The sequence below is a fragment of the Phytophthora cinnamomi genome, assembly GCF_018691715.1.
Source record: "Phytophthora cinnamomi strain GKB4 chromosome Unknown Contig73, whole genome shotgun sequence".
NCBI classification, from domain to species: domain Eukaryota; phylum Oomycota; class Peronosporomycetes; order Peronosporales; family Peronosporaceae; genus Phytophthora; species Phytophthora cinnamomi.
This window is the reverse complement of record NW_027151006.1, coordinates 383713-517242: the sequence shown is the minus strand read 5'-3', so window position 1 is coordinate 517242 and position 133530 is coordinate 383713. Positions and strand designations below refer to the sequence as shown.

Sequence of the window (133530 nt, the reverse complement as noted above, 5' to 3'; positions counted from 1 at the left end):
CGATCACTACTTGCCGGGTGCAGATCAGTTCGATGTTCGCTAGATCTGGATCTACTCATATCAGATCCGGGCCGGCCCGATCTGGGATCACCCGATCCGAATCGGCCGGATCCGTGTTTACCAGATCCAAGTCCGTCGGACCTAGATCCACTTGATCTGGGAAATGCTGGGTCGTACTCTCCAGATCACCACTCATCCGGCATCGACCAACTCGAACTTCGTCAGATCCGGGCCGACCAGGCCGAACAGCTCCAGATCCAGATCCGCCCGATCCGGGCTTACCGACTTCGCTTCCGTCCAAGCCAGCTCCCGTTGATCTAGGCGGAAGACCACTTGACGTGTCCAGATCACCATGCTCCGGGGCAAAATCTGCTCGATCGTCGTCGGATCCGGATCCGCTTTTGTCAGATCGCGGGATCCGGGTGAACCCATATAGCGCATTATCGAGCATCCGCTGGTAGATCTGGGGGGCGTTCTTCAAGCCAAACGGCATACGATTCCACTCGAACAGACCGAACGGGGTGATGAAGGCAGAGATCGCACGAGCCCGATCTGTCATGGTCACCACCCAAAATCCGCTTGCCATATCAAGAGAACAGTACCAAAGTACCTTGTCCAGATCTTCGAGCAGGTCGTTGATCAGGGGCATTGGGTAGACCATCAGCCTAGTTAGACTGTTAACCAGCCGATAATCAATGCACAAACGTATATCTACGCCGTTTTTCTTGATGATCACCACAATTGGGGAAGCCCATGGCGAGATCGAGGCCTTGATGATCTGAGCTCCGAGCAACCCTTTGATCAGATCTGACAGCTTCTCGCGAAACTGAGGCGCAACCTTACGCACACGCTGGGCAATGGGCCTCGCGTCGCCCACATCGATATCACAAACTACGCCACGGGCGGCGGGGGGCAACGCAATGCCTTTGCCGATCAGCAGGTGTCGGCGCTTCCAGATCAACCTGCGTAGGCGCTCGATCTCCTCCGGTGAGTTGATCTCCGGATCGCCCACTTGTATGTCCTCGATCTTCACGTCTGCCGTCCCCACCGTGACTTCAGGCAGCACCGCCATCTCGGCTTCGACGTCTTCTGCATGCAAATCGCCACTCTCATGGATGCAGACTTGCTCGTCCTCGACCGGATTCGAGCCAGCCTGATCTGCATTAAGCGGGTTTGTAGCGGCCGTCGAGCCCGGTGCTTGGTTGGCCTCCTGTCTCATTCCGCCGTGTAGATCCTTGCCCTTTCCTGCTCGGTCATCACTTGATGCGTGTGTGCCAGCTGGATCTGCGTCCTGTCCCTTATCACCATATGTCAGATTTGCAGATCCGCCCCCTGTCTCTGGGTGATTACCACCCTGATTACTCTCCGATAGGACAACGGGTTGATCCGCCTGTCCTACGCCAGCTGGGTCTTCGGCACCTTGCGCGTACAGCGTCGGACCTTGATCGGTGGGCACCTCGCCTGGTCCCGTCGACGGATCTGGGGATGGCAGGTCCTCGGCGGCTTGCTGCGGGTCCTGATCTGGCCTGGGCATGTCCGCTAGCGCATGATCTTGGTCATCTGACGTCGTTGTCGCCTTCAGCGCCCAAATCCTGGGGGGTTCGCACACACTGTCTGGCACCACCTTCGGATCTGGCCGTCTTGTCGCCAGACCGCCCCGGCCACACCCACCACCGGGTGATTTGGCTTCAACTGGGGTGATCTGGGCTCGCGACGGCTCGGGGACCACCTCCCACTGCATGGCGAGCGTCGAGCACCCGGACGCCGCTGCGGTTGGGACTCCTTGTGTCTTGTCGCCCACGGCGAGGCCTGGATCACCCTGGCCTGATCCCGTCGCGTCCTCGGTGTCGAGATCCGCGCTCTTGCAGGTCTTGGGCAGCCTCGCCGACTGTGGATCTGAAGGTTCCACGGATTGTAAGGCTTGGAGGTACAGTGTCTCAGCAGTCACCTGGGGCACATCACCCCGGACCGCCTGCGCATGTGGATCTGGTTGTGGTTTGTTCCGACAGCTCTCCAGGTCCCGCGATCTAGTTTCAACGGGCTGCGCCCGTGGCAGATCCGGCCTCCGCAGTATCGCGCGCGGCACAGGGTACTTGGGACGCTCAACCATCGGCGGCGGCGGGGTCCGTGGGGATCTGCCTTCGCGGGCCCGGCTTCAGTGGTGGCCTGCAGGGCGAGGTTCTGCCACTCCAAGTAGCGGCGGGATCCGACGGTCACGAAGCCCTGCAGCCGCGGGATCCGGTCGCCCGCGAGCCACATGCCGATCCGCTCGTCGCGACACAGCACCAACTTCTTCTCACCGACGTTGGTGATCTGAAGGTACTGTGTCTTGCCTGGTCCTTTAGTCACGGTCGGCACCCACAGATCTCCGCGTGTAACCCACAGCTTGTCTTGATCCGATATCTGCAGGCGCAGCGGAAGCTCGACGGACTCTCCGGCACCCAGCTGCAGGTGCTGATCCAGCCTCACGAGCCTAGCCTTGTCATTGTAGAGCTGTCGCCTTCCACTGAGCTGGATCCGGACCTCGTCGGGCAGGCAGAGTGATCCATCGGCCAGATCCAGCCGGATCCCGGCCGGGACCATGAAGTCCATGCCCAGGATAGCTTCTTGGCCAGACAGATCACCTACCCAGATGTCGAAGAAATACACCAATGATCCTGCTAAGGTAATCTTGATCCGAGTTCTTCCTTCCGTTGTGTAGACATTGTCACCAATTCCAACGCATTCTTGACTCTGGCTCCTGTCGATGTAGCACCCAACCTTACGAGCAAAGGCGGTGTCCACGATGGACACCTCGGCACCTGTATCGAGGAGTAAGATCGCCTTCTCATTGTTGATCTTGCCGGTGATCTTGGCTTGTCGGAACCACTTACCCGGTGAATGTTGCTTCCAGTAGCCCCGAGACTCTCCTGGAAGGAGATCTGGCGACTCCGGATCACCGGATCGTCGATAAGCCTCGACGCGGCCGGATCTGGGCGTCTGGGATGTGGTATCTTCTCCATCCGCGGGCCGGAACCACAGATCTGGATCCTGTTGCTTCCAGTACCCCTGCGGCACCTCCGGATCCAGATCCACGGTCACCGTCGCGTCGGATCTGGCAAAGTCGTCGACTTGATAGAGACTTGAGATCACAGCAGTACGTTTCCCATGTAGATCACGTGTATTACCTTGTAGATCTGGTCGCTTGCTAACTTGATCTACCGATGTCTTGTTCACAAATGCATAGATGCAATACCTAGAACGCTCGGCTCGTACCGGATTCCAACCCGGCGAGCGTCCTAGTTTAACATCTTCTCGGCTTTCTCTGGTAGCATCCCCGCGTGCTTGGTCGGGTTGTACCACTGGCGGATCCAGTTGTAGAACTCCTCCATTGGGCACTTGCCCATGTCGTGGAGCTCCCCGCACCCGCGGCACACAAAGAGGCAGTGATCTGCCGGGTGGCCTCTCTTGCCGCACTTCTGGCAAGTCAAGCGCCTCCAGCATCCAAGCTCCGTGTGCTTCCGGGATCCGCAGTGCGAGCAGCGACTGCGATCGGATCCGTCGGCATGGACTCTGGATCTGTGGTCACGAGGCACTTGATCTGCTGAGCGGCGTTCCAGTTGGCCCCGATCTAGGGTATTCGACACTTGCTCGGCTTGTGGAGGTTGTTCACCGCCCCCAGCCATATAGATCCGGCGGTAATCGTCCCCGTCCGAGTCAGATCCGTCTGAACTTGAGTCGGATCCGGAGTCGGGGGCCTGGATCTGGACCGCTCGTACATGTTTCGCTGGGACTGCCGGTGCGGGCGTCGCTGAGGCCTTCTGCCGGTACTTGCTGGATCCAAATGCAGACTTCTTCATCCGGTTCTTTGCTCGATCCAGCGCGCGCAGGACTTCTTCGAGCTCATCCGCATCTGGAAGTCGCAGCAGCGTCAGCCGATCGGCCAGATCCTGATCTCCCAAGGTTTCAATGAAGTGATCCACATGTTCGCGCTTCTCTTTGGGTCCACCGTCCTTGATCTTGAGTCTTGCACGTAGTCCAGCGACATTCAGCCGATGCAGGTACTCCAGCGCAGACTCATCAGATCGCTTGCGAGCATGGTAATACTGGCGGGCTACCGAGATCCCGAACCCACAGTACTGGATCTGGAAGCTGCGGAGCAGCTCCGACCACTTGTTGCGTGTGGATCGGGGTAGTTGCCGGTACCAAGTCCTCGCTGATCCGGATAACAGATCCGCGAAGGTCAAGCACTTTTCTCCGTCGGATGCTTGATCGCGTAGGAACGCCGACTTCACCTTGCCGACCCAAGCTCTCGCGCGATCTTCGTCTTGATCTTTACCAGAGAACTCCTTGAGATCCGAGATTGCCGAGATCCGGACGCGTTGAATCATGGTGGATCCGGTGGATCCGGCTGTGGTTGTGGCGACAGCGGCGCGGCTCGGTGTCGGGAAGTCGAGTTCGTCGGGATCGTACTCCCAATGAGAGTGATCTGGATCCGGCGACTCGGTGGACTCCATGTCGACGTCCTGTGAGCCAGGGTTCTGGATCGCTTGGGGTACCGGCGTCTGTTGCTCCCTCAGGAAGCGGCTCATCGCGGCTTGGAAGTAGGACTCCAGCCTGCCAGTCGATTCGTCGGAGCCGGATCCGATCGCCATGGTGGCTTGATCTGCCTGCTTGGCCGCCTGCTTCCTGGATCCAGATCGAGGGTGATCTGGGCGCTGGGCCTTGGATCGAGCTTGGAGCATCGATGCGCCAGACGGTCCGAGCGACATACGTCGTGGTTCCGATGAAGTGTCGGATCCAGCTTCCGCGGCAGACACGAAGGGCGATGACGTCCGGCAGCTTGTCGAGTCGGCCTTGGTGGATGCTGATCCGGGATCTGGGACCATCGGCACCGATGTCGCCGGGATCTCACCCACCAAGACCCTCAGCTTGTCGAAGAGGCCGTGAGTCGAGGCTTGGATCTGGTCCAGATCCAGATCGAAGAGATCGTTTGGATCAAACTGTCCCGCCACAAGTCCGGTCTCCTTCAGCAGATGCATCAGGTTCTTCGCCGCGACCAGCTTGCTGTCAGCCGTCGCGGGAGCTGCGATGGGGCCTTGAAGGTGTCCGATCTGCTTCAGATCCAGGATCCGCATCACTGGATCTTGGACGATGAAGTCACGCAGCTCCGCACGGCGGAACGCGAACTCCAGAGCGGCTTCCGACCATCCGGATCCGGGATCCTTGGGGTCTTCTTCGTCCAGATCCGGGGCCTTCATCTTCCTCCGCGCCGCCGATGTCTTCGGCTGGTCGTGATCGAGCGGCTTGGGCAGTGGAGGGGTGTAGGGAAGTTGCTCACGTTTGAGCTTAACCGGTGAATCAGCAAATGTATACCGATTTGTGCCAGCCTTGGTTTGTTTTGTTGGTGGATCTAGACTCACGTCTAGATCCACCGTCCCCGAAGGGACCTGGGGAGGAGGTTGAGGTTTGTCTTCCAGATCCGGATCCGGATCTGCCTCTCTTCCGTCGACAGAGGTCCTCCCAGCACTCTGTCGATCCGTGGGTCTTGCTTCATTCAGCGGCGTCGTCGTCGATCCCAACTCCGATGACGCCTGGTCCCCTTGTTCCATCCTCACTTGAACTTCTTCTTGGGACTCACGGTGAAATCCCGAGTCACCAGAAGATCCGGGCACGCGCACCATCGTGGTGTAGCGGGATCAGCAAAATCTGCGAGATTGCTAGATCCAACTTCCCAACAGCGCCCGGACACCGACTAACGGAGGGGGTACTCCGATGATCCGTGATCAGTGCTGAACTCCTCACCTTGTGTACCCGTCGGTAGGGCTGGATCTTGCTCCTCTGGTAACTTCTGAAGAGTCCAAGTGTTGAAGTAGGAACGTCTTGGCGAGACGCGGGGATCCGGTGGAGCAGCGCGGAAATCTTCACTCTGCTCGCGGTTCTTGGTCCAGATCAAGTGATTCCCGACTTGGATCTGGCGGCCTGGATCTGGATCCGGCCGAGTGGTTGCCTTGTGGTGTGTTGTAGGCCCTTGTTGCGACTTGGTAGGTCGCCCTTTGTCGTACTTGCCGCTTCCTATAGCGGGATCAGGGTAGTTGAGAATCAAGGATCACCCGGCCAAGTAGTTAACTCCGGGTGATCTGGGATCTGCACTTGTAGGGAGTTCACTAGGAAGGTTGATCTGGCCAATATATTATCCAGATTATTCAACCAACACTAGATCTGCTACCCAGTACCTTGCTGCTTCTTGGTGGGCCAATGTCGATCCCGATTCCAGGCGAAGGCGAAGGTACTTGCGTTGTCCAAGGCAAATTAGACTCTTTGGGGGGTGAGGGCCGCTTGCTGGCGTTTGGTAGTCTTGGGGTGCGTGTGGAGCCAAATCCAATATCCACAGCGTACGTCGAGCGGGGCCAATATGCGTTTCCCCGCTGCGAGTAGACCACTTGAGCACTTCCAGGCAAATTCGACTCTGATTTATGGTTATGTCCAATCCTATCCCAAAATCCTATCACCCAATCCGAACTATCTTCCCATCTGTACCTGCCGGCTCTACGGACCACCTCTACCTTCACTGCATCGTCGCTCGTTCCCTCCGTTGAGTTGTAGCCGCCAGATCACCCACTGAGTCCTAGATCCGCCAGATCCCCAGATCACCAGATCACCAGATCCCCAGATCCAGATCCGCTGATCTCCGAAGTGCCTTGATCTGGGTCGGTCTGCGTTGATCTGGGGTCCCTGTGCTGTTGCGACCTCCTTTCCTCACTTTCCTCGTCTTAGCCGTCTACCAGAGGCTTGGATCCGCCCTGGCGTACGGGATCCGGATCCAGATCCACATGGGTACATGTGATCTGGATCCACCTCTCCCAAATCCGCTTGATCCACGCTGATCCTCGCTGATCTTGAGTCCTTGGGTCGTCGCAAACTCCTTTCTCCACTTCGCTTGCCATTGCCACCTCTCAGAGGCCCAGATCCGCATGGGTGCATGTGATCTGGATCTGGATCCACATGGGTACATGTGATCCGGATCCCACCGTCCCTGATCTGGGTTAACTTGTCTTGATCTGGGGTCCTTCGGCTGGCGTAAGCTCCATCCACCGCTTAGCGTATCCTAGTCATCCCTCAGAAGCTCAGATCCGCCTGGGTACAGGTGACCCGGGTCTGGATCCACATGGGTACATGTGATCTGGATCCGACTACTTCCGATAGTACGGATCTGGCCCTCTGCCGTATGTAGACGTCTTCTGTGTCATCTTGTAGTATTTCCAGTAGTCTCCCTTTGACGCCACACACATCTGACAGCCTCGATCCACCCACATCATCAGATCCCTTCGATCTGGCTTCTCGGGTGTCACTTCCGCGGTATAATGACTCCGTCAAGATCCATCTTTTTGCCGATTGCTCCCAATCACCCCTTTCCCGGAATTCGCTTCTCCACACAGACACTGGCGATTGTCCACCTGCCACGGTGCTCAGCACGGAACACCATATTGATACGGGTGACGCAGCGCCCGTTATGCTCAAGAGACGGCGTCAGGCGCAAGCGGAGGATTCGGTGATCGAGTCCAGTGTAAAAAAGATGTTAGCTGCTGGTGTAATTGAAGAAGGCGACGGAGTGTGGGGTTTTCCCGTCGTATTGGTTCGTAAGAAGGATGGCGAGGTACGGTTTTGTGTAGACTATCGTGCGCTCAACAAGATTACGAAGAAAGATGTGTATCCACTTCCGCGAATCGATGAGACTCTCGAGGCACTGGGTGGCGCCTTATTGTTCAGCACTTTGGACCTAAAAGCTGGATATTGGCAGATTCGAGTTGCTGAGAAAGACAAAGCGAAGACGGCCTTCACAACGAAGCAAGGGTTGTATCAGTTCGTGCGAATGCCATTTGGACTAACTAATGCACCGTCTACATTTCAGCGAATGATGAACAATGTACTACGAGGGCTGACATGGACTACGTGTTTAGTTTATCTGGACGATATCGTGGTTTATACACGTGGAGGAATTGAGAGACACATTTTGGAGTTGGCTTGCGTGTTTGAGAGACTTGCGGCGGCAGGACTTAAATTGAAGCTTAAAAGTGTGTGTTTGCGGCACGACGGATGGAATACCTTGGTCACGAACTGAGCGCAGATGGCGTACGACCCTTGGATAGGATCGTAAGTGCGGTGCGAGATTTCCCACAACCACGAGAAGTTGTTGAAGTGAAGCGCTTCGTGCACTTAGCGGGGTATTACCGCCGCTTCATTGAGGGGTTTGGCGGTATCATGGCGCCTATGACCAAACTGTTACGAAAGGGAGTGCAATGGGAATGGACAAGCGCACAACAGACGGCGTTCGAGCACGTGAAGTAGGTACTGACGACTCGGCCTCTTTTGATTTATCCCGATTTCTCTCTGCCCTTTCGACTAGTAACCGACGCAAGCAAGGTGGGGCTCGGTGCATGCCTCATGCAAGATCGCGGGGTTGGATGGCAACCAGTTGCGTACGCAAGTAAGGTGAATAGCGTGACAGAGGCGAATTATGGGATCACTGAGCTAGAATGTCTAGCAGTGGTCTGGTCTATGAAATTGTTCAGGCCATATTTGTACGGTCGACGATTTACTATCATCACGGACCATTCGGCGTTGAAATGGATCATGACGAGTCCAGACCTGACGGGAAAGCTACACCGGTGGTGTAACGGGGTTACACGTACAAGTGGCTGCAAGCCACTTGTGAATTTAACAGATAGGTTATCTGTTAAACGTTTTGGATACTTCCTCACATTGGTGTAAGACACACCGATGGATACATTGAAGTGGACCACCACAATGAGTGGTCCACACATACCCAAAGATCCTATTGGTAGAAAGCAGCATCTTTCTACCAATCAGAGACATGCATATTAGCGGGGCTCTGACAGCCAGCCGCTGCCAACCCTTTCATAGATGATAAACAGTTTTTAGCAGCTTTTAGAGGAAGATCAATTTACAAACAATACAGTTCTCATTTTACCTAATCTAAGTCACTTGGAATCCTTTTGTTACTTAACTTATATTTGTGTATTCAAATATAATTAACCTAAGTAATTACTAAGTACTTACGCTTCCTCATACACGTTGCGCAACGTGTAAGCTAAAGTAGTGAGTCAAGTTAGACCCACTACACCTGGTAGCACTTTGTAGTCCGTCCAACGACCGACTGCTTGACGTTCGTACGCGGTGTACGAACGCGGAGCCGAGAACCACATGAGCACGGAGGTGCCCATGGAGAGCTCCAACACGCCTGCAACGCATGTTGCACGCGCTGACTGCCCCACCTGTCTGACCCAGAGTGGGAGGCCCTCCAACGACTGTCAACAGTCATTGGAGAAGCGGCGATAGCTACAATGCTGCGTACGCTATCGCCGACGGAGCAACATGGTGTTGCTCTGGGGTTCATCATGAAGGAGCAGCGTGACGCTGCTTCCTCAGTGACGGCGTCGTCAGGGACGACACCGCGTGCTCAACCATTAAAGTTGAGCGTAAGCAATTACGTGGGAAGAGAGGGCGAGCCTCTCCTCCGATGGCTTGTCGAACTCGACACAGCCATAGCGGCTCGACGCATCGTCGACCCGCTGTCGAAGGTCGCGTTCGCCATGTCCTGCCTTGGCGGACGCGCAAGGAGTTGGGCGTATGGACGCCGACTCTCCGATCCTATGTGCTTCAGCACGTACGAAGTATTCAAGGAGGAGCTCAAACAAGCGTTTGAGCCCCCGCAAAACGAATTCCGGTCGAGGGCGGAGTTCCTCGACCTTCAGCAGGGTAAGCATGATGTCCATGCTTACGCGCAGCGCGCACGATATTTGGTATCAAATATCGTGACTAACCCGATTGACGAGGCGACCAAGGTCGTCACGTTCATGAAAGGACTTAGAGATGGGCCTGTGAAGACCTATCTCTTCCGATAGTACCCGAGTACTCTCGAAGCTGCGATCACTCTTGCCATGCAAGAAGAGTTTAGCCTGCGGCAGGCTAAACTGCATGTGAACGTGCCGAGGCCGCAACCGCGCCCGGTAGCGAGGACGGGAGGTCCGGAACCAATGGACCTCTCGAGCGCAACAACTGCTGGTTACCAGCAGCAGGGAGGTAACGTGCGATGCTTCCGTTGCGGAAGGATCGGTCACTTTGCACGGGAGTGCACAGCTCCCATGCCCCTGGAGGTGGCCGTCGTGGCGATGCTAGGCATCGCCGCGGACCAACAAAAAACGCGAACATCCAGTAGGCGCGGGGCGCCCTACTGGTAATGCAGTCGCGCGTGCCGACATCGGGCACGCGACACTGAGGACTGCAGCCCCCAGTGAGACCAGCTCTCACTGCAACAAACAAGATGACAGGCCGAACCTAGTCATCTTGAAGGTTTACTCGAAGAGAGCGAGTGACTCTCTTCGAGCTTTGGTAGATTCAGGCGCGTCGAACAACTTTGTTCGACTACGAAGCCTGTCGAGACTTGACTTCGAGGAGGTAGATACACCTCGAAGTCTTCTGGAGATACGACTGGCAACAGGTGCCATCGTGAAGACCGAGAAGCGCGTCGTGAACGTGCGCTTCTCGTACAAACAACGAGTGTTTGTCGAACACTTTATCGTCCTGGACCTGGACGATAAGTTCGACGTGGTAATGGGCATGCCGTGGCTTGCACGGCATGATCCGGTGATAGACTGGAAGAAGCGCACGCTCGTGCGCTTCGGACGCGATAGCGGAACAGAGAGCGATGGCCCTGTTACCGCAGCGCGCGCACCAGCAGGTGCGCGCGGCTCACTAGTCGAGACAGCGCTTCATGCTGTTGTCCCGGAGTGCCCAGGAAGTGCGCGAGGGCGCGCACAAGTGAGACCCACGTCGGCAATGCTGCCGACGTCGGAAGAAAAAGATGTGTTGGTTCCGGGAACCAACACCCACGTTCAAGCGTGTAAGGGACAGTCCCTGACCCGAAGCGGTCAGGTCGACAACGACGCGTCGGCACCGGGAGCCGACGCACCCTCGGTCATGAGGGGCTCCGCCAATGATTGGCGTCGAGGTGACGAAGGCGTGTCAACTCCGGGAGTTGACGCTGCAAACAGTGCGGGCGGTTGCAAACGTACCGCACTGACGCAATTTGCATGCTGTCGTGCAGCCGGGCTGCACGACGAAGCGCCATGCGATCAAGCCGGGCTTGATATCGCGCGCCCGCAGACAGGGTCCGCCGGCGAACGACTGTCCACGGCCGGGCCTGGACAAGAAGAACAACTGTGCGGAGCCGGGCTCCGCACAACAGGAAGACGGCGCAAGCGAAAAACGCTGCGCAAGTCTCGGTCCGGGACCGAGACGCAACAAGAGCAGTCTGCTGGGCAGACTGCGGCGGTGACGCCGAATGTCAAGACGCTAAGCGTCTTGACGCGCACCGATACTGGATTCCAGTATCGTGACATGGAACTCGCTAGTCCTCCGACGACGGCGTCGGAGTTGACTTCGCTTCCAGCCATGAGCTGGAAGCGCTTCACGCGCGACTTGCACGATGGACGCATCGAGCAAGTCTGCGTTCTTTCGGACAGCGAAAGAACGGCGAGCGAGAGCGAAGAGCTGAGGCAGCTCTTCATGGGAAGTACCACTGAGAGTGAAGACACTCTCAGTGCGAAGACGAAGCGAGAGCGCTTCGAGGAACAAGGTTGGGACTCGCTGAAGTCGAGTCCCTATTACGAATTGCTGAGGGAGTACAAAGACGTACTCCCGGAAGACATTCCTGCGGAGCTTCCGCAGGATAAGGGCATTCAGCACGAGATTGATCTCGTGCCGGGCACGAAGTACTGTGTCACGCGGCAGTGGCCACTGCCGCGAGAGCAAGTGAAAGCGATCGACGACTTCTTTGAAAGTCGTCGTAAAGCAGGACAAGTGCGGGAATCAAAGTCCCCGCACAGTGCTCCGACGTTCTGTGTCAAAAAGCCACAGGGCGGATGGCGCATCGTTCATGCCTACAACAAGCTGAACGATGCGACGGTACCGGCGCAGACGCCGATACCGCGAAAAGATGTTATCATCGATTCGATGGCTGGGAGCACCGTTCACAGTGCTCTCGACTTGCGAGACGGATTTTATCAAATCCTAATGCGTGAGAGCGATATCCCTCTCACGGCAGTGAGCACGCCAAGCGGCATGCTCTGGGAATGGCTAGTAATGCCACAGGGGCTTAAGAACGCCCCTGCGACTTTCAACAGGTGCGTGACGCACTTGTTGCGCTCGGTGCGCGACTTCGCACCGAGCTACTTCGATGATGTATTCATCCACAGCCGGGCTGTGGACGGGAAGACCGACGTAGAGATGCACAGGGTGCATCTCCGGCAGCTACTTGAGCTTATGCGAAAGCATAAGCTCTACGCGAACCTGAAGAAGTGTATCTTCGGGGCGAGCGAGATACCCGTCCTCGGGTGTCTCATAGGGAAGAATGGTGTCCGCCCTGACCCAGAAAAGGTCAGAGTGATTAACGAATGGCCAACGCCTTCAAGTGTCAAGGAACTGAGGCAGTTCCTTGGCCACGTACTTGTGCAAGTACGTGGAGGACTATGCGGGCAAGATCCGCCCGCTGTCACAGCTTCTTAAGAAAGAAGCTGTGTGGAATTGGACACCCGATTGCCAAAAGGCATTTGATGCAGTCAAGCGGGGCTTGACTGAGGCGCCGATCTTGGCAGTGGCTGACCAAGATCGCCCATTTCACGTAGTGTGTGACGCATCCGATTTCGCGATCGGATGCGCGTTAATGCAGCACGATCACGAGGGCCGTGATCGTGTCGTCTACTACCAATCGCGTCAGCTGAAGCCAGCTGAGCGCAACTATCCGGTGCATGACAAGGAACTCCTTGCCATGAAGTATGCACTCGCAAAGTTCCGAGTGTACTTGCTTGGGAGTAGACCATTTGTGGTCTACACCGACCATGCTTCACTGCGCACCGCAGTGAAGTCACCACACATTTCACAAAGAATGGCGAGATGGCTCTCATTCTTTGCGGAGTATAACTTCCGGGTCGAATACAAACCCGGAAGATTGAACGTGGTGGCCGACGCGTTATCACGTCGGCCGGACTATGCAGAAGCTGTTGACGTCAATGCCATTGACGCCATGCGATCGAGCAAACCCACATCATCTCTGTTGGATGATGTGAAGGCCGCGTACGCGCACGACGCGGACGCGAAGCTCTTGCTGGCCTATGGCACAGCGCCTTCTGACAAGGCTCGTCAGAAGTTGCCCAAACACCTTCGTGCGCGTGCACACCGATATCGGGTGCACGACGGACTACTGCTTTACAATGCAGTCGACGACAACGCGGATCGCGTTGTCGTACCAAATGACCATGACCTGCGACTCAGGATCATGTACGAATACCATGATGCCCCGACTGCGGGACATCTCGGACGTGAGAAGACATACGTCCTTCTCACGCGCGACTTCTACTGGCACCACCAGTATAATTGGGTGCGCAAGTACATCCGTGCTTGCGAGGTATGCCAACGCGTAAAACCTGCGCCATTCGCGCAGGCTCCGTTACAATCACTACCGACTCCGTTGGAGTGTTGGAAGTCCATGTCTTTGGACTTCATCTTTGGTCTTCCCCCGGACAGCGGAGAGAACACCGGTGTTGTGGTCTTTGTAGACCGTTTCAGCAAGATGGTACATCTTGCTGCGGTGCCAGCAGAGGTGACCGCGAAGCAGACGGCCCGTCTGCTCGTCGACATGGTGTTCAAACACCATGGCATGCCGTCCGACATCGTGTCGGACAGAGACCCGCGCTTCACAGCGCACCTGTGGCAAGAAGTGTTTACACTTCTTGGGAGCCAGCTTTCCATGTCGACTGCGGATCATCCGCAGACGGACGGTCAAACCGAGCGCGTGAATCGCGTGCTCGTCGATATGTTGAAGAGCTACGCTCACTCGTTCCAATACTGGAGCGAGTGCTTATCGATGGCAGAGTTTGCCATCAACAACTCAGTGCATGCCTCGACCGGGCATACACCGTTCTACGTGAATGCCATGCGGCATCCACGTCTACCGAGTTTACTCGGAGTGATAGCTCCCACTTTAAGTGGGGGAGGATCTACGACTGCAATACAGCGGCCGCAGAAAACCGCTGACACTTGCACAGTGTCAGCTGCAACAATGGACAAACCACATGAGTCTGCGCAGGGCGCAGACTCCCCCAACAACATGGCCAACGACCACGGGTCTGCGCAGGGCGCAGACACCGCAAAGAACCACGCAGAGGCCGGGCCTCTAGCGGAGAGCGAGCTGAATGACTTCAGCTCGGATGCAATCAGTTTCATCACCAAAAGACAAGCCGTGATTCGGTTTGTCCAAGACACAATAGCAGCTTCTGTTGATCAACAGAAGCTGAACGCAGACAATGCGGGCAGAGGCAACACAAATGAATTTAAAGTTGGTTCATTAGTTTTGTTAGCTACACAAAACCTGCCTAGACATGCAGTTTCGGATTTCGGAGCAAGCAAGCTTGCTCCGCGCTTCATCGGGCCGTTCACTGTGTTGGCACGGCACGGCAACGCATACACGCTAGACATACCGTCTAGCATGCGCCTCCATCCGACCTTTTACGTCGGACGGCTGAAGCCATACCGGCAGCACGAGCCATCTAGCTCGGCTGACCCGAAGCCTCGGCAGGAGCCGAGGCAGAAGCGGAGGACTTGGCCTCGGCGACGAGCAACCTCTCCTCCAGCGCGCGGACGCGCTGGAGCAACCCCTTCATCTGGGTCCCCAACTCGACCTGGATATTCGAGGCGGTCTGCGAGACCGCCGCGACTTGGGCCTTCTGGTTCGCCAGCTCCTGTTTTAGGGCGGCGAACTCAGCGCCCTGCAGACGCTCCACGACGGTCACCCGGTCGTGGAGAGGCGCATACTGATCAGCCCGGGGCTGATCATACCCGGGGCGTGTTCCCACCCCCGCCACCGCCGATCCGTGACGCCCGCGGCTCAACCCGCTGGATTGTTGAGCGGATTGTTGACCACAGTATCCCGAAAACGAACCCTCAAGGGGCTCGTTTTCGTATTCGTTGGAGAGGATTTCCTCCCCATCGAGATACATGGGAGCCGCGGAACGTCTTGCTGGAGGACGTTCCGGAAATGGTGAGGGCGTACGAAGAGCAGTACGCGCTGGCGCAGCGGAAGTAACACGAGCGCTGCGATCATCGCTAGCGCCCGAACCCTCACGTGCTAAGAACTTAGCACGGAGCTCTTTGAGACTCTCGGGCACACGGAACGACGTGTACCCGTTCAAGTCGCGGTCGCTCAAGCGGACCGTGCCTGGAAAGCACTTCGTGCACTGAAAGCCCTCGGGCACAGCGCACGGCACATTTGCCTCCTCAGCAGCAACATGAAGTTGCTCCAGCTTTCCACGCTTCGAGTACGTCTCGAAGCGATCACGCGCTTGCTTAATCCGATCACGGTAAGCACTCGGCCTCTTGTTGAAGTTCTCAACAAAGGCGTTCCAGCTTTGACAAAGTGCCTGCCACTCGGGCACTTTGCTGCGAGAAGAGGTCTTCTTGCTTTGAAACCATCGGAGCTCATGAAAGAGTCCGATGTAGTAATCGCGCCTTTGATGCGGAAACGCATCAAAGTGCAGCTCGGCAGCCACAGCGTCATCTTTGATGGCGCTGCATACGTACAGCGGCACCTCATTCGGAGGTACCGAGTTCCCAAACCGGTCCGCGATCTCGGACGCGGACGGCATCCATGGATCGCGCGCTGCAGGCGCAGCGCGCGGAGTACTGAGAGCCCCAGCGGAAGCGAGTGGGGTATCGCTCTCAGTACGCGAACGCTTCGAACTCGAAGCGTCCGATTCGTCCCCTTCACGCGGGCGAACGTTCTTGGCGTGAGGGTCGAGCGATTCGCTCGACACTGAGTCTTTACGCTTTGAGGGCGAGTCCTCCTCGCCCTCCATGTCTTCATCGTCGTCGTCGAAGTCGACGACGTCACCGCACTTCGCCTTCTGGCGTTCGAAGTAGTCGTCGATGGAGAGATGACTCCCCATCGACTTTGCGGACTTCTTCTGAGGCGCGCTCATCGTTGAATGAGCGCGGATTTCTTCTCCAAACGCGGAGAATTGACGAATGGTCAATTCCAAAGATTGACGTGCGGGGACCCCGCGCGTCTAACCTTAAGGGGGGGATGGTGTAACGGGGTTACACGTACAAGTGGCTGCAAGCCACTTGTGAATTTAACAGATAGGTTATCTGTTAAACGTTTTGGATACTTCCTCACATTGGTGTAAGACACACCGATGGATACATTGAAGTGGACCACCACAATGAGTGGTCCACACATACCCAAAGATCCTATTGGTAGAAAGCAGCATCTTTCTACCAATCAGAGACATGCATATTAGCGGGGCTCTGACAGCCAGCCGCTGCCAACCCTTTCATAGATGATAAACAGTTTTTAGCAGCTTTTAGAGGAAGATCAATTTACAAACAATACAGTTCTCATTTTACCTAATCTAAGTCACTTGGAATCCTTTTGTTACTTAACTTATATTTGTGTATTCAAATATAATTAACCTAAGTAATTACTAAGTACTTACGCTTCCTCATACACGTTGCGCAACGTGTAAGCTAAAGTAGTGAGTCAAGTTAGACCCACTACAGGTGGGCGTTGACTATGCAGGAGTTTGATTTCGATGTGCAATATCGGCCGGGAGCGACGAACGTGGTCGCTGATGCATTGTCGCGAGCACCGACAACTGCTACGGTGTTAGCAGCGATTGGAAGACGGCGAAAGGCCAAGCGGCGAGCGGCCGCAGCATCAGCAGGCACCGCGGACAAAATAGCGAAAAGCACGGATAAGGCGGTCGACTCTGCCCGGGACGAGCACCAGACTGAACAAGTAACGGCGGAGCCGCGAGACAGTGAGAAGACGGCGAGAATGAAGAACAGCCGCGGCGACCTGCTCGACGTGCACGACGGAGGTGCAGTGCGCGGGCGACCCCAGCCACGAGGGCTTGTATCTGAAGCAGGCGGCGGACAGCCACTTGAGGGCGGTGACGACGGCCAGCGCGAGGACGATGACCAGCGTGTCGACGAGGAGCACTGCGGAGACAGCGGCCAGCGCGGAGACGACGACCGACACGAAGCTGATGCAGTGGTGATCGTGTACGGCGGCGACTCCAAACTGCGCGACGCGGACGACGAGCGTGACCAGTTACCACGACGGAGGCGAGTGACGTGGGCTAGCAATGTGGTCGGTGGTAACGAGAGCGACGGGCAGCAGAACTATGATGCAGCAACACGGCGTGATGACAAAGGACGGCATACTGGTGGGGGTGACGCTGAGCAAGCCATCGCAGTGGCGACTGCAACACAACCATCATCCGGGACGACGAAACAGCGCAAGCACGGCTCCGTCGAGTCAAACGCGAAACGCGAGACGGTGGAGGCAGCAACGTTGACGACGGCGAGGACTCCGAGGACGCCCATGTCGAGACGAGAGGCACTGAAGAGAACGCCGGCGGAATCGCGGGAAGTGCAGTTCATGGTGGCCGACGAGAAGGCGGTCTTGAACGCGAACGCCGCGCCGAGCAGTGAGGCGACGAAGGGAGCACGCGGAATACCGCGGCGCGCAGAACGCAGCATAGACACGACCACGACTGGTGTTCGGCAGGACGTGGGGGGCACGGACAGCGATATCCGGGCACCACGAGCAGCGACGGATGCGACGAACGGCACGGAGGTGATGAGCGGCACGACGATGACGAGCGGCACAAGGCCGCACATGGCCAAGACGGACGACGGTGGTGCCGTACAACGAAGCGGACGACGGCAGCAAATGACGACGACGCCACGGAATATGACAGGAGATGAAGCACCACGAGTAGGACCCATACTTGGCGGTGACGGCGTTGCAACCAAGACATCGACGGCGATGCATGCCAACGAACGGCAGGTGACGTCAGTGAACGAGAACAACGAGCAGCGCGTGGGCGTGCAGACACTCCAGCTGACGGACGAGAACATCGTGACAGCACAGAAACGGAGTAGGCTAGTGCAGCGACTGGTGAGCGCGGGCGAGTACAAGAGCATGAAGATTGAGACACGGCACGGCTTGGTGCTGATCAACACCGCGAATGGACGACGTGTGGTGTTACCACCGGAGCTATGGGCGATTGTCTTTAAGGAGAGCCACGATTCCGTGTGGGCAGGGCACTTGAGAGCTCCCCTACCCACGCACGGATCGCCCAAGTATATTAGTGGCCAGGGCTACTCCAAGAGGTGAAACAATGGGTACGCGGCTGTCAGGAGTGCGGAAGCAGGAAAGCGAGGCCACGTGAGATAGTGCCTCCGCTCCGAAGTATCAGAGGCGGCGACGTAGGCGACCGGTGGGCGCTGGATGTTGCAGGGCCTTTGCCGATGAGTGATGGCGGTCAGCGCTACGTGATTGCGGCACTGGAGTACGTGACGCGCTACGCTGTGGCCGTGACGGTGAAGCAGCATACGGCCGAGAACGTGGCCGAGTTCCTGATGAAGCACGTGGTCCTCAAGTTCGGACCTTTTCGCGAGTTGTTGACAGATGGGACTCCAGAATTGACGGGCAAGGTGATCGAGGAGCTGGTTATCCTGCTCCAGGCGCAGCAGATCAACCCGGTGCCGTACAGGCCTCAGATGATCGGATTAGTTGAGCGGTTCCATAGGACATGGAAGGATTGCGTTGCGACATACATGAATGAGGACGCGCAGCGAGACTGGGATGTATGGGTGGACTTTGCGGTCTATGCGTATAATTCTGGACAGCATTCGACAGTCAGACTGTCACCGAACGAGCTCATGATGGGCAGAAGATTGAGAAGCCCTAACGAGTTAATGAGAAGTACGAGTGTTAGCGAGGCCGGTGAGGTGATGGCATACCACCGACAGTTGTTGGCGGCGATGGAAAGCGGCAGACGGTGTGCAGAGGTGGCTAGGACGCGCGAGCAAGAGCGACAAAGCCAAGTATTACAACAGGAAAGTGCGGAATAGACGGACGATCAGTTCCGGAGATCGTGTTTGGATGTTTAAGCCTCCACGTGGGCCTAAGGCGTCTAAATTCGTACATCAATGGTTAGGCCCGATGCGTGTGGTCGAGCCAGTGGGATACGACAACTACTTGGTTGAGCGCGAGGACGTGACGGGTGAGCCGGAGCGGCACATTGTGCACGTGTCGTTCCTGGTATCTTACCACTACCCGGTGGTATCATTACAGCGGACGGCGGCAGATATCGAGATACAGCTGAACTACGAGAATGCAGTCGGACGGCGGGCGGATGGTGCGACACCAGAGACAACTGCTCCAGCAGCGGCGGCTCCTGTCCAGACAGCGATTGCGGCAATCGGCAAGAAGCGACGTGAACGACCAATGGCGAGTCCGAAGGTGCGGTGGAGATCGCACGAGCTCTTGGTGGAACTTCGGAGACGACGACGCAGGAATCGAGCAGGCCAATATGTGCTCGAGTATGAGCTCAGGCCTGTGCGAACAACGGAGCAGCGACGACGAAACCCGCGTGCAAATGATCGAAGTCGATGGGTATCAGTCGAGGAGTACGACGCGTTGTTTCAAGCCGACAGAGTCGTGGAAGACTCTGGGGTGGATGAAGGCGTGTAACAGTGGAGGTCTACGGGTGGGCCTTCAGCAGGCACATGTACGAGATGGACGTCATGTGCGCGGTGAACGCGACGTGCTTGACGAACGCGACGTGCGCGAAGAGTGCAGCGAGCACGACGACCAGAGAGCGAGTTTGTTGGGGATGCGTTGCGGGAACGCTGAGGAGAATCAGACGTGCGAATGGCACGATCGGAGGACGCGCATTGGTGGAGAGCGCGGCCGCCGTGCAGCCGAGCGCGTTGAAGTACCTCCATGCGGTCGGTTGAGTAAACGTGCGGACGAGTGAGGGTGACGGCGTAGTGAGCGCCCCACTTGCGAATTGGACGGGCGACGGCGTAGTGAGCGCTCCACTTGCGAATTGGACGGGCGACGGCGTAGTGAGCGCTCCACTTGCGAATTGGACGGGCGAAGGCGTAGTGAGCGCTCCACTTACGAATTGGACGAGCGACGGCGAAGTGAGCGCCCTACTTACAAATCGGACGAGTCGAGGTGAAGGATCACTTCTGAATCGGACAAGGGAGGGCGACAGCGAAGTGAGCGCCCCTCTTACGGATTGGACGAGGTGGAGAGAGAGCTCCCCGAGTCGAGAGCAACTGAGAACGAGTGTGGTGGTGGAGACGCCACTGTGGGCTACGAGTGCGGCAGCAAGCAGTGCGACGAGTGGGTTCCAGGCGGGGTACGACGTGGGTAGAAGCAACGGCGGACACTGAGGTCCGGGGGTGTTTCAGAAGCGTCACGCGCGGGATCTGGGGACAGTCGGCGTGCTACTTGAACGCGTGCGAGTGGTTGTACGAGGACGAGAACGAGTATAGTGTTGGCATTTGCTAGCTCTATTGAGGTTATTGACGAATCTCTTAATAAAATTGGAACGAACGCACGAGGCGGGCGTTCCGGCAGGGGGAGATCAAGTGGATCTCTGACGGCCAGTACTGTGTTGAGACTACGAAGCTCACGAGCGACCTCGCAGCGTGAGTATACGACCTGCCCAGCGGTTCGGGCAAGATAAGAGGACCGGCACAACTTATTCCCGCAGTTAGGGATATTTCACCATCTACCGGGTATCCCGGTGGGTTTATACCCGGTCCCAGTAAAAGACCCAGTCTTTGACCAGAAAATGCCGAACATGGAAAGTGTTCTAGTATATTATTTAGTGTTATTACTGACTTTACTATATTTTGTGCCAAAATGCTTTCCCTTCACGATTAAGCGCACCGTCTAGCAATATCTGGACTCCGACTTCGCACCTTCGCCTGACCTCCCTGAAGATGGCATTTCCTCGGCCGATGAGCGCATTCCTAAGCGCCGCGAGACGTGTACCGTCGCCAACACAACGACATTAAAGAAGAGGAAGACATCTTCCGCGAAGGGCAAACTACCTGCGACTAGCCTCATTCCGACTATGCCCTCGTCACCTCCAGTATCTCCGGTGTCTGGTCTCGGTGTGCTCTTGTCGGTTCGGCATTCGCGGGAAGAAGGTACTATCGACGATGTGTGAGATCTCGTTCACACGTTGGATCAGCCCTGCGTAAAGGAAACCCCTTGGAAGCCCTCTGTATGACAATATCAAGCACTAGCTAGGCCGAGCAGCCCTGCGTAGTAGTGGAGTACTCGTAATAGTATTACAACTACTACCCCTTGTTACGGTAATACTATTGTGGTTTGCAGATATTTTTTCGCGGCTTAGATCGATCTCTGAGATAAAATAATTCGAAGACATAAAAATGCGAGACGGTAGTAAATCGACCTCCAGGCGTAGGTAAGTCGCACCACCTCTTCCTACTTAACATAACGGGCGCATCGTTGGTTCTTAGGACACCGAGGTAGCGTCGCCGGCTACTGCTGCTCCGGTACGGCTCTGTTGGACGTGTTTAACGGCTCGTTAGCTTCGTCTGTGAGTGCACTAGCGACTCCTGTATCGCTGGGCTTTCCGATTGTCTGTCGCGCGAGCAGCTCCCCGCCATGTAAGACCACATGTTGATACTACGCTACCATATTACTTTAGGAAAAGCGTTTCGTATGAACTGCTGTAGCTCCTCTAGATAAAATGTAGGGTGGACTTTCACGTACTTTCGAACACGGGTTACCACGTCGTTCGGCCAACGCGACGAGCGATTAGTTCGATCTCCTTCATCAACCACACCATCGGTCAAAAACAACTTGTACCAACGTTGCAGTGTTCGCACGTTAGGCCCAAATATATCGCTAACATACTGCATACATATTCCATACACATGCATAAGAAAAACGGCTCGCCAACGGTAGTCGAGAGAGTACATGCTGCACTTGTGCAAGGTGAAGGTTTTCGGAAACTGCGGTGCTTCGACAGATCAGCAGCGCGATCTGCCGACCACTCGTCAAGTGTCCAGATGTAAGTGTCCAGTTGCATATTTTATATATATAAAGCGCGGCATTATAATCCGTACACAGCTATCGCGATTTAAAATAAATCGGCCCGAATGGCGTTTTTGGATCGGCAATTCGACCACAGATAGCGTAAATCGAGATCGAGATCGAGGCTGGTGAAAATAACTTGGTCGAGTTAGTGGCCATCTGTTTTTATATCGGGCACCAGATATTATACTGGTAACTCGGGCAAATCACTAGGTGAAAACGACAAACGCATTGCAAAGCATAATACTTACTGCTACTACTAATCCCTGGTTGTCACCCAGGTGACAACCAGGGTATGTATAGAATTGGGGTCGATGCGGCCATCTCATAGAACCCAGGAGCCTCCCTAGAACAATGCAGGCGTTGGTTGGATCGGTGCGCTCGCGCCCGCGCCGTTGTGGAACGACAGTGATACTCGAGCGACCCACGCCTGCCACAGCGGCAACCGACGGTGACCTAGCGCGGCGTTGAAAACTGATCGCCCGCGAGGCTGGAGCTGTCTTTCCATTGTCCGTCCCCACTTCCTGGACGCCTCGGGCGAAGAAAGCGGAATTAGTTTTGCTGGGTGATCCTCGTCCTGATCGCCGCCGAAGACAAGCCCAAGTCAGCAGCACGGTGTCCCATACAGTACACTGTAGTACTGTACTGGGGCGCAGACGCTTCCCTCGTTGCAGGGCAACAGGCAAGTGTTCATAGCCGCAGTTACTCACGCGGCGATGCGTGTCATGGCCTTCGCGACGCGACGACGGTGTTGCTTGTCCGGCGCAATCGGCGATTGCCAATCGGACCCCGTGCTCCCTTTGGCCCTCCCTCGCGCGGCGCCCACAACAGATTTCTCCGCGAAGCTCGTCGATCCCTCCGCTGCCATGCGTGTCCTCAGCTGCGTCTTCCTCGCCGCCGCCTTCGCCGCGGCCGTCTCGGCCTCCGCCATCGACGACGAGATCTCCAAGCTCGAGGCGACGATCGCCGAGCTCAAGGTGATCAAGGCTGCCGAGGCCAACAACGACGAGGGGCTCAAGTTCGTGAAGGCGGTCGCCATGGCCTCGTCCTCGACCGGCTCGGGCAGCTCCAGCTCCACGGTCGCGGCGGGCGAAACGTCGGACAACAGCGAGTTCGACATCCAGCCGCAGCCGACGCGCGCCACCACGGAGGCCCCCAGCGCTTCATCGACCAGCTCGTCTAGCACCGCCACCACAAGCAGCGCCACGAGCAGCGGCTCTGTTGGGGCCGCCACCAGCGCGTCGGCCGATGCCAGTGCCAGTGCCAGCGCCAGCAGCAGCGCGTCCACTGTGGCGCCCACGGCCTTCGCGCTCTTGTCAGCCATCGTCTACGCCATGCTTTAAGCAGCGTCCAATCGTCAATCCCACCGTCCAGCCGGCCCCCGTTCCCGGCGCGTCGTCGTAGGCCGGCTACCGTGCCTCGGCGCTGCAGCACCGACGGAAGATTTCCTCCTGCTGCGACGTAGAGCATAACTTTTTATCCTGGAAGAATATATTTCGCTTGTCTGGCGCGTACCCGCTGTCGTTCGTCCTTTTGTTGTCCGTTTCTCGTAGTGCTGTAGGGTGTTCCTTCCCCCTCTCTGCATTCGGAGAGCTCGTCGTCGTAGCTGCTGCCGTTCAGTCACGGTGCCCGAAAGACCGAGTCCTGGTCCCCGTGCAGGAATTCACTCCACCAATGTCGACCCTCTCCTGCTGCATTCGCGAAGCACCACTCCAGGGCGGACGACAACCAACAGCAGCGCGATGTAGCATTATGTGCAGAACCCCTCCACGTCGGTGATGCCCCGACGGCTGCGGCGCGCTCTCGAGTTCCGCCTGTGGCGCTTGGCTCGTCGATCGGCGCTCACCCGAGAGAGCACTAAGGTCTGTCTGTTCCTTCATCCCCACGCCGAAAAGCTGTCAAAACCAACTTATCCGCCAGCGCAGTCATCGCTGACCCAAGATGTTACACCAGCCGTCGCCAGCAGCACCTCGACGATCCAAGGCATCAGGCCCAAGTTGAAGGCACCATTAGCGACAGCGCAGCTGGCCAAACAGCAGGGGTAAGTCACGCCGAGCTGCAAGTGCACGTTGAAGTAGTCGCGTCCGTCTCGCACTGGCACACTGTACCGTACCAAAAGCGCGGTACCGTTCGTGCGCTCCACAGCTCCACAGCATTTGCGCCACCAAGTAGAAGAAGATGCTGCGCTCTCGTCGTGCGCCGCCGCCTGCGTCCCGGCAGTCGCAGCGGCTGATCTGGAGCCGCGCGTCCGACTTCGTGTCCTGGCTGGGACTGGGCCCCCACGCCAGCAGCCCCGACAGCGCCGCGCAGCCCGCGCCTCCGCCTCCTCCTCCTCCCTCGCCCCAGCCCGAGCGCCATTCGCCTCGGCCGTCCAGCCGCCTGGCGGCCAAGCGCGTGCTGAGGCCGCAGCCGCCTGCCGACGCCGCGCTCCCCACGTTCCAGAGCGCGCTGGACGCGAGCAAGCGCAGAGCCGCCGGCAACGCGCTCGGCCGCTTCTCGCAGAAGGTCAAGAACGCGCCCACGGCCAAGCAGCTGCTGAACACCTGGCAGGTCGTCTCGCAGTGCCGGCCGTTCGTCCTGGACAGGGAAAAGGGGCAATTGCGCGTGCGCCTGGCGACCGCGAAGGACGCGGGCGACGACCGCCCCTGGTTCATGCAGATCGTGCCCGCCGACGTCTTCGCGCAGCTCTCGGCCGGCATCTCCACGCGCGCCATGTTCGTGGGCTCCACGGGGGCGGATGACGTGGTGGTCGCCAATGAGGCGCTCGTGGTGGGCAACCTCATCAAGGCCTTCTACAGTTTGAACGAGCACGAGATGGCGGTGGCGTTCTTCGAGGCGTACGACCGAGACAGGAGTGTGTGGCTGCAAGAGCACCAACTTCGTGAGGCTGCTAAAGTGCCGGGCAACGGATTCAGTGATCAAGGCGACGAGAGCGAAGGCAAGGCAGAGAGCAAGACGGCAGCGATTGATGCGGTTACGCAGCTGCCACGCGCCGTGTACTCGTGCTACCTTCGCTCACTGGCCGCTCTGAAGCAGTCGAAGAAAATCGTGCGGCTCTTCGAAGATGACGAGCGCCAACTAGAGAGGATCTGCAGTACTGTTCCCAACCTCCAATTGATTCTCCACGCTTGCTTCAGCGAGAAGAATGGCGAGTTGGCGCGGCGCGCGATTGACACGATCACCGAGCACTCCCCTGCCGCCGTGATCCCGTTGGGTTGCTATGAACTCGCGATTCGAGCGAATTTGCGCGATAAGAAACGAGATGAACGCGAGTTGCTGACTGCGATCCACCTCGTGCGATTACTGGAAGAGGATGGTGAATACATTTTGAAGCCTGACTTGTGGAGCGCACTGATTAAGGTGAGCTTGAATATGGACCGCCCGGACTGCGCGCTTCAAGTATTTAAAAGTTATCCGCGGCACCGCATACCTGAGTACCAAATGAGTTTCCGCCACGCGTTGCGTGCGGCCTGTCGGGGTACAGATTCGACTGCTCTAGACATGATGCGTTTCTGCTGGGCCAGTTACGACGACGAATACTCGAACGTCAAGGCGCTGTTGGATGAACGAAAGGAGTACGAGGCGACAATTTTCCTGAGCGACACAACCGCCGATGTGCGCCTAGCTGACGCGGTGCTGACATCTAACCTCCCCACGCTGCATAAGGATGCCGAGGCCGAGCTGCTGAACATGATGCTATGGGAGATGCTTAAGCATCGCCATTCAGCGCCATCTCTCACGCAGGTGCTAGACCTAATGGAAGCCACGCGCTCGAAGGGTGGTGCTGTGGCGTTGCGTCTTGCTGTGATAGCATTGCTTGAGTATGACATGAAGCAAAAAAAGCTACCCCCGCGCGTAGCTGTGGAAAACTCGCTGAAATTTTGGGCCGAGCGTTCATCAGTGTTGAGTGGCCAGGGTTTCCTGGTGCATTTGCTGCTTGAAGAGTGCGTCGAGCATCGGTGGGACGAGGAGTGCGAGCTCTTAGTGGATTACTTGCTCGACCTTGGGGTAGCTCGTGTGCCTATTAACTCCGTTGTGAAGATGATGGAGGCTAACGAAGTACGCGGGCTATTCGACGTGAACGCTCGCGTCGGTAAAAAGCTTCTTGACAAATTGCCGTCAAATACCCGCTGGAAGCTTCGGGAGGAGTTCTATGAGCGCTATCTGATGAGCTTCCTCCGCCTCGAGCAATTCGACCAGGTGCGTGAGCAGCACACTCGGCTCAATCTAGAAAAGCGCTACCCGCACAATGAGGTGATCCGAACGATCGTTCAAGATGCAGCTTTACAATAGAAAACAGCAGCTTGTGGAGTCCGGCAGAGATGAATCAAGAAAAGGTTTGGCGAATCATACGCTGTTGAGTTCTTGCTGGAGGTCGAGGTTTGATTGATAACTTAGGCTTTGTCGTCACTACGGATATTCAAGCAAAGTTAGGCGGCTCAGTGAGCAAAGCTAAATTGGATTCAAGATTGCTGCGTGCATACATGCTATCGCCGCTGTTCTTGTGGGGTTGTTCTCGATAAATAGTGTTTTCTTGCGTCTCGCTACAGAGATCCTGACTACGACGAACTGGGCGATGTGGCCGCCTTACCACTCTTCGCTGTGAGCCTGCTCGAGAGCGATGCAGATGAGCACCATCAGCGCCATGTCGACGCCGCCCATAATGGCGAGGAAGTATTCGTCGTCTGGCTGGCCACTTGACAAGAAGGAGCTGCGCGTGGTGCCAACGGAGCTTCGGCTGCTTGACGGACGGAAAACGCGGCCGATGGTCGTTCGCGAGCCCTTGCGGCCATGCTCCATCCAGATGGATGCCTGACGCTTGGCCCAGCTTCCGGTCAGCCCAATCCTGCATTTTTCGCCCGTGGTCGGACCCTGGAACTCCACATTGAGCTCTGGCAAAGCCTTGATGGAGAAGAGCTTGGCGGCCGACGCCTTGGCGTCGTATACGTTGTAGGTGGGCACGGGGGCCACGAGCTCGCGCTTAATGTGCACCAGCGGCTTGCGGCGAGGGTCGCGGAGAGTCTTCATGGCGGACGTCGTGGGTTGCATTCTGAAGACGTCCTGCCCCCACTCGGCGTCGCAGATGACAAAGTCCTCCCCGCTCGCGAAGTCCCAGAAGCGGTCGCGCAGGCGGAGTGTCGTCATGGCCTGGGCGCAGAGCTCTGCTTCAACGGGGGCGAGCTGCTGCGCTTCCGGCAGCTTCGGGATCGCAGAAGACGAGGCGCAGCCCATTGTCGGTGGACTGGAATTGGTATCGACAAAAGCTTTGAGCACTCGAGGTAGTTTTGAAGAATGGAGGCTCGATGCGATCGGCCGTCTCCCGCTCGATCAGATGTTGGGCTACACCGGCTAATGAGATAACAGCCGGGTTTGAAATGCCAAGGAATTCAGCTGGAGCTTTGCTCTGTCCGACAGAGGAAGGGGCGACGCACCTGGCAAATGGAGGGATTGCGGGTGTACATTACCGCCTGAAAGCGGATTGTCACCTGCACCGCGGCGGGGACAGGGAGCCGATCGAAGCATTGGCTTCCGCTGCGTTCTCGATCACTGGCCAGTGCTGAGCCATTCACCCTGCAGGACAAGGTCGCTGTAAGGGCCAAGAAATTCGGGGGCGTTCACGTAAGCGGGCAGCTCCAAAGTCTACTATCTCGGCGTCCGAATGTCTGCAAAATTTGAGTGCATTAATCGCGAAGCGCAAGCACCGATTAGACTCACTCGCTAGTCGCGTGGCTGCATTGCCGGCGGCTGCTTCATGCGAACGTTGCTCGCCGTGGCCAACGCGCGGAGTCGCACGGCTCGGCTTGGCAACCTGCACGCCGCGCAGATCGGCGGCCTGGATTTTCATGGTCAAGCCGACGGAGCTGCAGCCCCACTGGAGGCCCAGTGGCAAATGCTCGGTGCCTGTCACAGGGAAATCTGCCTTGCACCTACCAGTATGTGTACAGCTCTGTTGGCCAGGATACTGTGTGACAGAGCGTGCCGGGCTTGCTAGCGCAGTCGAAAATGCAGCATTTACTAAATAGATAAGGGCAACATCCCTGAAACCATGCACATAAGTAGCTACATGGAATACAACCGCATACTCACAAAGGTAAGCAAGTTATCTCGAGTTTTTACATTTTCGTCCATCCAGCATCAGCAACTTCGTGGCTGCTGCTTGGACAGTGCTGTTCCGTTCGAAGTGAAGTCCGGTCAGAGTCAGATGTCCACATGTCCGAAAATTTTGCTCAACTATCGTCCACCGGCGCCTGGTGTCCACCGAAGATAGCAACACGGTAGCTCCCAACAGCATAGGCTTTGCCAAAGCACCTAGAGGAAGCGCGCCAAATTATCATTGCGATCGGGGCGGTCCGCATCGCGCGCGTTACACTATTGCGGAACGTTGTGCAGAATGGAGATACGGAAGATATATTTCGTTCGCTACGAGGGGTGTGGATCAGTGGCTCCGAGCGAGGTTATCTACTTAGTACTTCCTGGCGAGCGTTCCTACTGCTGCGGGTGCGTGTGCTCGTCCTCGAAGCCCTCGTCCAGCAGCCCGATGCAGATGAGGATCATCATCATGCGGTCGACCCCGGGGGCCACGTCCAGCAGGACGCTCTGCTCCTCCTTGCCCTTGGGGCTCTTGTGCGTGTACGTGAGCCGCGCGATGGTCTGCTGCACATCGGCGGCGTCGCCCGAGCCGCGCACGAGCCAGAAGCTGAGCGAGTCGCTGCCGTCCGCGGCCGGGTCGCAGCCGATGGCGCAGTGCTGGCCGCCCACCAGATCCGTGAACTCGGCGCGCACCGTCGTGTCGTCGGCCGTGAACTTGAAGGCGCACGGCGTCTCCTCGTGCTCCGTGCGCGGGTAGGCCGAGTAGGTCGGCGTGCGGTTGAACATGCTAAGGCGCAGCGTGGCCACCGGCAGCTCGTTGCGCGCGTCCAGCAGCGTCCGCTGGCGGTGCAGCGACAGCGACTTCTGCTGGACGACGAAGAGCGGGTCGCCCGAGGTGGCGTCCACCACGGCGCGCGGCGTGACGCGCAGCTGCAGCGGCTTGGAGGCCACCTGGCTGGCGTCGAAGGCCGACACGAAGTGGCGCAGCGCCGCGAGCGTCTGCACCTTGGAGGCGACCTCGTGCAAGTCCATGGCTGTCGAAGAAGTGGCGACCTGCGGGCGAAAGCGCGAATGAAAGTGCTGCGATGGCTTACCGCAGCGCCGCTGTCCAGCTGAATCGGTCGCGTTTGGCGGAAGCCATACTTTATCCCAGGCTAAAAGCGCACCCACACACATGGGGGGCGGCCATCACCGGACGGCAGGTATCTCAGACCTGACTCATTGCGCCCATCCTGCCTAGGATACTTAGCTATCGGCAAGCTAAGGAATTCAACTGGGCTGGATGCCGCTCTCCGGCGATTGAACCCTTCTCGCCACAACGAGGCAGCAGAAATGCGTAGTAACTCGCAAATTCGTCCTGGTAGCACCTCGCTTGGTCTTGAGCTCGGCGGAGTTTGTTGCGGTTCACCGATAGCTTAGCTCGCGCAATGCAAACACACTTCGTCTTGGAGCGCGGTAATAACGAGATCGTACTTCTCGAAGGCGATGAGAACAATTGGCGAAGGACCGTGACAACTCGGCCGAAGCATTGATCCGTCGACCGTAGTAAAGCGCAAGCTCACATTCAACGTCTAGTGCCTGGACACTAGCAGACCTGTCGTCGCTCTCGCCTCGCCTGCGCGGCTATAAAATAGGTTAGAAGAGCGCGCTCGGCGAGCGCCACGTGCGCTCCGGCTCACTGTCATGCACCGCGATGCACACGAGGATGGCCATGACGGCGTCCACGCCTTCCGCGATGTCGAGCGAGTAGCCCAGCGGCGTGCCCGCGGACGCCGGGTACATATGGGCGATGGGCTGCCTAGCTGTCTGCTCGGAGGCGCCGCGCTGCAGCCAGATCTCGATGTCGGCCTGCTCGCCCGCCGTGCCGAGCCGACACACCTCGCCCGTCATGATGTCCGCGAACGTCATCTCCAGCTGGCTGCGCGTCACAGTGAACTTGAACAGAGGCGTCCTGGACGTCTCCGCGCGCGGGTAGGCCGAGAACGAGATCTTGCGGCGGCGGAAGGCGCTCATGCGTATCGTGGCCACGGGCACGTCGGTCGCACCCAGCAGCGTGCGCTGTCGGTGCAGCGACAGCGGCTTCTCCCTTACCTCGAACAGCGGCTGGCCCGTGGCGTTCTCCAGCACGCCGGCGACTACGTGCCGGTCCAGGCGCCACTCTACACTGAGGTGCAGCTGCGTGGGCTCGTGGCAGCAGTAGCCGGCGTCCACCGCGGCGACGCCGAGGTGCTGCGTCCGGAGCGGCCTGCGCTTGGCGGCCGGAGGGGTCCCGGGGGCCGGCAGCGGGAACGCCACGGAGAAGGAGATGGAGCGCTTCGACGGCGGCGAGCGCTGCGACGGAGGCGCCCCGCCGGGCTTGCGCGCGGAGCGGCGGCGGATCATCGCTCGCAGCAGCAGCAGTAACAACGGAGACGTTCGATTGCTCAAGGTTCCGTCGTGGTTTGACAGCATTCGGCGCGAGGTAGCGCCAAGGTAGCGCCAGTGGCGGCGACGCGCAGCGACGTCATCAAACAACCTCACGACAGCTTCAACTTGCGGTGCGAACGAATGCCAGCACCACGCCAGACCATAGTTTCAAGGCTGCAACCTTTGCGAGCGCTTTGGTGCTGAGATCCTCGCTCTGCGTTGATGCGAACTGCAGTGTTAGGCACGCGACTTGACCCTGCGAGCGCTCAAGTCCGTTTTTGCGATTCGCACCGGACGCCGTGCCGAAATATCATCGCCGGCGTCTTGATTCATGTATCGGCAGCGTCGCTGCCAACATTGGCGTTGGTGGCAGGCAAGCTGTGGCGCGCGCATGAGACTCCGGCTCAGCTCTACGCTAGCAAGACGCGGCCCGTTCGCTTCTCGGGTCCTGGCGCGCTGCAGACTGCAGCGCAGTCGCTGTCAGACACGCGAAGCAGTGCAGCTTGGTCTAAACTAACTAAGCTTGCTCTGCTTTGCCGTCAGACTAAACGGCTCACCGTCTCACAGGTTGCAGTCGCGCCGTCCAATGAGCGCTGGGCTTCTTCCGTTCCTCATCGGGCTGCGCAGTGACGAATCACTGGACTTACAGCAACAACCGCCGTCGTGTCCTTGCGTCGAGTGCTCTCTGGACTGCAGACCTCGCCGGTTGCGGCGCCCCATTCCCGCATCGGATACGCCACAGCCACGCCAAAGCCTCCGCCATGGCGTTCGCCTCTCCGCCGGGCTTCGTGCCGATCCTGCCGCGAGGAGCCGCCTGCGACCTCGACACCCTCGCCACTTTCGCCGTGCCGATGCCCCAGAACGCGCCGCAGCATCGGAGAGGCAAGGCCAAGGGCAAAGCCAAGCCCATGACCAGCAGTGAGCGCGGCATCAAGTTCCGCCAGCGCCAGCACGAACGGCAGATCACGCTGCTCACAGACAACCAGATGCTGCGACAGCAGGTGCTGCGGCTCCAAGCCATGCGGGACATGTACACGCAAAAGTCGCTCTCAGCGCCCTCCTCGATCGGCGGGACGTCCCCCATGAGCTTCGTCATTGAGTACTTCAACCAGTTTCGCATCGGGCTGCAGGTCCCTGGAGCTCCGGCGCCGATTCTGTCCTCGGAGAAGCAAAAAGACTTTCTGGGCGCCTTGATTGAGCCGCACACCACGTTCGGGGGCAAGCCCGCAGCCGAGCTAATCCTCAGTATCTGGGAGCGCTATACCAAGTTCCACTCGTCTGTCAAGCTCACGTGCGAATCGGCCGAGTTGATCACGGCTGACACCAGCTCAAGCGTGGTCGTCCACGGCACTCTGCACCTGCGTTACTCTCGACGTACCATTGAAAACATCTACCCCCATGCCGCGGCGGACGAAGATCTCATCCAGAAACTGATCGGTAGACAGCTACACGTACACTACAGAGCTCAGATGCACTTTAACGCTAACGGCAGGCTTGAGGCGTATGAAATGGCGCCGGACTTCGTGGGGGCGCTAATGGAGGTTCTAGGCAACCTGAGGGATTGCGAGAGGATTATGGGTCGCGCACTGATCAGGGGCCATGCTCTAGGCGAGGAGCCCGAGCCTGAGGTTGAGGGCATGGAGCCTGTTGAGATTTTGCCAGACTCGGATGCTGAGGAAGAAGAGGCTCCATCACTTAACTCCGCGACTGTCGAGGAAGCGGAGGCGCCTCCAGCGTCTTGCCGAGCGATGAATCTCGACTACATTCTATCGTAATGCATCTCGTGATGAACCCTCCACGCGTAGCAGTTTTATCCGGTTGTACTAGATTACTTGCTTTTGCTAACTTACCTCCGCTGTTATGGTACGTAGGCCCTTCACCTTTCGTGTAAGAGAATTGATTGTTAATGTAGTCACCACGCATCTCACATTGTACGGCACCAGACGTAGTCAACGCGCTTGCAGATGCGTTATTCGCGCGAGGAAAACAATAATGAGTGGAGTGTTCATATCCTCAATGCACACTAAGGGTATCCGTCACATCACCGGGTAGTGCATGCTGCGAGATGTTGCGGTACTTGATGATTTTTCTCGCTAGCCGAGTGTTGGTGCTCGAGGAGTCGGTAGCTGCTGCGGCGACCATCAGCTGGTTCTCACCTCTTCAATCGGACACCGCTGGCGCCAGGCACGAACTGCAAACCCGTTCGTTTTCCAGCGCGCTTGACTTGTGCTTGGCTTCATTGCGAGTTGAGTCCCGAACGATGAGTTGCTAGAGCGCACTGGGAGAGCCACACGTGAAGGAAGGCACTGGAAGTCCTCCAGCGTCGCCGTCGACGACCCGAAGAGTATGCCGGGCGACTCGATGGTAGCGGTGAAGCGGCACACCGCTGTGGGGGATCTGGACGTCGGAACAGCTTGGCGTCGTGCTAGGAAGTAGAGCCCCAAAGACAAGCTGTGAGAGCGCTGGAAGCCCACCCCAGCCAAGGACAGGCACGGACCCTCCGAATTCCAGACTTGGCTTGCCCTGCGAGCTCCTCGACGTAATAGCCGGCTCCGCAAGGCTGCGACAACTAGGATAACTATGCTACAAACTAGCTGGCCCGTGACGTCGGGAGTTCAAAACGGTCAAGCATTTGTATATTACATTCACAAGTACCAACGTTAAATGCACCCCTCGTTCCGACGCGAGGGTTACGCCACTGCCACACTTACTACGCCGACTAGCCGAGGCACTGGGCGAAGGCGTCGTGTTCCAGCACCTGCTCGATCGTGAGGCGCTTGTTTGGGTCAATCTCCAGCATACCCGATAGCAGGTGAACAGCGCTAGCCGACATGAACGCAGCCATACCCCACGACTCCATCACTGTTGCGATGCCAGCCTGCTTGAGCGCTCGGAACGACTTGACCGATGTGGACGCGAACGACACGAGCGGCGAGCCCGTCAGCATGATGAAGAACACGATGCCCAGCGACCACACGTCCGCGGCCTTGGGGTCGTACGGACCGCCCGCCACGATCTCCGGCGCCATGTAGTACTTCTTGCCCACGTGACGGCCGCCCGCGCGCCGAGTACGCGTGGCCAGCCCGAAGTCGCCCAGCTTACACCGGCCGCGGTGCAGCATGATGTTCTCGAGCGAGACGTCGCGGTGCGCGATGCCGTGCTGGTGCAGGAAGGCCAGACCCGCGGCCACCTGAGAGAGCACGCTCAGCGCGTTCATGCACGACATGGTGCGCTGCCTGCGCCTGCTGAGGTAGTCGTACATGTCGCCGTCGGCGCAGTGCTCCATGACGAGGTACAGCGTCTGCTGCTCCACGAACGAGTCGGTGTACTGCACGAGGTTGGGGTGTCCTCCTGCGGCTCGGACGATGTCGCCGACCTCCTTCTCGACGATGGGGTTGTCTGGGGTGTGTCCGTCCTCGGGGTGGTCGCGCATGAAGGCGGCCATGCGCTCGAGTGAGACCTGCTTGATGACGACGGGCACGTTGGCGGCGGACGGCGGCGCCGGCAGCGTGCGGCCGCGCATGTCTTCGCAGGCGAAGACCCATCCGTAGAGCGTGGCGCTGAGCTCCCGGATGACTCGGTATCGGTCGTGGATCACGGGCATGCCTGTGCCCTCACTAGCGAGTCGATCGGCCTCTCTGCAGGGCCGAGCGAAAAGCGAAATGGGAAGCGCGCTACTTGCGGAGTGTGGAAGAAATGGGATGGTACGTATCGGGCTGCTACTGCCAGTTTTGCCCTGGTCAACGGCCACTGGTCCCAGCAGCTCCGCGAGCATGAGGAGGCGTCCGCGATACGCTACATCCGCGTCGTGGCCTACACGGGACCTGACCTGCGCGCGTTAACTGCTGCTGCTGCTGCTTTGAGTGGCGGCGGCGCCTGTTGTCCAGCCCTGCGGTCACCGCGGCTCGAGCACAAGCCGAAGCAGGCATCGCCTCGCGGCATCAACCCCCGTATGACAGAGCGGGCGGGGCCGTTTCACCAGTGCTGGTTCAAACCAGCACGCCCCAATTATTGCTAGCGGCGTCGCCCACGCCCGATTTTATTTCGTCATGGAGCAAGAGCTTGAGCAGTCCGATTGAGCGCTGGCTGGCGTGAGCGCCTGTCGCCGGGTAATGCGAGGAAGAAGTCGAAACGCGTTAGTACTGCCGCTGCATGCTGGCATCGCGTCAACTTTGCCGATCGACCAGGAGGAAGGCTTCAACAATGGCTGCAAATCGATAGGCACTGCAACACATTTCCAGCCTGCGAGTCCAAGGGCATATCTTGTTGGGCAAGGTGTCAGAAAGCTATCGTATCTGTCGTTTGAAAGAAGGTCCATGGGCATCACAGGTACACTGGTGTTATATTATTTGAAGCAAAAACGCTGTTCACACTACATTGCCAATAATTGCCACTACCCTTTCTGCGGTTCCTGCCCATCAAACCATTCGTTCAAGGCTTCGTGCTGCAGTACTTGCTCGATCGTGAGGCGCTTGTTTGGGTCAATCTCCAGCATACCCGATAGCAGGTGAACAGCGCTAGCCGACATGAACGCAGCCATACCCCACGACTCCATCACTGTTGCGATGCCAGCCTGCTTGAAGGCGCAGAACGACTTGACCGACGTCGAAGCCAAGGCCACCAGAGGTGAACCTGTCACCATAATGAAGAACACGATGCCCAGCGACCACACGTCCGCGGCCTTGGGGTCGTACGGACCGCCCGCCACGATCTCCGGCGCCATGTAGTACTTCTTGCCCACGTGACGGCCGCCCGCGCGCCGAGTACGCGTGGCCAGCCCGAAGTCGCCCAGCTTACACCGGCCGCGGTGCAGCATGATGTTCTCGAGCGAGACGTCGCGGTGCGCGATGCCGTGCTGGTGCAGGAAGGCCAGACCCGCGGCCACCTGAGAGAGCACGCTCAGCGCGTTCATGCACGACATGGTGCGCTGCCTGCGCCTGCTGAGGTAGTCGTACATGTCGCCGTCGGCGCAGTGCTCCATGACGAGGTACAGCGTCTGCTGCTCCACGAACGAGTCGGTGTACTGCACGAGGTTGGGGTGTCCTCCTGCGGCTCGGACGATGTCGCCGACCTCCTTCTCGACGATGGGGTTGTCTGGGGTGTGTCCGTCCTCGGGGTGGTCGCGCATGAAGGCGGCCATGCGCTCGAGTGAGACCTGCTTGATGACGACGGGTGCGATGGCGGTGGCAGGCGAGGCTCGCCCGAGTCCACCCTGCATGTCCTCGCAGGCGAAGACCCATCCGTAGAGCGTGGAGCTCAGGCTGCGGATGACTCGGTATCGGTCGTGAACCACCGGCATGTTAAAGACGCTCGATGGGCTGGTCGGGGGCTGCGAAAAGCGAAGTGCACAAGGTGACGCGCGGAGTAGTACCCAGTGCAAGAGTTTTGCAGGCCCAGTGAGCGTTGGTCAGCGGTTTTCAACCGAGCATTTATATCCAGGCCAAGTACAGCCCACAGACATCTAACGGCGGGCGACTTTCTTATCGCTTGGCCTATTTTGTTCACTTACCGTTTTGTGTCGCGGAGGCTAAAAGCAGCTAACAGTGACAGCAGCCTCGCCGTCGCTGGATCTCACGCCACGTACTTCAAACAGCTCGCCGGAGACATGCGAATTGCCTCCTGCTCTTATCTGTTGGACTACCAGCTTTAGCCAGAACACCGAGCGGCTCTGTTTTGCCTGCGAGGGCTTTGTTCGGCCAGGCGTGGGCGCGTTGGTCAAGGTGCCGCCGCAACCCCCGAGCACTTTGACCAACGCGCCCACGCCTGGCCGATCAAAGTCCGATTGTATTTCACTCGGAGCGTGCGCGCAACGAACGCTACGAGTCTTTGTAGCGCCACTGGCCCCGGCCCAGCCAGTGCAGCGAGCGAGCCCTCGCCTCCGTATCGCGTTCTCGAGCGCCTGTCCTCGCCATCGCGCGAGTTGCGGCCCCAGTCAAGAGGTGAGAAACGCAGGTGCGTGCAGTTAGCGCCCGGGACGAAGCAGGAATCCAGCCCACCCGCTCCAGGGTGCGCTCTGTATTTCCTCGCGTCGTGGCGGCGCGGCTCCAATACGCTTGCAAACAGACAGGTTGAAGGTGTAACAAAACATAAGTAGAGGATCTCTGAACATGAAGTTGTGTGTATAAAACCGCCTTTCTAAATCGCACTTAAAGGAAGAATCACGATGCTTGGCAGTCCGCGACACCGATGCTGAGGCTGGTGGCGGCGGCAGCGCGGTGCCGCGTGCGCTCGGCCTGCCTGGCCGCCCCGCTCTCGCCCGTGCTGCGCGCGCCCGCGGCCTCGCTGCAATGCAAGAGCGCGTCCTTCCCTCTCTGCTTCTCGAATGATGCGGATCCCCGCCCCGCGCCCACGTACATCGCTAGACACAGCAGGGAGGCGTGGCACAGAACGGTGGCCCCCGCGCTGCGCACGTTCCTGCGGCTCAAGAACCACCTGATGGTGCCGATCGCGTTCGTCGTCCCTCGGGACGACGACGCCTGGCCCCGGGCGAGCTGGGGCTACCCGCTGGGCAAGCACGCCGAGTGGCTGCGGACGCGCTGGAGGAAGAACCGGCCACTGCCGCGATTCGCGCTCAAGGACCTGGAGGAGATGGACTTCGCCTTCGACACCAGCCAGTACAAGTGGGACCGCTTCCTCAAGCCTGCGCTGCGGCACTACTTCGAGCTCTTCGGGGACACGGATGTCCCCCAGAGCTTCAGCGTGCCGAAGGGCGACGCCGAGTGGCCCGAGAGACTGTGGGGGCTCTACCTTGGCCCGCGGGTGCTTAATATCCGCCACCGAGGAGACTTCAAAACTCAGATCGAACAGGACGCTCAAGAGATGGAGGAGATCAGGTTCTGCTACGACTCCACCACGTACGAGCGCGACTGGAGCGAGAGGGTCTTGCCGTCACTGAAGGTCTTTCGCCAGGAGTACGGGCACTGTGACGTGCACAGGTCGTTTAAGGTGCCGGGTTGCCCTCCATGGCCAAAGCATGCAGTAGGGTTGCCGCTGGGCATCACCGTCAACAACATCCGAAGCAAGGGCTATTTTGCGGACCAAGTTGCTCGAGACGGCGCTGAATTGGAGGAGATCGAGTTTGTTTGGGATCACTCCTTCACGGAATGGAATGGCCGCATATTGCCAGCATTGAAGGCATTTCGTCGGAATCACGGCAATAGCTATGTGCTCTGCAAATCTTTTGTGGTGCCGTCCAATGACTTGTGGCCGGGAAGAGCCCACGGTCTCAAGCTAGGCGTGGCCTTCAACAACATCCGCGCCTACTCCTACTATTTTGACCAGATCGCCAGAAGCATGGATCAATTGACGTCGCTGAGTCTCGACGTGCCGATCGCTCAAGCCAAGTGGGATCAACGTGTTGAGCCGATGCTTGCGACGCATGAGAAGCTATATGGGCATCGAGATGTTCCTCTCAGCTACGTTGTGCCATCGGAAGACCCGTGGAACAAGAGTGACTGGGGCATTCAACTCGGCAGGCTAAAACTCAAGCGGTACAACAAGGCAGAGTCCTAAGTAGACTGCTCTTGCAGTGTATTTGCTGTCTTTGGAGGCTTTCGCATGTTGCCGCATAGAATAGAGCATGTACATATCGCCAAAGACAGAGCTTACAGTTGTGTGTCTATATTTCCTGACGTCAATAGTGGTTGTTCTTTCTTGTGCCGTGGCCAGCTCGAGCAGCGCGCATACGCCCCATCTCGCTGTTGCCCTCCAGCTCGTCAACAGGCTCCGGTAGCTCTTTCAGTCTTGCCTTGACCATCCAGAGCAACATCCCGCTCACACCAACCAGCGTAATGGCCAGAATGAACGCGATGTAGCTCACAGCTACAGCTCCGTTGGCCTGTCCGCTCTGCCCACTCATGAAGAACCCCATGAGCACTGGGATGAAGACCTCACCCATGCCGCAGCCGAACACAATGAGCGACGACACACGCCGGATAAGCTGGTCGTTAATCACGCGAGTCAGACAGTGGATACTCAGCGTGAACAGCGGCGCGAGTGCGGACGAGAAGAGGAAGAGGCACACCGTGAAGGTGATAAGCCCAGCTTCTGCGCCGAATAGGAGACCAAACGAGCTAGCCCCGCACACCACCGAGCACATCACAATCGAGTAGAGGTTCTTGTCGTGGAACAAGAAGCCTGGCAGAACCATGTATGACACAGTCAACGACCCCCAAAAGAGCACCATGAGCGCGCACTGCCACACATCCCGGTTGTTCTCACTTTCACTTCCGACGCTCCCGGCATTTGATGATGTGCTAGACGACTCTGCGGCAGCCAGCTTCTCACCCTCAGTTAAGACGGTGCCGATGTAGTCGTACAAGAATGCAGCTAGACCAAGTTGGATTCCGAACAGCACCGTTGCGAAGATGGTCACCAGCAGGATAATAAAGTTGTTCTTGGAGTCGTACGTGTCTGGATTGCAGTTTTTGCCGCCACTTATGTGCTTGGCATGCAAGAAGACACCCCCCACAATGGGGCTCGGCACGGTGGGGACGCGGCGCGTGGGGTCCTCAAATGACAGTAGCGTCTGATGCTCGTCGCGCCCGTAGTAGCTGTGCGGACTCGGCAGCATTGCAACCAGGACGGCGGGGAACACCGTCATGATGGCTAGTCCAAAGAAAGCGTAGCCCAGATCAATGTCCAGCTTCGTGAGCACCAGCGCCACTACGGCGCCCAGCACGCAGCCAACCCCGTAGTTGATGTTCAAGGACGTGATAATTCCTCGTCTGCGCGGGTCCTTTTCTCCAGCGATCCACAACGAGCAGCGATTTAACCTGCACAGTAAACACAATAAATAACAACTCCATCAGCTCCACACACCCCTGCACTGCAGCCGCAAGGAGCACGTACGTGATGTTCAGAAGCGCCGTCCAGAAACCCTTGGCGATGAAGTACACGCCGACCCCCACGTTGCCCGTCGCAGCAGCCACAGGCGTCAGGCATGCGTACCAGGCGCCGCTGCAAAGCAGCAGCACCACGATGAGCTGCTTCATGAAGTCCTTCTCGGTGAAGTACGTGAGCACGAAGTCGCTCACGAAGCTCATGACGAGCGCGGCGCCTCCGTGCGCTGCGAAGATGGTGCCGAAGCCGTGGACGGGCGCGTTGAGCCCGGACTGCTCGGCCGCCAGCGCCGAGAAGAAGACGAGCGCCGGGCCCAGGATGCCCATGAAGGCGCCCTGCAGCACGTAGATGACCCGGTAGGCCAGCAGCTGCAGCGCATACTCGTCCGCCTCGTCCAGCTCGGCGGCCGCCGCCACCACGGGGAGGCTGCTGCTGCCGCCGCTGCTGCTGCTGGCGCGGTGGTGCTGTCGGTGCTGGTGCTGCAGCTGGTGGCGCGTCTGCGTCATGGACGCGTAGGCGCCGTAGCCGTCGCCCGGCAGCAGCGGCGCTGCGTCCCGACCCGAGTCCACGCTGCCTCGGTAGCGGTTGGAGGCGTCCAGGAGGCGGTCGCTGCGGCTGTAGTAGTCGTTGGATGTCTGGTAGGACGGCTGCGGGAGGCTGTAGCGCTGCATGGCGGCGCCCAGGTCGATCGATGACTCCGAGTCTCTGCTAATGCACGCTCTTCCGAAAAACTCAGGCCAGCGCGCTAAGTACGAAACTTGTTCACGTGCCAGATTTTAGGAATTTGATTCAAATGCATGGATGCTACATACGCCGTCTGCGTTCGTTCGTTCTTGTCTGCTGCTTAAATCTCGAGCTGGTTGCTGGCGAGCTCTGTGGCAGCGGCAGCGGACTGCTTGGGCTCGGACTCGGTCGACTCGGGCACGCTCACGCCCGAAAATTGCGAGGAAGGAGACCCTCCGAAGCTACCGCCGCCGTCCTGCAGAGACCTCCGCCGGTCCTCGAGCGACTTCATGGCCCTGCGCTTCCACTTGTTGGCGCCGAGTTTTACCCGCAGGATGACATTCAGCGACGTCACGCGAGTCACAGCACAGGCCAGGTCCTCCGGTCCAACGGTCACGGCTTCGTAGCTCGTCTGCACGTACTCCTGCTTCTGTTCCTCGGATAGTCCCTCCAGCACCCAAGCGTGTTCCTTGCACTTCTGGAGCGACCAGCGCTTCTCCGGGTCCTTCTCGAGTAGTCCGTAGAGCAGCTCGACGAGGCCTTCGGATGCACCGTTGCCATTGTTCTCGATCTCGATTGGATCCTTCTCGATCATCTCGAACAGGGTCACGACGTCTGGGTCGTAGAACGGGATCGTACCGAAGGCCAGCGCATGGATCGTGATGCCCAGCGCCCAGATGTCAGCGGCATATGCGCTGTACTCTCCGCCCTTGAGGGTCTCCGGCCCCATGAACGCGTACGTGCCTGCTGTTGTCGAGACGTAGCCCTTCTTGTGCGGTTTGGCTGCAGCAGGGGTGGCCTCGCCGGCAGCCTTGGCCTTCGCCTCCTTGTCGTCCTCCTCGAAGAAATGGGCAACGCCGAAATCCGCGATCTTGAACGTGCCGTCCTGTCCCACCAAAATGTTCTCCGGTTTGAGGTCGCGGTGGCAAATGTTGTTCTCGTGCAGGTACTCGAGTCCCAGCAGCAACTGGCGCACGCAGGAGCGCAGCTCCTCCTCGCTGAAGCAGTTCTTGTCCTTGCTCTTCTCCTTCTTGTACAGCTTCTCCTCGGGGTACCACTGCATCACCTGCCCGGACGGCGCGTACTCCAGCATGAGCACGAGCGTCTCGGAGTCGTCGTCGAACACCTCGAGCAGGTTCAGCAGGTTCGGGTGGTGCAGCTTCTTCATTATTGCAATCTCCACCTGCACCTTGTCCAGCGCCGTGGACACGACCATTCGCCTGCCCACGCGCTTCACCTCGCGCATCTTCTTGAGCAGCGACGTCTTGAAGACCTTGAGCGCCACTAGCTCGTCTCCGCCGCGCAGGCGGCCGAGCTGCACCACGGCCGTGGCTCCTCGCCCGAGCTCGCGCACCACCTCGTACTTGGTGATGGCACTGCCGACGCTGCTGCTGCTGCTACTGTCGCTGCTGCTGGGGGCGGACCCGAAGCCGTCGTCGTCGTCGCTCTCGCTGTCGTCGTCGTCGTCGCTCAGGTGGTCGTTGTTGTTGAACGACGCGTCCGAGGCCGTGGTGGTCACCGAGTCCAGCGACTCGGGCAGCGGCGGCGGAGCGTTGGACGCAGCAGCAGCAGCGGCAGAAGAGGCGGAAGCAAAGGAGGACGCGGGCGCGGGTGGCGGCATCGACGCGGAGGGCGCGAGCGAGCGGCCCGCGGCCTTGGAGCGGTCGGGCGCCGCCGCCTGCGACGAGCTACGCGACTCGCGGCGGCTCAGGGACATGGTGCGGCTGCGGAAGAAGTCGAAGATGCCCAGGTCGCGGGTCACGCCGCACGAGAACGAGTCCGACATGGCGGTGCGGTGCTGGGTCTGTCTGTACGCGACGACGGGGACTGGCGGGGCTTACGGTCGGCGCGGTGCGTTGAGGTATGAGACGATCGATGTCAGGTACGCGGAAGAGCGGACTATACTCAGTCCAAGTGCAGGAAAAGCTCCACGAATAAGCTCCACTTACCGTGTTTTCGAATCGAAACAGACCTTGTTCTGAGCAAGAATTGGGCCCTGTTTCGGCAAAAATCAACACAAATCAACTCAAAATCTAGGCGCGATTCCAGCGCATTGAAGGAGTATCTCAACGAGTGCCTTGCTCGTGGGGCATGTCATTGTCGCGTGGACTGGATAGGAATTGCATGCCTGGAACGAAACGAACTGCTGTAGGTTTAATTTGTTTGGTTCGATACGAAACGAGCAAATCTCGAATGGTCAAATGCATCGATATGAAGGAGTTGCTGCGCCCGAGGCCCACAGCTTCGTGCTGATGCCTTCAACCAGCGGAGATGTCATGACTCATGACTCATGATAACATCTCCGAGATGACAAAGTCATCTCGTACAGAACGACAGAACGACATAGCCAACGGTTCTACATGTTGGCTTAACTTTTTGACGCCACGTTGTCGATTCCATGGCGACTTGTGCCGACACTCGCAATGCACAACTGAACTCAAGGTGGTAGTGCTTAACGTTGCTCAACGTTTCTTTTTAATATAAACTGTTCTCGCCGCGACGCATCGATCTCGCAAAACGATACAATCAATGAACAAGTAACTTACTGGTTCTTGCACTCAGGCGGCTTCTCGGTCGAGTTGGCGCCGCCCTCCAGGGCAGGGAACTTCTTCTTGCCGCGACGCGGCTTGGGGGCCTCGTCGCCCGAGAGGGACTCCTCGTCCGAGTCCTCGTAGTCCTCATCCTCCTCCGGGTCGTAGTCCGAGTCGTCGTCCTCGACGGCCTCGCCCGTGAACCACAGCAGGGCCTGCGGGATGATGGTCTCGTGGATCGTGAAGCCAATCTCGAAGTCACCGCTGAGCTGGCGCATGATCATTTCGCTCTGTATAATACAACAACAGCAAAGCACACAGGTTAGACAACTGATCCGACGTGCAATACCGCAAGAAAAAATAATAATACATCGCAGCAACGTACGTCCTCGTCGTCCTCCTCCGATGGCATCTCCACGGGTGTAAAGAACTGGAAGAAGCTCTCGCAGGGCTCCGTGCGGCTGACGACACGGGTCTCGCCCTTGCCGCCCTTGGCGCGCTGCTTGACCTTCTTGGTCACCTCGCACAGGTTCTGGCCCTCCTTCCACTCCATGACGGTGCCCGTCACGTTGCGCAGCACGGCCTCGCCCAGCTCCGACGCGTCGCCGATGTCGTACTCCTTGGTCAGGCTCTTGTTGGCGAAGAAGGGGTTCTCGGCGAATTCGAACGTGAGCTTGAAGCCGTTGTCCTCCTCGTGGCTCACCGAGTGCACGTCCGTGAGGAACTCGAAGGCGGGCAGGTCGCGCTCCTGGATGAGCTCGGCCAGCACCGAGTGGTTCATGAAGGCGCGCAGCCAGAAGCCGGGCACGCCCTTGACGTCCTCCTCGGCGTCGGCGTCCGCCTGCTGGGGCTCGGCAGCGGCGGCCGTGACGGCCTCCACCTCCTTGGCGCCCGAGACGATCTCGGCGCGCTGCTGGTAGAAGGGCTGGTAGAGCTTCTCGTACTTGAGCTCCAGCGCCTTGCGCTCCTTCTCGAACTCCTCCTCCACCTCGGCCTGGGCCTCCTGCAGCTTGCGCAGCGCATCCAGACGCAGCAGCACGTTCTTGGGAAGGTTGGCCAGGTCGTCCTCCTCCTCCTCGCCCTCGGCGGCGTCGCCCACGGCCAGCTGCGCCACCTGCTCGGTCACGCCCTCCACGGGCTGGAAGCCGCGGCCGTCGTGCTGGTCCACCTCCACCACCGTGTCCTGCTCCGCGACGGGCTTGTCCGACATGTTGATCTACTGGGCTCTACTGGGCGAGTGAGTGTGGGGGGCCCGCTTCTTTCTGAGAATGGCTGACGTTGCCGCCAATGGCTGCGGCAGATAAGGCCGGGCCGCCTTTTGGTTGGCTGCGGAAGCGTCACCGTCTGTTTCGGGTGGCTCGTGTGCGCCACACCGCCTGATCGCGTGCGCCACACCAAATGCTGCACACTTTTCGGGCCCCCCGCGCATCGTCTGAGAACCCACAGGACCGAGCATGAGCAGCGCCAACGGCAGCTCCGTGGCGCTCACCAGCGGCGGCGCCGTCGCCTCCAAGCGCCGCGTCGCCTACTTCTACGACTGTGCGTGGCCCTCTCGCTGCCGCACCGGCCGTCGGCGCTGTCTGGCCCCGCTCGAATCTAACCTCTCTCTATATCTCTCTTGCAGCGGACATCGGCAACTACCACTACGGCCAGAACCACCCGATGAAGGTGCCGCTCTCGCTCGCCTGTCGCCTGATGCCTAGGTAGACGGATAGACTGACGTGTCCCCCCCCCCCTGCTGCAGCCGCACCGCGTGCGAATGGCGCACAACCTCATCACCAACTACGGCCTCACCAAGCACATGGAAGTCTTCGTACGACTGCGACTGCGCTGCGGCATCGCTGTCGTTGCTGGTGCATTGCCTTTACTAACCCCATTGTCGCTGTGCTCTTCGTGTTGTTACTGTTGGTTGGGTGACGCTGCTCTGCCGACAGCGCCCCCGCCTCGTGGACTGGACGGAGCTCACGCGCTTCCACTCGGACGACTACATCCACTTCCTGCGGCTTGTGACGCCCGACAACATGCACGAGTATCTGCGCCAACTGCAGCGCTTCAACGTGGGCGAGGACTGCCCGGTCTTTGACGGCCTCTTCGAGTTCTGCCAGCTCTACGCGTCGGCTTCCATCGGTGGCGCCGCCAAACTGAATGCCGGATCTGCTGACATCGTCATCAACTACTCCGGTGGCCTGCACCACGGCAAGCGCTCGGAGGCCTCCGGCTTCTGCTACGTGAACGACTGCGTGCTCGGCATCTTGGAGCTGCTCAAGACTCACCAGCGCGTCTTGTACATCGATATTGACATCCACCACGGCGACGGTGTGGAGGAGGCCTTCTACACGACGAACCGTGTCATGACGTGCTCGTTCCACAAGTACGGCGAGTTCTTCCCCGGAACGGGCGACCTCAAGGATATCGGCCATGGAGAGGGCAAGAACTATGCCGTTAACTTCCCTTGCCGTGATGGCATGGACGACGAGAGCTTCACCGGCATTTTCCGCAGCGTCATCGCCAAGGTTATGGAGCACTTCGCGCCAGGTGCTGTGTTGCTGCAGTGCGGTACGGACTCGCTTTCTGGAGACCGACTTGGTAGCTTTAATCTGTCAGCTAAGGGCCATGCGGACTGTGTGGCGTACGTCAAGAGCTTCAATATCCCCACTCTCGTCGTGGGCGGTGGTGGCTACACGCTGCGCAATGTGGCTCGAGCCTGGTGTTACGAGGCTTCGTTGTTGGTGGGTGTGGACATTCCGGACGCGATGCCGTACAACGACTACTTCGAGTACTACGGCCCTGAATACCGCCTTCACCTGCCTGTGAGCAACATGGAAAACCTCAATACGCCAGCGTATCTCGATGAAATCAAGCGCTCGATCCACGAGAACCTCCGCCAGATCGAGCCTGTCCCCAGCGTCCCCTTCACGGTCGCACCACCGTCGGCGCGTATCCAGGAGGAGAAGGAAGCTGCTGCGCGCGACCGCGAGGAAGACGATCAGCACATGATGGATGTTTCGGGCGAGCGTCAAGTACAACTAGAGCTCAAGCAGAGCGATGCTCCCCGTCACCTTGCTGAGTTTTACGACTAACTTACCGGCGCAAAGCAGACCTGGCAACTAGTATCATGCATGCACGTCATGGGATGTTGTGATGGAGAGTAGTCAACGAATGTGTGTTACTACAAGTCCTGGAAAAATACCAGAGCTCAGGCCTTGTTCATCTTTTTTGTTTACTACCTGTAAGAAGTGGGTCCTGAGAGCGACTCGAAGAGTTCTCGAAACAACTCCGCGTGCACTGCAGATTGCCATCCGACTTGATACGGACCAGAGAACAGCATGACATAGCTGGAGTTGCCGGGGTTCTGTTTGGTTTGATCCATTTTTCCGTGTCTAGTTTGCCTGATTGATGTTCCGATCCGTAGACGAAAGAGACAAAAGCGATAGCAATACATACCACCTGTACACTCAGCACTTCGCGTGGGCTTTCGTATCATGGGTTCATGCAAAGTTCAGCGCAAACCCAAGAAACCGGCGTTCCATCTTTAGTGCAAATTTTGGTATTTGTAGTTTGGAGGTTCCCACCTCCCACATCTTGCCGAACATGGTGTGATGAATGTTGGACAGGAGTAGACATGGATGCTGCGCACTGGTGCAAGAAAGCTCTCAGGTGTTTGTCATTTAGACACGCCTGCGAATACGATTCCAACTAGTATAGTCGGCTTGAGCAAAAACCAAGAAGGTATGCTATCAGCACAAGGCAAAGACGCGCAGCAGCATCGCCTCGGAGTATTTTTCTTTTTCATCCAGACCGAAATGGAGAGCGATGGTCAGCACGTTAAGCTCATCCACGACAAGCACGGTCTTGAAAATAAATAGTTGATGACAGGTGGCAACGACCCACAAGGTCAAACGCAAAGTCAAGCGCCTTGGCGGAGGCGTAATGACAGACTCCACTGCACGATCCACCAGAGCGCGCGTGCGCGAGCTGGCAACAAATATGCGATAAATAAATACTAAATAGCGTCAGCTCGCCACTCTGACAAAAAGAAGTAGTAGTGACCAACGTCAAAAAGCGACAGCGCAGCTAAGCTCGTTGGCAAAGACAAACGTTGACGTCAGTGTCCAAAATGGGAACGCCGCGGCAAAAGGTCGCCTCGAGCTAACCGTCGCGGAAGGGTCACGTGGTTTCATACAACGCTACCATTGTTCACTTCCGATGAAGCAGGCTAGGTGTGCTAATTGCAGCCAACCTCTGTTCAACGCACAACGCACACGTGAGATCACTCTGGAAGCTATCTCTGCTGCATACTTCTTGCTGCTGTACTTTTATCACGTGTTCATCAATGGTTCAAAGAAGAAGAGATGCCACGGAACAATCAAAGCCAATGCGGCATCAAGCAGATACGCACGTATTACAAAGCAATGCAGGTTTCTTCCAGCGTCCTCCTTCATGATTCTCAGCAACTCGATAGTGCACGTCATACATCACGATTACATCTGGCGCTGAGGCCACAAATGCGATCGGGTCAGACCAATTCAAATCAATGCATTCAGATCCAACCAACGACGCCGCAACTTCCTTTCAAGCTTGCCTCAATTGGCCACTTCACTGTGCATCAACAATGCAATCTGCGCTGCTTTACTCGTCGTCTTCTTCATAGTCCACGGTCAAATCATCCATGCCCGCGAACAGCTCGTCACGCGCCATGCGCGTTCCTCCATTCTTCGTCTCCTTCTGCTGTGGCTCCGAATCATTCTCGGTCTTCGATCGGGTTTGCTTGTCTTTTCCAGGGGCTTCCTCTGTCTGGTTATCACCATCGTTGCGGCGGCTGAAAGACCGACGCGGAGAAGGTCCATTTGACTTTCGTCCAGTTGACGAAGACGCATGATCCCGACGGACAGGTGACGGGGTCAGCGAGCGCTCGGGTCGGGACGAACGCTTTTCGCGGCGATCACGGTCGCGGTGACTGCGGTGAGCTTTGTCATCCCGACTTCGATCACGGCGTGAGTGGTGACGTCGCTCGTGGCGGCTGGGTTCACGACCAGACCGATCATCAATCTCCGGTTCAAACTCGTGGCGGTCAGACGGACCCGTAGGTCCCGGCCCATAGTTTTGCAGCAGCGGCGACGGCGGAGGTGAATATCCAGAATCACGGCCACGCGGTGCGAACTCGCCACGCTGTCCGCGCTCGTAGGACTCACGCTGTTGCTGAGAAGGTGGTGAGGGCGAGCGCCGGCGGCCCTGTGGCGGGGGAGATGACGAACGGTGGTGACTGGGCGGCGGTAGAGGGGACGGAGAACGGCGCTGTGGCGGCGGCAGTTCCTGGCGGTACATTGCTCCATTTCGACCGCCACCACGGTAAGGCGGTTGATCCTGGTACTCCGGGCGCGGTCGTTCGCCTCTGTTACCGCGGCCGCGGCCTCCACCGCGCCCGCCGCCACGACCTCCATAGCGACTCAAATCCGAATCATGGAAATCACGACGGCCTTGGTTTTGCTGTTGGAAAAAACGTTGGCGTTCTTGCTGTTCATCACGAGCAACCTCAGCAATGGAACGATCGTCCGCATAGCGAGGGCGCTCGGGCTGACAAGCAGAGCGGTCATCAGAAACTTGGTTGCCGCCTAAACGGTCGTCGCGTCCACGATATCCACTCGACCGCGGGTTCGAGCTGCCACCCATCCTCAAGTCTTGAGGAGGCGATCGTGAGCGAGATCGGGGTCGGCTTTTGGATGACCCTCCCGCATACTTTCCGAATCGTGGTGGGCTACGACTGTGGCTGCGCGGAAGCTGGAGCACACCACCGGACAGAGTTGGTGGGGGAATCCTACCACGCTCCTCCTCTTCGCGACGGTACGATTGACGACCTTCTTCATGAGAGCCACGCCGGTAGTCACTCGAGCGCTGGTTTCCAGCGTCATCTTTCCGACTACGCCTCGAGGAGGAGGATGGTGACGGAGAAGAGCCGCGGTGGAAACTGCCGCGTCCTCGACCTTCATCGCGCTGCCCACGTCGTTCGCGCGAATCTTCACGCGATCCCATCCAGGGACCCTCACGCTCACGAGGTCGGCCACGTAGTTCTTCAACAGGGACAGAACTGTCATGACCTCTGATATCCACTGGCGACAGCGATCGGTGGCTGTATTTGCCACGGTACTCGCGACGGTTCTCTTTGTCAGACGGTGTACCGTATCCACCTTCACGCGCAACTTGTTTTGTCAAAGTTACAGGCGATCTTGAACGCAACCGACGGTCGTTCGGAGGCCCATCCATCGGCACATCGTAACGGCCACCACCATTATGAGGCCTGGGCGAGCGGGAACGAGACCGTCCTCGGGCACTCCCACGGTCGCTACGAGGAGGGCTACGCGCGCTGCCGCGATCGCCGTATTTTAACGACGCCACTCGATCATGCCCACGACGTCCATCCATAGGGTCATCATTGTCCTTGTAGTGGCGATGCTTACTGCCGCGATAGTCCGCATCTCCTCCGACTGTGTCAAAAATCACGAGCAGAGGTCAGCATCGTCAACAAAGTATCACACTTGAGCACAACAGCACGCCAGATCAAACCAATCAGCATCAATCTTACCCAGACGTCCCGACTTCAGAGCAAAGCCCAGCTTGTTGTGCGGAATGCCTCCATGACGCGTTGAGTCAATCGCAAACTGTTCCTTCGTATCGTAAACGGGGAAAATCTCGTAGCCCTTCACAGTGAAAAGTTGCTTGCGGATCGCGGCCTTGGCGTGTTCCACACTGCGGAACCGCACACAGCCGTTTTCAGCGAAAGACAGCGGGCCAAAGCGCTCCAGCTGCTGGCACAAAACGTCCCAGACTTCAGGGTCACACTTGGTAAAGTCAAAGTCACGCACAGCCCCCTTGTCTTCCATGCTCACATCTTCACCCGTCCGCTCCACAAACAGCACAGTGTCCACAGGCGGGCCGCGCGCGAAGTTCGCGTTCAGAAAAGCACGGCCGCGGAACTTGTTCGCATTGACAAAGTGAATGGCTTCGCGGGCGTGCTCGATCGTCGGCATGCTCACGAACGCGTAGGCCGTGGCGTTGTGGTCGGGCTGCTTGATCTGCACGCTCATCTTGTTAATCTCCGGCCACACTGGGCTCAGGAAGTCCACGATGTCGTCGCTCGGCGTGTGGCGGGGGACGCTGCCGAGGAACAGGTACGGGCACGGCGGGCAGTTACGCGGCGAGAAGGCGTTGACGGTTCGGCGTCTAGGGGCTTCACCCTCGACCACGCGGCCGTTGGGCGGCAGCTGCTTGTCGCTCGGCTCGCGGGTGAGCTTGATGATGTTGCTGTTCTCAGCTGGGGGCTTGGCGTCGTCGTCGCGCTTGGCCTTCTTCGGGTCGCGCTCGCTCTGCGCGTAGCCGTCCGCGTCTGCCGCGTCGTCCTCGTCCCGGGGCTTCTTGCGGCTGCGCTCCGAGGGCGACGCCGGGGCGCTCTGCTCGTCGCCGGCGTCCGCCGCGGGCTCGGCAACCAGCCGCTCCTCGAGCGCGAGGCGCAGCGTCGTCACCTGGCGCAGGATGACCGAGGACTTCTCCGTGTCCAGCATGTGCTGCACGGACTCGTCGATGCGCTGCAGCCACATGCGCGTGTTCTTGCGCGCGATGGCGGCGGCGGACGTGGGCGTGCTGGCGGCGGCGGCGGCCGCCGGCGTCTTGGCGATCTGCAGCAGCGCGCGCAGCGTGTGGATGCGCACGGCCTGCGAGCGCTTGGGCCCGCAGAGCTTGAGCAGCACGTCCACCACGTTGATCTGCACGTGCGGGAAGCGGAAGAAGTGTTTGTGCAGCAGCTGCGCCGCCAGGCTCAGCACCACGTCGCCGGCGTCGCTGCTGGCCGCGTGGATGATCTGCTCGAACGCGTCCTCCGTCTTGTCCTCGTCGCGCTTGGGGTCGCCCGCGGGCAGCGCGAAGTCGTCCTCGATGGTCGAGTCCCAGGCGTAGAGCTCGCCCAGCGCGTCCTCGGCGGCCATGGTGCGGAGAGGGAGGGCGGGAGGGAGGGAGGGGGAGACTCGCTCTGCGCTGCTCTGCTCTGGGCTTTGGGCGGCAAATTCCGTTTTGCCCCCGCGGCTCTCGGCCACGCATCAATCTACGGAAGGATTCCGTTTCTTGTGTGCGGTACATTACATGCGGCAGTCTTTCCGACACGCTTTTTTCCGAGCGGCTGGATTCGAAACCACTTCAACATGGCCACCACAAGCTGTGCCACAACGTCTCGAGAGATGGAGAGAGAGAGAATAGAGAGACCTTCCTGTGTCACGCGGTTTAACCACTGGGCTCTGCACGCTACTTCATAGAACGTCGCTGGGTCTTGCTCGCTGCGCGGTTGGCAGGCGGTCAGATCCCCCACGAGCCGCTCCAGGGGCTGGGCGCGCCGCTTGGCTGCTGCGGCTGGTACGGCGCGGTGGGCTGCCACTGCTTGCTCTCCTGGTCCTGCATGAGCAGCATCAGCTCCGTCGTCTGCTGGAGCGCGCACTGCCGCATCGCGAGGTCCGCCTGCTGCGCGGAGATCAACTCCCGCATCCGCTGAAGCTGCAGCTCCCACAGCATCCAGCGGTAGGCCGGCTGAGCGGGCATCGGAGTGTATGGGGAAGCCAGCAACGACGCCACGGGTGCAGAAGGCGTTGGTAACGGGAGTGGAGGAGACGACGACGCTGGCGGGGAAGACTCGGGGCGGGGGCGAGGCGGAAACAAAGGTGCAGCTCCTGCGAAATCTTCGAGGTGCCTCGTGAACGTGGAAGGTGGAGGTCTCGTAGCGGTAGGGGTTGCCATTTGAGCCTTTTCGTAGCCATGCATCGCCGCCTTGATCCACGAAGCATTCGGAGATGTCGCTGGCGGGACCCATCCGTCGCGTTTCAGGGTCGGCGACACACTTGCCACGCGAGGAGATGCATCCGACCGACTCGAGTTGCAAGTAGCCTCGCTCGACGAGGTTTCAGAAGCTGGGCTTGTCACCACTTTTAGGGGCACCTCCTCTTGGCCCAGTAGGCTACAAACATGTCTTGCCGTCGAATTCTTGAGGCTCTTCTTGAGGAACGCGACGTCTTTGATCACGTCGTCCAGTGGCTTGACTACCACTCGCCCAGGATTTTCGCTCTGCAGCTTCAGGTAACCGTCGTTCACAGCACGCAGCCACGCGTGGATCTCCACGTGCCAGCCCTCAACCAGGAACTTGGAGATGATCGCTTGGTACGCCGACGTGTTGCCAGTACCGAGCCCTCCTCCGCCCATGGACAGCACCAGCGTCTTCCCGTTGGCTGTGGCTGCCCCCGTGTGCAGCTGCTTCAGCAACTCCGACTGCAGCACGTTGTCGTCGTTGCCGGCGGCCTTGAGCGTCCAGCCGAACTTCTCGAGCGCATGGGCGATGGCCGGGCTGGTCTTGCTGTACGTGGCCAGCTGGTGCATGACCACAGCGGAGCCGCACAGGTGATCCGTGAGCGCCTCGAAGTTGAGGCGGGCGTCGTGCGGGCACTGGGCCCCATCGATGGCGCGGAACAGCGAGCGGCTCATGAGCAGCGAGGCGGACGTGTTGTCCAGGTCGAGGAACACGTAGCGCTGGCGGTGCTTGGGCGCGTACAGCTGCGGCATCTTGAGCAGCCAGAAGCGGCGGCGCTCCACGTCGAGTCGCTCGCTCCTGGCCGCCTCCTCGTCCTCCACGAGCGCGCAGACCGGGGCTGCAAGGGGAGGCCGAGGCGGGCTGGAGGGCGGGGAGGCCGCAGGCGACGGCGCGCGGGCGGGCATCGCTGCAGGAACACAACAGGAGGAGATGGCGGTGCAGCCTTTCCTCTAGGCGAATGGATTGGGCTTCTCGATCTGACTCACAGAAGCGGGAAAAAAACGGCTTTTGTTGTTGAAGTGCACTTCAACTTGACAACCGCCTGCCAGCCAATCAATCAATCCATCAACCACCAACCGCCTACTGTCGCTTGCTTGACATGCTGTCTCGTGGGTCTCGCGCCTGACGAAAGACTCCGCCCTGCGGCCAGCGCTGCTCTTGCTCACCCATCAGGCGCATCATCTCGGTGGTCTGCCGCAACACCGACTGCCGTCTGCCTGTTGGGACGAGAGCAAGTCCTGCATCTGCTGCTTTTGCAAGCTCCACAAGAGCTCGGACTGCATGGGCGGAGGTGTCCGCAGCGTCGGCATTTGGTGACGGCGCAGCGGCATGACAGGTGCGCGCGCTGCGATGGGCGACCACCCCGGCGACAAAGGCCCTTCGGCTTGGGGAAACCCACCGAGGCCGAAGAGCGCAGATTCGGGTGACGTGTTCTCCGTTGGAGGTGAGGCTGAGCGTGGCGTTTGGCCTTCAGTCACTACATCTGCCCAAGAAAGCGGCGACGCAGAATCAACGCGGTGTTGGATCGGCGGAGACCCATACGGGCGATCCGCGCAAGATGTGAACCAATGACACAACGCAGGGATCCTCGAACCTCGAGTTCAAGCATCTCAAAGTTCGGAGACACGGTCGGGGCTGGTGTGCATTGGCGATGCAAAAGTCCCAATATCGTCCCGTACAGTGTCTCAAGCGGGGGGCTGCACGGCTTATCATGTTCAACACAACATCGTTATGTTGGCAAACTGGTGCTTCTGCTTTCTACACATTCAGTGCTAGCTTAAAACCCCTATTCAAGATGCCCTCTCGATAAGTAAGCTACGCGACAATGCAGAGCAACGTGGTGCAAACGCTACAGAGTACGGGATAGAACTTCCTCTTCCTCCGCGTCAAGCTCGTCCCTCTCCGCGTCAAGCTCGTCCCTCTCCGCGCAGTACTGCTCGACCAAGCTTGCGACATCACGGATCGGGTGTGTCGACAAATTACGCTCACGGCACCACGGACACTTCTCCAATCGCTTCACGACTTCGGCAGAAAAGGTCTTGCCGCAGCAAACAGTAGTCACCGGATCCTTGTAGAGCTCACAAGTAATGGGGCAAGTCAACCTCTCTTCACGATCTTCCAGTCGCATGCGGCGCGCCAGTCGTGCGTCGTGCACCAGCTGCATTGCCAAGCCCGATTACCGCTTCCACTCGTCCTCAATCGCGCTTGCTTGATCCCGCATACTTTTCTCGAGTTGTTCATTCCTTCGCTGCAGATCTTGCCGGGCAGAGCATGGAGAAAGCTGCCTGCATTTGCTGGATCTGCTGCTGCTTCATCTCTCCTATTGGCTGCTGTGGCGGTCGCAGCGACGGTGACGATGGTCGGCGCAAAGAGGTCGAGAGATTTGAGGTGGGATCACTCGCCATCACAGAAGTCCCAGCGTTCTGTGTAATGAGCGAAGGACGAACCAAAGACCTATTGGGCACACCAACACCAAAAGCGTTGACATGCTCTTGATTCTTTGGGTAAACCAGGTTGTCAATGAATTTGTCTAACGGCTTCATCACAACACGCCCAGGATACTGGGCCTGAAGATCAACAAATCCATCGTTCAGTGAGTGCAATCACGCGTGGACTTCCATATACCATCGGAGCTCCAGAAACTGGCTGATAATTTCGCGGTAGGCGTTGGCCTTCATGCTACCGAGGCCACCGTCGCCCATTCCCAGTACTAGTGTCTTCGTGCCGGCCGTAGATACATCGTCAGCCAGCTTTGACATTATCTCAAAGTGGAGTCCACCTTCGTCACCTTCAGCAGTCGTTGATGTTTTCAGCGTCCACCCAAAGTCTACCAGTGTTCCTGCAAGATATGGACTCGTCTTGCAGTAAGCAGCAACCTGACACTTCACAGCGCCGGAGGCTTCATCACCGCACAGATGCTGCGTTAGAGCTCGGAAATTGAGGCGAACGTCCTGGGGTCCCGTAGCACCACCAATACACTGGTACAGGGTATGGCTCGTAAACAGCACGCCAGCGATATTGTCCAAGTTCAGGAAGATGTAGCGTTGGCGATTGTCTGGTGAGTACACATTTGGCAGCATGGCTAGTCTGCTTTGTCGACGCTCCACTACGTCTTGCTCTTGTCGGCAGATCGAATCGTCCTCGGTGCGACTCATCTGCGAGGAGCTGTTGTGTCGGAAGTTCGGAGATAGCCCCCGCGAGGCTCCTGCAAGCGCTAAGGCTCGTGCATGAGGAGCCGGATGAATACTGCTGTGTCGAACTGTAACTTGATTCCACAATGCTTCATTACTTGCCATCCGCGACAGCATGGATGCTCCCTTCGCCGCTGTCGAAGTAGACCTAGTAGCTGACGGGTTACTTGCTAGCAGCTCTTTCAGATGCTGATCCAGGTACACGACTTCAAAACGCCCAGCGTGCATTCTACCCAAGTCGTCGAGTGTCTACTTCCAGCAACGCTGCAGGCAAAAGAGCTTCACATGCCACCCACTCGCCAAGTACGCCTGGATGCAGCTTTGGGTCGGCGGGCGCAGGTCACCCGTGGCCTAAACCATCGCCCTCCGCACCCCGCCAGGCTGGCGGACAGCCCCAACTTGTTCTAAGTTCTTCTCCATCAAGTTCTCCAGCGTGCGGTGATCGAGCGCCCCCTTCTTCCTGAGATCCCACCCGACAGCTTGGAGCGCGTGTGCATTCTCGAGGCTCCCGTTGAAATAGCTCCCGTACCGACGAACTACCAGGGCCGGCTGCTGCTGCTGTCCTTCAAGCAGCGCCGTCAGTCGCTCGACGCGCAGCATGACGCCATCTGCCGACATTCGCGTGAGCTCCTGGGGGAAGACGGTAGGTTGAGCAAGCAGGTGCGTCTTCATCGTAGCCAGCAACGGGTTCAGATCCAGGAAGAGGTAGTGCAGCATCGGTTGTGCCGAGGCTCCTGTCTGGTCGAGCGTCATGACACCGTTGGTGAAGTCTAGCCGGCAGGTTTGCGAATACAGCAAGCCTCGACCCGAAGGAGAACCCCGTCTCAGGCTGCCTGGGCCGGAAAAGTCTGCAACGGGTTGTGGCGCCATCAAACCTGCATTCCCACCGAGACTGCTGCGAGCATTTCATATGGCTACATGTGGCGATTGGTCAGACAACCCATTCGATCCGCCAGCGCTGCCCGTTCCAAGCTGCTCGCCGCTTGGAGACCGCTGCAGACTCATCGGGGGCCGCCGCCGCACAGGCTTGCACCACGTACGGAGCTCCTGGAGCTGGCCGCTTCTTTGAGTCAAAGTTTCGAGGGAGGAGCTCCCTCCTCTTCGCGACGCGGGCAGCCCTGCAGTGCAAGAGGGTCAACCTCTACGCGTCGTAGGGAGAGCTCTGCAAGAGGACGACGGCGCGGCTATCTTGCTGTTCGACCCGGCTTTGGCGGTTTTGCTGTGCGCGAGATGATCCAGCCGCCTTCAACTTGACAATTGCGCGCGTGAGTAGCAGGGAGGTGATGCTTGTCATTCCGCCCGACGCCGCGATGGGGAGGGAGGCACCGATTGAATGCAACACTGCGTTGGCGGCAGCTCGCCCTCACTCTACGTTTTGCCGACAGAGAGAGAAGCACGCGGTCTCCGCGTCTTACCTAGCAGCCTCCGACCAAGCTCCTCCACAAGATGGTGTGGCGATCTTCCGCGAGCGCCGTGGTGGCCGTGGCCGTCGGCCTCTTCACCCAGACCCGGGCCTTCGAGGTCACGCTCGTGAACTCGTGCTCCGAGTCCATCGTCGTCTTCGACTCCAAGACCACGGAGACGCTGCAGGTGGGCGGCACCAGCACGCGCACCGTCTCCCCCGGCGGCGCGTACGTGTACCGCAAGGGCACGGGCGGCCAGGCTACGCTGGCCGAGTTCTCGGCGGACAACAACGCGGCCTGGTACGACATCAGCACCATCCCCACGGGCGACAAGCAGGGCCCCGGCCAGTGCGCCAGCCTTGAGGAGTGCAAGGCCGTCACGGGCGGCGTGGGCTTTAACGTCGCCATGAGCATTGAGCCCAGCCAGACGGACGGCCACCGCTGCGTGACAGTGACGTGCATGGAGGACGGCTGCAACGACGCGTACCAGTACCCGGCCGACGACACCAAGACACACGCCTGCCCCAGTTCGGTTGACTTCACGGTGACGTTCTGCCCCGGCGGATCGTCGGGAGAGACCCAGACGATCGAGCAGGTTGGGAACGAGGCCCAGACCACCGTGCAGCAGTACACTCCGCCGACCCAGGCCCCCACTCAGGCACCTACCCAGGCTCCGACTGAAGCACCCACTCAAGCTCCCACCCAGGCCCCTACCCAGGCTCCAACGGAAGCACCCACCCAGGCTCCGACAGAAGCACCTACCCAGGCTCCGACTGAAGCCCCTACCCAGGCCCCGACTGAAGCCCCGACCCAGGCCCCGACCCAGCCACCGACTGAAGCTCCCACTGAGATCCCGACGGCTTCGAGCTCTTCCGCTTCGAATGGTGTCGACGCTGGTGACAGTCAGTGGAACGACTTCGTGGGCCAGGTTGGCCCTCACAACGAGACCTCCAGCTCAAACGACGTCGATGTGGGCGACGAGTCTGGCAGCGAGGTAACCAGCAAGTCGAACAGCGAGTCTAGCAGCAAGTCTTCCACGTCCAAGACCACATCTCACCAGAAGGTGGGCACGAGCGCGCAGTCCGCTCCTACGTCTCTGAAGACCAACGACAACAATGGCGAGGTCGAGCAAGCGAACACGCAGTCATCGAGTGATAGCTCTGGAGGCACCGCGTACGTCGTGCTGGCGATCGGTGCTGCCGTTGGCGCGGTGGCCGTGGCCGCCATCGTGGCTATCCGCAAGAAGAAGCGGGCTTTCGACGAGATGGACGCCAAGACGCCAGCCATGGGCACCGACCACTCCGTGCTCATGACCGCGACCAACAGCACGAGTGCTGTCCTGTAAGCTTGCTTCTCCAGCTGCAATCCGGATGAAGGGGAGCATCGGCTTACTAGTGGAATAGTGTCGAAAACATTTTTGATTTCTATAAACGAGGTAACGAGGAACACTGTGCGTGAGTTCTTTCATACTTGTAGTATCCCCAGACACGAAACACGTTGCATAGCCCCTATTCACCTCCTCAATTGCCCATTAGCTGCTGGATGTCGGCGCGACTCTGATCCTTGACCGACAGCTCCTGGAAGCGCGTGTCCAGTTCCTCCGTACGCCCCACCTTCTTCAGCGCGTCAAGTTCCGGTGCGACGTCCAGGGCCTGCACTCCGCTCCCCACGGAGCGATGCACCTCATAGAGGTACAGAAGCGACGGGTACTGCTCGTAGTCCTGCAGAATGGCCACCACGTCCCGACGCACTGTATCCGTCAACGGCAGGGATGTGTACGCTTCAATGGCCTCCGCGAAGCGTCCACGGAAGCAGAACTCCTTGACGATACTGGACGCAACGTGCAGCGGGACCCACTCCCATTCCTTATTGTCTGCGAGCACGGCAATGCTCTTGCTCTTGCTCGGGTAGTTCTCGCTCCTGCTAGCAGCGCGGCTGCTCTTGGTGGACGCTGCGAGCTCGTCGTCCGCGTCCTCCTCCTCGTCTTCGCCGCCGTCCTCTTGCTCACCTTCCTCCTCGTGCGCTGTAGCTTGAACCCTGGCGGCTAGAGCGTCTCGGTGGCCCTTGTAGGCCTCCACATACGCCCTCAGCGGGGCTCCAGACAGGAAGAACTGGCGCTGGTAGTACTGCCGCCACACGGCGCCGCGGGCCATGTTGGCGTGCGGCTGCAGCGTGGCGAACAAGGCGTCGGCCGCCTTCGGGGAGTCGCCCCCAAGCTGCCGGAAGCCCCAGCGCACCAGAGGCGTGAGCAGCCGCACCTGCGTGGGGGCGAACAGCGCCTTGTACGGCAGCGGGCGCAGCTCCTCGGCCGAGAGCACGCGCTGCGCGTCCTTGGCGTCTACCTGCAGGTACGCGAGCACGCGCTGCGTCACGACGGGCGCGGGCAGCAGCTGCTCGTTGTCCACGGCCAGCGAGGCGAAGTCGGAGCCCGCGACGTCGGCATCACTGGCGGCCGTCGACAACAGCGCGCGGCGCGCAGGAACCAGCAGCAGCGCGCGGCGGCGAAGCGCGAGCATGAATGGTCAGAAGGAAGCGCGGTATACTTTGATCGAGTCTCGCATACAAACGCCAAGTGAACGCGAGCAAGTGAGACCTTTGGAGATGGCTACATACATGTTGCCGTCCGGCTTCCTCCGACTGCCGCAGAGCCGGTCGCCTCGATTGACCAACGCGTTGCTGCTTTCGTGGCTCGGGCCTTGCAGAGGAACGTTCCGATCCCCTCGTCTTGTGCTCGCTTGCCCCTCAACGAGCCGGGAATCCATCTGCAGCCGCGTTTAGTGCCTCGCGATGCTGCGGGTGCTCGCGACGCAGAGGAGGACGGCGCCCGCGTCGCGCTATTATAGTAGATTGGTCTGCGAGCGACTCATCTCGTCCGCGATTGACTGCACGTCTGCAGCCTGCAGACCGCAGGTGGCTGGCGAGCACGAGCCACCTGGCGAAACGGCGAGTGCTGCGATGGTGCGCACGGTGCAATGCCCTAGTGCGAGCACGAAAACCGTCTACGAGCGCGTTCGTGCCGTGCCGACGAAGTGCGAGACCATCCGCGCCACCCAACCACGTGCTGCGCGCGCGCGAAAGAAGACCGAGCGGCGCTCGGGTCTCTGCCCGGCTCCGGACCTCGCCGCCATGCTCGACTCGTGGGCGCTTGCAGCCGTTCGAGCGCTGGACTGCGGCGAGTAAAAATGTCGAAGGAACGAAACCACCGCCTGGGAGTCGCCAGCGCTCGGCATTGTGCAAGTTGCGGTCGGAGACTCGGTCGACCAGGGACTGCGGCCATGGAGTTCCCGCTCAAGACGGACTTCTTCCCGCAGGTGCGCCTCACGGCCGAGGAGCGGCGCCGGTACGCGGCGTGCGGCGAGCAGAGCGCCAGCGCTCTGCGCAACAGCATGAAGACACTGGACTGGAAGAAGGTGGCGGAGAAGGACGGAGTGACCTTCGCCCAGGCGCACTGCATCGAAGGAAGCGGCAGCGTCCCCAGCTCGCCATCGGCGTCTGCAGTCGCGGGCAAAGCTACCGAGCCGCCCCAGGCCGTGGCGTCGGCGTGCTTGATGATGAGCGCGACGGCGTTCGCGGCCGGAACCATCAGCGAGACCCTCGAAGCTCTCGCGTCGCCCGTGACCGAGGACTACCGTCGTGCCATGCACTTCCTACACGGACCGGGCTTTGTCGACGGCGTTTGTCTGCACACGATTGCAGGCATTGACAGTTCCAGGGGACCTAGCAACAACTCACAAGCCTTCACCACGGTCAAGTGGGCAGCGTTCGACGATGGCAAGGCCTTCAACACTGCGGGGTCTCCCGCCGGGACGGACTACTGCTTCCTCGAGCACTCGGGGATCCACCGCGGGGACTCGGAGGGCGAGCCCGAATTGTTCGGCTTCAGCGTCCAGGAGTCAATCGCTCGCGAGGGAGAAGTGCCCTCGCTAGCTGGAGTCGGACTAACGCGCGGCCTTTTCCACCGCACGGGCATCCTGATCCTACCAACGGACCGCTCCGACGTCGTGCAGGTCACCTCCATTTTGCAGATGCGCATGTCCGATGGGACCGCACTCGGTTCTTCGAGTGACGGCATCGGGACCTCCTCGGCCAGCACCGGAAAGTCGAACGCAGAGGCACTTGCTCGTCGGATGCGCAGACGAGTATCCGCTGTGGGGCGATTGGACTTGTTGCTGGAGCGCCGGCGGCTCAGCAAGCTGGAGCACCTGCCGAGAGCCGATTGGGTGGCGGATGACGCGCGCAAGGCCTGCGCTGTTTGTGTGAAACCCTTTGCACTTCGCCGACGAAAGCACCACTGCCGGCATTGCGGAGAGGTGGTGTGCGCTTCCTGTGCCCCCGCTCGCGAGGTGGATGTGGATGCCGCCATCACCAACGTGCGTATTTGCACGGCGTGCGTCGTTCAAGCGCGAGCTGGTTCACAATCGCGTGGCAGTTACGATACGTTCGTGTATCACGTGCACTCTTCGCCTTTGTCGCGGTCGTCGACGAACTCGACGGGTGAGAGCGCCACCTCTGCCAACAACATCAACAGCAGCATCATCAACAACAACAACAACGCCGAGAATGAGCTTGAGACTCGACCAAAGTCGCTGTCATCCGGAAGCAGCACGTTCTCCATCTCGAGCGACTCGCAGATGTCTGCACGCCTGACGCGCGCTGGCTACGCGGGCGGAGCTATCAGATTGTACGGCTACGGTGATGACCACTTGGTCGCCTCGTCATCCAGCTCCAGCAGCTACTCTGTGAGCGAGTTTGACACCTACGATACATTAGTTGCCATCCCACTGTCCAACCAAGAAGAAGCAGACCACCAACACGCACACCACGGAGGGCTACGGAGAGGTAGTAACCAGTCATCTATCGCTTCGACGCCTTCAACCAGTGGCATCTTGAGCAGCACTGAGCAGTCGGACGATCTGCTCGAGCGCATTCGCGGGATGAAGGCGGACCTGTCCTCGCTAACGACATCCTACCGCCACTTGAGCGACGCCAGCATCTTCAGTAGCAGCACGTCCGCTAGCGAGGAACTCGCCAAATCACGACGCACGCCACGCTATGTTCTTCGAGGATCAAATGCTGAAGCTGCAGTCGCACTCAACAGCAGCAGGAGACGGCGCTCGCGGTTCAGCGATGTTGAAGGCGCTGCGGTCGAGAGCGGAATGGACGTCGACTTCATCAACAACAGCGAGCACTTCACCTTGCTCTGTCCTGAGACGCTGAGCCGCCAGTGGCGTACGCGTACCAGCAGCCGTGTGCTGCAGGACGCCGGCGAGAAATCGCACCTCAGCGCAAGTATGTCCAACATGTCCTTCGTGTCGACCCTGTCCAACTCGACAATGCTTGGGGACGACGAGGACTCGCACGGACCGGAAGAGCGCGACTCGCAGGAGCTCGGGCGCGAAGGCATCGAGTGCAGCACGAGCCAGGAGGAGCTACAAGCGCTGCGGCAGCAGGTGGAGGGGCTCCACCGGTCGTTGGCGGCGGCAACGTCGCAGCTCGACAGCATCCGCACGCGCAGAGCGTCCCGCAGAGCGCAGCCGCCGCTGCCGATGGACCCGGTGGCCGCGAGACACCAAGCCACGTACGGTTTGTTGGTGGAGGAGCTGCACGAAATCATGGGTCTGCCCCGCCCTGGACGGGAGCACTAGTCGGAAGAGAACTATAAGTGTGTAGATTTGAGGTGAGCTGGGTTAACGATTGCTTCAACGTGTGCCACATTTTCGACAACCCCTTGGTGGACCCCTCGTTGCTGCGTTCGCGGCAATGGCAGCCCGCGGAAAACCCACGGCTACAACTGCGCCCAAGGCGCTGAGCACGTCCACACATACGTCCACCGAAAAGCATGCGCACCGGACGCGCAATAGCACATGTACGCGCAAGAATCAACGAGGAGGAGGAGAAGGAGGATGCACCCTCCTGCCATGGCTAGCTTCGAGGCGTGTGCTGTCGGCGCGGCGCAGAACCGGCATGCATTTCGTGCTCGCTCTCCAGGACACTATAATAGCCAGCAGCAGGACCCTGGTACGCGCAGCGAATCGATCTAGCTCTCAAGCTCGAGCGGCAACTTCAACATGCACTTTCGATTATCAAAACGAGCCAGTCGCGGCGTGACTAACACCAGACAGGCAGCGAATGGAGCTCATTGACGTCAGGCTCCGGTGCTCCGTTGCTTGGGCGCTGCGTCTAGAATGGCTGCGAGTGATGGCAAGCAGGAAGGCGATCGTCCGTCCGACCAAGTCATTCGTGGTAGACCGCGGCCAAATCCTTTGACCGCGGGCCTCAAAGGGTGCAGCAAACAACACGCCGGACCGCCGATAGACCGCCCTCTTCTCGTGGGCGACGACGACAACACACGGCAAGACAAGCACTCGGCGAAACGCGTTGAGTCAACGCGTAGAGACGGTGGCGCGAAGCAGCCGGCAGCGCAGCAGTGGCGTTGCTTCCGCCCTGGTGGTGTCGCTTGCGTGATTTTTTCGCTGGAATCCATGGTCATGATCACCCTGCTCAGGCTTGGCCCGAATGGGGGGCCGAGCGCTGCGCCGCCGGCATCTGCCTAGAGCGCCTGCCGCATGGCGAGCCTATGCTGCGCGGCTCGATTTGCGCGCAGGAAGCAAAGCCATCGGCGTCGTCTCCATGAGTCGTTGCATGACGGAGGCCGCCACCGCTGGAGGAGGGAAGGAAGGCCAGTCTTTGCGCGTAACCCACAACTGAGATGCGAGCGGCGCTCAATGGGTTCGCGGCCACTTCGAGAATCGCCCACGGAGGCGCAGGGTGAGAGGAAGCGCTCGCCGTCGCAGGAAGCGCGAGCAAAACAGAAGGCGAGGCGGGCGGGGCCAGCAGGTCGCCACTTCCGGTCACGAGCCCCGAACCGCGTGTGTAGCTGCGCCGCGTGTGGTCAGATCCGCCCTATAGCGCCGCAGCCAGCCGCCGGCCGGAGCAGCGGCAGCAGTAGCAGCAGCGCTCTCTCTATATACGCACTAGCAAGCGCCTCGACCCCACAGGAGGGTACACTCACGCACTGCCCCAGCAGCGAGCGAGCGAGCGAGCGAGCGATCGGCGCCGCCCGAGCAGCTGAACGCAGACAAGGTACGCACGCCGGTTACAGCGGCTGAAGTGGGTGCGCTCCGCGAAGCGCGGCATATCAGCGCTGGCCAGCGAGCACTGACGACGGAGCTACAGACTCGCAGGCTTCAGCGCCCAGTCCGACGGACGCGCGCGCAGCACCAGCTCATGCGGACGGCCGCCGCCCTGTGCCTGGCGCTAGTGGCCACCCCCCAGGGCGCGCTCGGCCTCCGGGCCCTCTCCTCCACGTGCGAGCGAGTCGGCGAGCGGCCCGTGCGCGTCGAGGGCGTCTCCGGCACCTTCTGCGTGCCGCTGCGGCCGTGCGAAGGGCCCCTGGGCAACGCGTCCGACGAGCCGCTCTTTTGCCCCCGCGCGGGACAGCGCGACGTGGCCGGAGACGAGATTCTAGCCAAGGACAGCTGCTGCGCTGTCGTGGACAGCCGAAGCGGCCTTGTGGGCTGCGTGGTCGTGGAGGGCTCGCAGACGACGTGTCTGCCGTCGGCGGAGTGGCCGCAGGCGCACGAGTTCGCGCGAGTGGGGCGAAGGAGAGCGAGGGGCAGGACTCTGCAGGTTGTTCTCGGGGACAACACCGCTGGGACCGTAGGCGCTGACACACAGATGACGCCGGCGGCGGGAGTTCCGGCAGCAAACACAGCTACAGAGACTCCGGTTGCAACAACAGCGACGCCGGTGTCTACGACAGCAACACCAGCGGCCACAACTGAGGCGCCTGTGACAAATGCCCCCGTGGCGACGACTGCGGCTCCCGTGACAGAAGCCCCAGTAGCTACGACTACGACTCCGGTAACAGAAATACCAGCGACTACAGCGACCCCAGTCACGGACGTTCCAGCAGCCACGACTGCAACTCCGGCGACGGATGCTCCAGTAGCGACTACAGCGACCCCAGTCACGGACGTTCCAGCAGCCACGACTGCGACCCCGGTCACTGAGGCCCCAATAGCTACGACTACGACTCCGGTAACAGAAATACCAGCGACTACAGCGACTCCGGGGACAGACGCTCCAGTTGCGACGACTGCAACTCCGGTGACAGATGCTCCAGTAGCGACTACTGCGACTCAGTCACGGACGTTCCAGCAGCCACGACTGCGACCCCGGTCACTGAGGCCCCAATAGCTACGACTGCGACTCCGGTAACAGAAGCACCAGTAGCGACTACAGCGACTCCGGGGACAGACGCTCCAGTTGCGACGACTGCAACTCCGGTGACAGATGCTCCAGTAGCGACTACTGCGACTCCGGGGACAGACGTTCCAGCAGCCACGACTGCGACCCCGGTCACTGAGGCCCCAATAGCTACGACTGCGACTCCGGTAACAGAAGCACCAGTAGCGACTACAGCGACTCCGGGGACAGACGCTCCAGTTGCCACGACTGCAACTCCGGTGACGGATGCTCCAGTAGCGACTACAGCGACCCCAGTCACGGACGTTCCAGCAGCCACGACTGCGACCCCGGTCACTGAGGCCCCAATAGCTACGACTGCGACTCCGGTGACAGATGCTCCAGTAGCGACTACTGCAAACCCAGTCACGGACGTTCCAGCAGCCACGACTGCGACCCCGGTCACTGAGGCCCCAATAGCTACGACTGCGACTCCGGTAACAGAAGCACCAGTAGCGACTACTGCGACTCCGGGGACAGACGCTCCAGTTGCCACGACTGCAACTCCGGTGACGGATGCTCCAGTAGCGACTACTGCGACCCCAGTCACGGACGTTCCAGCAGCCACGACTGCGACCCCGGTCACTGAGGCCCCAATAGCTACGACTGCGACTCCGGTAACAGAAGCACCAGTAGCGACTACAGCGACTCCGGGGACAGACGCTCCAGTTGCCACGACTGCAACTCCGGTGACGGATGCTCCAGTAGCGACTACAGCGACCCCAGTCACGGACGTTCCAGCAGCCACGACTGCGACCCCGGTCACTGAGGCCCCAATAGCTACGACTGCGACTCCGGTAACAGAAGCACCAGTAGCGACTACAGCGACTCCGGGGACAGACGCTCCAGTTGCCACGACTGCAACTCCGGTGACGGATGCTCCAGTAGCGACTACTGCGACCCAGTCACGGACGTTCCAGCAGCCACGACTGCGACCCCGGTCACTGAGGCCCCAATAGCTACGACTGCGACTCCGGTAACAGAAGCACCAGTAGCGACTACAGCGACTCCGGGGACAGACGCTCCAGTTGCCACGACTGCAACTCCGGTGACGGATGCTCCAGTAGCGACTACTGCAAACCCAGTCACGGACGTTCCAGCAGCCACGACTGCGACCCCGGTCACTGAGGCCCCAATAGCTACGACTGCGACTCCGGTAACAGAAGCACCAGTAGCGACTACAGCGACTCCGGGGACAGACGCTCCAGTTGCCACGACTGCAACTCCGGTGACGGATGCTCCAGTAGCGACTACTGCGACCCCAGTCACGGACGTTCCAGCAGCCACGACTGCGACCCCGGTCACTGAGGCCCCAATAGCTACGACTGCGACTCCGGTAACAGAAGCACCAGTAGCGACTACAGCGACTCCGGGGACAGACGCTCCAGTTGCCACGACTGCAACTCCGGTGACGGATGCTCCAGTAGCGACTACTGCAACCCCAGTCACGGACGTTCCAGCAGCCACGACTGCGACCCCGGTCACTGAGGCCCCAATAGCTACGACTGCGACTCCGGTAACAGAAGCACCAGTAGCGACTACTGCGACTCCGGGGACAGACGTTCCAGTTGCCACGACTGCAACTCCGGTGACGGATGCTCCAGTAGCGACTACTGCAAACCCCAGTCACGGACGTTCCAGCAGCCACGACTGCGACCCCGGTCACTGAGGCCCCAATAGCTACGACTGCGACTCCGGTAACAGAAGCACCAGTAGCGACTACAGCGACTCCGGGGACAGACGCTCCAGTTGCCACGACTGCAACTCCGGGAACAGATGCTCCAGTAGCGACTACTGCAAACCCAGTCACGGACGTTCCAGCAGCCACGACTGCGACCCCGGTCACTGAGGCCCCAATAGCTACGACTGCGACTCCGGTAACAGAAATACCAGCGACTACAGCGACCCCAGTCACGGACGTTCCAGCAGCCACGACTGCGACCCCGGTCACTGAGGCCCCAGTAGCTACGACTACGACTCCGGTGACAGATGCTCCAGTAGCGACTACTGCGACTCCGGGGACAGACGTTCCAGCAGCCACGACTGCGACCCCGGTCACTGAGGCCCCAATAGCTACGACTGCGACTCCGGTAACAGAAGCACCAGTAGCGACTACTGCGACTCCGGGGACAGACGCTCCAGTTGCCACGACTGCAACTCCGGTGACGGATGCTCCAGTAGCGACTACTGCAAACCCAGTCACGGACGTTCCAGCAGCCACGACTGCGACCCCGGTCACTGAGGCCCCAATAGCTACGACTGCGACTCCGGTAACAGAAATACCAGCGACTACTGCGACTCCGGGGACAGACGCTCCAGTTGCCACGACTGCGACTCCGGTAACAGAAATACCAGCGACTACTGCGACTCCGGGGACAGACGCTCCAGTTGCGACGACTGCAAGTCCGGTGACGGATGCTCCAGTAGCGACTACTGCGACCCCAGTCACGGACGTTCCAGCAGCCACGACTGCGACCCCGGTCACTGAGGCCCCAATAGCTACGACTGCGACTCCGGTAACAGAAGCACCAGTAGCGACTACAGCGACTCCGGGGACAGACGCTCCAGTTGCGACGACTGCAACTCCGGTGACAGATGCTCCAGTAGCGACTACTGCGACTCCGGGGACAGACGCTCCAGCACCCACGACTGCGACTCCAGTGACGGATGTTCCTGCAGCTACGACTGTGGCTCCAGTCACAGAAGTTCCAACCGCGACGACCACAACTCCGGTGACGAATGCTCCAGCAGCTACGACTGCGACTCCTATGACGGATGCTCCTGTATCCACGACTTCCACCCCAGTGACAGATGTTCCTGTATCTACGCCTGCGACTCCAACGGAAGTCCCAGCTGTGACAACCGCGACTCCTGCAGCAACAGAGACACCGATTTCGAACGATACTCCGACAACTACACCGAGTGCTACAGATACAATTACACCAGCTCCGGTGGCTTCAACGGAAACACCAAGTACCACAGATGCAATTACCGAGGCCCCAGTTGCGACATCAGCGGCCCCACCGACAGAGACGCCTATTGCAACAACAACAACGCCTAGTCCTGATACTCCTGTATCGACCGAGACCCCAACTTCGACGACGGCAACTCCATTAACGACGACCCAAGCACCGGTGTTGTCAACCGACGGATCATCTTCTGCAGCAACGGAAGCCCCTATTGCCACAACTGCAACGCCTGTCGTCACAAGTGCTCCTGCTACGTCGTCAGAGTCAAGTGCTGCTGGATCGAACCCGGTCGATTCTAGCTCGACGGAATCGTCTAGTGGATCGACGTCGGGACCAACTAGTCCACCGCCGGTGACTGCGATGCCCCCGTCTGGATCGAGCTCCAACTCGGATTCCAGCAGCACGCCGACGCCGACAGCAACGCCAAGCTCGAGTCCAACAAGTCCACCCCCGGTTACTGCAATGCCTTCTTCAAATTCAGGATCAGACTCGGGGAGTGCGTCACCAACGCCGACATCGACACCGACAGCGACAAGCCCTCCTCCTGTCACGGCGATGCCGCCATCAGCGTCCGAAACGGGATCTTCGTCGGGATTTTCGTCATCGGAAACGTCTGGATCCAGTTCGACACCAACTAAGGAGTCTGTATCGGGTTCGGGGTCAGCAGGCGCAACAACCACGTCGGGGTCTTCATCTGAGGTTAGCGGGTCAGCCATAGCGTCTACGTCGGAAGCTTCTTCGGATGCAGGGTCAGCGAGCTCCAACATAAAATCGAGTTCCAGTTCAAGAGCTGTGGCCAGCAGTTTGCCATCGTCGTCGTCGTCGGAGACGGCAGATTTGGCCTCAAGATCTGGATCGCTGGCAACCAGTGCCTTGGGCTCAACAGCAAGTAGCAACTCAAGGGAGGACTCCAGTGTCGACGCGTCGGATACTAGCGACGTGGCGTCGAACTCAAAGGGGTCGTCGGACAGCAATTTGTTGTCGTCGGCGTCCTCGCAATCATCTTCCGTGCCGACGGAAGCAACCTCATCGAACGGCGTGTTGAAATTGACGCCCATTACCGACGACAGCGACAAAAGCGCCAGTGCGCTTTCAGAGGATGGCAGCCTCTCTCCAGCTAATGGCGGAGACGGCGGCGGAAGCAGCGTCCTGGGTACCAACACGATGATTTTCATTATTGTGGGGAGCGTGGCAGCGGTCGCGCTAATGTTTGGCGTCTTCTACCTGCGCCCAGCGCGAGCCAACCCCCTGGAACTGCTAACCCCACGCGAGCCTCCGCCGCCGATGGACCGCACGGGCGCGTACCCGTATGATAACTCGCTCGAGTCAGACCCGTCAGGGCCTTACGATGCGTCTAGCACGCCGCGGGCGATGATGGGATCGATCTAGGCGATCACAAGGTATACGTAGCAAGTAGCAGTAGCGAATAGTTTTGAAAACGTACTACATGTAGTAGAGCGAGAGCGGAATATTATGAGCTCGGCGCTCGTCGTCGAGTCCAGTAGTCAGAATCAATGAATGTTGTACATACACCACATGCCCGAGACCACGAGGGCATGCCGTGTTCGTGATGGCCTCCTCGCTCGCTAGCCAACACAGCAAGCTCAAAACTAACACCAAACAGATCTGGCAAAGGCATTTTCGTTTTGTTGGGATGTAATTCTTCTCCTTCAGCTCGACAGCGGAAGCAATCCGTTAGTAGTACACAATGCCGGCGCTCCTCTGGACCTCGCAAAAACCTGCAGCAGGCGAAACAATCGGTGAGTGATCTATCAACAAACTCCAGTTAGCCACGCAAGAGCCCCACGTACGGCGTTTGAAGAAATCGTAGCTGGAGGCCGCGTCGAAACCCGAGCTCTCCACCACGAAGCTTTCGCGATACTGCATCTGTGTCTCTTTGGATCGATCCAGCATGGCGATCACGTGCTCGCGGAAGTCCACCACAGCCACATCGGAGTTTACCCCGCTCGCCCCATTCTTGACCAACACCGCACTTGCAGCATCGGAATCACCTACTACGGGGCAAGCTACGTCGCCAACTACGATAAAAGGCACCACCTCCTTCAGCTGGGAGAGCACGGCACGACAGACCCCCTCGTCCATCTCACTAGCTAGATTCGTGGGCGGGTGGAAGATGTCGACCGCCGCGCTCTCGTCCTCTGGTGTCGCGTCTTCTTCTGCAGAGCGCGGCCGCTCGTTCTTCTCCTCGTGCCTCTGCTGGTGTTGGAGGCGCTTCTGCTGCTTGGATGCCGCGCGCTTCTGTTTCTGCTTGAGCTTACTCAGTTTGTACTTCAGCTTCCGACGCGTCGCCGCCGCCTTCTCCAGCTCCTCCTGCTCCTGGGTCTGCGGCGCCGCCTCCTCGTCCTGCGCGGCCGCCTCCGCCGGCATCACGGGGCTGGCCGCCTCCTCCCCGTCCGTCTCCTCGCCCTCCTCCTGCTGGTCCTTGGCGTACAGCTGCCACTTGGTGGTGGGCAGCCCGTTGTACGGCAGGAACACGGCCTCGTCCTCCGAGCCGCTCTGCGTCTCCTGGCTCGACGACTCGGCCACGAACGCGTCGGCCGGAGACACGACAGCCGCCGCCTTCTGCTTGCTGGCGGCCCGCGCCTCCGCCTCGCTGGCCAGCAGCTTGCGCGCCTGCCGCTGCTGCTGGGCGAAGGCCGCCTCCTCGTCCTCCTCGCTCTGCTCCCGCTGCTGCTGCTGCTCTACGTTGTTGTTGTTGCTGCTGCTCAGCCGCGGTGCGGGCTGCACGGCCTTGGCCTTCCAGAGCAGCTGCTTGAGCAGCGCCGGCTGCTGCTGCGGCGGCGGCCTGGGCTGGCGTGGCTTCGGGCGGAAGCGGCGGCCGGGCGGCGACCTGCTGCTTCTGCTGCTGCTGCTGCTCCTGTCATTGCCGCGCTGCTGCTGCTGCTGCTTGGGCTCCGGCCGCTTGGCGTCCGCGGGCGTCTGCGGCTCCGGCTGCTGGTTGTCCTCGGGCGCGGGCACCTTGCGGCGGTAGCGCAGCACCCCGCTGGGCGGCGCGAACACTCGGCGCTCGGGCGTCTTCCCCATGGTCGGCGGCAGGTTGACAGTCTCGGACTGGACTGGAGGGTCGGCTGGATCGCCCGCGAGAAATTGTTTTATGCCGGGCATACAAACGCCAAGTCGCGGTTTTCTAGAAAACCTAACATGGCTACACTTTGCTCAATGGAGCAACAATGGTGACGACAGCAGCACGCGCACGACTGCTGCCTGCCGGACTCGTTGAATAAAAATGAAGTTGATTGGAATGCATTCATTGCTACGGCTGGACTAGAGTAGCTGCTGCTTCTGGCAGCCCGTCAGAACCACCGTGCTCGCTAAAACAGCCTTCACCCGCCCGCTCGCTCGTCAAGTCGCCGCCGCCGGGTACCTTGGGCGTCGTCCCCCTTCCAGTCGAGTTGGCGACGCCAGCAGAGCCTCTGCCTGGCACGGGGCAGCGGGAGCAGCTCGCTCCCTTGGCCTGCTCAGTTCTCCTCGGTCAGCACGTTGAGCACGACGTTGAGATTGCCGTCGCTCTTCTCCAGGATGTCGATGACGCGCGCCGGGTTGGCGTTCGGGAAGATGCCGCTCACGACCGACAGCTGCTCGGCCCATTTGACCTCGGCCTCCGAGAAGGCCACGGAGGACGCGATGGACGGCGTCTCCTCCGTCGTCTCCTGGGCGGGCGGCGCCTCCTCCACGGGGGCCGCGGCCGCAGGCTGCGGCTGCTGCTGCTGCTGCTGCACCTCCGGCTTGGACTCTGGCTCCGGGGCCACGGGCACCGCCACGGGGGCCGCAGTGGCCTCGCCCGCCTTCTTCTCCGGTATGAAGCGGTTGATCTGGCCCACGAGGCCCTGGGCGAAGCTGGAGAAGCCGCTGGCCGCCGCCTTGGGCGACTCGGCGCTGTCGCGCGCCGCCTGGTCCAGGGCCACGGCGGGCGCGGGGCTGGAGGCGAACTGCGCGTCGCTCTTGAGCTGCTCGAGCGTCACGGCCAGCGCGCGCATGAGCTGCTCCACGGACTTGACGAGCGGGTCCGCCACCTGCTCCTGGAACTCGGCCTGGCGCCGCGTGACGGCCGCGAACTTGAGCGACGGCACGGACTCGCGCGCGCCCAGGAAGACGCGCACGGCCTCCTGGAACTCGGCGTCCGTCGTCACGTTGACGCAGTCGCCCTCCGGGTCGCGGTACTGCACCAGGAAGTCGCCCACGGGCAGGCGGAAGGTCTGCGCCATGAGCTGCGTCAGCTCCGCCAGCGAGAAGCCGCGCAGGTCCACGCGCGTGCGGTGGATGTCTCCGTTGAAGGCGATCTTGAGCGCCACCTGCTGCTGCTGCTGCTGCGCCATCGCCATCGCCATCGTTACGCTTCCGTCCTGCTCTATCGATTTAGGTTTGTGGGGAGAAGAACAATTTCCGACTCAGAAGATGGAATCAGATGTCGCTCTTCTACTCAGAAATCTGAGGATATAGGACGCCACCTATAAATCAAGGTCGAGACCTACGTACACTCTAGGAGGACGCTACTACAATAAGACAGCAACTTCAACCCAAGGTGGACACGCGGAGGACAACGAAGGCAGTGCGGTGCAAGGAGAATAATATATTGAATTCACACATGAGCACTAGTGTTCGGTGGTGCCGGCAGACGTTGAACGCGTGCTGCTGCTACCGACGAAGCGGGGCGAGGCCGCGCTCGCTCAGCAGTGCATGAAGGCCATCGACTGCTTGGAGATGTAGCGCTTCTTGGCTGGCTTGGGTGCACGCTGCGGTTCGCACTGCGTCTGCTTCTGCTCCTTGAGGGCGCTGGCCGGGTCGTTCAACTTCAGGACCTGGAGTCCAGGCTGGGCGGACGCTGTCGGCTGCTGCTGCTGGTTGCTGGGCTCCATCGAGTGAGACTTGCTGCGTTGGGTCGAGGCGAGGTGTGCGTGGCTTATCGCGCAAATGGGAGAATGAGCTTCGAGGAGGCTGAGGCGAAGTGAGCCGCTGGCACTTGGGTTCTTGGCTCCTTTGCCGACGGTCTCTCCCGATTGCGGAGTACGCCGCCGAAAGCTGACGCGCGCGGGGCGGCCGAGCAATCGGCCGGTACCACGTCTCTGCTCGCCCGGGCGCGCGCTGAGTGTTGGTGTTGAGACCTCTTCTAAACATCGACCTCTTCTCAACGAGCCCAGCCACAAGTGCTTCACACTGTCGTGTTTTCCGACTTGGAAGTTCCGAGCATTATCCCGCGGCTACTGCTGGCCCATGACCGACGTTGAAGCCCAGCGAGTGAAGGTCGGCGCCAGCACGAAAGTATCCCGAGATGAACCACTTCGTCCTCGGGCTTGCGGAGATACGACTTGTGCTTTCGAAGAAGTGCGCAAAGGCGATAATATATTAGCATGGTAAAAGTACAGCTAGCAGCGTGGCTGGTGCTACTCGTCCTCGTCGATCGCGTCCAGAGGCGTCCACGACGCTCGCCGGCGCTGCTGCATGTCCAGCGTGAACGGGACGCGTCTTCCGGCCACAGTCACGGTGTCGCAGTCTGCGTACGCAGCGGGGATTCCGACGAGCCCTGGCTTGTTCGTGACGCTGGCGTTGCGCTTGGGGCAGACGCACTTGGGTCCTTTGCCCAGCAATCGGCGCCAGAAGCTGCGGCGAGCTCTGGGCGCGTCGAGCGCAGCCGCGGTGCAGTCGGTGGGGTAATTGGCGGCCTGCTTGGCCTCGCTCGTGGTCGCCATCGCACGCTTGTGCTTGCGCCTCAGTTTGAAGTCCTCGGCCCCGCAAGTGCAGGGCGCCACCACGAAGCCAGCCTTCGTGGGTGCTTGGATGAATACGGGCATGGGCGGCGCGAACATGGTGGACGTGTGTCGAGTGTGCCGTGTGGTGCCTGGAAATTCGCAAATGAGCTGCAGGTGGAATGTCGGCGAGATCATGTCGCCCAGGAGCAAGCAGAGGTGGGCGCGCGGTGCCGCACAGCGCCTTCGGCCAAAACTCCTGGGCACACGCCTCGCTCGGAATGACGGCGGATCCCCGCGCTATGTGCAGGCAGCGCTCGCTGGCGATGCATGGCGCCACGGTCTCTTGCTCCCTTCCGCTGTCCGCCCGCGAAACAGGCGAAGCGGATTGGCTGCAGGCAGACGCTTTGCAAGTGCAAGCACGGCGACCTGCAGTGCATCGCAAGCAGCTTGGACCAGGCCCTGGTGCCACCAGTGGTGGGGCCAAATCCGCGCCAATGCATGCAGATCTGAATCCGGGATTCCTTGCGCTCACCGGGGTTAGCTCGACGAAAGCTGATAGCCTTTGCCGAATAGGGGTTGATCGTCGGCGTGCTGCCGCAGAGCCCTCGCGACGCGCGTTGAAGAGCTCTTCAAGAAGTAGGGGTTTGGAGACGACGACAGCGAAGGGCAAGCGCAGCCACGGTCAAACCGGCACCATGCGTTTCAGGCCGAGCAGAAGACCTCAGCAGGCAGACCTGCACCACTTCAACTTGATTAAATTAGTCAATCGGGGCAGGAACGAGGCAAAGTATTTGTACATGTACTGCGATCTCGCAGGTTTAGATGAGAGTACGATCTCTCGGGGAATAACAACTACGGATTGAACGCTACGCGGGATAGATATTATGCTGACAACGAAGCTGAGTGGAGATAGGGACCGTCTCAGTTGAACGAATGGATCGACATTCCTTCGGAGCTCGAAGCAGTCGAGAAGCTAGACGTGCTGGTGCTGCTAGGGGCGCCCACCACGTACCTGCTCTTCTGGCTGTTCTCCATAATCTGCGCACACGCAACTTCGACGGCGCTGGAGGACGACACGGTGGCGAGGCACCCAGCGCAGAACGTGATCTTCCGCTGCGCTAGCTCGAGGTCCGCAGTGACCAGGCTGATCTTCTTCTTGATCCGGCAGCCGCTGCACACGACGCGGAAGCAGCACTTGCAGATGTTCTTGTCCTTGCCGAACCCCCACCCCGACGGGGTCTTGAGGCACGTCGCGCACGCGGTGCCGGGGTTTGGAGCGCCGTGCAGCCTGACCTCCGCGTGACTCTTCTCCATCTTCCACGTCAGCTTCCTCATTTGGCCGCAATACACGTACCGCAGCGGTGACATGAACGCCTCGGTCATGACGGGCACCGCCAGAAAACGGATCATATCACCAGCGGGGTCCATGAGCCCCGTCTTGCAGACGTCGATGACATTAGGCGCGAGCTGTCGGAAGAAGCCGCAAATGGACAGGTCACCGCGAACGCGATCGGAGAGGTGGTTGATCTGTGGGAAATCGACCGAGTGCAAGAAGTGGTAACCGGCGCGCTCACCGTTGGGCAGGTACACGAAGCCCGTGCACTCGAGGTAGACGTAGTCGCGATTTTGCACGATGTTGGTCATCCGTAGCGGGATATCGAGCTCCATCCACTTGACGACGACCGAGGTGAACGGGTCGTCAGCCGTGGGCTCGATAATAGTCGATAGCACTGCCGCTCCGCTGAAGTCGTGGACATACGACGCCTTGATGCGCATCTCTTCCAGGGTGGGGTTTACCACGCCGTACATCATGTCGTCCAGATTCCCGGGAACTCTGCCGACGGAAAGGATGGCGGGGAGCTTGGACGAGTTCGGATCCGAGAGAGCGTCGGCGCCTTTGTACCCCGGTCGCTCCGTGTAGACGTTCATGTTCTCGCGTTCACGGGCCAGCTTCCAGCGCTTGAAGTCGACCTTGCGGCCGCTCTTGAAGAAGGGGATGTCGCGCTCGAAGTTGGCTTGGATGAGCGTGCGTCCGAGCTGGAGAAGCTGGGCCTTCTCTTCACCGGAGAGCGACAGCGCTGGGAACGGGTTGATTGTGAATCGCTCGCGGGTCATTGCCGATTGGTAAGGAAGAAGATGCTGCGCCGCGAGGAAAAATTGGGAATGAACTTGGCGACCGCCCTCAGGACTCGGCCGAACCTGCTGACCTGGGCATCGATTACTGTGGCGGGGACGCCGTCGAGACAACCAACAATACACAAAGAAAAGTAAAACAATATGCTGCCTGTCGACCAGAAACGAGCGACCAGGACAGGACAATCGGGCAATCGTCTTCAAGCTCGATGCCAGTGGTGAGGATTAACTCATATGGGCATGGAAAAACGTGCGGCAGCGCCAAGAGGTGAAGCACGTTTTGCGAAGTGCCGAGCATGTGGTCGAGTCAGGCGGGGCGCTGTCCTGCGAGACTTGCGCGTCTCGTGATGCAGCATAAGATCGACTCGAAATAGTTGCCATATTGGTCGCAGCAGGCTACCAATTCAGAGGATTCGCAACAATACACTGCAACTACGTGATCAAGATGTCACGAGCGTCATGGATATTACCGCGGCTGCACGTCCATCTCGGTGCTTCAGCTTGCAGCCGCCGAATGCAAGTACAGTAGTTGGTATGCTAGTGAAGCCATTTACTCGGTTTATTTGGTAGGAAACCTCGCTGTTCTCTTGCTGCCGAGGCAAGTACACTGCAGGGCCGGGTAGATGTACTGGTCATATATCTTCGCCCATGAGCAATTTTTCGAGTCGCGGAGCCAGCAGACGTGCGGGACGCTGTCGACCTCGTGCAGGTGGACCACGTTGCGCTTGTCCAGCGTGCGAATGCCAAACGTGTCCGACGTGTACTCCAGTGACTCCGTCATGTCGACAATAGCCAGGTCCTCAAACTTGAACTCTTTCTCGTCCAGCGTGCCCACTCCCGTGTAGCGGCCGAAGAGCGAGCTCTGTCACGGCATGATGACCCCGTAATCGGGCGATGCGAAGGAGCAGGCTTGCTCTACCTTGAGGAAGTTGGCTTTGCGGCGGTTCTGATCGTAGATGCATTGGCTGTTGCCGTGCAGGCACGGACTAATATTATTTAGCACGGGGAAGAAGATGTTGGACGTCGACTAGCTCCCGAATTGCGGCCAGCGTATTACAGTATGATCATCTCGATGCAGGGATGTCAACAGGGGCCAAGGTGGCAGGCTGTTCGAGTCCGCTGGTAATACAACCAGCACCAGACAAGGTCAAGATACCTACAAGGTCGCGACCAGATTTTTTTTTGCGTACTACATAGTTGTATAACGAGCGGGTGGTTTCGGTGCACGCCTCTTTCTCTACAGGAAAACACACCTACAGAGCACCGCTGTCCTTCGTTCCTCGCTTTGCGCCTGCATCTGACTCAGCTTCCTCAACGCAGAAGTCGTGGTCGCTGCTCGATGAGAAATCCGCTTCGGCAGTGGGTGGCGTCAGATTGCAACACAACGGGCTAGACTGAATTGCGAGTACAAGTGCTGCGCTTCCCGCGAAGTCGTGCTGCAGCTTGCCATAGAAGTTCTCCGGAGCGAACTTCGTGTAGTTGAAGACTTCCTCGGGCTCGAACGACGACAGACCCGCTTCAACTTGCGCTGGACCCGCTTAAGTGCGACGCCCATCAGCTGCGATCTTCCTCCATGGCCGCCGCGGACGACGCGGCGCGGCCGTCGCGCCCGCCGCTGCTGGTGCCGTCTCCGTCCAGCGCGGCGCCGAGCGAGCGCGGCCGCCACTCGCGCAAGGTGACGCGCGACATCGCGGCGCTGGACTTCCTGCAGAACATCCCCATGCGCTCGGAGGCCGCAGCCGCTGGCGACGCCGACGCCGACGCCGAGTCGGAGGCCGCCGCAGCAGACGCAGACGCAGACGCGGCCGACGCAGCGGCCAGCAGCGCGGCGCTCGCGGCCTCCAGCGGGGCGTCGAGCGCCGGCGAGCCGGAGCCCCTGGCCGGCCGCCGCCTGCCCGGCATGGCCGCCACCGTCGTGCACGTGCCGCCGCTCTTCCGCTACCGCTTCACCACCAAGTTCCCGGCCGCGTCCGCCGTGGTGCGGCGCTGGGAGGGCGTCACGGCCCAGCAGGGGCTGCTGGACGCCAGGCTCTTCTTCTCCAGGGGCTGCGGCTACCCGCTGGCCACGTCCACCATCATCAACGTAGGCGCCGTGTATCCATCCGTCCGAGGCTGTAGCTTGTCCCCCCCACGTGTATACTGACGCTCTGCTGCTGCTGCTGCTGCTGCTCCGCAGTACAACGGCAACGAGACGACGGCCAGGCGGAGGCGCTTCGCGTCCATGAGCGGCCTGGCGCTGGAGCGGCCGTCGCCGAGCCGCTACGACTGGCGGGGCACGTCCTACTTCCGCCTGCTGCACGCGACCTGGTCGGCCTGCGACCCGGACCGCGACCGGGAAGACGCGCACCCGGAGCGTGTGCCGTACTCGGCCAACTTCCTGGACGACCCGGAGTTCCGCCAGGGCCGGCACCGGCACGTGGTGCGCGGCGACAAGAGCCTCGGACCCATCATCTCGAGCATCCTGCTGTTCGTCAAGCCGCACGAGCTCAAGGACGAGCTCAACCAGAAGTTCCAGGAGAAGCACGCGTGGTGGCTGCAGGACCCGTCGCTCTCGCTGAGCAAGCTGCGGCACCTCAAGAGGGAGGCGCTCATGTGCAGCCAGCGCCTGGACCTGGAAGTGGCCACGGTGGCTCTGGCCTGCGTGCTCTTCGAGAAGCTGGTGCTGCAGCACTACGTCACCAAGGTCAACCGCAAGCTGTACATGGCAGTGTGCTTCCTCCTGGCTGTCAAGTTTAACGAGCCCTGTGCGTCGGACGAGCGCAAACGCGTCACCCGGCAGCTTCTGGAGGACATCGACCGGGCTCACGCCCTCCCGTCCCGAGACGTCCTCACAGCCGAGTTTACAGTTTACGCGCAGCTTTCCTTCAACCTGCACGTCCCGATAGCTGAAGTGCACCCGCACTTTGTTCGGCTCTTGAAGCTCATCGAGAGCAACCCGCGCAAATACCTGGACGACGACGTGTTCACGTCTTACTCGGCGCTGTTGGCAATGGAAGAGCAGGCAGAGAACCTCGGCATGGTATTATCAGACCCCCTGGATGGATTTGATGAGGCGACAGACAACGAGGCACGGTTAAGTGATGAAGAGGACGATACGGAGCGCGCAAGTGGCACCGACAACGATACACGAGGAAGGAAACGGAAAAACTCTGGCAGCGGAAGCAAGAACACTACCGATGACCCATCGATGTTTCCGTGGCACAATGTGTCCTTTACGCAGTGGTGGCGAAAGCGCCGCAACTCGCGAGAGCGGCATGAATCACCGCCAGCTAAGGCACCGTTGGCGATTTGAGGTCAAATCATTCATTAACTACTTATCTCCTCTGACATTGCATTGTTCCTTCCGTGTTGTTTACTCAAACCCGAGCAGTATGTTCTCCGTGCCTTCTCCGTAGACGCGGACGCGCTCGAAAAGGACGCCCATGATTTCAGCCCGGATGTGGTGAGGGACCGTCACCGCCATTTCAGGATCAGCAGGCAGTGCGATTCCTAATCGCACTGCTTTTCTGCTCTCTTGGAGGAATGCCTGCATCTCGGTCCAGGTAACGTACACAGTCTGTTGCTGCTGCTCCGTGTCGCTGTTGAAAACCTCCACCCGGAAGAGTTGCTGTCGAGGAACGTGGAAGATGGAGATGAAGAAGGACACATAGTGAATCGACCGTACACCTTGGTACCAGAGTTCCTGATTTTGTAGTGATGAACCTGGAGCCGTTGCTGGGGCAGCCATCGCCGTCGGCACAACGGACTCCATTGCTGGAACATGGTGCGACGTTATTACGGCTTGCATCGCACGGAAGTCCTGTTCGAGCTGGGAACCAGGATTCTCGGTAATTATATCTTCACGAGCTTTCCACTCGTTGTAACGACGAGCTGTTGTGTTAGTACGACGCTGGCCAGTTTCTCGCTCTAAGTCGCTTACAAAGCGCTCTTTGTGGGCACTTCCACCCCCGCGTGGTCGTTCTGGTCGCATCGGCATCGGAGTATTGGAGACCACCGCACTTTTCAGGACGCGAGGTGTTTGAGGCGACATCACCGAGGCGCGTGGAGAGGCAGTATACACATTACTGGATGGTGGGCGGAATTGCGGCAGGACAGTTTGCTGCTGAGCCTGCTGTTCCAACTTTTCAAGCTTCAGTCTCAATGACTTGGATTCTTCACGAAGCTCCTGCACCGTCGCTGCCTGTGCGATTTCCATCTCCTTGCGTTCGTCGAGCAGACGCCGGTAGTACTCTTCGTTGAGTCTAAACTTGCAGGCCACGTTTTCTCGAGCTTCTCTTTCGCGCGCAACTTCCAGCTCCAGAGCGAGCAGTTTCTCCTGATCGACGGCGAATCCCCCGCTAACTGCTGCCGCTTCCAGTTTTTCATACACGCGCGCCAGAGCCTTCTCCGCTTCTTCTTGCCGAGTAAGAAGCTGGACCTCCGCGAAGCTCATGAATTCACGATGTGAGCAGAGCGCGAGATCGATCGCGCACTCGTTGTCGGCTGTAGCTCGCGTTACGGCATCAGCCATCCACTTGGCAGAAGGTGCTTTCATAAATGGAGGAGGGAGCTGGTCATCGTCTCTTGCTACCTGTTCTAGAGACTGCACCAAGAACTCTTTCAGGGTCTTGAGCTCCTTCACACAAGCAAGCACAGTCTGCGTGACGTCGGTGGATACTTCGGATGCGTTGCCTGACAGAGTGCGTGATGTAGCAGTCGACGTCGCCGTCGCTGCAGGTGCCGCGCTAAGGATGTCTGTCGTCAAGCGAATTGCCTTGTAAATCATGCTGATTGCTGTTGTGTTTCGCTTGGCGAACTTTTCCAGCAGCTGGGTTCTCGTCTTAGCAGCAGAGAGCGATGAGGAGGCATCAGACACGAAAGCATTACTGGTTTGCTTGTGTGATTCGTTTTCCGCATGCACGAACGCTGCCAGCTCTAACTGCTGCGCCTGCTTGTGGAGCTCGGCGGCTAGTCGCCTCTCGTGCTCTTGCGTTGCTTGCTCAAGAGCTTCAGCGTGCGTAGCTGAAGCTAGAGCTACCGCACTGTCACGAGCCTTGGTGACCTCTTTCAAAGCGCGAGCGTGATCTTCTGCTATCTGCGTTTGGACATCCTCGTGTTTTCGGATCAAAGATCGACGCTTGTCCTCTTCCCCCAGCAGCATCCTATCCCATTCACGCTGAGAAGCGTACGTTGACTCTTGCCATGACATCAGCGAAGCTTCCAACCGTTCAACTTTCGCGCTCAGTGTAGCAATTACGCATTCATCGGCCGCTATCTGTCGAGACAACTGCTGCTCCATGGTTTCTTTCAGAACTTGATTGGCTTCCCGAGCTTGAGCTTCAGTTTGCATGAGCTTGCGATAAACCTGTACTCTAAATGAAGAGGAAAAAGGAGTCGTGAGACTTGCAGCTGCGTTATCCGCATCATTTCTGGAGTAGAGGTGATTTTCCTCGAGGAACTTGAGTTCTTCCTGTAGTTCGGTAGTCAGGTCAGCAACTTGCTTTCGTGCAATCACGAACTGCTCGTAGATCTCCATTGCACTTTCAAAAGCAGGGATGCCGTGAGCAGTGAGGAATGCTTTCTCACTCGCCACTGCCACCTCCCGGTCCATCTTCTCTTCAACCAGAGCATTCTGGCCTGCAAGAAGAGCCTCATACACGGCAAGTCGCGATTTTTGAGGGACCTTGAGATCAAACACCAAGTTGTTGTCCTGCAGAAAGCAGTTCTCCTCTGCGAGATCATCATCGTTCTGCCGTAAGCGAGCTTGCGAATCTACGAGACGTTGGAATACATCCAGGCGGATTGAAGAGAGTTCCAACGCTGCTGGAACGCTGTTAAAAGGAGTAGTACTTTCGCTGTTTAGAGACACAAGAGCGTTCTCTTGCAAGAATTTATACTCGTGAGCTGCACAGCTTTCAAACTCTTGTTTTGCGCCAAGCAACTTTGCGATTTCATCGTGAAGCTTCGTGTATACTTTAATGCGTGAAAATTCTCCATTTTGAGCGACACCCACAACCGAAGAGAAAAGCTCTTTCGACTCCAGGAAAGCTCGTTCTTCAGCTAATGAGTTCTCTATTTCTAGTCGCGTTTCTGATAACTCTTCCTCGACGCTCGCGAGTTTTTCAGTTTTCCGCCGGATCTCCTCATTCAATGAGAACTCCATTGCATTCTTTTCAGATTTTAGTGAAGCTTCGATTGCGCTTTTCTCGGTCAATAGCGAGGATTCCATTGCCACTTTCTCAGCCATTAGAGAGGCTGCCATCGCATTTTTCTCGGATCTTAGCGAAGCTTCCATTTCATTTTTCTCGCCTCTTAGTGAAGTTTCCACCGCGACCTTCTCAGCATTCAGTGAGGACTCCATTTCACTCTTCTCTAATCGCACACGATCTACACATTCCAACAGTCGATTGTAGACACCAATTCGTGTGTTCACTGACAAGGAGGCGCTTGTGCCATCACATGCTTCATTCTCCTCGGGGAGAAGACCGCGCTGGCGTAAGAATACGATTTCAGCTTCCACATCAGCCTTTCGTTGCTGGGTTATGTCGCAAACTCGTTGCTGTTGCTCGAGAAGTCTCTGGAGCAGTTGGAGTCGAGGCGAAGTTTCTTCGACTGCTATTTGTGAAATTTGCGCCTGCAAGGCAGCAAGTTTGAAAAGCAGCTCGCCCTCTTTGGACGCTTCCTCGAGCAGATGATCTCGATTCTTCTCCAGCTTTTCAAGATCACCCGTTAGACTTAGTTTATCTTCCATCAAGCTCGTGTTGGTACTCGTCAACGTTTCGACTTTTGCTAGCAATCCGTTCACACGATCCCTTACATCTGCGGTCGATGCCACTGATTCCGGTTGTGGAAGTACTTGTTTCATCCACCCAAGAATGTCATTATAGCTGCGCAGGTCGTCAACCACAGCATCCATCTCACCTAACAGATCTTCAACACGGTTAGTCATTCCTATGGTCTCACCCGATACGGTTAAGTCCAGCGGCTCAAGTTCAGGAATGGAAGCGCTCTTGGAAGAGCGCACAGATGACGACTCGCGTAGCTGCTTTGCCTGTCGAAAGAGTTCCTGCGCGCCTATGAGGAATGGCGGTAATTCCTCGATAGGGTTCTGAAGTCCAAGTAGCTCTTTGCTCTGCTCCACAAGCAAGAATCTCTCGTTGATCTCCTGCACGAGTGCTTCAATGTTGATCGCTGCAGGAGAATTATTTTCACGGTCCACCCGTCTATCTTCGACTTTTACTTGCTGTAATAAGTAATCGTAGTCTTGAAGGTGCCGTGCCATGTCTCCAATAGAGGCCAACACAGGACGTGACATCGATTCAAGCGACTCAATATCACTTTTACCGATAGACGTTGCCGACTCGGACGGGTTTGATCCTCCACCGTACGAGTCTGGGAAAGAACGACAGCTCATTTCGTCTGTGTCGCGTGCTGATCTTACCTGAAAGAGGGCCAGTCGCGCCGCCATTCTCTCAAGAAGAGCTACGCCTTCTAGAAGTGAGGCTAATTCCTGGCGAGGATCCTTCATCTTAAACAGCCGACGTGAAAGTGATAGCAGTGCGCAGTGCTCTCGAACCAGGCTGCTGATCTCCGTCCCAACACTAAATGCGTGACTCCTTGAACCACCTTGCCTAGACTTCGCAACCCAGCGAGCAGTTTGGGATAGCAGACGATGGTGGTCGCTCATTACGAGTGAGATGTCCATGAGTGAGTCTGCTAGGAACGGCGAAGGCAGCCGAGATGAAGATTTCTCTTCTGGTGAGGCGAAAAATGCGTCTTGTTGCCTGTCGCCCTCCTCGTTAGAGAATTCACATATACTTTCATCGAACCCTTGCATCGCATCGTCAACAGCAGCAAGTTCAACGTCGATTTGTAATTCTTCAAGAGTTGAGGCGGGAGATGGAGTTCTCGTCAAAGCCCGCAGCGCTTCAAGACTTGATCTACTGCTCTCATTGCTTGCTAGATCACCTTCGGTTTTGCTTTCAGCACTCAGGATGTTTTGTGCGAAGTCTGCCATGAGCTGTAGTTCCTCCACGAAAGCGAGCACTGCTGTAACCTTGTTCTCGAGAGTTGGCGGCGGGTCCGTAGGTGCAGGTTGGCGGCGTGGACTACCAAGTTTTGGTTGCAGCAGTTCAAAGTGCTGAACGATTTTCATTAGCTGCTCGATCGCTTCAACGATATCATCAAGCGAGGATGTATCGTCATGTGAAAGCTGGAGCGCAATCTTGCAGCGCTGAACAAATGCTGTAACTTCTTGTCTTGCAGCGAGAATCTCAGCACTTCGAAGGTAGTTACCCATTGTCAGCAATGAAGGAGTGTCAGCGTCGAGCGAAAACCCTTGCGAACTATTACCTACACTATTTGTCTCATCGAGTACCTCTAAAAGTTCCTCCCATTCATCGAACAGAATTGCCAAGTCTTCGAGTCTCACAAACTTGTCGGTTCTTGTAACTTCTTGGGCACGAGCTAGTACTTGTCCGATCACAGTAAATAGTCCCCCGACGTCTGCCATGGACTGAATATCGTCCTTTAGACAGCTCGACTTTGCGTCCAGTATCAGGTTCTTGTTTTCTTCTAGCATGGCAAGCACCTCACGACTCCGTATGAAAGCCTGCTCTAGGTCCTTCGGTATTGCAAGCACATCGAAGAGCCCACCAAGGTTATCTAACAGCTGTATCCATACACCTGTGCTAGTACCCTGTATCTCTGCGGGTGTATTTGATGAAACAAATATTCTACCCACGTGAAGCTTCAGTCGCCCAAGCTCACTCAGGATAGACGAAATTTTCCGGGACGAAGGAGTACTCAAATCTTTGTCACCAGATAACTGTTGCACTTGATCAAGAGCAGCAACTACTCGATCATATTCTTGCAAGCGCTCACGAACATCGTCGACGCTCGCGACGGCCTTGTTAGATTCTGGCCGTCCGTCTGGTCCCTGAGGAGCCACTCCTCGATAGCAGCGCATGGCGAAGAACCCCTTCAAACACTCGAGCAAATCACTCTCATCTTCCAGTACCAACCTCGAAAGCTCATTCAGCTCGACATGATAAGCCTCCATCACATGCGTCTCTAGCTGTTGCCGAAGCAAAGCAACAAATTGCTCACTGGACCGTGTGCTCTTGCTTGTCTCCAGCAGAAGATTTAGCTCTGGAGTGACAGAGAACATGTCAATAAACAATTCCTGTCAGCAAGCAAATAGTTTTTCCGCATTCCAAACCGACTTACCTTTGCGGACATTATCTATCGTAGCGTTCTTCGTCACCACAACAGCATCGCGGTCTAATACTTCCTGTTGTGTATTCTGCAAATGTGTCTGTAGCTCGCTGATCTCAGTCTTCAGCGCCACGACAACATCCTCGACATTTTTCAGCGCATCCAGCTTGTCACTCAGCTCTGTATGCACGGTATCTAGAGCTGCGTTATGCCGCTCTTCTTCGGCTCGAGATCTCTCCAAAAGTTCATTCACTTTCGTCAAGTGCTCCTCTGTCAGCCGCAGACGAGCTAGCTCAATATTTTGCGTGAAAGTCTCATTGAGTTGGTCCACCATCGTTTTGTGCTCCGCGATGGCATGTTGATATCGTTCTTCTGCTAGTTGTCTATCGCTTTCTGTCTCTGTGCTGTGCTGCTGCTTGATTTCTAGAATGGTTCGAGCATGCTCTGATTCTTTTTCCTTAAGCGCTCGAGCATGTTCAGACTCCCTCTCGCTGAGCGCTTGCGAGTGTTCAACCTCCATATCCATGACAGACCTAGCGTGATCAACCTCCATCTGCCTCATGCTCGAGAGAGTTTGGGCTAGCTCTGCTTCGATCTGCGAGTTTAGAGATTTAAGCGTGATGAGTTGCTTGCTGAAAGACTCCCCGGATCGCGCCGCGTGATTCGTCATAGATGCGATCTCTTCCTGATGAGCCACGTGAGTTGTCATAAGTTCCAACGTGTGCGCGCAAACTACACGTATTTGTTCGTTTGCTGCTTGTTTCAACAACGTTTGCTGTTGGTTTATAGCACGAGACTTCACTCGTTGTTGGCCTCGAAGCTCCTCATTTTCCATTTGCGCGTGACGGGTGGCGCTGCGCTCTTTGTTGCTCTTATCAGCAAAATTTTCGTCAATCTCTTTCAGTTTGCCTTCGTATTCCTCCTGCAAGAGGCCAAAACCATCGTAATGCTCCGCTCTTAGTTGATTCACGTAGTTTTGATGGGTCCCAATTAGCTGATCCACTTCGCTCCGGTGATCTTCATTCACTTGGGCAATTTCTGCGTCGCGGTCTTCCTCCAGCCGATCGATATCCATACGATGGTTGTCCGTCAGCTCAGTAATCTGGCTGATATGCTCTAATGTGATCCGTGCGGCTTCGCTACTATTAACGTCTTTTAGTCGAGAAATCTCCTCATGATGGCTTTGTTCAAGACGAGTCAGCTCAATTTGGTGATCTTCAGACAACCTGACTATCTGGGAAAGATGATCTTGCTCCAGCTGGGTGATCTGGTTTCGATGAGCCTCAACCAGCCGAGCAACCTCGTACTCACGGTCTCCCTCAAGTCGAGCAACCTCGTCACGATGCTCTTCGGTTTGCTCGGTGATGTGGCTGAGACGATCTACCGTCAGCTCTGAAACCTGGTAGTTGTGATCATCTTTTAGCCGAGTCACTTCGTCCTGATAGCTTTTCCTGAGTAGTGCTGTTTCGGTGCAATGATCTTCGGTTAAAATAGTGATTTCACTGTGGTGCTCCTCAGTCAGACGGACAATCTCACTGCGGTGCTCTTCGGTCAGGTGAGTAATTTCACTGCGGAGTTCTTCGGTCAAATGACTAATTTCGCTGCGGTGTTCTTCGTTTAAAGTAGCAACCTCACTGTGGTGCTCTTCAGTCAGATGAGCGATTTCACTGCGATGCTCTTCAGTCTGCTCTGTGACGTGGCTTATTCGGTCAATCATCAGCTCCGAAACCTGGCTACAGTGATCATCTGCCAGTCGACCCACCTCATCGTGATGAGTTTTCTTCAGTATATCGATTTCATGATCATTATCCCCAGTCAGTCGAGCAATTTCCCTGTCTTGTTCTTCGGTCTGCTCGATGATGTGACTTAAGCGATCTAACGTCATTCCCGACAGTTGGCTGCGAATATCGTCTGTTAATCGATCGACTTCACTCTGGTAATTTTTCTTCAGTAACTCAACTTCATGGTTATGGTCGCCAATTAATCGAGCAATATTCTCGGCATTGCGTTTGTTCACGCGAGTAAGTTCACAGGCATGGCTTTCGTTCAGGCGAGCGATCTCACTGGCGTGATTTTCGCTCAATTCAGTAAGGTGGCTGAGTCTATTCACTGTCATCTCTGCAACCTGGTTGCGGTTGTCGTCGGAGAGTCTTTCAGCCTCGTCTTGATGACATTTCTTGATCACCTCAATTTGATCGGCATGGTCTCCAGTCAAACGAGAAATTTCGCTAGCGTGAATTTTACTCAGGTGAGTAATCTCATTGGCGTGAGTTTCATTCTGCTCGGTGATGTGGCTTAGGCGCTCTACCGTCATCTCCGAGACCTGGTTGCGTTGATCATCAGACAAATGATCCACTTCGTCTTGGTGACTTTTCTTAAGCAGCTCGATTTCACGTGAATGATCTTCCAGTATACGAGCAACGTTGTGAGCGTGATCTTTAGTAAGGCGCGCTATCACTTGAACATGATCTTCATTCAGGCGACCTATTTCGCTTTCGTGCTCTTCGTTCTGTTCAGTGATTTGACCGATGCGATCTACCGCCAGCTCGGAGATTTGGCAACAATGATCATCTGTTAGACGGTCTACTGCATGCTGGTGCGCTTGTTCGATGAATGCGATTTCACCGCGATGTTCTTCAGTCAGACGAGCAATTTCTTCGTCATGCTCCGCCTGTAAACGCAAGATTTCGCTACGATTAGCTTCCATCATGCGAATTACTTCGTCGTGATAGTCTTCAGTCAGCTGGGTGATTTGGGTGCGGTGGGCTGTGGTCAAGCTTACGACTTCCTCAGCATGCTCCACCTTTAGGCGACCAACTTCAGTTTGGTGTTCTTCAGTCTGCTCAGTGATCAGGCTAAGGCGATCTACTGTGAGTTCAGAAACTTGGTAGCGAAGGTCTTCAGTCAGGCGGTCAACATCGTTTTGATGACGTCGCTTAAGTCGAGCGTTTTCGCTCTCGTACTGTTCCGTCAGACGTGAAATCTCACTATGGTGCTCTTCTATCAACTGAGAGGATTCGTTGGTCAGCCGAGCGATCTCACTTCGATGTTCTTCGGTCATCTGGTTAACCTGGTCGAAGTGATCCTCTTTCAATTTGGTAACAGTGGTCAGGTTGTCCTCTGCCAGCTTGGTTACCTGGCTAAGATGGTCTTCTGTCATCTGAGCAAGTTGAGCGCGGTGGCTCTCAATCAACTGAACAGCTTCGCTGCGATGTCCGTCCGTCAGTTGCATGACATAGTTATCGTGCTGTGCCATCAATAGGTCAAGTTCCTGCCGCTGAATATCCAAAGACAGTTGCAAGGCCTCACATTCCTTGGTTTTGGATTCAAGATTCTGCTGCAACGATTGAATCGTGCCCTGATTCTCTTTATTCTCCTTCTCGCGCTGATCGTTCAACAACGAAAACTGAGCTTGGAGCTCAGTGTGGGCGTTGTTAAGTGATTCCAGAGCGTTTTTAATCTTCCGCGTGTCAGTCGTCTGGTCTCCCAAGTTTTCCTGCAAGTATGTCAGCTCCTTTTTCTTCTCGCCCAGAGCGTGCTGCAGGTCAGCTATTTCACTGGCTGCTTGAGCGCCCTCTTTTCGCAAGCCCGCTATTTTTTCTTGTAGGTCCTCGGCTCGACTCACTATTGTTCTCTTCTCCTGCTCAATCGAGCATATCAGCTGGTTTTTCTCAACGCGAAGGTTTTGAAGACTTACATCCAGGCAACTGTTCTGCTCTAGCAACTCGTTCTTGGTGCACATGAGCTCATAGGCATTGCTCAATGAATCCTCAATTTCCATCCGTGACATATCCAAGTAATGCTTCGCTGCGCTTTCCGATGCGTGCAGATGATTGTGAAGACCAACTATCTCCTGCTCTTTTTCCTCAATGAGCTTGGTTTTTAGACCAAGCGCGTCATTTGCAGCATGCAATTGTCGATCAGTGTCTTCATATCTCTTTAGAGTTTCATTGAGCCCCCGGATCTCGTCCTCAAGATGCTCTTTCTCACTCGTTATACCCTCCAGCGCTACGGTGGTGCTGCTCAAGCGCTCTTCGACTCCTTCGAGATGCCGAATCATATCCTTTGCAGCCGAAAGTTCCAACATGTGAAGGTGCTTGTCGGATCGCAGGCGCTCATCCTTTTCAGCTGCTGTGTCTTCCAGGAGCTTCTGGAATTGGAATTGAATTTCCTCTGCATGCATGGTTTGAAGCTCCACGTTTTCATGAAGCGTTTGGGCCAGATTGGTCAGGTTATTGAATTGGATTAGGAGGCGTTGCTTCTCTGCTATAATTGTATGCTTCTCTCTTGTCACGATCACGAGCTCCTGCTCTTTGCCTAATAAGTCATCACAAACTTTCTTCATCTCTTCTGTCGATTGTGTGGCTTCTAGTCGCAGCAATTCGATCCGGCGTTGGGCCTCTTCGCCTTGGCGCTGGGCAAATGCTAGTGACTCCTCTAGCCTTTCAATGGTTTGTTGACAGAAATCATTCTTCTGTTTTAATTCACTCTGGGTGCCGTGAAGGCGACGAATCTCGCCATTCTTCAGCTCGATTTCTCCTTCCGTGTGCTCCAACTGCAGCTTCATATCCATTTGCATGCGTTTCATCTCCAAGCGCATGTTCTCCATGTTCAGCCTCATGCTCTCCATTTTCAGCTCTGTGTTTTCCAGCATACCTACTTTCTGATTCATTGACTCCTCTACCATAGACAACTTGCCAGACTCCAGGCGCAATGCATTCCTCGTGGCTTCTAGCTCCTTCGCCTTCGAAGATAATGTCTCCGTGGTCAGCTCCAGTATCTCCGTTTTCGTGTTAACGGTTTGGACTGTGTCCAGCAAAGCGCAACGTAATTTCTCGATCTCATCGTCTCGGCTCTTGATGACAAACGTAAGCTCCAGAATGGTATTTGCCTTCACCTGGAGGTCTTCCACAGCGGTTTTTAAGGCTCGAGTGGTATCGTCCAGCGTAATATCCTTTCCCATATTGAGCTGATCAAGACGCCATATTTCGCTTTCCAGCTCACAGAGAGCCATATTTTTCTGCTCGACTAGCTCCAGAGATCGCTCAACATATAGCTCGAGCTGCTCCCTCAGCGCAAATTCGCTAGCTTCTAGGGCATCGATGCGTCCTCGTCTACTTTCCAACTCGGCATCTTTTGCGCATATTTCGTCTTCCGCCTGCTTCTTTTGCTCGCGCATCGCCATCTCCAAATTCAACACTCTTGCTGAATGCGTGTCCCGCAATTGCGCTACCTGTGCTTCATGGACCCTTGCATTTTTTTCGTTTTCCTCTCTGCTCGCTTGCTTCAATGCTTCAAATTCAGTCTCGTAGTGAAGGACCAATGCATCCTTTTCACGCATCCGCTCATTTCGAAGCGATTCCAAGTCCGATTCGTACTTGGTAATCAACGCCTCTCTCGCTTTGGCTGCATCTCCCTCCTTCTGGTCAACTTCTGCTGCATGCGCTTTGACCACGGAGCGCAGCTTGTCTTCGTACGACGATCTCGTCTGTGATAGCTCCAGACTAGCAGTCGCCTTAATGGTTTCAATCTCTGATGCGTGAGTCTGCAGGAATAAGGCCTTCTCGCTCTCTGACGTATCCCTTAAACTCTCAAGCTCCGACAAGTACCGTTGATGAAGCTCTTGAATCTGCACAGCATAGTCTGCGCTACTAGCTGCTAGCTCGTTACGCAATGTCTGTGTTTCTTGCCATCGACGGGATTCCATTCGATCTGACTGCTCAATCTCAAGCATGCGCCACCTTGCGACTTCCTCTGAAGCCTTTTCGAGCAACTGATCTTGTTCTCGTGTGTAAAAGTACTTTAGTCGCTGAAGAGCTTCATTGCTTTGCTCCCGGTGCTCTTGAAGCTCCCGCGTTGACCTGTCCGCTAAAGCTGCAAGATTGGCCGCTGACGTCTGCTTGAGCGCTACAATTTCCGCTGTCAAGGAAGTTTTCACCGCTGCTAACTCACTCGTCGATGTCCGATGAAGCTCTGCGAGATCTATCTGCGAGCGCTCTTGTAGCTCTGTGTATGCGGCTTGAGAACGGGAGCGAACTTCATCCAGCTCTTCCTGAGCTTTGGTCTGTAGTGCTTCAAGGGCAGCTTTGGTGGAGCGTTCACGCTTCTCCTTGTCCGCCAAGTTTGAATCCAGAAGTGCCTGTATTTGAGCTTCTGACTTCTGTCGTAGCTCTTTCAGCTCATCCAGATAATTTTGCTCCATCCTATTGTACTTCTCTTCAAGCTCTGCAACTCTGTCACGGAAGTTATTGTCGGAATTTTGTAGCTCGCGCTCGTGAGCTTCGATAATCTTGGCCTTCTCGACAGCATGTGCCTCCGACAATGCCACCATCTCCTCTGCGTTGTTGCCCATAGCAGCTTCAAAGCGGTTTGCCCTGTGATAAATAACGAAGCACATGAATCAACATAGACAACTCGCCCAATATAAGTATAAACAAAAGTGCGTACATGTCATTCTTGGCATTTTCGTGTTGCTGATGCAGTGTAGCAATATCCGACGAGAGATTTTGCAGGTCATACCTGTCGACAAAATTCGCCCCCGAATGAGGATAAGTTAGCTTTGTTAGCCAAAGCAGGCAAAGTAGAACACAGGTAACGTACGCGGTCTGGTCAAAGACTTCCGAGATATTTGGCATGAGGTTGTGCATGTGCTCCAGGTGTTGGTTAGCTGACATGGAGATTTCGAAAAACTTGTTGTTGTTCGCCGCAAGCCGCTCCATATCAACACGATAGCGCTCTTCGTTTGCGCTGATGCTGTCTTCCACAGACTGCAGGCGCAACGGAGTAGACATAGTGGTCGAACTGCTCTCGGAGCTATTGTTTGCTTCTGGTATTGCAAAAAACGACGCGACCTGAGAACCTGTGGGCAACTCTGGGGCGGGGTTTCTCGGAGTGCACCAAGCCGCTTTCGCGTTGGGGCCCTCGAGTTCGTCCCCATGGAATGTTGGCGAGCTTACTTCGCTGTTAGCTGCCTCCTTCGTAGATGGTCGTCTCGGAGGAAGCTGAAGCGCTAGACCACCGTTCTTTGCTGAGCTTGGCGACAAAAGTAGCGATGGAGCGTTAGGCTTCTGGGGTAAATCTCCGCGACGATCGATTCTTGGCAGGACAGAAGGTTGAGCAGTCCCTGGGGATTGCTGGTTCTTTGGTGCTGCCAAACGCGACGCCCTCCCTTTCGCACCATACGCCGCCTTCGTTGAGCCGGAGGCCGACGCTTTCGATCGATGCGCGTCCGCCATCGCGAGCTGTACGCCCGAGCCCCGCTGTGCGAATATCTGTTCGTGTGCAGGGTCGCCTTTCGGTCAGCTGGGTAGTTACAAAACGTTCGTCGCATGACCATCGTTTGCTCTCTGAGCCACAGTGCAATGCTCTGCTAGCGCGTCCACATGCTCGTGCAGAGGAACCTACTATTCAACTTTAGTGCACACTTATCGTAGGGAGAGCTCCGACTGGAAGCACTGTGCTGTAGATACTGCCAACTCTGTATTGCTTGGACAAGTTTGCTTTCAGAAGGTACACTATGCTACTTGCTTTGAGTGCGATATCGAGCAGAGGAGAGGGCATCCTCAGCAACGGAGTACGAAGGCTGGTGCATCAGTGCCTCCACGACAGTGATACGACTGCGGGGGGACGGGGTTGCTGCCCGCTTCAAGCTCGTCGGAGTATGTACGCTGAGCTTGTTGTGAAATTGGCTGTTGCCGGACTCAGGTGCTACATATTCGCTGCATTTCGGCGCCTCACTTCGCTGTGTATGAAAACTTGGCTTGACTAAACCAGCAGCTCGCGAGTGGTGAGTAGGGGGCATAGGGTGAAGAGGAGTGCACAATGTCACCGGATGCCAATCCGAATTGGGCGCTACACCGACGACCGCATTCCAAAGCTTTCGAGCAGAAGACATTGATGAAGGGGAGAATTCTGTTGCTGCTGGAAGTTCGGGCGGCCGCAATAAATTCTGGTAAAATACCCCTTTCAGTACTAGGGGCTGTCGTTCCGCTCGGGTACGGGCACCCCTGTAGCAGAGCCAGCAAAGAACGAGGGTGAGATAAATTCCAGCAAAAGTAGGAGTATGATGTACCTGATACGATTTCTGCGAGTAGCGCGAGCCACATTTCTCTGGGCCGTCTTCATGCCCTGACTAGCATAGTAGGTGACAAGCTTCTCCAACCAACTTGGTGTGTCCTGTATTACCTGCATTGAGTCAAAAGTACATTCAGCGGTTGGCGTTGACGGACTTGTAGGTTTGCTCGATGAAGAGTTCGACCCCAATCCAGTTTCTTCCCTAGGTGGATGCCCTTCATTGTCACCAGGAGACCCTCGTCTTGCTTCATGGTGGCTGGACGGCATTGTAGCTACTACAAATGCTCGCCAGCGTGCCACTTCGGCCTTGCGTTGTATTAATCGTTCTCGCTCGATTTTCCTATCGAAGTTTGTGCCTTGACCTGAAGCACTAGTCTCCTCAGCATGCGTGACAATGTCGGTATGGGCCCACCCGCACGAAACTTTTCTGACGCGCTCTTTCTCGGGCAGATCGATGGCGTGAGGGGTAAGATGCGATCCTACCAATGCACTGTTGTCTCTCAGATTCAGCCCCCACGTGTAAGCTTTTCCTGCACCCGTCACACATGTCGTATGAAACTCGCCCAGCGCAGCATCCTCTACCCCCTCGGCAAAAAGCGATGGAGTGGCAAGCAAGAACGGCCGGGACCGCGGTCTTTTATCCTTACAGCCCAGTTGCCCGAAGTCATTCGCACCCCAAACGTACAGCAAGTCACTGTCAGATATCACCGCCATGTGCCTCGCACCACAGCGAACTGTTCGTGCACGGATGGAAACCTCTCGTAGCAGGGGTATCAGTGTTGGAGTAGCTACACCTTCACCAAGCTTGCCATCACCTAGCCTGCCGTCGTCACCGCACCCCCAAGTATACACATCACCATTACTGAGAACACATGCGCTATGGTTCTGACCCGCTGCGAGATCAAGGATACTTTGGTCACGCAGTGATTCCACCGCGATCGGTGTACAGCTTCGCCAACCTTTGTGCTGCTGCAGCCGATGCCCAAGGCCCAACTGGCCTGCTTGGTTGTATCCCATCCCAAGAATTTGCTGCTGATGAGTAACGAATAATGTGTGCGCAGCTCCACACGCCACATGGGTGACGTTGTTCCCGCCACGCTGTACTGTGTGCATCACGCGCAATGCTCGTCGATGTGAGCTTAGCGTGGCTAGTGCAAAATGCACTTCTTCCGGCTGTGTACGGGGCGCAAAATCGCCTAGTCCAAGCTGCCCGTACTTGTTGCTGCCCCATGTAAACAGTTTGGCCTGGCCGGTGATCACTGCGACGTGGTGCTTCCCACACGAAACATGGGCGATGCTGAGCGGTTCCCTTTGGAAGTGCAAGGGGAAAGTGACAACCATCTGAGGCGTGGGAGACGACGTCATGGTGCCGTTACCCAGCTCTCCGTTCGTGTTCAACCCCCACGAGAGCAGCGTCGTCCCCCTGGGCTGCACGACGGCCGCCACGGAGAAACGGTAGCCGCTGGCCAAGTGGCTCACGCACCACGAGGCGCCCTGTGCCTCCGCTGCATCGTTGCTCGTCTCCTCGGGCAGAGCGGTTGAGATGTCGAGCCTCGTCGAGTGCGCGGGTCCCATTGCCGCCGCCTTGCGCTTGGTCATGAGCCCACCGAACGTCAGCAGCGGACGCTCGAGGGGCGTGGCCTCTGTGTGCACCACCACGTCGGGTGCCACGGACCGGTCGTAGTTCCTGTCGAGGCTGAAGAGGCGGTGCGAGATGACGATCCACTGCGTGTGGTTCTCCAGCGCCTCCACGCGCACGAGCTGCGGCTGGCGAAAGTTGTCGGGCGTGAAGCGCAGGCGGTCGGACGAGAGGCGCACGGAGCCGGCGGCGTCGCTCGGCAGCAGCAGGTGCACCACCACCACGGACGTGCAGGGCTCGCAGAGCCACAGAGAGTAGACGGCCGCCGCCCCGCCGAACGCCGCGCGCACGCAGGATGCGCTCACCGCCAGCGCATCCTGCCGCTCGAAGGCGGCGGCGCTGGTCGCCGGCGTCATGAGATGGTCGACTCGGCTGAGAGTGCTGGTTGAAGTTGGAACGGTTAAACGCACACAAAACGCACGCAACTGGACGATGTTGCGCGAAGGGCGCGTGAAGGGCCCAATTTCGTCCAATGTGAGTCGCTGAAATATGGTATTGGTCAAAATTCGGCTAGTGCGCTTAAGTGCGCTTTCCGCGGGTGTTGTGGCCGAGAAGCGCAAGCTCAGTAGCGAAAGCGCCGAGCGGTCCAGAAGCAGCCGAGCCCCACACATCATGATGCACCGCAGCCTGTTGCGATCCGGAAGCGCCGTGACCAAGCGCATGGCGCCGCGCCCCGCGTCGGGCGTGCGCCACTTCCGCAAGAGTGTGTGACGCGCCGTCCTGCGCTGGCGTCCTGCGGACCTGCCGCCGCCCGCCGCTCTGGACCCGCGCGGCGGCGGAGTCCAAGGGGCGCGTGTTGATGTGGCCTGGACTGACATGTCGTTGTGACGCCGCTCGCTTTGATTGGTCTGCAGGCGCCCCCACCAAGTACACGGAGAACAAGGAGCTCTCGGGCCTGGCGGGCATCGTGGAAGGTCAGACCCACGTCCTCGCCCACAGGTTGGCCGCAAAACTAACGTCACGCTCTCTCTCTCGCTGCCTACAGCCGACAACCACGTGCTCTCGGTCAAGCTGCAGCACCTGACCAGCGTCGGCCTCATGGCCACCGTGCCACTGGCCTTCGTACTGAGCCCGTCGCCGCTGGCGTTCCCCGTGGACCTGGCGCTGGGCGTGATCCTGCCCGTGCACGCGCACATCGGCATGAACAACGTCATCTCGGACTACGTGCCCAAGAACGTGCGCACGATCGTGCGTCTGGGCTGGCTCGGCGCCACCTCGCTCATGTTCCTGGGCCTGCTGCGCGTCAACCTGGAGGGCCCGGGCATCACGGAGGTGGTCAAGACCGTCTGGCGGGAGTCGCCCAACAAGAAGAAGGTCGAGGCCTAGACCGGCTGCTGATCTTCTCCTCTCGTGCAGGGAAAGGATGGCAATCGAAAGAGTGTGAGAGTGCCACGCGAACTGGAAGCCGAGATGAAGGCACAAGAAGAAGCCGCAGCTGAGGTGGTGCATTGTAACTCCAACTGAGAAGCATCTAAATACGACCGACCTTGGGTCCCAAGCTCTCTAGAGACTGCCGCTCCATGAGCAGCGTCGTGTAGTGTAGCGAGGCGAAGCAGCTCCTGAGCATTATCCTGCCGCCTCCTGATTGGCCGGAGTCGGTAGCAGCAGAGTAGCATGGCCATCGACGACGACGACGCCGTCCCCCGCTTTCGAGCATACGGTCTCGCACTCGACGAAGCGCTTGCGGACTCGCACCACGCGTATGCGGGCCGTCACCAGCTCGTCCACCAGCAGCGGCGCCCTCCAGCGCAGGTCCTGCTTGACGTATACGGCGCCCGGCACCGTGCGGCCGAAAATGGTGGCGAAGAGGGAGGCGGACAGGAGACCCTGCACGACGGGCTTGCTCTCGGCCGCGTGCTGGCGGGCGAAGGCGGTGTCCACGTGCAGCGGGTTGCTGTCCCCCGAGAGCTGGGCGAAGGCGCGCGTGTCCTCGATGGAGAAGGCGTGCGTCACTTGGGCCTCCACGCCCACTGCTGGGATGGCCCCCGCCTCAAGCTGCGCGTTGGCACCACAAAGTCAGCCCGTGCAACGCGTCAAACTTAGTACTGCATAAGACGCCCGCACTTGCCTTGGTGAGCCCTCCCTCCACCACGAAGCGGCCGCCAGAGGAGCTCGAGGCCCGACGAGCCCATGGCCTCAAGCGCGGCCACCGCCGCAGCAGCATGTGCACCCGCTTCATCTGAGTCGTACCTAAGTGAAACGGTAGTTTGTGTGGACGCACATCACGAGCGGAAATGCGGCGACTGTCGACAACAGCGGCGGCGACTGCGCCTGCGCGCGCCTCGCGTCTGTCGCTGGGGCGCCTGTTCCAGCAGCAGCCCATCGGTGAGTCTCTTGCAGTAGCGCTGCAGTTCCGTGCGGGTTCCGTCCAGGCGCTGATGCCTGCTGTGTCTTGCCACCAGAGGAGCTGCCGGAGCTCCGGAGCATCCTGGCTGTGCAGAACCTCGTGGCGAAGATCCCAGAGCAGCCCAAGCCGCGGTGTCTGAGCGAGAATGGCGCGTACCGCCAGTGGATAGAGACCTACCGAAGCAGCAACGCGTTGGGCGCCCAGACGCAGCTGGACAAGGACGCCTTCGACGCGTTCGTGAAGGAGGCGGGCGAATACCTGCAGAAACAGGAGGACGAGGCCTTCCAGGGCTGCGACAAGGTTGGACCCATGGAGGAGGAGGAACTCGGCAGCCCCAAGGCGGAGGCTTTCGTGGAGGCAGTCAAGCTCAAGCTCTCGAGGCACATGTGCGCGCAGGCTGCGGCCAGCTTCGAGCTGCTCGACAAGGATAAGGATGGTGGGCTTGGATCGCTATCTGGTTGCGGTTGAACAAGTTCGTCTGACGAATGATGTGCTTTGACTCACATCGCGGTTGACCAGGCAAAGTTCAGATCGAGGAGGTTGACAAATTGCTGCAGGTTGCAGCTCTGGGAAACTGCCCCGAATGGCTGAAGAGTAAGTGTTATGTCATAGTGTCGGCAAATTGGGACTGGAACTGACTGTGCTTCGTTCGTAGGCCAATTCCAGCTGTACGATGCAGACGGAGATGAAGTCATTAATGAGGCCGAGTCGAAGCTTATTTTCGACTCGATGATTGCCACTCAGAAGGCGGTGATGACCGAGATTTTTGCAACCCATGTAAGCACCAAAATGCGCGTTTTGTTTTACATCATCGCTGATCCTGAGCATTTGCTGCCATCAGGTCGTTAACCTGCCCAAGAAGCACGAGAAGCTCTTTGCCACGAGCTTGTCCGAGGAAGATTTCAAGTCCAAGATCCCGGAGAAGGTGCGCTGCGTCTTCCACTTTGCCAACAAGCTGGACGAGGAGCGCAAGACGTACGACTGGGAACTGTTCGAGGACTCGCAGGTACGCTGTGGTGCTTTTGGCTGTGCGTGAGTATCGAATCTAATCCGTACGTTACAACGGTGTGTGTATGTGTGTGTGTCCTGTCAGAGAGCAGAGTTCCCCGAGTTGAACAACCTGCTTGCCGTGTACGCGAAGGGTTTCTACGACGAGAGGTACGGGTGTGGACACAACTGTGGTGCGAGATAGGGGGAGCTGACACGTATGTATACATGCGTCCTGTCGGCGCAGATTCATTTTCTACGAGCGCAAGCAGGAGAAGCGCAGCACGCGGTACAAGGGGCTGCTGCTCGCTGCGGCCATTGGTGTGGGCGACTACGTCGCGGCCGTGATTTAGAAACGCTACGACGCAAACCAACTGGAGATCTGTTCCGGTGGTGTGCGCCAATAACACTTTTCCATCAATGCTGTCGCGCTAGCCTAGCTCTGCATTTGCTCCTTGCAGACCAAGCCTGCTCGCTTGATCACTGTGTTCGATTGTTGGCGCAATTTGGTGCTGTATACACTAAATAAAACGCAATGTACCCACCGGTTTTGCAAGGAATATTGGAAATTGCAGCACAAGTAAGTAAAGCATAGAGTACAAATTTCTATGTTATGTAATATCGAATTTCGCCGTCGAAGACGCTCTCTTTCTGCAACGGCGCCACGTGTCAGAAGGCATATCTTGCGCCCGCTGACACGCGTTCTCGCGCTCACTTTGGATTCCGACGAGTCCTGCGCAGCCAGCCAAGCAGTCCAGTCTACGCAGGCCCGACCAAGAGAATGATGTTCCTGAAGCAGGCGGCGCGCGCGCTGGCGCTGCTGTTCGCCGTGGCGCTTGTGGTGCGCGCGACCGAGTTCGAGGAGGTGGACGACGTGCTGGTGCTCACGGAGAGCAACTTCGCCGAGGCCGTCTCGGGCCACGACACGCTGCTGGTGGAGTTCTACGCGCCGTGGTGCGGCCACTGCAAGAAGCTGGAGCCCGAGTACTCGGTGGCGGCCAAGAACCTGAAGGAGCTGGACCCGCCCATCCGCCTCGCCAAGGTGGACGCCACGGCCGAGAGCAAGCTGGCCGAGCAGTTCTCCATCCGCGGCTTCCCCACGCTCAAGTTCTTCAAGGGCGACGTGGACGCCGTCAAGGACTACGACGGCGGCCGCACGTCGGCTGAGATCGAGAAGTGGGTGGTCAAGAAGTCGGGCCCCGCGGTCAAGATCGTGGAGAGCGCCGAGGAGCTCGAGGAGATCAAGGAGGCCAACGACGTGGTCGTGTTCGTCGTGGTCGATGCCGAGGAGGGTGAGGCCCGCACGATGCTCGAGAAGCTCGCGGACGCCGACGACTTGGCCGTGTACGTGGCCTCCACCAGCAAGGACGTGACGGAGGACGCCGCCGCGGTCAACAAGGTGGTGCTGTACAAGAAGTTCGACGAGGGCAAGGTCATCTACGACGGCGAGTTCGATAAGGAGGCTCTGGGCGAGTTCGTCAAGTCCAACAGCCTGCCACTCGTCATCACGTTCACGCAGGACAAGGCCCCCATGATCTTCGGCGGCGACATGACCGAGCACGTGCTGGCCTTCGTCGACACGACCAAGGACTACGTGTCGGGCATCGAGGCGGCCTTCAAGGTGCCGGCCAAGGCCAACAAGGGCAAGCTGCTGCACGTCATCATGCCCAGCACGGAGAAGCGCATCGTGGACTACTTCGGCCTGAAGGACGAGGAGATGCCCGCTGTCATGCTGGTGAACATGGCCGGTTCCATGAAGAAGTACGGCTTCGACTACAAGGCCGACGACTTCGTGGCCAAGATCGAGGACGGCCTCGCCGAGGACCTGGTTGCCTTCGAGAAGAGCTACTTCGAGGGCAACCTCACGCCTCTGCTCAAGTCTGCCGACCCCGAGGACGACAGCGACGAGGCTGTGAAGGTCATCGTGGGCACGGAGTTCCAGGAGCGCGTGATCGACAACGAGAAGGACGTCCTGGTGGAGTTCTACGCCCCGTGGTGCGGCCACTGCAAGGCCCTGGCCCCCAAGTACGAGGAGCTGGCCGAGAAATTCGCGGATGTGGACAGCATCATGATTGCAAAGATGGACGCCACGGCCAACGAGATCGACCACCCGGGCGTGGACGTGCGCGGCTTCCCGACGCTGATCTTCTTCCCCGCCAAGGACAAGCAGAACCCGATCGTGTACGAGGGCTCGCGCGACGTGGAGGGCTTCACGGAGTTCCTGAAGACGAACGGACGGCTCGGAGCACGGCGCGGAGAAGGAGGAGGCCTCGGACGAGGACGAGGAGGACGAGGAGGAGCAGGACGCCAAGGAGCAGAAGAAGGAGGGCGCCGAGCACGAGGAACTGTAGAGAGGCTTTTAGGTTATTGTTTTGCTGCTGCGTACAGAGGAAGACACAACGTAAAAAGAGAATGCAGAACTGGATGAGCTTGTGATTGCTGTTGCCTGTCCAATGCAAAACACGTATGTACTACAGACTGTAGTCTACAGTACAACACCCAAACTCGCGGAAGCGTCACAACAGATACACTACTAGTACTACCTCCGTTCGGAAATAGATGACCATTTCCAATCATATTTCAGCCTCTCCAACATAATTCCCCTTCTAAACCAATCGAGTTTGAATTCTGAATCTCCCGCGCTTTCCCGCTCACTGGCCACCACACTGCTGGCCCCGCACACTGGCTTCTGGATTCATTTCGAAAGTTGGCGGATGGGGAGATTACGGATAGTGAACGCCAGGCCGTCTGGGAAACCCTACTGCTTCGCAGCGTAGGAGGCGTGCTTACACGTGGGGAGATCGTCCGGGTTGCAATGTACTTCCACGTGAGCCGCCAAGTTGTCGAGCGCATTGGAAGCGTGGAATCAACTCGATGGGAGATCGAGTAGCAGCTGTGGTCAAGTCAAGAAAGAGTGCAAGATGGACCGCCGCCCCGCTGCCCCTGCCAACCGCCCGGACGACTCTCGCCGCCCCCCAACCTCGCCGACGCCACGCACTGACGCTGCTGCGCCGAGGCCTGGAACGCCTGATTCGACGGATTCGACAGAGACGATGGAGCTGAACCTGAGGCTGCCGCTGGAGTTCTCCTGGATGGACGAGGAGCGCCCGCCTTTCGTGCCCGGACCGATTCCCCCCGTGTCTCGCATGTACATGCGCTACGTGCCCCGCGCTCGACGTGGTGCGCGTCGTGTGCTGGAAGCGATGCGGGATCCGACGACGATGGAGGGCTCGGTTGCTGACGATGAGCGTGAGGCGAAGGCTGAGAGCGACGCTTAGACGGAGGACTCGCGCTTCCCGCTGCCAGCGCCCATGGAGCATATCATGAACTCTAATGGTGGAAATGATTACCGGCTCGAACATTTGTTAAGTACAGACTGATGCGAACGGACCGCCTTCCAACGTCATTGCCATGCGATGCAACATCTCTCAGCACGTGGGATCCTCGTAGCACCCGAAGCCAAATCATGTGCCCGTCAAGTATGAAGTGAGATCTTAGATCCATTTTTGTGCGGCGGAACAAGAACGCCTGCGCCTCTCTGGACTGTGTCTTGCTTAGTGTCAACTCTAGATCTCCAGCCCTCCCACATTTTAAACGCCTGCGCCTCTCTGGACTGTGCCTCGCCTCTAGATTTCCAGCACTCCCACAATTTTATAATCAGGAAAATGAACGAGGCGGAGCGCTGCGCAAAAAAAAAAACAAATGGTCATCTATTTCCGAACGGAGGTAGTATATCTTTGCCTCGGACCCAGCATGGAGAAGGTGGAGATTGCCATCCGCTTGCTCAGCACGTGCTACGCCGTGGGCATCTGCGTCATGGTCCTCCGACTGCAGGGCCAAAGCACCAGTGAGGACGGCGCACCGTTCTAGCTGTCGCTGCAGGTTCGCGAAGAGGCTGACGCGTGCGTTGTGTGCGCCTGCTTAGGCTACATCATGCTGCAGGTGGTCTTCACGATGGTCTTCACGTGTCCATGGTAGCCGCTTCGCTGCCGCTGTCGCTGTAGTTGCCCTCACTAACTAACTTGTGCTTGCGTTCGCATCTAACTCGACAGCTTGTGGGCCATCATTAGGTAACTAACTACCACCATGGCCTGCGTTGCATGCCGCGTCTCGCGGGAGGTGCGCCTTGCGCTAATGTGCACTTGCGTTCCCTATTCGTCAGGTGCTGCCGCGACTACGCGGCTCGCCGGCGGATGGTGGTGCTGCCCGAGAAGAAGGCCAAGAAGAAGCCGGACATCGCTGTGGCCACCGGGAAGGCGGTGCAGCGCACGCAGGCCGAGATCCTGGCCGAGCAGCGCGAGCGGGTCAAGAACCTCCACGGCGTCGGCGAGAAGAAGCTCAAGCCCAAGGCGCCCAAGCGCAAGGGACCTCCATCCAAGAAGAGCTGAGCCCGCGGGAACTTCCCCCTGCTGACTGGGTCGTCCGTCACTCGACGCAGACGAGCTCTTATCCAGTTGCAGGCAGTCTTTGTCCCGCTTGGAAATAAATGACTGCCTTCCCGCTCGACGGAGACTGCTTGCTGGCCATCAAGCGCCTTCCAGCAGCGCACTTGAAGTCAAGACGGTAGATCGGCGCAGCAATTGCTTCCAACTGCTACGGCAGCATTAATATATTTATTGTAAATAGAATAGGGGCTGGTAAAACACACGAGCGGGCAGCGAGCAGCGGAGACCAAATCGACACGGTTGGACGGGCAGGCCGCGCACGCACGGGCTCATAGATAGATACAGAGCGCCACCTCTCCTTTTCGCTTCCGACGCCTTAGTGGAAGCGCTCAAACACGCTCAGGCGGGGGCTCTCCTCGTCGCTGCTACCAGAGGCGTCCTTGGCGTCGCCAACAGCGGCGGCCGAAACACCATCGAACGGCTTGCTGTCAAGGCTCAGTGACAGTCCCGTGGACCATGGCTGGGCTTGCAGGTCGTCGCTCGCGAACGGTGCCGACGACGCGGACGGGAAGTCCTTCCACAGCTCGTCAGACTGCAGAGAGAACTCCGACTTCTTCGTGGTAGTCACCGTCGAGGTGGTGGCGAGGGCGGGCGAGGAGACGCCGGAGAGGCGGCGGCCGTGACCGGCAGGGATCGGACTGGTTTCGGGAGGGGTGGCGGTGCTCGGGGTGGGTTCGTCGTCCTGCGTCAGCGAGAACTTCATCAATGCGTCGATGGCATCCTGGAGGTCCGGGTAGCTCGGCGACGACGCGCTGTTAGCAGCGTTGTTCACCGGGACGGCTCGTTGCTGGGCGGGGGGCAGGCCAATGCTGCCGAGCGAGCCCTGCTGTTTCAAAGGCGCACCGCCGTAGTGCTCACCAGCATAATTAGGGTGGAGGGAGGAGGGCGCGGACATGGCCGGCGCGCCCCACGAGGAGCTCTTGTCCAGCGAGGACAGGAGGGAGTAGTTGTCCTTGGGGTAGGTGGGCATCATCTGGTGGTGATGCGGGCGCAACTGCTGGAGGTGGTGAGGAGCGGGCTGCTCGCCGTAGAGGCCCCCACCGTAGCCGAGGTCCACGGACGGCGGGGGCGGGGCCATGACGCCCCCGCCGAGCCCGCCGAGGCGGTCCTTCTCGTGCAGGAACATGCCGCCGCCCAAGTGGCTGGGGGGACTGTACTGCGGCTGCGCGTAGCCCTCGGTCTCCTCGTGGATGAAGCGGCAGCGGCTGCCGTAGGGGCAGTGGCCAGAGCCCCAGTACGACTTGCACTTGGTGGTTTTGTACTTGGGGTGGCGCACGACGTGGCGGAGTTCAGCGATGCCGTGGGCGAACTGGCACTTGGCTGCGGGGCGTCAGAGGAGGGTGGGAGGGGGGTTAGATCGAGCAGGCAGATACAGAGATAGAGGGAGGGAGGGAAGGCACGCACCTCCGTAGCGGCAGTTGCCGAACTCCGAGAAGCGCTTGCAGAGCTCCGTCTTGTAGAGCGACGACTTGGTGCCGTTCTTGGGGCTGTTCTCCTCGTTCATGTAGGACACGACGCCCAAGTCCTCGGGCGGCAGCGCGTAGCCGTCGGGCCCGGCGACGCCAGCGGAGGCGTCGAGCTCGAGGAAGTTCTCCTTGGGCATCGAGTAGTAGCCGAGGTGGTCCATGGACGAGAGCAACATGGCGGGCGGGTCGGAGTCTCGGGTGGGGCGCGGCTACCGAGGGGCGACAGATAAACCTCGGCGGATTTTTCTACTGCGGCTGAGGGGGCACTCTCTTGCTCTCACTATGCGGCGGCCCCGACACCAGTCAGTGCAGTCGCCGAGAAGCAGCGAGAGAGAATGAAAAAATAATGCGCCTGGAGCGGCGGAGGGGGGCGGGCGGAACCGCATCTCTGGGTGGCGGAGACGATTTGCGAGGGAATTAGTTATTGGAAGCCGAAATCACTTGCACTTGCAACAAATGTAAACCAGATATGACGGGTATTCGATACCCGGCGGTTCCTGGACCTCTGTACTTGATCAAAGTATTCAGCACAGCACGTCGCCCAGCCCGCACGCCGGCCAATCACGAGCGCGGGCAGGTACCCCTGACGTGGTCCACACGTACTGATTTTTGGGTGTAGGCTACACCATTTAGGTGTGGTCTACACCCAAAAACCAGTACGTCCGATAGTAGTTGCTCTGCTACTACAGTAGTTGGCTACTATTAGCATTGACTACTACTATTCCTTACGGTGAAATCACTTGCGTTAATTTAAGACGTCTTGACACACAGGCAGGGTTTGGTAGTAGACCCCAGAATTTTAGCGTTAGTAGAGCTAAGCTTTAGTGCTGGTGGTTTGACCGATTAGTAGTGCTAATTGAATAGTAGTGAGAAAAATCATTAGTAGTGCTAGTTAACACTACCGCATTCGTCGAAAAGCTGGACCCCCCCCCCTTGGAACTTTTTCAATGTAAAATGATAGGCTAAATTTGAAGGGCTTTCATTGATGAGCTGGAACCTCCTGTAATGGGTCTAACTTGACTCACTACTTTTGCTTACACGTTGCGCAACGTGTATGAGGAAGCGTAAGTACCTAGTAATTACTTAGGTTAATTATATTTGAATACACAAATATAAGTTAAGTAAGAAAGGATTCCAAGTGACTTTGATTAGGTAAAATGAGAACTGTATTGTTTGTAAATTGATCTTCCTCTAAAATCTGCTAAAAACTGTTTATCATCTATGAAAGGGCTGACAGCGGCTGGCTGTCAGAGCCCCGCTAATATGCATGTCTCTGATTGGTAGAAAGATGCTGCTTTCTACCAATAGGATCTTTGGGTATGTGTGGACCACTCATTGTGGTGGTCCACTTCAATGTATCCATTGGTGTGTCTCACACCAATGTGAGGAAGTATCCAAAACGTTTAACAGATAACCTATCTGTTAAATTCACAAGTGGCTTGCAGCCACTTGTACGTGTAACCCCGTTACACCATCCCCCCTTAAGGTTAGACGCGCGTGGTCTCCGCACGTCAATCTTCGGAATTGACCATTCGTCAATTCTCCGCGTTTGGAGAAGAAATCCGCGCTCATTCAACGATGAGCGCGCCTCAGAAGAAGTCCACAAAGTCGGTGGGGAGTCATCTCTCCATCGACGACTACTTCGAACGCCAGAAGGCGAAGTACGGTGACGTCGTCGACTTCGACGACGACGATGAAGACATGGAGGGCGAGGAGGACTCGCCCTCAAAGCGTAAAGACTCAGTGTCGAGCGAATCGCTCGACCCTCACGCCAAGAACGTTCGCCCGCGTGAAGGGGACGAATCGGACGCTTCGAGTTCGAAGCGTTCGCGTACTGAGAGTGATACCCCACTCGCTTCAGCTGGGGCTCTCAGTACTCCGCGCGCTGCTGCTGCAGCGCGTGATGTTAAAGCTCAAGGCTCTCCGCGCGCTGCGCCTGCAGCGCGCGATCCATGGATGCCGTCCGCGTCCGAGATCGCGGACCGGTTTGGGAACTCGGTACCTCCGAATGAGGTGCCGCTGTACGTATGCAGCGCCATCAAAGATGACGCTGTGGCTGCCGAGCTGCACTTTGATGCGGAAACGCATCAAAGGCGCGATTACTACATCGGACTCTTTCATGAGCTCCGATGGTTTCAAAGCAAGAAGACATCTTTTCGCAGCAAAGTGCCTGAATGGCAGGCACTTTGTCAAAGTTGGAACGCCTTTGTTGAAAACTTCAACAAGAGGCCGAGTGCTTACCGTGATCGGATTAAGCAAGCGCGTGATCGCTTCGAGACGTACTCGAAGCGTGGAAGTTGGAGCAACTCCACGTTGCTGCGGAGGAGGCTAATGTGCCGTGCGCTGTGCCCGAGGGCTTTCAGTGCACGAAGTGCTTCCCAGGCGCGGTCCGCTTGAGCGACCGCGACCTGAACGGGTACGCGTCGTTCCGTGTGCCCGAGAGTCTCAAAGAGCTCCGTGCTAAGTTCTTAACACGTGAGGGTTCGGGCGCTAGCGATGATCGCAGCGCTCGTGTTACTTCCTCTGCACCAGCGCGTACTGCTCCTCGTACGCCCTCACCATTTCCGGAACGTCCTCCAGCAAGACGTTCCGCGGCTCCCATGTATCTAGATGGGGAGGAAATCCTCTCCAACGAATACGAAAACGAGCCCCTTGAGGGTTCGTTTTCGGGATACTATGGTCAACAATCCGCTCAACAATCCAGCGGGTTGAGCCGCGGGCGTCACGGATCGGCGGTGGCGGGGGTGGGAACACGCCCCGGGTATGATCAGCCCCGGGCTGATCAGTATGCGCCTCTCCATGACCGGGTGGCCGTCGTGGAGCGTCTGCAGGGCGCTGAGTTCGCCGCTCTGAAGCAGGAGCTGGCGAACCAGAAGGCCCAAGTCGCGGCGGTCTCGCAGACCGCCTCGAATATCCAGGTCGAGCTGGGGACCCAGATGAAGGGGTTGCTCCAGCGCGTCCGCGCGCTGGAGGAGAGGCTGCCCGTCGCCGAGGCCAAGTCCTCCGCTTCTGCCTCGGCTCCTGCCGAGGTTTCGGGTCAGCCGAGCTAGATGGCTCGTGCTGCAGGTATGGCTTCAGCTGTCCGACGTAAAAGGTCGGATGGAGGCGCATGCTAGACGGTATGTCTAGCGTGTATGCGTTGCCGTGCCGTGCCAACACAGTGAACGGCCCGATGAAGCGCGGAGCAAGCTTGCTTGCTCCGAAATCCGAAACTGCATGTCTAGGCAGGTTTTGTGTAGCTAACAAAACTAATGAACCAACTTTAAATTCATTTGTGTTGCCTCTGCCCGCATTGTCTGCGTTCAGCTTCTGTTGATCAACAGAAGCTGCTATTGTGTCTTGGACAAACCGAATTACGGCTTGCCTTTTGGTGATGAAACTGATTGCATCCGAGCTGAAGTCATTCAGCTCGCTCTCCGCTAGAGGCCCGGCCTCTGCGTGGTTCTTTGCGGTGTCTGCGCCCTGCGCAGACCCGTGGTCTTTGTCCTTGTTGTTGGGGGAGTCTGCGCCCTGCGCAGACTCATGTGGTTTGTCCATTGTTGCAGCTGACACTATGCAAGTGTCAGCGGTTTTCTGCGGCTGCTGTATTGCAGTCGTAGATCCTCCCCCACTTAAAGTGGGAGCCATCACTCCGAGTAAACTCGGTAGACGTGGATGCCGCATGGCATTCACGTAGAACGGTGTATGCCCGGTCGAGGCATGCACTGAGTTATTGATGGCAAATTCTGCCATCGATAAGCACTCGCTCCAGTATTGGAACGAGTGAGCGTAGCTCTTCAACATATCGACGAGCACGCGATTCACGCGCTCGGTTTGACCGTCCGTCTGCGGATGATCCGCAGTCGACATGGAAAGCTGGCTCCCAAGAAGTGTAAACACTTCTTGCCACAGGTGCGCTGTGAAGCGCGGGTCTCTGTCCGACACGATGTCGGACGGCATGCCATGGTGTTTGAACACCATGTCGACGAACAGACGGGCCGTCTGCTTCGCGGTCACTTCTGCCGGCACCGCAGCAAGATGTACCATCTTGCTGAAGCGGTCGACGAAGACCACAACACCGGTCTTCCCTCCGTTGTCCGGGGGAAGACCAAAGATGAAGTCCAAAGACATGGACTTCCAACACTCCGACGGAGTCGGTAGTGATTGCAGTGGAGCCTGCGCGAATGGCGCAGGCTTTATGCGTTGGCATACCTCGCAAGCACGGATGTACTTGCGCACCCACTTATACTGGTGGTGCCAGTAGAAGTCGCGCGTGAGAAGGACGTATGTCTTCTCACGTCCGAGATGTCCCGCAGTCGGGGCATCATGATACTCGTACATGATCCTGAGTCGCAGGTCATGGTCAGTCGGCACGACAACGCGATCCGCGTTGTCGTCGACTGCATTGTAAAGCAGTAGTCCTTCGTGCACACGAAAGCGGTGTGCACGCGCTCGAAGGTGCTTGGACAGCTTCTGACGGGACTTGTCAGAAGGCGCTGTGCCATAGGCCAGCAAGAGCTTCGCGTCCGCGTCGTGCGCGTACGCGGCCTTCACATCATCCAACAGGGACGATGTGGGTTTGCTCGATCGCATGACGTCAATGGCATTGACGTCAACAGCTTCTTCATAGTCCAGTCCGGCCGACGTGATAACGCGTCGGCCACTACTGACACGAAGCGGCTCCAGAAAATTTGCCCAAGTCTCTGCTCAGTGACCCGGCCAGCGACAGGCCCGTAAGACATGCGACGGAAGAGCACAAGAGAAGAGCGAAGACACAAGCGAGAAAGAAGACTCAAGCAAGTCCAGACAGAGAGCCGAAGAAGATTGCTCAAGATCGTCCAGACTCCCGCCATAGTAAAGTCAAGTCAAACTCCAGACTCATTGGTCTCCGGACCCCGGACGCAGGATTCCAGACACCAGGCTCCGGACGAAGATCTTCGATGGGCGACCGGTCGCGCCCTGTCCCAGCCTGATTTGTACCCAGAAAGGCCTTCCAAGTTTCAAGTATACTCCGACCAAGATGTTAACGACCGACCAAGACGACCGACCATGATATGTTATGCACTGACCAGATTCCTGCCCTATCCATGACCTGCTCGACATGCGACGTGATTACGCCACGCCCCGACTATAGTGAAACCAAGATAAAAGAGCTGATTCCAGAGAGAACAGTGGATACAGAAGCCTAAGAAAAGATAATCAGAGAGTTCAATTTGCCAAGAAGGGCGCAGTGCTTCCCCGTCCCCAGGGACGAGGTGTGCTGTCAAGTAAGCGAGAGGAACAAGCCTCGACCGGAGGGATTAACCCTGCCGGCGGCCCTAAGCTACAAGACCTGCGCTTGGACGCGTCGTGACCGCGAATACCGCCGTGGAACTCTCCCAAAGGCTAAGACCAAGTTAGGCGGTGATCGGGCGACGCGCGCTCCGAAGTGACCTGTCCTATTTCATATTCCAGTTGTTGGTCCTCCATTCGGAGGTCCCATTTCATATTAACTGCGTTTCTAGGAGGTTGTGTGTAGTCACCCCTAGATCCGATTGATTGACTACTGTGTGATAGGATTGTATGTTGTCTGACCGGAGGTTGTTCTCCTTTTGGAGTTGAACGTTTGGAAAGTCTTTCGCCTGGAGCTAATTATCTCCTTGCGGGAGCTGGTGCGCGTGAGTGAAGGGTGCTTTCGGACTCGACCGGTGGTCCGGAAGAAACTCCAGTAGACCGGTGTACGGGCCCCCCGCTCAAGGGCCCCCCCAAAGAATAAGTAGCGGCTGTATATTTGTATATTTGCATATTAACTCTCTGATTTTGAAGGTTTGGCTGGAAGGATCTGCTTGTGATCTCAACCCCAGTCGTGGAGACCTACGTTTGAAGTAACGTAAGCGCTCTACACCCAAGACCTTATCATTGTGAAGACAACTCATCAGGTGAAGTTCGTTCTATCGAAGATAAACGACACCTACAGGGATTCACAAGGTCACACGCCACCTCCGTTGGGAGCACCTAGTGCTGCTATCGGAGTCTGACCCCATTGGGAAAATCCGTAAGGAGGAGTAATTCTCCGGACGGGCGGCCCCGTGGCATCGTGCTATACACCTGGGCGGCAAAGGCGCTCACCCGCCTCGCCACAGCTGGTGCGCGTGCCCGGATTTTGTAGTCCGTGGAATTTCACCGAGTTGTTTTTATATTATATTGATTGAGATCTAGGGTGTTGACTGCTAACGATCTTCTAACCGTGGTTGATATGGCTGGAAGTGGAAGCAGGAAGAAGGAAGGGCGACGGCAGTCGGCGGAGTCTGAACCAAGCCGGCAGTCGCGCCGAGTTGCGAACTTGGGAGTCGAGCCGCATCGACCTCTGGAAGACGTCGAACGTGACGCCCGGAAGGCCAACGCGGCAAAACGCAAGGCTGCCAAGGAAGCGAAGGAAGCGTCAGCTCCAAGCGAGACGACTTCTGGACCCGCTGTTCCAGACGCGCACCAAGTGTCCAAGAACGGCGACCAAGAGACGGCTCTGGAAGATGCTGACACTTCCATGTCGGCGGACTCGAAGCTAGGTCCGGACGACGAGGACAAGTCCGCTCCGGACATGTCCGCCAAGGTGTCTGCGGGAGGCGCCGATGTGGTTGAGCCCCGGTGGGTGGTCGAGTTTCGGACTCCCCCCAACCGGAACATGAGGTCGAGGCTTCGGACGTCGACGACGAAGTCCAATACGTTGGAACGAAGAAGCCTTTGGAAGGTCCGGCTGACGACGTCGAAGTTGTCGAAGTCGACTCCGAGCCGGACGACGAAGTGCAGCTGGTGAAGGTCGAACCGGCGGTCAGGAAGGAAGCTCACCTGTCTACGGTTCAGGAAGACCAAGTGCTCGAGGACACAGAAGTGTCTTCGCCGAAGTCCTCCGCAACGGCTTCTGCCCGAATGCCGACTCGAGTCCGACCGACTCCGGTGTCTCCATCGGAAGATCAAGTGAAGGCGTATGTGGCTGACCAAGTGCGACGATGGGAGAGGGACGTCTCCGAAAGAAGTGTTCCTCCGAACATCAAGTATGAATGGCCTCAAGCTCATTTGGATTCAACGGCTTACATGTCTGCTATCCTGACTACATCTGAGTACTTACGGAAGCGGACGTCGATGGCCGTGGAGGCGGACACTTGGATCGCCGAGATGGAACTGACACGTCGGACGTTTGGGGTCACCCGACACTGGACGGCTGCGACGATTCCGGTCGGACTCTTCTCCCCACGCGAGTGTGTCGCGGTCCTTCAGACGCAATTGTTCGAGTCCGGCTTCAGTTTTCTGAACTTGGTTCCTGGCTGGTTCCGGACACGAGCTAACAAGGCACACCCGGACTTGGTCCGCCACGTCGTCGAAGAGATGCTCCTGTTGCTGTCCATCGAGATGGCCGAGCTGAAGCAGCTGATGACCAAGGCGACCGAAGTCCAAGCGCAGACGGCTCGCCCCGAACGATCGCGTCCAGACTTGGCTGCACCGGAGCTTGACACGGAGATGACCGACCACGAAGTCGAGTTGCTGGGACGCGGCTACATCCAGATGCTCAAGGTGTCTGGACTTCAGACGCCGCGAAGTCCGAGGAGCCCCGCGGTGAGTGAGCCTGGACCCAAGCGCGTCCAACGTGTGCCGGCGCTCGCACCTCCGTCGTCCATCCCGACGCCTGAGTCCCCGCAGTCTGTGTCGTCGTCTGCTTTCCGAAGTCTGGAAGGCGCTCGACCTGGCAGTGTGGCGTCCGGTCTGGATGCCTCGGTCAAGTCGGAATCTCGAGCATCGTCAAGCCTCTTCGGAACGTCAGGTGGCTCGGACGAGTCGCTTGCTAGCGCCACGTCAGGATCGCGAACCTCGAGGGACAGCTCGTCCGGTTCTTCGGGACTGAGCTGGGGTCAAGACGCTGGATCGCACATGCCGGCCGTTCCGATGGCGATGACTGCCCAGACGCTTGGTGGAGTGGCTCCGGTCGAATCCGCGATGGCCATGTACGTCACCCAGGAAGCTCTCCCCGAACCCGGTGCGCGTGGATCAGGACGATGTCGTTATGTCGGAGTCCGAACGATCGCACGCCCGGGGACGGAGGTCGAAGGCATTCCGGCGTCGCTCCAAGCGTCGAAGTCCGTCGCCATCCGAAAGTTCCAGCAGCGACGATGATAGCCGCCGCCGCAGGTCCAGCCGGCGCTCCCAGTCTGAGCGTTCGTACCGCTCGGGACGGTCACATGATTCAGCCAGTTCTGGAAGCACCCAAGTTGCCTTGAACGCCATGTTCCAGGTGCAGGAGGCGGTCGCCAGGATGGAGAGGCACCAGGACTCCGCGCTCGAGAAGCTGAACACCAAGCTGGACTTGGAAGTCGCTCGGAGGTTCGGACCGCCGGCTCGGGACCCACCTGCGAAGGAGGAGTCCACCCGGAACCCGGCCGACGACACTTGGACACGCCGCGAGGTGGAGACCAGGGAAGCCGCTCGACTGGAAGCCGCGCGTCTGGAACGTGAACGAGCGGACGCACTCTTGGCACAGTATCGTGCCCAGACGGAGACATGTCAGGCCGAAGAAGCGCAGCGCGTGGCGGCCATGATGGAGTCCTTGCAGCGCGAGCTAGAAGACATGCGCGCGGGGCGGGCCCAGGAGCGAGAGGCGGCCAAGAATGTCCAGAAGTTTCTGACTGGACAGTTGCGCGACCTTCGTGCAACATCCGCCCAGACGCCTCCGCGACCATTCGCATTCAGACCTGATTCGGCAACTCGGGACCCTCATGTGACAACGGAAAATCCAGTGGCGACCAGTCGTCAGGTCAGGCGTCCAGAATCCAGTGGCGTAATCAGTGATGACGTAATCAGGGGAGATGTCACTCGGACCTCGACGAACCTCGACGAATTCCTGGCGGCCCAGCTTCGGGCGACTCTCAGCGCCGCCACCAAGGCCGACGCCGCGCCGACGCGCGCCAAGACCGAGAGCGCCCCCGACGCCTCCGCACGAGGACACGCCGACGCGCGCCCTGAACGAAAGGCGCAGGCGGAGGGCGTGCCACAGCGCAAGGCACAAGCTGGCTCGGCGAGACGGGGGAAGTCTGCGAGTGGCAAGTCGACAGAGCGAGGGGGAAGGGACGCCTCGTCCCGTGGAGAGAAATCGAAGAAGCCCCCCAAGCACCGTGGTGATCCGGATAGTTCCGATTCTGGCTCAAGCTCCGACGGGAGTTCTTCGGACTCCGACAGCCCCGGTAGCTCGTCGTTTGAAGATGTCGCCCCGAACACGCCGACTGTTGCAGGGCCCGGAGGAATGCTATTCACGTTCCGGCCATATGTGAATGCGAACAGCCTGGAGGATTTCGATGAGAAGGCGTCGCTGGCGGTCCGGACAAGGTGGCTGGAGAGATTCCAAAGCATCGCGGCTCAGGGCGGATGGACGGACAAGGTCAAGATATACGAGATGAAGCTCAAGTTGTCCGCCGCTGTCCGGAACTGGCGCGCGAACCTTCGTCCGAAGGTGAGACGAGACTGGAAGAAGTTCCTGAAAGAGTTCCGTGAGATGTATTGCAAAGCAAAGACCTCAGACTCCGAACGCTACTACACGATGGTTCAAAGGAAGTCAGAAAGCCCGCTAGAGTTTTACTATCGCCTGAACAAGGTGGCAGATAAGGCGGGTATCGATTTCGACTCGTCGTCCAAGCAGCGGGAACGTCATCTGAAGGTATTCACGAAGAAGCTCTTGGACTCACGCCTTCGATCGACGTTGCAAGGCCAACGCATCCGGAGACTACGTGACTTGGAGTACGTCCTAAAGCAGCACGAAGAGATGACCCAAGGCGACGACTACGATGCTCCTCAGGCCAAGCGAGACTTCCGGGCGGACAATGTTCCGCACGGACGGTTCCAGTCGAAGCGTGCCGGCCGCGCGTATGTGGTTCAGGACGAAGATGTGTCGGATGAAGGTGAAGATGATCGGGAAGTGCGGTTCCAAGATGCGGTGGAAGAAGTTCCTGCCACTCCGTCGACGACAAGCTCGGCTGTTGGAGGAGCGCCAACCGGAGGTGATTCCAGGCGAGACGAAGATCGCGTGCAAGATATTTCAAGCACTGTCTTCCGGATTATGGAGAATTCAGGTTGGAGACCTCCCTTGAGCGGAGATTTCCGAACACCACCTCGGTCCCCTCGTTTCGACACTGCGAACCGCACCAAGTTCTGTGAGCGCTGCAATGATTTTGGACATTCTACGGAGAGCTGCTGGACCGACCTCAAGTGTGATCGCTGCGGCCGGAAAGGGCACCCTGCCCGCCTGTGCAGAGTTCGACCTTGCCTATTCTGCAAGAAGTTTCATGAAGACCAATGTGAAGAGTGGAAGAAGTTCCAAGCTGTGAAGACTCTCGCTCGTCAAGGGACACTGGACCTTCCGTCCGCTATCCGGAATCAACTACTGGATGGGGACGTCGACTCTGGGGAACAACAGTTAAACTAACAAGCCCGCTGGATGGGGATCCAGAACGCGTCGGGCTCAAGACTACCCCGGAATTGTGTGTCCTAGTGTATATTGGACCAGAGTTGAGGAACAAGCACCAAGATAACCATCAATGCATGACTGTGATTTCAGAGGAAAACGACAAGTACCTATCCGATCAACAGCGTTTGGAGCGGTCTCGGCTGGAAGAAGGTCGTCTGGGGGATAATAATTCAGACGACCCTCCCGAATTCCGACTGGGGCCCGGCCAAAGGTACGGATGGTGGAAAGAGCACAACCCTGAGGACACCAAGAAAGTGGCGATGGTGCATGGCGCTGTGAACAATTATCGAACGGATATCCTCCTGGACTCCGGAGCATCTGTTAGCATGGTGAGTTTGGACCTTGCGCGTAGGCTCAAACTCCGGCTTAAGTTTTGCAAACAGCTCCGGGTGTCTGGACTGGGTGGTGTCCCGACGATTATCACGGCTACTCCGAGGTGAAGATTACCTTAGGACCTCGCGTGGTCTACATTATGGAACTATGGGTCGCGAACATTGGCGAAGGTGTGGATGTGCTTCTCGGTATGAATTTCATGTACTCGGCTGGGGTTCGATTGTGTGCTCAGGAAGGGTTGGTCAAGCTGCCGGACGAAGAGACGGTACTGTTAGCTGGTCGGACTGCGGACCACATGGGACGTGGCCTGGACCTGGCCGTCACTCCGAAAGGGAGTCTGTATTTAGCCCCAGGTGAGGCGGCCGTCGTCCGAATTGACTACGGTCAGAGCAATCCGCAACGCGAAGTCGTTTGGGCTGGGCGAGGTGACCGCTGGGTTACGCAGATTATCTATGCTGCGAAGTCCTGGCCAGTTGCTGTGAAGGTGGTCAACATTTCGGACAAGACAGTCTGGATTGACCCTCGAACGGCGGTGGCCCGGGTTGTGGAGTTTGAATTTTCCCGACAGCCGGAAGGTTTGTCCGTCCAGGATTACGGAGGTATCGAGAATGGCAAGTGATGATTTATGAAAGTACCAACTCGAGGGAGCTCAGAGAGCGTGAGGAACGGCTCGCTCGAGCGCAGCAGAGTTCCGAACCGCCGTGTGTCCAAACTCCCGATTACACGTGGCCCACGAAGTTACTCACTCGGTCACCGGCTGATTCGGCGAAGGTGCACATGGTGCGCCTGCAGCCTAAACCTGGCGTGAAGACGGAAGGTCGTTGCCCGGATCAGACTCCTCGCCTTTCGGAAACCGAGATATCCGGAGCGTCCGAAAGAGAATACACGGTTCCTGAGGCTGCTCCAGGTGAGGTACCCGGACCAGGCGAGAATGTTGATAATGCGAGCTCGGTGTCCGAAGTTGCGAAGGTCCAGCTGGTAACGATCGAAGATCCTGGTAGGAACCCGGATGAGGACTCCGGTTCGGACTTGGACGAGTTTTATGACGCGATCAGTTTTGACGATGAGTGTCTGACCGAGTACGTTCCGGAAATCCCCGTTGGAGTCGAGCCGAATGTTGATCGGAGCCCTGAACGATCGTCTATTCCGGTCCGAAGGCTCGAAGTGGAGTACGAACGATGCATGCAGATGAGTGCGGAAGAACTGAACCTGGAACCAGCCGTGTACATCCACGAAGGTAGTGAGTTGCTGGCTCAGCTGTGCGACGAACTGGCCATGCTTCCGGAACTCCAAGAGTTGAGTCCAAGGTGTGATATCGAGAAGGCCGACGTTGGAGAACCTGGACGGACTACTTCGGCCGAAGAGGAGAAACTTCGAATGCACCTGAGGTATCACCACAAGATATTCTTGGGAGACGAGAATGCTGCCCCCGCGCCGGCTCGTGGAGTGTGGTGTGATCTAGATGTCGGTGATGCTAAACCAGTTGCTCAGCGTCCGAGGTCAATCGCCCCACACTTAGCGATCAAGGTCTACGAGTTGCTGAAGAAGCTCTTAGAGACAGGGCTGATAGAACACTCCGAATCGCTGTGGGCTTCCCCGATCGTCATCGTCCTCAAGAAGAACGGCGTGGACATCCGGATGTGTATCGACTACCGAGTGGTGAATGGATTCATTCAACTGTTCAATTATCCTCTGCCTTTGATCGACGATCTATTGATTGGCTTTGAGAGTGCAATGTGGTTTATGAGTCTGGACATGGCGAGTGGATTCTGGGCCATCCGGATGACTAAGCGTGCGAAGCTGATCTCGGCCTTCGTCTGTCCGTTCGGGCACTTCCAGTGGGTTCGGATGCCGTTTGGACTCAAGAATGCCCCTCTCGTCTACCAGGCAGTGATTAATAACTGCCTGTGGGGTTTCGTGAGACTGTCCCCGGAAGAAGAATTGGAGGTGGACCAAGATGTTCTGGACTTCCTGAGCTTGGACCCGTCCAGGAGTGACTCCGAAGGCCAAGTGTTGGCACTGACGGATACAGCGACGGTGTTCCAGAGGAACATCCCTGCTCCAGACAGCATGGGTCCGGTTTTGGGACGGAGCTCGTACATTGATGACATCGCACATGGCGCGCCCACCTGGGACAAGCTTTGTGAGGATTTGAATGCTCTTCTATTCCGCTTGCGCTACTGGAATATTTCTGTGAGTCTCCCGAAAAGTGAGTTTGGAAAGCTGTCGATTCCATACCTGTCGCACGAAATTAGTGCAGAGGGGATTCGGGCAGTTCCGAAAATCGCCAAGGGAGTTCAAGACCTGCCATTCCCGAAGACTCTGAAAGGAGTGCAGTCCTTCCTTGGAAGTCTGAACTACTATCATAAGTTTATTGAAGACTTTCCGGTAGTTGCTGCAGTCTTGTACGAGCTTTCGGACGACCAAGTGCAAGCCGGACGAGATCTCACCAGGGCCAAGGCTGCGTTCGAGATTCTCAAGAAGAAGATCGTTTCAACCCCACTGCTCCGGCATCCAGACCGGACAAAGCCGTTCGTGATCATCCCACATGCTAACCGTTGGGCTGCCTGCGCGGTCCTCGGTCAGGAATACGATGGAAAGATCCAACCGGTGCGGTTTACTGGACGAGTTCTGAATGATGCTGAGCTCCGTTATCACATAGCTGAAAAGGAGGTGATTGCTGTGCTAAGAGTCCTTCAAGTCTTCCGAACACTTCTCGAGGGTTGTCACCTGGAAGTCTACACTCGGCACTCAGTCTTCAAGTGGATTCTCCAGTCGAAATCTGCCGACGGACGCTGTGTTCCGTGGGGAGTTATGCTCTCACACTGGGACATCACCGTCCGGAAGGTCCAGAAAGATGAAGACGGTCTGGCGGCTATCATGGGAGCTGGGATCACCCCGCGTGAGCATTTGGACGAAGTCGCAGAAGCACTGATACCTGCCAAGGGACGCGTTCAGAAGCCCCCAGTTCTCAGTGTGGAGATGCTCGACGATACTTATCAGGGCGTCGTCCTGAGTTTCGATGGTGCGGCCAAGACGTCGACTCGGCAAGGAAGCTGCGGGTGTATTCTCTGGCAGCTCCCCGGCTGGAAGGTGCTCGAAGCCCGAGGTTTCGTTTTGGACGACGTGACAGTCAACGATGCGGAGTATCATGGATTCCTGAAAGGAGTCCAGATGGCGCTCGACCGTCAGGTCGAAGACTTGGTGGTTGTGGGAGACTCTCGGATCGTGATTCAACAAGTCCAAGGTCTCATCAACTGTCACCAGCCGAACCTCCAGAAACACTTGGCTGAGTGTGAAGTCCAGAGGATAAGTTCCGGACGTTGCGACTGGTCCATGTTAAGCGCGAGTACAATCAAGCTGCCGACTACCTGACGTCGAAGACGCTGGCACTCGGAGGGTCCTGGACTGTTCAGGATCCCGAAGAGCGGACACACCTGGAAAGAGTGTCGAAGATTGCGGAGAGGCTGATGAAGCCAAAGGTGGTCCATCTGGAAGGAGACCTATCTCCGCGTCCTGAGACTTCGGCCCGGATGGAAAGTGACGCAGTGGCTGCAGACTCACAATCCGCGCCGCTCTCTCGTGCGGCAAGAGTCTTCGCTGCGTTGACGAGGTCGAAGGCCAGGGACGCCGTACATCCGGATCCGGGAGTTGGGGACATTGCTCCTCCTGGTGATGGTGAACCTCAGCGACCCATGGGTCCCCTCGAGTATCAGGCCGAACGGTGGAGACGTATCAGGACGCACCAGGATCAGGATGCTTACTTGTCCGAAATCAAGTCGTTCCTGAAAGGGGATATCGACGGATTCTCGCCGAGAAGGCTCCGCAAGATTGCTAAGGTGGCGGACTTGTTTGCGTTAGATGCTCGGAATGTGTTATACCGTCTGGCCCGATCGACCCGAGACCGCCCTCGCGACTTTGAAGATGAGCCGAGACTGGTGATCCCGGAATCCCTGCGGCCAGACATGCTGCACTACGCACACGAGGATTTCCAAGGTGGCCACCAAGGCATCACCCGGACGTACGAGAGACTCCGTTCGGAATTCTACTGGCCAGGGATGTACGCTGATGTTGAGCGCTGTGTCAAGGAGTGTGTCGACTGTGCGAGTGGCAAGGGACGACCGCCCAACGAAGGACCGTCGCCCGGAAATATTGAGCCCAGACGTCCGTTCGAAGTTGTCTCGATGGACTTTGTCACTCACATGCCGGAGTCCGAACGTGGAAACACCTTTCTGCTGTTGTTCCAGGATGCGTTTTCCGGGTTCGTGATGTGCAAGCCCATGCGGTCGACTACTGCTCAAGACGTCGCAGAGGTCTACGAAGAATGTGTGTTCCGGAGGTTTGGAGCGAGCTCCATGGTCCGACATGATCAGGACCCCGCTTCATGAGTGAGGTCTTCACACGGTTCAGAGAACTTCTGGGAAGCAAGCAGCGAGCCACTCTCGCTTATCGTCCGCAAGCTAATGGTCAACAGGAGCGGTCCGTCCAGACTGTCGTTCGAAGTATCCGAGCGTACATTGCTGAGGCGGACCAAAGTGACTGGGACGACCACGCGGAGAGGCTCATGTTCGCTCTGAACACGTCGTTCGATGCCACGCGTCTGGATACACCCTTCTACCTAGTGCATGGTTGGGACGCTCAAGGGACGCTGTCTGCGATGTTGGGTCCGAAACCCTCTAGCGTTCCGGAGCGGACTGCCTATGAGTGGCGTCGGAAGCTTCAACGACAATATAGCTACGCGCAAGCATGTGCCGAGGATCTGCAGAAGAAGGCGAAACGCCAGCGTTCTGAGGTCCAGACGCAAAGGTGGAGAGAGCTGTCCGCACGACTGAAGTCTGGGTTCGAGAAGGGAGATTCGGTCTGGCTATACATTCCGAAAGTCCAGCCGGGTCTCAGCCGTAAACTTGCCCATATGTGGCATGGCCCCTTCCGGATTGAAGAGATGCACGACAACTTCCGAGTCAAGCTCAGGATTGATGACACTGGGTACCAGGTTAATCCCTGGGTACATGTCAGTCGACTTAAGCCACGTGCCCTCTTCCCGAAGCGTCCAGTCGGAGAGGTCGAAGTGTCCGGAGACGATGATTTCGACGCAGCCTTACTTCCGGAGGACAGCTGGGAGCCAGACTCCGAGCGTGACGAGTATGAAGTGGAGAATATTCTGGACCTCAGGTGGTCTAAACGGACCCGAACGTCTAGACGCACTCGAGAGTACCTCGTTAAGTGGAAAGGGTATGACGACCCCGAATGGTTGCCCGTATCTCAACTCAGTTGTGGAGCATTGCTGTACGCGTTCAATCAAGGTGCACGCGCACGAGCCCGGTTCCAGACGATGCAGGCTGGGGACGATCACCCCGGAGCCTAGTACATGTCTGAACTGGATCGACTGCGCGGATGTGCCCCTCGACGGAATGTGCTTTGAATCGATGAATTTGCGATGTGAGTTCAGATATGATATTTTCGGAGTGTCAAGTGGAGAACGAGTGGAGAGTTTCGGAAAGACGAAGCTTGGAGTTTGAGAAGTTTGGAGTTTCAGGACTAAGGTGACAGAGGGATAAGAATGAGGAAAACGTAGAAGATGTATTCAAGAGGAATTACGCATAATGAGTGCGGACGCTACGCCTGCGACTTGGTCCGGAGATTAATCTTCGATCGAGTCACGCTGTCCGGCTGGAATCAGAGTGCGGCGAACATCTTCCGGCAGATGGGCGATGCGCTCGTCGTCCGAAGAGCAGAGTCCCCACTCCGTACGGGCCGGCTCGCGAGCATCCAGAAGCTCCATCTGTTCCTTCAGAGTGTAGCGGACATCGGTTCCAGGCTTGGTGTGGTCCCGACTCATCAGGATCCAGTAGCAGACACGCTTGGGAAACTTCCAGATGCCCGGCTCGTTCCAGATGGAAGCCGGGACGACCTTGTCAATGTGCTTCTCCTTGGTGGCAGCCCGCTTCCTGACGCTCTCATGGTTCTTGCCACGCCGGAGGCTGAGCTTCCGGACAAACTTGGAGTCGCAGTCTCGATCCAGCACGATCCAGTGGAGCGCATGCCAAAACGCCTCTGCATTGTCTTCCATGAAATCAATCCAATCTTCGATTGCCTTGATCGCACTTGTGCTGAGACTGGAACGTCGGTGGAAGAAGAACTCCGCCCGGCGCTCGCCGGACATCTTGACCCAAGGGCGTGTAGCCAGGAATTCCTTGAGCTCGTCGGGTTGACAACGGTCTTTCAAGATGTCCAGATCGTGTCGATTTGGCTCGAAATCCGGAAAACCCAGCGTCTGGAACGGTGCATGTGCGGTCGGACTACCAGGTTTCATGCGGACACCAAAATACATCCAGGACACTTCATTCGGGCCAGGTGACTCAATCAGTCGTCGCTCTTTCGCCGTCAGTTTGGCCGGACGCTTGGCCGCGAGTGCAGTCGGGCCTCCAGAGCTGCGACATTTCGACTTTCCAGACTTGGACTCCGCCTTGATCCCGGATCTGGACTTCTTCCTGGACGACGACTTGGACTTGGTCTCCGGCTTGAGCTTCTTGGGCGTGCCCGATTCAGCTGAGGATTGACTCAGACGTCGGCGCTTGGAGGCTCGCTTAGCAATGCTAGGAGGGATGCCATCGGGAGAGCCGTCATCATCATCGTCTGCCTCACCGTGGTCGGATACTTCGCCTGCGTCATCATCCCCGTTGCCTCCGTCATATTCGTCGTCGACACCGTCATCCGGATCTTGCTGAGGGTCGTATTCTTCGTCCTTGTCTTCAGCCTCGTCATCATCGTCGTCCTCGTCATCTTCGAGCTCGGCTGCGTCGGGATTGAGACTCGGGAGTGAGCCATCCCACTCTGGAACATCGTCGTCGACCTTGCGCAGACTGTCCAGAGCAACCGAGGCGACTGACAGGTAACGACGCGGCACATGCTTAGTCCACAGCGCAGTATCCAGACGGTGCCAGCGCATCATCGACACGAGCATGGCCACTAGGTGATATAAGGGGAACCTCGGGTGGAGACACTTGTCCTGATTGATCAAGTCCAGTGCATCCGGGAATTCCAGACCATCCTTCATCAGGAGCTGGAGATCTGGACGCAAGTCCTTCCAGACGACCGGATAGTCCGCCAAGTGCGCCCGGGCCTTCGCGCTCGACAAAGGCAGAGGCGATTCCTCTGGACGGCACCGAGAGCTCGAGTCCGGAACCCAGTCTGTTGGGAACTCCTGCGCTTGGTCCGGAGCCGCCTTGCTCGACTTGGACTTTGACTTGGGAAGGGACTCCGCTTGACCCGAACGCTTGCGCTTGGACCCGGACGCCTTGGACGGTGAACCCTGCGACAAGTCGATGACAGGACCCGGCGGAGGCGGCTCACTCTCCTTGGTCTCCTCGTCCTCGTCCGCAGGCGGGTCCAGCCGGACGAAGCTTGGTGCCTGGAAACCCAGGTTGTCGTTGGCCATGACCGTAATGACAGTCTGCCACTCTGGAGGGACTGGGGTTCCAGACTCCAGATGGTCCAGGAGGTCCCGGAGCCTAGGCCAATTCATCATGACCGCCGCGTGCGCGTGGAGAAAGTTCATCACATGAACCGTTCGGAGACGCGGTCCTTGGGACCGTGGAGCCAGGGGTGGTCGAGACGCCCGCGCGACCTTCAACTCCGCTTCCAAAGTCTTGACTTGAGCGCGCAAGCCCCGGACGTCGCTCTCACGCTCCTCCATCAGAAGTAGGAAGTCAGCACGCGCTTGAGCCATGGCCGCGTTCTTCTCTTTCTGGAGCCCCGCCACTTTGGAAACCCAGTAGTCCGCTTGGAACTGCTGCGCGCTTGAGCCGAAGAACTTCCTCCTGAAGTTCGACCTCCGACTTCACTGCTGCGTCCTGTCCCAGTCGACGCTTGATCATGTCGTACTTGGCTGTCACCTTCCGAAGGAGGGATACCGTTCCGAATGTGCGATAGGCCAGTTGCTTGGCGTCGAACTGAGACAGGATGCTCGCCAGCTCGCGCTTGACACGGAAGCTCTTGAGTTGGGCCGTGAGCTCGGACTCCGAAAGCGGATCCTCGCGCGGAGTCAAGATGAAGTCGCTGATGACATCGTCTTCCTCGAAGAAGTCATAGAGGTGAGCCAACTCAGCAGCCCCAGACTCTCCATCTGGACCAATGCCTCCAGACCGCCGAAGCCATCTTGCAGGAAGGTCCTGCCGTCGTTGTGTCTCTCGGTCGCCGGAATCCCGACAACCCGGACGGTGGTGTCTGGAGCCTCCCCTGGCGCGATGTCAAACGCCGCAGGCTGACTAGGCGTGGAGCCCTGCCCGGACGAAAGCCGACCCTGCACTTGGAGAACCTTCGCTTGCTCTGTGTCGAGCGTTTGAAGGCTCTTGAGGACCGCGGCACCTGACCCTTGTGGCTGATTCGCCGGGCTCGAGACTCTTCTGCTGGGTGGAGGCGTGGGCGTCTTGTTCTTGGATCCGGAGGCCGGAGTTCCCCCTTTCGGGGCGGGCGGCTGCCACTCCGTCTCCTCCTCCTCCTCCTCCTCCTCCGCCTCGCTCTCATCGCTCGAGCTACGAGAGGCGCTCGGACGAGGTCCATCGCCTACGCCTGATGTGGCGGAGCCAGCCCCGGCCGGGGCGCTGCTCGCGGCGCTCGTTGCAGGCGCGACCACCATCGTCTTGTTTGGCTGATGGAAAATCGCGATTTGGCTGCGTTTCGACGAAAGAAGTTTCCGATTGATGTTTTGCGACCCGATTGGCTGACGCGACATGGGACAAAGAAGGGAGGCCACCTCAGCGAGCTGGGCTACCTTGCCGCCCTCCGGACCACTCCGACGTTTGGACATTTTTGTCCGCCTTGCTACGCGTGGTCTCATCGCAACCTATCAGTTCGGGAGTAAATTCCTCTATGAGAGATTGGGATGAGAGGGACGGTTGACACGAAGCGGCTCCAGAAAATTTGCCCAAGTCTCTGCTCAGTGACCCGGCCAGCGACAGGCCCGTAAGACATGCGACGGAAGAGCACAAGAGAAGAGCGAAGACACAAGCGAGAAAGAAGACTCAAGCAAGTCCAGACAGAGAGCCGAAGAAGATTGCTCAAGATCGTCCAGACTCCCGCCATAGTGAAGCCAAGTCAAACTCCAGACTCATTGGTCTCCGGACCCCGGACGCAGGATTCCAGACGCCAGGCTCCGGACGAAGATCTTCGATGGGCGACCGGTCGCGCCCTGTCCCAGCCTGATTTGTACCCAGAAAGGCCTTCCAAGTTTCAAGTATACTCCGACCAAGATGTTAACGACCGACCAAGACGACCGACCATGATATGTTATGCACTGACCAGATTCCTGCCCTATCTATGACCTGCTCGACATGCGACGTGATTACGCCACGCCCCGACTATAGTGAAACCAAGATAAAAGAGCTGATTCCAGAGAGAACAGTGGATACAGAAGCCTAAGAAAAGATAATCAGAGAGTTCAATTTGCCAAGAAGGGCGCAAGTGCTTCCCCGTCCCCAGGGACGAGGTGTGCTGTCAAGTAAGCGAGAGGAACAAGCCTCGACCGGAGGGATTAACCCTGTCGGCGGCCCTAAGCTACGAGACCTGCGTTTGGACGCGTCGTGACCGCGAATACCGCCGTGGAACTCTCCCAAAGGCTAAGACCAAGTTAGGCGGTGATCGGGCGACGCGCGCTCCGAAGTGACCTGTCCTATTTCATATTCCAGTTGTTGGTCCTCCATTCGGAGGTCCCATTTCATATTAACTGCGTTTCTAGGAGGTTGTGTGTAGTCACCCCTAGATCCGATTGATTGACTACTGTGTGATAGGATTGTATATTGTCTGACCGGAGGTTGTTCTCCTTTTTTGGAGTTGAACGTTTGGAAAAGTCTTCCGCCTGGAGCTAATTATCTCCTTGCGGGAGCTGGTGCGCGTGAGTGAAGGGTGCTTTCGGACTCGACCGGTGGTCCGGAAGAAACTCCAGTAGACCGGTGTACGGGCCCCCCGCTCAAGGGCCCCCCAAAGAATAAGTAGCGGCTGTATATTTGTATATTTGCATATTAACTCTCTGATTTTGAAGGTTTGGCTAGAAGGATCTGCTTGTGATCTCAACCCCAGTCGTGGAGACCTACGTTTGAAGTAACGTAAGCGCTCTACACCCAAGACCTTATCATTGTGAAGACAACTCATCAGGTGAAGTTCGTTCTATCGAAGATAAACGACACCTACAGGGATTCACAAGGTCACACGCCACCTCCGTTGGGAGCACCTAGTGCTGCTATCGGAGTCTGACCCCATTGGGAAAATCCGTAAGGAGGAGTAATTCTCCGGACGGGCGGCCCCGTGGCATCGTGCTATACACCTGGGCGGCAAAAGGCGCTCACCCGCCTCGCCACACTACATTCAATCTTCCGGGTTTGTATTCGACCCGGAAGTTATACTCCGCAAAGAATGAGAGCCATCTCGCCATTCTTTGTGATATGTGTGGCGACTTCACCGCGGTACGCAGTGAAGCATGGTCGGTGTAGATCACAAATGGTCTACTTCCAAGCAAATACACTCGGAACTTTGCAAGTGCGTACTTCATGACAAGGAGTTCCTTGTCATGCACCGGATAGTTGCGCTCAGCTGGCTTCAGCTGACGCGATTGGTAGTAGACGACACGATCACGGCCCTCGTGATCGTGCTGCATCAACGCGCATCCGATCGCGAAGTCGGATGCGTCACATACGACGTGAAATGGACGATCTTGGTCAGCCACTGCCAAGATCGGCGCCTCAGTCAAGCCCCGCTTGACTGTATCGAATGCCTTTTGGCAATCGGGTGTCCAATTCCACACAGCTTCTTTCTTAAGAAGCTGTGACAGCGGGCGGATCTTGCCCGCATAATCCTCCACGTACTTGCACAAGTGCATTGGCCAAGGAACTGCCTCAGTTCCTTGACACTTGAAGGCGTTGGCCATTCGTTAATCACTCTGACCTTTTCTGGGTCAGGGCGGACACCATTCTTCCCTACGAGACGCGAGGACGGGTATCTCGCTCGCCCCGAAGATACACTTCTTCAGGTTCGCGTAGAGCTTATGCTTTCGCATAAGCTCAAGTAGCTGCCGGAGATGCACCCTGTGCATCTCTACGTCGTCTTCCGTCCACAGCCCGGCTGTGGATGAATACATCATCGAAGTAGCTCGGTGCGAAGTCGCGCACCGAGCGCAACAAGTGCGTCACGCACCTGTTGAAGGTCGCAGGGGCATTCTTAAGCCCCTGTGGCATTACTAGCCATTCCCAGAGCATGCCGCTTGGCGTGCTCACTGCCGTGAGAGGGATATCGCTCTCACGCATTAGGAACTGATAAAATCCATCTCGCAAGTCGAGAGCACTGTAAACGGTGCTCCCGGCCATCGAATCGATGATAACATCTTTTCGTGGTATCGGCGTCTGCGCCGGTACCGTCGCATCGTTCAGCTTGTTGTAGGCATGAACGATGCGCCATCCGTGGCTTCTTGACACAGAACGTCGGAGCACTGTGCGGGGACTTTGATTCCCGCACTTGTCCTGCTTTACGACGACTTTTAAAGAAGTCGTCGATCGCTTTCACTTGCTCTCGCGGCAGTGGCCACTGCCGCGTGACACAGTACTTCGTGCCCGGCACGAGATCAATCTCGTGCTGAATGCCCTTATCCTGCGGAAGCTCCGCAGAAATCTCTTCCGGGAGTACGTCTTTGTACTCCCTCAACAATTGTAATAGGGACTCGACTTCAGCGAGTCCCAACCTTATTCCTCGAAGCGCTCTCGCTTCGTCTTCGCACTGAGAGTGTCTTCACTCTCAGTGGTACTTCCATGAAGAGCTGCCTCAGCTCTTCGCTCTCGCTCGCCGTTCTTTCGCTGTCCGAAAGAACGCAGACTTGTTCGATGCGTCCATCGTGCAAGTCGCGCGTGAAGCGCTTCCAGCTCATGGCTGGAAGCGCAGTCAACTCCGACGCCGTCGTCGGAGGACTAGCGAGTTCCATGTCACGATACTGGAATCCAGTATCGGTGCGCGTCAAGACGCTTAGCGTCTTGACATTCGGCGTCACCGCCGCAGTCTGCCCAGCAGACTGCTCTTGTTGCGTCTCGGTCCCGGACCGAGACTTGCGCAGCGTTTTCCGCTTGCGCCGTCTTCTTGTTGTGCGGAGCCCGGCTCCGCACAGTTGTTCTTCTTGTCCAGGCCCGGCCGTGGACAGTCGTTCGCCGGCGGACCCTGTCCGCGGGCGCGCGGTATCAAGCCCGGCTTGATCGCATGGCGCTTCGTCGTGCAGCCCGGCTGCACGACAGCATGCAAATTGCGTCAGTGCGGTACGTTTGCAACCGTCCGCACTGTTTGCAGCGTCAACTCCCGGAGTTGACACGCCTTCGTCACCTCGACGCCATTCATTGGCGGAGCCCCTCATGACTGAGGGTGCGTCGGCTCCCGGTGCCGACGCGTCGTTGTCGACCTGACCGCTTCGGGTCAGGGACTGTCCCTACACGCTTGAACGTGGGTGTTGGTTCCCGGAACCAACATATCTTTGCTTCGACGTCGGCAGTATTGCCGACGTGGGTCTCACTTGTGCGCGCCCTCGCGCACTCCTTGGCACTCCGGGACAGCAGCATAAAGCGCTGTCTCGACTGATGAGCCGCGCGCACCTGCTGGTGCGCGCGCTGCGGTAACAGGGGCCATCGCTCTCTGTTCCGCTGTCGCGTCCGAAGCGCACGAGGTGCGCTTCTTCCAGTCTATCACCGGATCATGCCGTGCAAGCCACGGCATGCCCATTACTACGTCGAACTTATCGTCCAGGTCCAGGACGATAAAGTGTTCGACAAACACTCGTTGTTTGTACGAGAAGCGCACGTTCACGACGCGCTTCTCGGTCTTCACGATGGCACCTGTTGCCAGTCGTACCTCAGAAGACTTCGAGGTGTATCTACCTCCTCGAAGTCAAGTCTCGACAGGCTTCGTAGTCGAACAAAGTTGTTCGACGCGCCTGAGTCTACCAATGCTCGAAGAGAGTCACTCGCTCTCTTCGAGTAAACCTTCAAGATGACTAGGTTTGGCCTGTCATCTTGTTTCTTGCAGTGAGAGCTGGTCTCACTGGGGGCTGCAGTCCTCAGTGTCGCGTGTCCGATGTCGGCACGCGCGACTGCATTACCAGTAGGGCGCCCCGCGCCTACTGGATGTTCGCGTTTTTGTTGGTCCGCGGCGATGCCTAGCATCGCCACGACGGCCACCTCCAGGGGCATGGGAGCTGTACACTCCCGTGCAAAGTGACCGATCCTTCCGCAGCGGAAGCATCGCACGTTACCTCCCTGCTGCTGGTAACCAGCTGTTGTTGCGCTCGAGAGGTCCATTGGCTCCGGACCTCCCGTCCTCGCTACCGGGCGCGGTTGCGGCCTCGGTACGTTTACATGGAGTTTAGCCTGCCGCAGGCTAAACTCTTCTTGCATGGCAAGAGTGATTGCAGCTTCGAGAGTACTCGGGTACTCTCGGAAGAGATAGGTCTTCACAGGCCCATCTCTAAGCCCTTCATGAACGTGACGACCTTGGTCGCCTCGTCAATCAGGTTAGTCACGATATTTGATACCAAATATCGTGCGCGCTGCGCGTAAGCATGGACGTCATGCTTACCCTGCTGAAGGTCGAGGAACTCCGCCCTCGACCGGAACTCGTTTTGTGGGGGCTCAAACGCTTGTTTGAGCTCCTCTTTGAACACTTCGTACGTGCTGAAGCACGTAGGATCGGAGAGTCGGCGTCCATACGCCCAACTCCTTGCGCGTCCGCCAAGGCAGGACATGGCGAACGCGACCTTCGACAGCGGGTCGACGATGCGTCGAGCCGCTATGGCTGTGTCGAGTTCGACAAGCCATCGGAGGAGAGGCTCGCCCTCTCTTCCCACGTAATTGCTTACGCTCAACTTTAATGGTTGAGCACGCGGTGTCGTCCCTGACGATGCCGTCACTGAGGAAGCAGCGTCACGCTGCTCCTTCATGATGAATCCCAGAGCAACACCATGTTGCTCCGTCGGCGATAGCGTACGCAGCATTGTAGCTATCGCCGCTTCTCCAATGACTGTTGACAGTCGTTGGAGGCCTCCACTCTGGGTCAGACAGGTGGGGGCAGTCAGCGCGTGCAACATGCGTTGCAGGCGTGTTGGAGCTCTCCATGGGCACCTCCGTGCTCATGTGGTTCTCGGCTCCGCGTTCGTACACCCCGTACGAACGTCAAGCAGTCGGTCGTTGGACGGACTACAAAGTGCTACCAGGTGTAGTGGGTCTAACTTGACTCACTACTTTAGCTTACACGTTGCGCAACGTGTATGAGGAAGCGTAAGTACCTAGTAATTACTTAGGTTAATTATATTTGAATACACAAATATAAGTTAAGTAAGAAAGGATTCCAAGTGACTTTGATTAGGTAAAATGAGAACTGTATTGTTTGTAAATTGATCTTCCTCTAAAAGCTGCTAAAACTGTTTATCATCTATGAAAGGGTTGGCAGCGGCTGGCTGTCAGAGCCCCGCTAATATGCATGTCTCTGATTGGTAGAAAGATGCTGCTTTCTACCAATAGGATCTTTTGGGTATGTGTGGACCACTCACTGTGGTGGTCCACTTCAATGTATCCATCGGTGTGTCTCACACCAATGTGAGGAAGTATCCAAAACGTTTAACAGATAACCTATCTGTTAAATTCACAAGTGGCTTGCAGCCACTTGTACGTGTAACCCCGTTACAAACACCATGTCGACGAACAGACGGGCCGTCTGCTTCGCGGTCACTTCTGCCGGCACCGCAGCAAGATGTACCATCTTGCTGAAGCGGTCGACGAAGACCACAACACCGGTATTCCCTCCGCTGTCCGGGGGAAGACCAAAGATGAAGTCCAAAGACATGGACTTCCAACACTCCGACGGAGTCGGTAGTGATTGCAGTGGAGCCTGCGCGAATGGCGCAGGCTTTACGCGTTGGCATACCTCGCAAGCACGGATGTACTTGCGCACCCACTTATACTGGTGGTGCCAGTAGTAGTCGCGCGTGAGAAGGACGTATGTCTTCTCACGTCCGAGATGTCCCGCAGTCGGGCATCATGATACTCGTACATGATCCTGAGTCGCAGGTCATGGTCAGTCGGCACGACAACGCGATCCGCGTTGTCGTCGACTGCATTGTAAAGCAGTAGTCCTTCGTGCACACGAAAGCGGTGTGCACGCGCTCGAAGGTGCTTGGACAGCTTCTGACGGGACTTGTCAGAAGGCGCTGTGCCATAGGCCAGCAAGAGCTTCGCGTCCGCGTCGTGCGCGTACGCGGCCTTCACATCATCCAACAGGGACGATGTGGGTTTGCTCGATCGCATGACGTCAATGGCATTGACGTCAACAGCTTCTTCATAGTCCAGTCCGGCCGACGTGATAACGCGTCGGCCACTACATTCAATCTTCCGGGTTTGTATTCGACCCGGAAGTTATACTCCGCAAAGAATGAGAGCCATCTCGCCATTCTTTGTGATATGTGTGGCGACTTCACCGCGGTACGCAGTGAAGCATGGTCGGTGTAGATCACAAATGGTCTACTTCCAAGCAAATACACTCGGAACTTTGCAAGTGCGTACTTCATGGCAAGGAGTTCCTTGTCATGCACCGGATAGTTGCGCTCAGCTGGCTTCAGCTGACGCGATTGGTAGTAGACGACACGATCACGGCCCTCGTGATCGTGCTGCATCAACGCGCATCCGATCGCGAAGTCGGATGCGTCACATACGACGTGAAATGGACGATCTTGGTCAGCCACTGCCAAGATCGGCGCCTCAGTCAAGCCCTGCTTGACTGCATCGAATGGCTTTTGGCAATCGGGTGTCCAATTCCACACAGCTTCTTTCTTAAGAAGCTGTGACAGCGGGCGGATCTTGCCCGCATAATCCTCCACGTACTTGCACAAGTACGTGGCCAATCCAAGGAACTGCCTCAGCTCCTTGACACTTGAAGGCGTTGGCCATTCATTTATCACTCTGACCTTTTCCGGGTCAGGGCGAACGCCATTCTTTCCGACGAGACACCCGAGGACGGGTATCTCGCTCGCCCCGAAGATACACTTCTTCAGGTTCGCGTAGAGCTTATGCTTTCGCATAAGCTCGAGTAGCTTCCGGAGATGCACCCTGTGCATCTCTACGTCGGTCTTCTCGTCCACAGCCCGGCTGTGGATGAACGCATCGTCGAAGTAGCTCGGTGCGAAGTCGCGCACCGAGCGCAACAAGTGCGTCACGCACCTGTTGAAGGTCGCAGGGGCATTCTTAAGCCCCTGTGGCATTTGACACGAAGCGGCTCCAGAAAATTTGCCCAAGTCTCTGCTCAGTGACCCGGCCAGCGACAGGCCCGTAAGACATGCGACGGAAGAGCACAAGAGAAGAGCGAAGACACAAGCGAGAAAGAAGACTCAAGCAAGTCCAGACAGAGCCGAAGAAGATTGCTCAAGATCGTCCAGACTCCCGCCATAGTGAAGCCAAGTCAAACTCCAGACTCATTGGTCTCCGGACCCCGGACGCAGGATTCCAGACGCCAGGCTCCGGACGAAGATCTTCGATGGGCGACCGGTCGCGCCCTGTCCCAGCCTGATTTGTACCCAGAAAGGCCTTCCAAGTTTCAAGTATACTCCGACCAAGATGTTAACGACCGACCAAGACGACCGACCATGATATGTTATGCACTGACCAGATTCCTGCCCTATCTATGACCTGCTCGACATGCGACGTGATTACGCCACGCCCCGACTATAGTGAAACCAAGATAAAAGAGCTGATTCCAGAGAGAACAGTGGATACAGAAGCCTAAGAAAAGATAATCAGAGAGTTCAATTTGCCAAGAAGGGCGCAAGTGCTTCCCCGTCCCCAGGGACGAGGTGTGCTGTCAAGTAAGCGAGAGGAACAAGCCTCGACCGGAGGGATTAACCCTGTCGGCGGCCCTAAGCTACGAGACCTGCGTTTGGACGCGTCGTGACCGCGAATACCGCCGTGGAACTCTCCCAAAGGCTAAGACCAAGTTAGGCGGTGATCGGGCGACGCGCGCTCCGAAGTGACCTGTCCTATTTCATATTCCAGTTGTTGGTCCTCCATTCGGAGGTCCCATTTCATATTAACTGCGTTTCTAGGAGGTTGTGTGTAGTCACCCCTAGATCCGATCGATTGACTACTGTGTGATAGGATTGTATATTGTCTGACCGGAGGTTGTTCTCCTTTTTTGGAGTTGAACGTTTGGAAAAGTCTTCCGCCTGGAGCTAATTATCTCCTTGCGGGAGCTGGTGCGCGTGAGTGAAGGGTGTTTTCGGACTCGACCGGTGGTCCGGAAGAAACTCCAGTAGACCGGTGTACGGGCCCCCCGCTCAAGGGCCCCCCAAAGAATAAGTAGCGGCTGTATATTTGTATATTTGCATATTAACTCTCTGATTTTGAAGGTTTGGCTGGAAGGATCTGCTTGTGATCTCAATCCCAGTCGTGGAGACCTACGTTTGAAGTAACGTAAGCGCTCTACACCCAAGGCCTTATCATTGTGAAGACAACTCACCAGGTGAAGTTCGTTCTATCGAAGATAAACGACACCTACAGGGATTCACAAGGTCACACGCCACCTCCGTTTGGAGCACCTAGTGCTGCTATCGGAGTCTGACCCCATTGGGAAATCCGGAAGGAGGAGTAATTCTCCGGACGGGCGGCCCCGTGGCATCGCGCTATACACCTGGGCGGCAAACGGCGCTCACCCGGCTCGCAACAGCTGGTGCGCGTGCCCGGATTTGGTAGTCCGTGGAATTTCACCGAGTTGTTTTATATTATATTGATTGAGATCTAGGGTGTTGACTGCTAACGAGCTTCTAACCGTGGTTGATATGGCTGGGAGTGGAAGCAGGAAGAAGGAAGGGCGACGGCAGTCGGCGGAGTCTGAACCAAACCGGCAGTCGCGCCGAGTCGCGAACTTGGGAGTTGAGCCGCATCGACCTCTGGAAGACGTCGAACGTGACGCCCGGAAGGCCAACGCGGCAAAACGCAAGGCTGCCAAGGAAGCGAAGGAAGCGTCGGCTCCGGGCGAGACGACTTCTGGACCCGCTGTTCCAGACGCGCACCAAGTGTCTAAGGACGGCGACCAGGATACGGCTCCGGGAGATGCTGACACTTCCATGTCGGTGGACTCCAAGCTGGGTCCGGACGACGAGGATAAGTCCGCTCCGGACATGTCCGCCAAGGCGTCTGCGGGAGGCGCCGATGTGGTTGAGCCCCCGGTGGGTGGTCGAGTTCGGACTCCCCCCAACCGGAACATGAGGTCGAGGCTTCGGACGCCGACGACGAAGTCCAATACGTTGGGACGAAGAAGCCTTTGGAAGGTCCGGCTGAAGACGTCGAAGTTGTCGAAGTTGACTCCGAGCTGGACGACGAAGTGCAGCTGGTGAAGGTCGAACCGGCGGTCAGGAAGGAAGCTCACCTGTCTACGGTTCAGGAAGACCAAGTGCTCGAGGACACAGAAGTGTCTTCGCCGAAGTCCTCCGCAACGGCTTCTGCCCGAATGCCGACTCGAGTCCGACCGACTCCGGTGTCTCCATCGGAAGATCAAGTGAAGGCGTATGTGGCTGACCAAGTGCGACGATGGGAGAGGGACGTCTCCGAAAGAAGTGTTCCTCCGAACATCAAGTATGAATGGCCTCAAGCTCATTTGGATTCAACGGCTTACATGTCTGCTATCCTGACTACATCTGAGTACTTACGGAAGCGGACGTCGATGGCCGTGGAGGCGGACACTTGGATCGCCGAGATGGAACTGACACGTCGGACGTTTGGGGTCACCCGACACTGGACGGCTGCGACGATTCCGGTCGGACTCTTCTCCCCACGCGAGTGTGTCGCGGTCCTTCAGACGCAATTGTTCGAGTCCGGCTTCAGTTTTCTGAACTTGGTTCCTGGCTGGTTCCGGACACGAGCTAACAAGGCACACCCGGACTTGGTCCGCCACGTCGTCGAAGAGATGCTCCTGTTGCTGTCCATCGAGATGGCCGAGCTGAAGCAGCTGATGACCAAGGCGACCGAAGTCCAAGCGCAGACGGCTCGCCCCGAACGATCGCGTCCAGACTTGGCTGCACCGGAGCTTGACACGGAGATGACCGACCACGAAGTCGAGTTGCTGGGACGCGGCTACATCCAGATGCTCAAGGTGTCTGGACTTCAGACGCCGCGAAGTCCGAGGAGCCCCGCGGTGAGTGAGCCTGGACCCAAGCGCGTCCAACGTGTGCCGGCGCTCGCACCTCCGTCGTCCATCCCGACGCCTGAGTCCCCGCAGTCTGTGTCGTCGTCTGCTTTCCGAAGTCTGGAAGGCGCTCGACCTGGCAGTGTGGCGTCCGGTCTGGATGCCTCGGTCAAGTCGGAATCTCGAGCATCGTCAAGCCTCTTCGGAACGTCAGGTGGCTCGGACGAGTCGCTTGCTAGCGCCACGTCAGGATCGCGAACCTCGAGGACAGCTCGTCCGGTTCTTCGGGACTGAGCTGGGGTCAAGACGCTGGATCGCAC

The 133530-nt window shown here is 57.8% G+C and overlaps 40 protein-coding genes across 44 annotated transcripts; 17 read left to right on the top strand and 23 right to left on the bottom strand.

Moving 5' to 3' along the window:
- Positions 1–55: 55 nt before the first annotated feature.
- On the bottom strand, positions 56–2110 carry IUM83_18271 (reverse transcriptase; the record flags this gene model as incomplete). Its single annotated transcript, XM_067943261.1, has 1 exon — positions 56–2110. One exon carries the CDS (start codon positions 2108–2110, stop codon positions 56–58), a length of 2055 nt encoding a protein of 684 aa, XP_067785935.1.
- Positions 2111–16891: 14781 nt separating this feature from the next.
- On the top strand, positions 16892–18238 carry IUM83_18270 (Gag-pol fusion protein; the record flags this gene model as incomplete). Its single annotated transcript, XM_067943260.1, has 1 exon — positions 16892–18238. The coding sequence occupies one exon, from the start codon at positions 16892–16894 to the stop codon at positions 18236–18238; it is 1347 nt and encodes a 448-aa protein (XP_067785934.1).
- Positions 18239–18372: 134 nt separating this feature from the next.
- On the top strand, positions 18373–19600 carry IUM83_18269 (Enzymatic Polyprotein; the record flags this gene model as incomplete). The annotated part of the gene is made up of 2 exons (XM_067943259.1): positions 18373–18829; positions 19065–19600. 2 exons carry the CDS (start codon positions 18373–18375, stop codon positions 19598–19600), a joined length of 993 nt encoding a protein of 330 aa, XP_067785888.1.
- A 3257-nt stretch (positions 19601–22857) lies between these two features.
- IUM83_18268 (putative atp-dependent rna helicase dhx36-like) lies at positions 22858–23334 on the top strand (the record flags this gene model as incomplete). Its single annotated transcript, XM_067943258.1, has 1 exon — positions 22858–23334. The coding sequence occupies one exon, from the start codon at positions 22858–22860 to the stop codon at positions 23332–23334; it is 477 nt and encodes a 158-aa protein (XP_067785889.1).
- An 835-nt stretch (positions 23335–24169) lies between these two features.
- IUM83_18267 (uncharacterized protein) lies at positions 24170–26284 on the top strand (the record flags this gene model as incomplete). The annotated part of the gene is made up of 1 exon (XM_067943257.1): positions 24170–26284. One exon carries the CDS (start codon positions 24170–24172, stop codon positions 26282–26284), a length of 2115 nt encoding a protein of 704 aa, XP_067785882.1.
- Positions 26285–26578: 294 nt separating this feature from the next.
- IUM83_18266 (Tubby C-terminal-like domain) lies at positions 26579–27223 on the bottom strand (the record flags this gene model as incomplete). The annotated part of the gene is made up of 1 exon (XM_067943256.1): positions 26579–27223. The coding sequence occupies one exon, from the start codon at positions 27221–27223 to the stop codon at positions 26579–26581; it is 645 nt and encodes a 214-aa protein (XP_067785883.1).
- A 1254-nt stretch (positions 27224–28477) lies between these two features.
- Positions 28478–29113, bottom strand: IUM83_18265 (Tubby C-terminal-like domain; the record flags this gene model as incomplete). The annotated part of the gene is made up of 1 exon (XM_067943255.1): positions 28478–29113. One exon carries the CDS (start codon positions 29111–29113, stop codon positions 28478–28480), a length of 636 nt encoding a protein of 211 aa, XP_067785884.1.
- A 603-nt stretch (positions 29114–29716) lies between these two features.
- Positions 29717–30463, bottom strand: IUM83_18264 (Tubby C-terminal-like domain; the record flags this gene model as incomplete). Its single annotated transcript, XM_067943254.1, has 1 exon — positions 29717–30463. One exon carries the CDS (start codon positions 30461–30463, stop codon positions 29717–29719), a length of 747 nt encoding a protein of 248 aa, XP_067785918.1.
- Positions 30464–31248: 785 nt separating this feature from the next.
- IUM83_18263 (formaldehyde dehydrogenase AdhA) lies at positions 31249–32262 on the top strand (the record flags this gene model as incomplete). Its single annotated transcript, XM_067943253.1, has 1 exon — positions 31249–32262. The coding sequence occupies one exon, from the start codon at positions 31249–31251 to the stop codon at positions 32260–32262; it is 1014 nt and encodes a 337-aa protein (XP_067785890.1).
- A 944-nt stretch (positions 32263–33206) lies between these two features.
- Positions 33207–34091, bottom strand: IUM83_18262 (serine/threonine protein kinase; the record flags this gene model as incomplete). Its single annotated transcript, XM_067943252.1, has 1 exon — positions 33207–34091. The coding sequence occupies one exon, from the start codon at positions 34089–34091 to the stop codon at positions 33207–33209; it is 885 nt and encodes a 294-aa protein (XP_067785916.1).
- A 789-nt stretch (positions 34092–34880) lies between these two features.
- IUM83_18261 (serine/threonine protein kinase) lies at positions 34881–35786 on the bottom strand (the record flags this gene model as incomplete). Its single annotated transcript, XM_067943251.1, has 1 exon — positions 34881–35786. One exon carries the CDS (start codon positions 35784–35786, stop codon positions 34881–34883), a length of 906 nt encoding a protein of 301 aa, XP_067785891.1.
- Positions 35787–36673: 887 nt separating this feature from the next.
- On the top strand, positions 36674–37469 carry IUM83_18260 (uncharacterized protein; the record flags this gene model as incomplete). Its single annotated transcript, XM_067943250.1, has 2 exons — positions 36674–37341; positions 37460–37469. 2 exons carry the CDS (start codon positions 36674–36676, stop codon positions 37467–37469), a joined length of 678 nt encoding a protein of 225 aa, XP_067785917.1.
- A 651-nt stretch (positions 37470–38120) lies between these two features.
- On the bottom strand, positions 38121–39999 carry IUM83_18259 (Transmembrane protein; the record flags this gene model as incomplete). The annotated part of the gene is made up of 2 exons (XM_067943249.1): positions 38121–39261; positions 39338–39999. 2 exons carry the CDS (start codon positions 39997–39999, stop codon positions 38121–38123), a joined length of 1803 nt encoding a protein of 600 aa, XP_067785948.1.
- A 173-nt stretch (positions 40000–40172) lies between these two features.
- Positions 40173–41837, bottom strand: IUM83_18258 (CAMKK protein kinase; the record flags this gene model as incomplete). The annotated part of the gene is made up of 1 exon (XM_067943248.1): positions 40173–41837. One exon carries the CDS (start codon positions 41835–41837, stop codon positions 40173–40175), a length of 1665 nt encoding a protein of 554 aa, XP_067785947.1.
- A 756-nt stretch (positions 41838–42593) lies between these two features.
- On the bottom strand, positions 42594–43792 carry IUM83_18257 (nucleosome assembly protein 1; the record flags this gene model as incomplete). Its single annotated transcript, XM_067943247.1, has 2 exons — positions 42594–42872; positions 42968–43792. The coding sequence occupies 2 exons, from the start codon at positions 43790–43792 to the stop codon at positions 42594–42596; spliced, it is 1104 nt and encodes a 367-aa protein (XP_067785944.1).
- Positions 43793–44036: 244 nt separating this feature from the next.
- Positions 44037–45662, top strand: IUM83_18256 (Histone deacetylase 1; the record flags this gene model as incomplete). The annotated part of the gene is made up of 4 exons (XM_067943246.1): positions 44037–44121; positions 44207–44250; positions 44327–44395; positions 44517–45662. 4 exons carry the CDS (start codon positions 44037–44039, stop codon positions 45660–45662), a joined length of 1344 nt encoding a protein of 447 aa, XP_067785938.1.
- A 1549-nt stretch (positions 45663–47211) lies between these two features.
- IUM83_18255 (RNA recognition motif domain) lies at positions 47212–50558 on the bottom strand (the record flags this gene model as incomplete). The annotated part of the gene is made up of 3 exons (XM_067943245.1): positions 47212–47909; positions 48990–49064; positions 49163–50558. 3 exons carry the CDS (start codon positions 50556–50558, stop codon positions 47212–47214), a joined length of 2169 nt encoding a protein of 722 aa, XP_067785946.1.
- A 1311-nt stretch (positions 50559–51869) lies between these two features.
- IUM83_18254 (Mitochondrial inner membrane protease ATP23) lies at positions 51870–52326 on the bottom strand (the record flags this gene model as incomplete). Its single annotated transcript, XM_067943244.1, has 2 exons — positions 51870–51882; positions 51932–52326. 2 exons carry the CDS (start codon positions 52324–52326, stop codon positions 51870–51872), a joined length of 408 nt encoding a protein of 135 aa, XP_067785945.1.
- A 2637-nt stretch (positions 52327–54963) lies between these two features.
- On the bottom strand, positions 54964–55365 carry IUM83_18253 (uncharacterized protein; the record flags this gene model as incomplete). The annotated part of the gene is made up of 1 exon (XM_067943243.1): positions 54964–55365. One exon carries the CDS (start codon positions 55363–55365, stop codon positions 54964–54966), a length of 402 nt encoding a protein of 133 aa, XP_067785940.1.
- Positions 55366–56058: 693 nt separating this feature from the next.
- Positions 56059–57360, top strand: IUM83_18252 (Thaumatin protein; the record flags this gene model as incomplete). Its single annotated transcript, XM_067943242.1, has 1 exon — positions 56059–57360. The coding sequence occupies one exon, from the start codon at positions 56059–56061 to the stop codon at positions 57358–57360; it is 1302 nt and encodes a 433-aa protein (XP_067785939.1).
- Positions 57361–57535: 175 nt separating this feature from the next.
- On the bottom strand, positions 57536–58531 carry IUM83_18251 (uncharacterized protein; the record flags this gene model as incomplete). Of its 2 annotated transcripts, XM_067943240.1 has the most annotated exons (2): positions 57634–57667; positions 57726–58531. In XM_067943240.1, 2 exons carry the CDS (start codon positions 58529–58531, stop codon positions 57634–57636), a joined length of 840 nt encoding a protein of 279 aa, XP_067785942.1. The 2 variants fall into 2 exon arrangements, with proteins under 2 accessions (XP_067785943.1, XP_067785942.1); XM_067943241.1 differs by having other exon boundaries at positions 57536–58531.
- A 271-nt stretch (positions 58532–58802) lies between these two features.
- IUM83_18250 (uncharacterized protein) lies at positions 58803–59195 on the top strand (the record flags this gene model as incomplete). The annotated part of the gene is made up of 1 exon (XM_067943239.1): positions 58803–59195. The coding sequence occupies one exon, from the start codon at positions 58803–58805 to the stop codon at positions 59193–59195; it is 393 nt and encodes a 130-aa protein (XP_067785941.1).
- Positions 59196–59290: 95 nt separating this feature from the next.
- IUM83_18249 (Lysosomal trafficking regulator LYST) lies at positions 59291–61660 on the top strand (the record flags this gene model as incomplete). 2 transcript variants are annotated; one of them, XM_067943238.1, is made up of 1 exon in its annotated part: positions 59291–61660. In XM_067943238.1, the coding sequence occupies one exon, from the start codon at positions 59291–59293 to the stop codon at positions 61658–61660; it is 2370 nt and encodes a 789-aa protein (XP_067785927.1). The 2 variants fall into 2 exon arrangements, with proteins under 2 accessions (XP_067785927.1, XP_067785926.1); XM_067943237.1 differs by having other exon boundaries at positions 59564–61660.
- Positions 61661–63083: 1423 nt separating this feature from the next.
- On the top strand, positions 63084–68620 carry IUM83_18247 (uncharacterized protein; the record flags this gene model as incomplete). Its single annotated transcript, XM_067943235.1, has 3 exons — positions 63084–63098; positions 63192–63598; positions 68101–68620. 3 exons carry the CDS (start codon positions 63084–63086, stop codon positions 68618–68620), a joined length of 942 nt encoding a protein of 313 aa, XP_067785894.1.
- Positions 67686–68406, bottom strand: IUM83_18248 (uncharacterized protein; the record flags this gene model as incomplete). Its single annotated transcript, XM_067943236.1, has 2 exons — positions 67686–67775; positions 67867–68406. The coding sequence occupies 2 exons, from the start codon at positions 68404–68406 to the stop codon at positions 67686–67688; spliced, it is 630 nt and encodes a 209-aa protein (XP_067785928.1).
- Positions 68621–68926: 306 nt separating the features above from the next.
- Positions 68927–70276, bottom strand: IUM83_18246 (uncharacterized protein; the record flags this gene model as incomplete). Its single annotated transcript, XM_067943234.1, has 2 exons — positions 68927–68970; positions 69043–70276. The coding sequence occupies 2 exons, from the start codon at positions 70274–70276 to the stop codon at positions 68927–68929; spliced, it is 1278 nt and encodes a 425-aa protein (XP_067785878.1).
- Positions 70277–70710: 434 nt separating this feature from the next.
- On the bottom strand, positions 70711–71580 carry IUM83_18245 (Ubiquitin system component Cue; the record flags this gene model as incomplete). Its single annotated transcript, XM_067943233.1, has 1 exon — positions 70711–71580. The coding sequence occupies one exon, from the start codon at positions 71578–71580 to the stop codon at positions 70711–70713; it is 870 nt and encodes a 289-aa protein (XP_067785892.1).
- A 1053-nt stretch (positions 71581–72633) lies between these two features.
- Positions 72634–73056, bottom strand: IUM83_18244 (EF-hand calcium-binding domain-containing protein 2; the record flags this gene model as incomplete). The annotated part of the gene is made up of 1 exon (XM_067943232.1): positions 72634–73056. The coding sequence occupies one exon, from the start codon at positions 73054–73056 to the stop codon at positions 72634–72636; it is 423 nt and encodes a 140-aa protein (XP_067785893.1).
- Positions 73057–74395: 1339 nt separating this feature from the next.
- IUM83_18243 (uncharacterized protein) lies at positions 74396–75054 on the bottom strand (the record flags this gene model as incomplete). Its single annotated transcript, XM_067943231.1, has 2 exons — positions 74396–74406; positions 74514–75054. The coding sequence occupies 2 exons, from the start codon at positions 75052–75054 to the stop codon at positions 74396–74398; spliced, it is 552 nt and encodes a 183-aa protein (XP_067785899.1).
- A 1591-nt stretch (positions 75055–76645) lies between these two features.
- Positions 76646–78364, top strand: IUM83_18242 (Cyclin ik3-1/CABLES; the record flags this gene model as incomplete). Its single annotated transcript, XM_067943230.1, has 2 exons — positions 76646–77155; positions 77249–78364. 2 exons carry the CDS (start codon positions 76646–76648, stop codon positions 78362–78364), a joined length of 1626 nt encoding a protein of 541 aa, XP_067785900.1.
- Positions 78365–78424: 60 nt separating this feature from the next.
- On the bottom strand, positions 78425–79837 carry IUM83_18241 (uncharacterized protein; the record flags this gene model as incomplete). Its single annotated transcript, XM_067943229.1, has 1 exon — positions 78425–79837. The coding sequence occupies one exon, from the start codon at positions 79835–79837 to the stop codon at positions 78425–78427; it is 1413 nt and encodes a 470-aa protein (XP_067785895.1).
- Positions 79838–83904: 4067 nt separating this feature from the next.
- On the bottom strand, positions 83905–91058 carry IUM83_18240 (the record flags this gene model as incomplete). Of its 3 annotated transcripts, XM_067943228.1 has the most annotated exons (5): positions 83905–83989; positions 84075–84201; positions 84280–90641; positions 90715–90786; positions 90868–91058. In XM_067943228.1, the coding sequence occupies 5 exons, from the start codon at positions 91056–91058 to the stop codon at positions 83905–83907; spliced, it is 6837 nt and encodes a 2278-aa protein (XP_067785896.1). The 3 variants fall into 3 exon arrangements, with proteins under 3 accessions (XP_067785896.1, XP_067785897.1, XP_067785898.1); XM_067943227.1 differs by lacking the exons at positions 83905–83989; positions 84075–84201 and having other exon boundaries at positions 87144–87150; positions 87231–90641; XM_067943226.1 differs by lacking the exons at positions 83905–83989; positions 84075–84201 and having other exon boundaries at positions 90070–90128; positions 90220–90641.
- A 1180-nt stretch (positions 91059–92238) lies between these two features.
- Positions 92239–94335, bottom strand: IUM83_18239 (RCC1 and BTB domain-containing protein 2; the record flags this gene model as incomplete). The annotated part of the gene is made up of 3 exons (XM_067943225.1): positions 92239–92273; positions 92346–92398; positions 93557–94335. 3 exons carry the CDS (start codon positions 94333–94335, stop codon positions 92239–92241), a joined length of 867 nt encoding a protein of 288 aa, XP_067785867.1.
- Positions 94336–94591: 256 nt separating this feature from the next.
- IUM83_18238 (uncharacterized protein) lies at positions 94592–95305 on the top strand (the record flags this gene model as incomplete). The annotated part of the gene is made up of 3 exons (XM_067943224.1): positions 94592–94682; positions 94834–94893; positions 94965–95305. 3 exons carry the CDS (start codon positions 94592–94594, stop codon positions 95303–95305), a joined length of 492 nt encoding a protein of 163 aa, XP_067785915.1.
- Positions 95306–95545: 240 nt separating this feature from the next.
- IUM83_18237 (MaoC-like dehydratase) lies at positions 95546–96158 on the bottom strand (the record flags this gene model as incomplete). The annotated part of the gene is made up of 2 exons (XM_067943223.1): positions 95546–95974; positions 96048–96158. The coding sequence occupies 2 exons, from the start codon at positions 96156–96158 to the stop codon at positions 95546–95548; spliced, it is 540 nt and encodes a 179-aa protein (XP_067785862.1).
- A 55-nt stretch (positions 96159–96213) lies between these two features.
- Positions 96214–97666, top strand: IUM83_18236 (uncharacterized protein; the record flags this gene model as incomplete). Its single annotated transcript, XM_067943222.1, has 7 exons — positions 96214–96304; positions 96382–96762; positions 96846–96920; positions 96982–97103; positions 97168–97332; positions 97420–97484; positions 97561–97666. The coding sequence occupies 7 exons, from the start codon at positions 96214–96216 to the stop codon at positions 97664–97666; spliced, it is 1005 nt and encodes a 334-aa protein (XP_067785861.1).
- Positions 97667–98094: 428 nt separating this feature from the next.
- On the top strand, positions 98095–99664 carry IUM83_18235 (protein disulfide-isomerase domain; the record flags this gene model as incomplete). Its single annotated transcript, XM_067943221.1, has 2 exons — positions 98095–99513; positions 99572–99664. The coding sequence occupies 2 exons, from the start codon at positions 98095–98097 to the stop codon at positions 99662–99664; spliced, it is 1512 nt and encodes a 503-aa protein (XP_067785925.1).
- Positions 99665–100234: 570 nt separating this feature from the next.
- IUM83_18234 (uncharacterized protein) lies at positions 100235–100591 on the top strand (the record flags this gene model as incomplete). Its single annotated transcript, XM_067943220.1, has 1 exon — positions 100235–100591. The coding sequence occupies one exon, from the start codon at positions 100235–100237 to the stop codon at positions 100589–100591; it is 357 nt and encodes a 118-aa protein (XP_067785875.1).
- A 475-nt stretch (positions 100592–101066) lies between these two features.
- Positions 101067–101701, top strand: IUM83_18233 (uncharacterized protein; the record flags this gene model as incomplete). The annotated part of the gene is made up of 4 exons (XM_067943219.1): positions 101067–101160; positions 101239–101287; positions 101366–101383; positions 101476–101701. 4 exons carry the CDS (start codon positions 101067–101069, stop codon positions 101699–101701), a joined length of 387 nt encoding a protein of 128 aa, XP_067785866.1.
- A 373-nt stretch (positions 101702–102074) lies between these two features.
- Positions 102075–103400, bottom strand: IUM83_18232 (CCCH-type Zn-finger protein; the record flags this gene model as incomplete). The annotated part of the gene is made up of 2 exons (XM_067943218.1): positions 102075–103078; positions 103163–103400. The coding sequence occupies 2 exons, from the start codon at positions 103398–103400 to the stop codon at positions 102075–102077; spliced, it is 1242 nt and encodes a 413-aa protein (XP_067785865.1).
- Positions 103401–133530: the final 30130 nt, after the last annotated feature.